The 144,179-nt window shown below is 43.6% G+C and overlaps 2 protein-coding genes across 3 annotated transcripts in view; one reads left to right on the top strand and one right to left on the bottom strand.

Annotated features, from left to right (window-relative positions):
- LOC306758051 (phospholipid phosphatase-related protein type 4-like) overlaps window positions 1-51,873 on the top strand; it is a gene marked incomplete at both ends in the record, with an annotated part of 80,763 nt that extends 28,890 nt beyond the window's left edge. The window contains 10 exon segments of the mRNA XM_079243267.1: window positions 788-917; window positions 1,311-1,506; window positions 14,394-14,451; window positions 14,551-14,724; window positions 21,823-21,958; window positions 25,437-25,665; window positions 32,089-32,704; window positions 36,090-36,245; window position 36,247; window positions 50,876-51,873. Of these exon segments, the coding sequence (XP_079099393.1) occupies window positions 788-917; window positions 1,311-1,506; window positions 14,394-14,451; window positions 14,551-14,724; window positions 21,823-21,958; window positions 25,437-25,665; window positions 32,089-32,704; window positions 36,090-36,245; window position 36,247; window positions 50,876-51,873 (2,694 nt within the window).
- Window positions 51,874-78,523: 26,650 nt separating this feature from the next.
- On the bottom strand, window positions 78,524-135,866 carry asph (aspartate beta-hydroxylase). 2 transcript variants are annotated; one of them, XM_079243941.1, is made up of 11 exons: window positions 135,744-135,866; window positions 125,173-125,334; window positions 123,483-123,551; window positions 100,993-101,076; window positions 93,459-93,539; window positions 91,906-92,018; window positions 84,583-84,666; window positions 83,559-84,381; window positions 83,421-83,465; window positions 83,303-83,347; window positions 78,524-79,289 (listed from the first exon to the last, which is right to left on the bottom strand). In XM_079243941.1, exons 1-11 carry the CDS (start codon window positions 135,784-135,786, stop codon window positions 79,282-79,284), a joined length of 1,557 nt encoding a protein of 518 aa, XP_079100067.1. In that variant the 5' UTR covers window positions 135,787-135,866; the 3' UTR covers window positions 78,524-79,281. The 2 variants fall into 2 exon arrangements, with proteins under 2 accessions (XP_079100067.1, XP_079100066.1); XM_079243940.1 differs by lacking the exon at window positions 135,744-135,866 and adding an exon at window positions 127,753-127,938.
- Between the last annotated feature and the right edge of the window lie 8,313 nt (window positions 135,867-144,179).

Below are 144,179 nucleotides of genomic sequence, written 5' to 3'. Positions count from 1 at the left end.
GAAGTCCATCTAGCGAGGTTGTCATGTAGCCGTGTAGCATTGTTTCAGGGGTTTCTACTTTCTGTGGAGGGTTTTCCACAGCTTTTCCAAGCCATTCTCTCTTATTTTGTTTTCTAATTCCTTGTAAAACTTTGCATTTCGTTCTTGTTTGCTGTGTAGGTTCTGTTTTTCTTTTTAATTATTTGTAAATGTGTCTCCATCTCCTTCTTCATCCATACAAACACCACCATCTTTACCTGAAATAAACTGGTCACATGACCAATACATCAAGTTAGGGGACAATAAAATGCGAAAGAAGTGTCTCCATTACACTTTCATTCTTCTATATAGACATGTCTGAAAACAATCCTCATGAGAGTATAAAAACATTTTTAGTGATATGTGAAAGTTTTTCTAAATGTGGATGTTTCCATTACCTTTTTTTTTTTTTTTTTTTTGTGATATTTACATTTTTCCAAGTTTAAGGAGTAGTAGAAGCGCAGCAACTGAGGGCTTTGTCTAATGTTTTGTATACACTGGACCAGGATTCAGCCAATTTGAAATCAGAAATCGGTCCATTATTACTTCATTCAGACTTTAAAGGTTAAAGCTCTTAACATGAGATCAGCCACATATTTTCTTTAGGCTGAAATCTATATTTGTGTTACATGAACCAAAGAAAAATTCTTTTCCAGACTCCAGATTCTTCTCTAAGAACCACTTTAATCCTATCATCCACAGTCTGCGACTGCTTCTCTTCCACCGCAAGCTTTTCCAGAACACTTTCTTTGTCTGTGTGTGTCTGTAGATCCTGATCGGAGAGGCCATCGTCTACTGCTATCTGTCCAGGAGATCATCGTCCACACAGACTGAGGCCAACATCAATGCTGCAGGCTGTAATTTCAACTCCTACATACGCAGAGCTGTTCGCTTCATAGGTAGGAGGACAAGTGTTTCGTACCCACAGCTGATTACTGACATCATTTTAGTGCCTGGAAAAAACACTCACATGACATAAACCAAATATAATAAGCAGATTAAAACTAATAATTTGTAAGGTTTTCAAAGAGAAAAATGTGATTACAACATTTAAAATCCAGTTTGAATGGGATTTTAAACTGGATTGTGGTGCCCTCCTCCATAGTAACGATAACGTTTCTTTCATTTTTTGTTCTTGTCAAAACTGTTGATCAAAAATAAAGTTTAAAAACTCTGATAATGTGAATAAAGATCAGACCAGTTTACACAGAAAAATGAAAAAAGTTTAATTCCAGGTGGAAGGATTGCATCGGAAAACTGTACATGAATTCCTTGTTGCATTGTTTTTCCAGGTGTCCATGTTTTTGGCCTGTGTGTGACGGCACTGATCACAGACATCCTCCAGCTGTCCACGGGTCTACATACCCCCTTCTGGCTGGACGTGTGCAAGCCCAACTTGACCCACATTAACATGTCCACCTGTGAGGAAGCTTTCATCCTGGAGGACATCTGCTCCGGACAGGACGTGGGGCTCATCAATGCTGGCAGGTGAGGCTTCGTTTCGACCTCTGGGACCAAACTCAGCATTGAAGGAGCTTTCCTTCGGCGCCATGACTTCTAACTGGAAGAGAAGCCACGGATGTGTAGGATGATTCAGGAAATGAGCGTCAGATTATTTCTTCTACTGTCAGAGAGAAAATGTATGTGTGGGTCAGAAGAGGTCAGATGTTCCTATGAAAACTGTCTCCAGTATGGTTCCTCTTCCTCTTGCTGGTCTCCAGTATGGTTCCTCTTCCTCTTGCTGGTCTCCAGTATGGTTCCTCTTCCTCTTGCTGGTCTCCAGTATGGTTCCTCTTCCTCTTGCTGGTCTCCAGTATGGTTCCTCTTCCTCGGCCGGTCTCCAGTTTGGTTCCTCTTCCTCTTGCTGGTCTCCAGTATGGTTTCTCTTCCTCTTGCTGGTCTCCAGTATGGTTTCTCTTCCTCTTGCTGGTTTCCAGTATGGTTTCTCTTCCTCTTGCTGGTCTCCAGTATGGTTCCTCTTCCTCGGCCGGTCTCCAGTATGGTTCCTCTTCCTCGGCCGGTCTCCAGTATGGTTCCTCTTCCTCTTGCTGGTCTCCAGTATGGTTTCTCTTCCTCTTGCTGGTCTCCAGTATGGTTTCTCTTCCTCATGCCGGTCTCCAGTATGGTTCCTCTTCCTCGGCCGGTCTCCAGTATGGTTCCTCTTCCTCGGCCGGTCTCCAGTATGGTTCCTCTTCCTCTTGCTGGTCTCCAGTATGGTTTCTCTTCCTCTTGCTGGTCTCCAGTATGGTTCCTCTTCCTCGGCCGGTCTCCAGTATGGTTCCTCTTCCTCTTGCTGGTCTCCAGTATGGTTTCTCTTCCTCTTGCCGGTCTCCAGTATGGTTTCTCTTCCTCATGCCGGTCTCCAGTATGGTTCCTCTTCCTCGGCCGGTCTCCAGTATGGTTCCTCTTCCTCGGCCGGTCTCCAGTATGGTTCCTCTTCCTCGGCCGGTCTCCAGTATGGTTTCTCTTCCTCATGCCGGTCTCCAGTATGGTTCCTCTTCCTCTTGCTGGTCTCCAGTATGGTTTCTCTTCCTCATGCCGGTCTCCAGTATGGTTCCTCTTCCTCTTGCTGGTCTCCAGTATGGTTCCTCTTCCTCGGCCGGTCTCCAGTATGGTTCCTCTTCCTCGGCCGGTCTCCAGTATGGTTCCTCTTCCTCGGCCGGTCTCCAGTATGGTTCCTCTTCCTCTTGCTGGTCTCCAGTATGGTTTCTCTTCCTCATGCCGGTCTCCAGTATGGTTTCTCTTCCTCGGCCGGTCTCCAGTATGGTTCCTCTTCCTCGGCCGGTCTCCAGTATGGTTCCTCTTCCTCAGCCGGTCTCCAGTATGGTTCCTCTTCCTCGGCCGGTCTCCAGTATGGTTTCTCTTCCTCGGCCGGTCTCCAGTATGGTTCCTCTTCCTCTTGCTGGTCTCCAGTATGGTTTCTCTTCCTCGGCCGGTCTCCAGTATGGTTCCTCTTCCTCTTGCTGGTCTCCAGTATGGTTTCTCTTCCTCGGCCGGTCTCCAGTATGGTTTCTCTTCCTCTTGCTGGTCTCCAGTATGGTTCCTCTTCCTCATGTCCGTCTCCAGTATGGTTCCTCTTCCTCATGTCCGTCTCCAGTATGGTTCCTCTTCCTCATGTCCGTCTCCAGTATGGTTCTTCTTCCTCATGCCGGTCTCCAGTATGGTTCTTCTTCCTCATGCCGGTCTCCAGTATGGTTCCTCTTCCTCTTGCTGGTCTCCAGTATGGTTCCTCTTCCTCTTCTGGGTTAGGACACAGCACGGCAGAGTCGCCGTCTCCTTGTATTCTGAGGCAGGAAAGAGCCACAGAGAGAGTGGATAAATCGCTGACTCTTTTAGCAAATGTCAGAGCGACTGATAGGGCTGTTTTCATTGGCGAAACTTCAGTGGGACCTGATCCAAAGGTTTATCAAGAGTCCCAGTCAGTGCTTGTAAAACCAGAGGTAAATCCCACTGAGGCGCTAAGGCCTGTGTCTATGTACACCATTCGGGAAGCGTTTGACCAGGAGATGACTGAACAGAGATCTGTCAGCAAAACCTTCATGACAAGATGAGATAGCCTCAGTGTAAGTCTTAATGATGCTGAAGGCCATGTTCCTCTCCAACAACATCTGGAGGAAAGAGAAGATGCAGGGCAGCCTGCACACTCTGGGATTTATTCCTCCTTCCAGACACCAGCACTGGAAAGCTGACCACTCAGACGAGTAGGAGGCCCTCGTTGAGGCGGCCCTCGTGTTCTGGATTTTGCACATGACTTCCTGAGAGAGATCAACCCTCTCTAACCTTTCCTGTTCAGTGGCCAGACCCAGAGGTGCTGACCTATCTCTGAGTAACTCTGGATCGCTCCCCCCGGTTTGGAGAGTGCGTCCGTGCCCCACGGAAGCTGCCACAGTTGGCCTGACAGCAGCTGCTGTAGACACAGAAATCATGGTGCGCTCCAGAGCAACGACAATCACTGCCAGCTGTTCCTCCCTGATGCGATCCAGGACAGGGGGAATGAGACAGATGGGAAGAAATGCATACAGCAACATCTGAGGCGGTGGGTGTTTGAACGCATCCACCCCTAGTGGAGGCTCATCCCAGCTGCTCAGAGAACCATAGGTCACACTGCACGTTCTCGCATGTTGCTAAGAGGTTCACACACGCTATACCGAACCTGCTCCAGATCTGTGAGACTAGATCGGGGTGAAGGCTCCAATCACTGTGTTGGGGACCTCCCCTTGACATAATGACCACTCCCCTGTTCAGGATGATGGGGATGTACACCGCTCTGAGGGAGAGAAGGTGTGTGTGAGCCAAAAGCAGCAGCCGCCTGGCCACGCTCAGCAGCTGTGCAGAGCGCACTCCTCCCTGGTGGTTGATGGGCCGCCATCACTTTTTTGCTATCCTGCAACAGTGGAGCAAAATGCTGGATGACCTTCCACACTGAAAAGTTCCATCCCGAGGTGAACCAGTCGCCTCTGAGGACACATTCCAACACCTGTTTGATCATCAGCATGTAAAAGATCTTGTGGGGATGGATTTGTTGAACAGAGACCGATTGAGGATGGGCTTGAATCCACCCAAACCAGGAAGTAGCGAGAGTAGAAACCTCAATTTTCCTCTCCCTGTGGAACTCTGAAGATATCCTTCATCAGAAGCTCCTGCAGCTCTGACTGGAGGGTGACCTGCTGTTCATGGGATGACAGCACTGTTTCCAGAACCACGTTGAGCCACTGGGAGGTGGAAGCAAATTGTAGCATGTCTGTCTATCCATCTGACCAGAGAACACAGCTGCCGCCACTCCAAGAGATGCTCTGAGGCGGGCGCGCTTTTGTTGTTTGCGCTAATGTTGCCATAGCAACAAGCCCGGACAGAGCCCCTACCGCCATCACTGAAGCCGGAGTGTCCTCCTTTTATGTACAAGCTCACATCCGAGCATTGCCGGGGAGACGTTAAGTTAAGTTAAGCTCAGCGGTGTCAGCCTGGATGTGCCGCAGTTTATGAGGCGGCAAGCTTGGCTGACGGAGCTGAACGTCTGAACTCCCATTCACGGAAAAGTGAGAGGAGACAGTGCTCACGGGCCAGATTACTGATTTTGTGTCATCTGCTGTGCTAGTGGGCCTAAAATGACCCGGACCAGCTATTGCGTGTGATGGGAACAGCGTGTGCAGCGGTGCTCGGTAACCCCACTGAATGTGGGGGATGGATAAAAAGCAGCTGTGGCAGGAACAGTTGCTCTAGCAGCAGGACGAAGATCAGGAAACAGGCTCTCATCAGGGAGGGTGTTGACTTTTTATTTCAACATTTAACACAACACCCCCCATTTCACATTCGTCCCCCCCAAGCCATCATTGCTTTTTTGGCCTCTGTGGTGCTCTTCCAGGCGGGATGGACCACAAACAAGTGAGCTGTTGGTTTTTGGGGGCCCTCTGCTGTGGGTGAGACCCGGAAGAGGTGGGCTCCTAGATAGGCTCCTGGGCTGGAAGAGGATGGGGAGCACTCGTTGCTGCAACCACCATTGAGTGCCTTTGTGCTCTGCCAGAGGTGCGGCTGGGACCATGCAGTTATGTGAGCGGAGGCTACTGTAGTGGCTGCCCACAGGTTTAGGATTGTGCTGGCAGCATTAGGCCAGCAGCGTGATGTTGTTCGTAGTGCGATGTTGTTCGCCGTGGCTGACACCTGGTAGGCACACTAGTAGAAACAGTCCAAAAAGCGGGCCATAAGTTGATCTTTGGGCGTGAAAGGGTAGGGCCACTGTCCAGCGTGCCGTGCGGCTGTCACACCAAAGACCACTGAGAAACTCAGTTCCAGGGGAGGGACCTGAGGGAACCCATGCTCTGCAAACCCCTCCACCTTGGTGATTGAGGTGTAGGTGGAAACGGTTGCGCTTAGCTTTCCAGGATCAGCGGCTTATCCGGACTGGTAGGCTGGCAAACGGGGCCAGACAGGGTCACGGCGGTCAGCCTGCTCAGAGGAAAACCTGCCTAGCATGTCATCTGGGGGAGCGGAGCCTGCGCTGGTGGGACTGTCAGATTCTTCGCAATGATGGCTGGAAGCCTGTTGGTACCTATCAGCTGTCTCCAGAGTCCCACAGGCCAAGAAGGCCCAATAGGACTCCTTCTTCAGCTTGACAGCATCCCTCACTACTGGTGTCCACCAACGAGTTCTGGGATTACTGCCACGAGAGGCACCAACGAAGCTCTGCTGAAGGTGGGAGTTGGGAACGTCTAGTAGGGTCCTCCGTCAGAGCACCCTACTAGACGTTCCCAGCAGACCCTCACAACATAATTGGGCCGGCCAGATCTGACCAGCTTCCACTAGATCAGGGGTTGGCAACCCAAAATGTTGAAAGAGCCATATTGGACCAAAAAAACAAAAACAAATGTCCGGAGCCGCAAAAAATTAAAAGCCTAATATAAGCCTTATCATGAAGGCAACACATGCTTTATGTATCTATATTAGCTATATTAGCCTACTATCAAAATGACTAAGATGGCTACAAATACATAATGAGCCTTAATGATAAAATGTTTATTTTCCCCGCAACCTGTAGAGAATGACGCACCAGGTGACTACTCTGTTGTACCATGCCGCCATGTTTAACTTCATTAATATATTAATGAGTTATGTTTCTTGCTTTGATGAAATTAAAAATGCAATATAGAAATCCGATTTTTTATGTCATTTTTATTTTGAGGATTCGAAAAAAAAAAAAAATGGAATGTGCATAACGCGCCCCTTATCTGGGCAACAAACAGAGCGCAATGAAACGCAGCCTGCATTTATAAAAAATAAACCAATAAATCAAATTAATACAGTTTAATTTCTGTGCAAATGCCAAGCAAGTCAGTGCAAGGGTAAAACGCAGCAGCATCCTCTTCTCTTTAGACACACAACCAACGCAGCTATCCTCCGACCTGAGCACCATTACCAAGTGTCATTCCAGATATATACTGACAATAATCAGAAATCATTTATAAAAACATCCACTTTGTTACTCAGTCTGTGTCTATGAAGGATGATGTTCTTACCCATTTAATGTGACTTCTGTTGTCGGACATCACTGGTCAGCTTTTCAACATGTAAGTTGTAACTTGTGCTGAATTAATGTCCTTGATTTGCTGATCGGTGATGTTGCCGCCATTTTAATGGTCCTTTCCTTCACTGTCTTAGCGGAGAGGTGCATGTCTTTGATTTTCTGTATTATCTCGGTTTTGTTTCTGAAGTCTGGAAATACGTGTCCTGATATGCTGATGACTGACTCCTTCATGTAGTCACCATCTGTGAACGGTTTTCCACGCTTTATTATCTCCCGGGTTGCAACAAAACTTGCAGCAGTAGTGGAGTTTGGAGATGCGATCCACTTAAATCTATTTTTGCGCTTCTCTAATTTCTCCAGAAGTAATGCAATCGTACTTTTTGTGTCACTCCCAACTGGGTACTGGCTGCAAATGCAGCATGCTTTCCCAGGAAATGTCTGTCCACATGACTCTTTTTGTTATTTGACAACTTCTCGCTACAGAGCAAACATTCAGGCAATCCTTCCGCATTGGCAATGAATGCAAATGATTCGGTCCAAGAAACGTTGAATCCTCTGTTCTCCTCGGTTATTTTTCTCTTTTTCCCTTTGGGATCCATGTCCCATCACAGCCCCGGTTTGTTTACAACGCCACCTGCCTGGCATCCCGCCCTGCTGATAGATAGGCTACGTGTGTTGCAGGCTATGACGCAAATCTTCCTTGACAGAAATGTTGAAATTTAATATTTATTCTACACATTTTTACAGCACTGGAAAACGTTAAGAATGTTTGTGTCATGTTTGTCCTCCTACAGAACCAGATCAAAACAAAAATATAGATATTTTTCCATTTTTTAAAAAAACATTTTGAAAAAAGCTCCAGGGAGCCACTAGGGCGGCGCTAAAGAGCCACATGCGGCTCTAGAGCCGCGGGTTGCCGACCCCTGATCTAGATGGTGATCAGTTGACAGCTCCACCCCCACTTCACCTGAGTGTCCAAGGCATGTGGCCGCAGGTCCGACGATACGACTACAAATCGATGATCGAACTGCGGCCCAGGGAATCCTGATACCAGGTGTACATATGGACACTCTTATGTTGGAACATGGTGTTCGTTATGGACAATCCACGATGAGTACAGAAGTCCAATAACGAAACACCATTTGGGTTCAGAGGGGGACCATGCCCCCCAATCACTCCCATCAAGGTCTCACTGTCATTGCCCACGTGAGCATTGAAGTCCCCCAGCAGAACAATGGAGTCCCCAGAAGGAGCACCCTCCAGCACTCCCTCCAAGGACTCCACAAAGGGTGGGTACTCTGAACTGCTGTTCGATGCATAAGCACAGACAACAGTCAGTACCCGTCCCCCCACCCGGAGGCGGAGGGAAACTACCCTTTCATCCACCAGGGTAAACCCCAACGTGCAGGCACCAAGCTGGGGACTGATGAGAATGCCCACACCTGCTCGGCCTCTCGGAACAACAGCTTTACAGGCACTGCATATTGCTTTCTTCCTTCGGGTAATTTCAACAGTAATATATTTCTACACTGCGGACATGTAAAATCTCACTAACATGAACGCTGCTCAATGCTAACCTGCTACCAGCATTGCTGCAAACTGCAGAACGGATTTCCTGAGGGAGCTGTGTCTAACTGAAACACAGACAAAGACACCTATCAGGAGTCTTTCAGGAGAGTATGGAGTCAATTGAGCAATGCTGTAGGTATAATTAATGGATCGGAAGTACCGCCAGTTTGGATTGAAAATTTCCAATCTGTGATTCCAGTTGGTATCTGAGCCCGATATAGTGGATCAGATCGGCCCCATCCCTACTCCTGGATGCTAATTTGTCCCTTCACATCACACTGTCAAATTGCCTGGCTAGAGAGCTGTCGGCCATATTGTCCTTCAAACCTCAACTGTAAACCTGTGAGACTACCTGGTATTGAAGTCTGGAGGGGGTCAGGAAATGGTCTTCTTATTGCATCAGTATCTTCGTCCTTTGGGGTTGTCATCATGCTGGATTCTGAGAACTCTGAGACAGCAGGAGAATACCACCGAGTGGTTGTTCGGAATGCACTCTTCATTATGTGAAAGCTCTCCCTCAACAAAACTATCGCCTCACAGGTTAAAAGCCTGCCCAAGCCCAGTCAGTCTGGTCTGTAAACAAACTCATCTCATCATTTTCAATAGACTCCTGAGGGATGACAGAAGGTAGGTCAGGAAGCTTTGTAAGCCTACTGTGCCAATTTTTGACCGAAGGTGGTTCCAGTACTATTTTGGAGCCAGAGCCAGACTAAGCACCAGTTCTTTGGCTCTTTTGGCCATCTAAGCACTAGCTCTCAAAACTGTTCTATTCAGGTACCAACTCTGCTGGGCCAGAGTTGAGAAGTGCTTTACGTTGCCTGCGTCAGCAGCAATGGTTTTGGTTTTGGTCAAAACCAGAACCGGAGCACTGGAGTTGAACCAGCTAAGCTCAAGCACCTGCACCAAACCAGGACTGAACCAGCACCAAACCAGCAGCCATTCTTTGGTGGAAAGAAGCTATAAGAAGGTAAATGTGTAGACACTGTGTTGCTGATGTCTCTGGTGTAGATGCAGTTGTTCATTGGTAGAAGTGTGAAATTAGATGTAGTATTCTGTATAGTTTTTCTCTGGTTTATTTACAGTGTTTCTATTATTGTGACAAAGTTCAGAAAAGTAAGTGTCCAAGATTTATGTTTGAGAGTTCATCTTTGATTTTAGAGCAGCTTTGGTGGAGTAGAAAACTGTTTTTTTTTCTCCCTTCTTTTCTTTCTTTTTCTCTCTATCATTTGTCTATTTTCCTCTATCTCTTTCCCTCATACTCTGGAGACTCTGGAGGCAGCTGATGGGTACTGACGGGCTAAGCGGCATGCGGCTTCGGCCGTTGCCGAGGCAAAAACTCGGGCATGGGAGGAGTTCGGCGAGGCCATGGAGAAAGACTTCCGGACGGCTTCGAGGAGATTCTGGTCCACCATCCGGCGGCTCAGGAGGGGGAAGCAGTGCTCCATCAATACTGTGTACAGTGGAGATGGGGAGCTGCTGACCTCAACTCGGGACGTTGTGGGTCGGTGGAGGGAATACTTCGAAGACCTCCTCAATCCTACCAACACGGCTTCCCATGAGGGAGCAGAGCTGGTGGACTCAGGGGTGGACTCTCCTATCTCTGGGGCTGAAGTCGCTGAGGTGGTCAAAAAGCTCCTTGGCGGCAAGGCCCCGGGGGTGGATGAGATCCGCCCGGAGTTCCTTAAGGCTCTGGATGCTGTGGGGCTGTCCTGGCTGACACGCCTCTGCAGCATCGCGTGGACATCGGGGACAGCACCGCTGGATTGGCAGACTGGGGTAGTGGTCCCCCTTTTTAAGAAGGGGAACCGGAGGGTGTGTTCCAATTACAGGGGAATCACACTCCTCAGCCTCCCTGGTAAGGTCTATTCAGGGGTCCTGGAGAGGAGGATCCGCCGGATAGTCGAATCCCGGATTGAGGAGGAGCAGTGTGGTTTTCGTCCTGGTCGCGGAACAGTGGACCAGCTCTATACCCTCTCTGGGGTCCTGGAGGGAGCATGGGAGTTTGCCCAACCAGTCTACATGTGCTTTGTGGACCTGGAGAAGGCATTCGACCGTGTCCCCCGGGGGCTCCTGTGGGGGGTACTCCGGGAGTATGGGGTACCGGACCCCCTTGTACGAGCTGTCCGGTCCCTGTACGACAGGTGTCAGAGCTTGGTCCGCATTGCCGGTAGTAAGTCGGATTCGTTTTTTACGGTGAGGGTTGGACTCCGCCAAGGCTGCCCTTTATCACCGATTCTGTTCATAACTTATATGGACAGAATTTCTAGGCGCAGCCGAGGGGTTGAGGGGATCCGACTTGGTGGCCTCAGGATTGGGTCCCTGCTTTTTGCAGATGACGTGGTCCTGTTGGCTTCATCTGGTCGTGATCTCCAGCTCTCGCTTGAGCGATTCGCGGCCGAGTGTGAAGCGGCTGGGATGAGAATCAGCACCTCAAAATCTGAGACCATGGTCCTCAGCCGGAATAGGGTGGATTGCCCTCTCCGGGTCGGGAGTCAGGTCCTGCCTCAAGTGGAGGAGTTTAAATATCTCGGGGTCTTGTTCACGAGTGAGGGAAGGATGGAGCGTGAGATCGACAGACGGATCGGTGCGGCGTCTGCAGTAATGCGGGCTCTGCGCCGGTCTGTCGTGGTGAAGAAGGAGCTGAGCCAGAAGGCGAAGCTCTCGATTTACCAGTCGATCTACGTTCCTACCCTCACCTATGGTCATGAGCTGTGGGTCGTGACCGAAAGAACGAGATCTCGTATACAGGCGGCTGAAATGAGTTTCCTCCGCAGGGTGGCCGGGCTCTCCCTTAGAGATAGGGTGAGGAGCTCGGTCATCCGGGAGGAGATCAGAGTAGAGCCGCTGCTCCTTCGCATCGAGAGGAACCAGTTGAGGTGGATCGGGCATCTGGTCAGGATGCCTCCTGGACGCCTCCCTGGTGAGGTGTTCCAGGCACGTCCCTCTGGGAGGAGACCCCGGGGAAGACCCAGGACACACTGGAGGGATTATATCTCTCGGCTGGCCTGGGAACGCCTCGGGATCCCCCTCGCAGAGTTGGCAAATGTGGCTGGGGAGAGGGAAGTCTGGGCTTCCCTGCTTAGGCTGCTGCCCCCGCGACCCGACCCCGGATAAGCGGCAGAAGATGGATGGATGGATGGATGGATGGATGGATCTTTCCCTCATACATTATCTCTTTTTTTCCGGTCCAGTCAAGCAGTTATAAGCTGAAATAAAAGACTTATGAAACAAATAATAAAATAAAGAATTAAGCTTGAGAACCAATGGGAGCCTTATTATCCACGGGCTCCTCTTGGAAGAGTAAATGTGTTCAGCACAACACGGCAGCCAGACCATCATTCTGCTGTCAGGATGCTGGACAGGACAGGAACTTTAAAAAAAAAAAACTGGTTCTAACACTGACGCTGTAATTTCTGTTAATGATGAACAAGTTAACTAAAAGACAACAGCTCATTTCATGACATTTCTTTAAGAATTTATTCATTCATTTTGATTTAACAGGATTTGTTTTCTTCATCTATGTGTAAATATAGAACTATGGTCCATGTTTTACCCTTTGCAGGGCAAATGATTATTTTTGATCCCTTTGACTGACCTCCTGGTGTCACTGTGGCGTTTTGCTTTGTCTTAGAATTATGTGGTTTGGTTCAGCCAAAAAGCAGGGATCCAGCTCATTGCAGGTCGCACCACCATCCCACTCGGAAGCAACACAAAGCAATAGTAGTATGTGTTTTAGGTGTTATGTGCCAATTCATTCAGCAGTGGCGCCTATCATAACAACAAAACTAATGAGACTATATAATACCTCTTCGTACCATTTCTGTACTGATTGAGGACACTCTTTATTAATATAATGTTCTTATCAAATGTGTTTTAAATGCTGTGTTCCCTTGTAAATGACCCCCCCTTCATCTCTCTGGCTAAAATGGTTTAAATATGTTCCTGTTATCAGTCATGTCGTTACTTGAAGTGTTAAAACAGACAGTTTTCTGATCCAAATAAAAAAACACTAAGTGTTTTTATAACGGTTTTCCACAAAGTAAAATCAGAATTTCTAAACCTTTGACAAATTACAATTGTGATTTGGAGGTGTTTCCATTGAATGCTGTTTGACCCATAAGCCACAGTTCTTGTTTAATCGTCTTCCACGTGATGAGATGGTACGAGAATTGCGGCTTTTGTCAGGTTGACAGGTAACGCTTTTCAGGGTTGTCCACCTGGTGTGGAGGATTCTCCGCAGTTTTTCAAAGCCTTTTTCCCCTCATTTCTCTAATTCCTTGTAAAACTCTGCATTTAGTTGTTTGCTGTCAAGGATGGAAGTTATATTTTTTTCTTTAATTGTTTGAAAAAATTTCCGTCTCCTTTCCATCCATACATGCTGTGCCATCTTTACGTGAAATGAACTGGTCAAGAGACCCCCCTTTCTCATATCCAGTGACAAGTAAATTGTGCAATTTAACCTAAATGTAATGGAAACAGCAAAGAATAAGCCGCAATCTTTAATAAATGTTGGGTGAACTTTGAGGCCTTTTTACCTTCTGGTAAGAAGGTTCTGTAACTAGTTTCTATTACACACTCACATTATTTTCATCATCAAACCAGTTGCAGGAGAGACGTAAAAAACAATTTGTTTCCAAAATGTCAGTCTTGACTGAATCGTGTGACGTAGCAGCAGAACATGCTGTTGTCATGGTGTGAAGATGTTGGACCCACATGCACGATTAAGCAATCTGGAGAATGTGAAAATGGTTTATTTGGTGAACTGAGGGGATGGTTCCGGAAAGACCCGAAGGCGGGGTTCTCTGCAAAGATAGATGTATGAGTAATGGAAATGATGGAATAATTCTCAGGGAAGTGAAGGTGTCCTACTTGTTTCGGAGTTGCCGTGAATTCAGGTGGTGTCAGGAGGTCCGAGAGGATGGATGTTGGCAGTGGGAGCCAGTGAGGGTCCTTTCGGTGGAGGGCAGATAGGCAGCGACAAGCTGATTGGATCCGGAGGATAGCCAGTGAAGAGAAAGCCAGGTTATTGGTAGGGAGTGTTTGCTGGTGATGATTGGCTGCTGGGAGGGAAATCGCAGGTAGCTCTGGAGAGTCCACAAAGGAGTGTCTCTGGAAAAAAAAACAAGAATTTGTAAAGTCTCTCAAACGTTAGAGGATACAGGAACTCGCTGGAGGGCTTAGGTTTTACCACAGAGGTTTAACGCTCAAGCGACGAAGGACTGGCAATCAGCTGCAGATATAGTGCTGGCAGAAGATCTCTAATTCTCTACAGGTGTGCAGGTCTGCACACCTGTGGTGAAAACACCCTCCAGAAAATGGTTCCTCTGGCTCCCTCTGGTGGATCCTGAAAAGAACCCACACCCCCTGACAGCTGTGTTGTCCTGAACACCAGCTTCACACTCAGCAGGCGTCCTCGAACATCCCCAGCTTCTTCTCAAGTCTTTTTCTTGTCATTTCACATAATTATTTCACCTTGTTATAAACAGAATTATGCAAATACCCCCCCCCCCCCCCCCCCCCACTGCCATTATTTGTGTTTGCAAAATTAAAAATGACAAAATGGTTTTGAATAAAAATGGACTGCAAAATCAAAATGTACCATCAGACCACCAAGTTGTTGTGTTCCCTGTTGCATTTATTAAACACCTGCTAGGACAGTGTGCCACCAATAAAGTCACTTTGAAAGTCACTATCCAGTTGCAGATGAATATTCAGCACCATCCTTGTGTGTCTGAACATCATTAGCATGAAGAACACTCCTGTTTTTCTTCTCTTTGTGTCCTTTCAGGAAGTCTTTCCCTTCCCAGCATGCCACGCTGGCGGCCTTTGCTGCAGTCTATGTCTCAGTAAGTAACTGTTTAACATTTAAATCTTAACTTCCCCACCCACATGAAACCCATGTGCTCAGATATAAAGAGAAGATTAAACATGGAACTGTGTTTCAGATGTACTTCAACGCCATGCTGACAGACTCGGCCAAGCTGCTGAAGCCTCTCCTGGTCTTTTCTTTCGTAATGCTGGCCATCCTGGCTGGATTAACCAGGATCATTCAGTTCAGAAACCATCCTGTGGACGTCTATTGTGGATGGTTACTTGGAGCCGCCATCGCTGTTTACCTGGTAATAGTCGTGGTTTTGATGTTCCTTACAGTTCTGTGTTGATTAGATGTTTAACCCTTAATACTGCAACCCAGTTTCAGAAAGTGGTTTCATCATTATTTCCAGGTGAAAACAGAAGTCTCCAAATAACATAGTTGCTATGTTGGTGTGCAACAGAAAACCAGGAGACGGAAAACGGTTATTTGTTTTGTATTTTCAACTCTTCTCTCAGGGTGTTTCTCAATTAAGGGTCTGCACACCTCCAAGTGCGCGGACTGAGTAGGCAACGAAGTGTTCTACGTCGTCTGCACACACCAAAGTGCGCTTCCTGTCAGTAAAATGAGACGGCCTATCTAGTGTACAACAATTACCCATAGTGCTCCAGTCCTCAGTTGCCTAGCAACTACATATGCCAAGTTTATCTAATTACTGATCCCATTCTTCCACAAAAAAACACAAAAATATTTTTAAAAAGACAGAAAATGGTTCCAGTAATTTAACTTTGATTTATTTTCATTTTCCTTTATGATAAAATTACAAGCATGAGGCTGAGGCGGTTTAGACGAGCTCTCCTCTGGCTGACAGCTCAACCTGTCAAGCTGATGTTATCTTCAGTGGAAAATAATGCTTGTTAGGCACATACCTTCCCATTAAAGAAGGAGAAAAACTGCTGCCTGGAAAATAAGCTGAAATTGACAAAAGTAATAATAAATGAAGTTTTATGAAAATCAAAACATTATTTTCTAATTCTGGTTCAATAGCAAGATTTTTTTTTTAAAGCAAACCAATATGATTAAAAAAAAAAAAAAAAACATATGTTACATCAGTCATAAATTAATATTTAGTTAAACAATCCTGTGATGTTGTCAGGTTTTTTCTGTTCCTCCCAGCCAGACTTCTGCACCTGTTGGCAGGTATTTTGTCCCACTGTTCATCAGAAAAATGCTCTAATTTGTCCAGGACCAATTTATTTATTTGTTTGTTTGTTTTATTTAACTCAATCAAATGACCGTGTCGTATATCACTGAATTATAATGTAGCACATGTTTAATTATTGTTCCTTATTTCAGTCTCCAGTTATCTGAGTGACTATAATAAATTTCAGCCATTTCTTTAATGAAAGGAGACGAAGACATCTGAGGACGACTGGAATGAAATTCATATGTGTTTATTAGACACAATGCCGCTGTCCTCCCAGCTTGTCTGCTGGGCCAAATATGTGTGTATATTCATAAAAATAAATAAATAAATGAGAAAATATTGTGTTGAAACAAACACACAACAGAAACTATTTACATATTTGCCCTTTTTGTTGACAGAATAAAATAGTTTTTGCTAAACTATTTTGTAGACAAGTTTATGTTTACGCATTTTGCTGCATCACAAAACCACAAACCATTAATGTTAGAAGAAAAAGAAGATTTTGCCTGTGTGAAAATCCCCAAAGTGCATCCAATTTTAAACCTGTTGGAATTGAAACAAACACACAACTATTTAATTATATATAAATTTTCTCATTTGTAGTTGTTTCTGCTACTATTTACCTGCTGTCCTCAGTAAACCACCTCCACCTCAGCTGCATTACAAATGTCTTCTTGGCTTTATTCCAGCCATAGAGGACTTTTATTTTTCTCCTTTTCTGATCACGTATTATGTTTTGGCTGCTCCTGATTGATCAATTCAAGCTCTCTCTGATTGGTGGAAAGTCTGACAGGAAGTGTCTTCATCATCATGTCCAGATGAAAATAGAGGTCTCTTAGCAACATAATAGTGACTATGATGAAGATGTGATAAACAATGGTGTCATCATGGATCATATGGATTAACCATGAAGAGTCTCTGAATAAACACTACATGTTGTGTCTGGATTGTAAACCTCCTGGACGGATAGAAATGTTCGAAAACTTCTTTAGATCACCTAAAGGGTCAGATCTCCATCACACTACTGTTTCTGATGGCAGAAGAGATAGACCTGGTCGAGATCAGATAGAGGTTCAAGTGTCAATTAGGACATTGTGGGTGGGAAAGGTTTACAGAAATATTACACATGGTTTTACTGCAAGCAATCAAATTTTCACAGTTTTCTCTTTTCAAGTCGGTCCCCTGAGACATCCTGTGTCTCTACCTGTAGCCCATCAGTCTCCTGAGACCTCCTCTGTCTCTACCTGTAGCCCATCAGTCTCCTGAGACCTCCTCGGTCTCTACCTGTAGCCCATCAGTCTCCTGAGACCTCCTCTGTCTCTACCTGTAGCCCATCAGTCTCCTGAGACCTCCTCGGTCTCTACCTGTAGCCCATCAGTCTCCTGAGACCTCCTCTGTCTCTACCTGCAGCCCATCAGTCTCCTGAGACCTCCTCGGTCTCTACCTGTAGCCCATCAGTCTCCTGAGACCTCCTCTGTCTCTACCTGTAGCCCATCAGTCTCCTGAGACCTCCTCGGTCTCTACCTGTAGCCCATCAGTCTCCTGAGACCTCCTCGGTCTCCACCTGTAGCCCATCAGTCTCCTGAGACCTCCTCTGTCTCTACCTGTAGCCCATCAGTCTCCTGAGACCTCCTCGGTCTCTACCTGTAGCCCATCAGTCTCCTGAGACCTCCTCGGTCTCCACCTGTAGCCCATCAGTCTCCTGAGACCTCCTCTGTCTCCACCTGTAGCCCATCAGTCTCCTGAGACCTCCTCTGTCTCTACCTGTAGCCCATCAGTCTCCTGAGACCTCCTCGGTCTCTACCTGTAGCCCATCAGTCTCCTGAGACCTCCTCTGTCTCTACCTGCAGCCCATCAGTCTCCTGAGACCTCCTCGGTCTCTACCTGTAGCCCATCAGTCTCCTGAGACCTCCTCTGTCTCTACCTGTAGCCCATCAGTCTCCTGAGACCTCCTCGGTCTCTACCTGTAGCCCATCAGTCTCCTGAGACCTCCTCGGTCTCTACCTGTAGCCCATCAGTCTCCTGAGACCTCCTCGGTCTCCACCTGTAGCCCATCAGTCTCCTGAGACCTCCTATCAAATCAAATCAAAGATATTTTATTCATCCACAAGGGGAAATTCAAGGTTCAAGCCACCTCGTCCAAGCTTTGACATACAGACATTTAACATTGTATTTCAGGCAAGGAAAACACTTTGCCCTTGGCATTGAGTCCATAGCAGGTCTCACGCTGGCAGCTCCAAACAGCCGAATGCGGGGGTAAATTTCCACCAATCCTAGCAGACATCCTCTCCATGTTGTTATCAATTCTGCGGACCAGCTCTGGTACCGACAAAAACTGGCATCCTGCTTGCGATTGAGTTCGGTCAGCGCAAGAGTCTGTGCACTGCTAGGTCAGCACATTCCGTTGCAGAATTCAGGCAGCCTGCCAGTTGTTGGCAGAATCTCTCTGGTCTCGAGGTAGATCAGAACCCCGCCAGCGCCAATCAGCAGAATCCCGATTACCAATACAAAGATATATATATAGGTATAGATATAGATATAGATATAGACGTCCTCAGAGGACAGAACCCCCAGATACATCGGTCTCCACCTGGCCCATGAGTCCTGAATGTATCCAGCTCAGGACATGCTGGCTCCCCTCTGCCCGATCTTCGGGATGAGAAAATTTGATTGATTGCTTTGATAGACCAGCCAATCAGATCCATGATATAAAAAATTGAGGAAAAGAGGTGTAAAAAAAGGCTTTGAGTCAGACAGGACAAAGGAGCAAGTAGAGTGTGTCTCCGCCTCTAGCCTATCTGTCTCCTGAGACCTCATCTGTCTCCACCTTTAGTCTGTCTGTCTCCTGAGACCTCCTCTGTCTCCACCTCCAGCCCGTCTGTCTCCTGAGACCTCCTCTGTCTCCACCTCTAGCCCGTCTGTCTCCTGAGACCTCCTCTGTCTCCACCTCCAGCCCGTCTGTCTCCTGAAACCTCCTCTGTCTCCACCTCTAGCCTGTCTGTCTCCTGAAACCTCCTCTGTCTCCTCCTCCAGCCTGTCTGTCTCCTGAGACCTCCTCTGTCTCCTCCTCTAGCCTGTCTGTCTCCTGAGACCTCCTCTGTCTCCACCTCTAGCCTGTCTGTCTCCTGAGACCTCCTCTGTCTCCACCTCTAGCCTGTCTGTCTCCTGAGACCTCCTCTGTCTCCTCCTCTAGCCCGTCTGTCTCCTGAGACCTCCTCTGTCTCCACCTCTAGCCTGTCTGTCTCCTGAGACCTCCTCTGTCTCCACCTCTAGCCTGTCTGTCTCCTGAGACCTCCTCTGTCTCCTCCTCTAGCCTGTCTGTCTCCTGAGACCTCCTCTGTCTCCACCTCTAGCCTGTCTGTCTCCTGAGACCTCCTCTGTCTCCTCCTCTAGCCTGTCTGTCTCCTGAAACCTCCTCTGTCTCCACCTCTAGCCTGTCTGTCTCCTGAAACCTCCTCTGTCTCCTCCTCTAGCCTGTCTGTGTCCTGCAATCAGGTTAAGGAGAAACAGAACCAGAACAAGGCTGCTTTTCTAAATGGTTTCAGCTCCAGGGTTCTGAAAACGTACTCAGTATTTTGTGGATCATGTGTTCTGCTGCACCAGTGAGAGCTTCCATAAATTTTATCCACACCTACCTGAATTTATGACTACCTAAACAACAGAATGAAAGATTGTGTATCTGTAGCACTGGAGCACCACAAGGGATTGTACTCTCACTATTTCTCTTCACACTGTACACCTCAGACTTTCAGTACGACTCTGATTCCTGTCATCTGCGACATACTCCGATTACTCTACAGCTGTGGGGAGAATAAGAGATGGACAACAAGCAGAGCACAGAGAACTTGTCAGTCCATTTGTGAGGTGCTGCAGAAACAATCAAACACATTTAAGAGATTTTTGTTGACTTCAGGACCCCTAAACCAGGGGGGTGAATTTACATCTTAGTCCAGGTTCTACATACAGACCCACCTGGTCTCCAGTGGGTCGGACCAGTAAAACAATCCCAGAACAGCCTAAACATTATGAAAACTACACATTTCTCTTTATTTTAGTACAAAGAAGTAACAGAACATTATCAAGCTGTTTAAATTCCGGAGTGGCTCAGGTGGTTGAGGTGCTTGTAACCTAATAGTCGGCGGTTCAAGTCCTGCTCCCCTACGCTGCTAAGCCCAAGCCTGGATAAATGCATGAGCGTTGCATCAGAGCGTAGAACATGTGCCAACTCACCCAAGTGATGATTCGCTGTGGCGACTCCTTCAGAGAGACAAGCCAAAAGGGAAACAATATCAAGATGTTTAATAAACCTTTTAAAAGCATTTAATCAAGCTGAAACTTATTTAGCTTCTCACATTTAAATAATTTTATTTATTTATATACTTCATTTTATTTATCATATTTTATATCTTTATTGTGAAAATCTTTACATTTTATGGAAAATATATATTAAGTGATATTTATATAATAAATTTTATTTACTTTTGATATATTAAATATATTCCATGATATACATAAATTTCTACATTATTACTTAATCAATGTAAACTTTTATATAATTTTTTTTTTTTTTTTTTTTTTGTTCTATTTGGACACAGTTTATAAATTTGACATGCTTACACGTTTATTATTCCTGCTACCAGATGAGTATGGACCTATAAAACCAGCAAACATTTCATTCCTGGGATCTTGAAGCAAAAAATCCAGTATTTCACATGATGATCACAGGACCTTGGATTTAATTGCACATATGTGTACATTTCCACATGTGTAGTTCTGAACTGAGCAGACTCACCTCATCATACAAACTGAAGTCAGAAAGAAAAGATAGAACAAGTTATCCTTCTTTACTTTCTTCGTCCCCCCTGAAGTGTCTCCACGGAGCCTCAGCAGGAAATGATTTAATGACATTTAATTATTGTTTCCCTTGTAATAGATGAAACAGGATTTAATGAACTATCTGTTTCTTAGATTCATGCAGAACAGCTGCAGGAAGCACCAACGTTCGGCTGTTAAAATCTAGGATACATCGTAATAGGATATGTGCACCCAGCATCACCCTGCAGCCCACGCTCCGTTACTCATCCAGGATCCAGCACACATGTACAGACTGCTTTTACATGCATCTTGTTCTGCTTTCTGAAAGAAGGAAATCTACCAGCAGGCTGGACCCCACATCAGTAACAGAAACTATATTTACATGAAGTTCATCTGTTATTATCTGAAGCCAGATTTAATGAGAAACGTCTTCGTTCCAGGCAGATGTTCATCCTTTATGTGTTTATTCAGTCATTACAACTATTTTCTGTGTTCTGTTCTGAAGTTGTCATTGCATCCTCCTTTTATTTGTATTTCAGGCAATATTCCAACTTTTTGTTAAATACTTGGTTTTAACTTGTGATTATCAGTTTGCTGATTGTTCTCTTACTTGAGCTTGGAAAGAAAAAAAGGTTAATAATTATTCTGGAATTATGAAAAATCATCTTGTTCAGTTGCTCTTGTTTGTAGATATTTTATCTCAAAGCAAGAAAAAAATAACAGTGAAATTATTAGCAGGAGGGTTTTTTTCTCTGACGAAAAAGGACCTGAAAAAAATAGTTTTGATATGTTATCTTACAAAAGATTCTTATTTTCCTGCGTTGACTGGTCTTTAAACTGATTGTAGTCTGAATCTTCTAAGTGTTTTTATTCATACTGAGCTCACGTCATGATGATAAAACTTCATGATGATGATCAAACTTTCCACCAATGAGAGAGCTTAAATTAAAGGCAATGTCCAATCAGGAGCAGTCAAAGATTAACAAGTGATCAGAAAAGCAGAAAATGGGTTTAGTTATTGTAGCATACCAAAGTGGAAATGAGGAAAAAGAATCATTCTCCACTTCAACCAGTTGTTAGGGGTGGGGGTGACTGACGGAACTGCACAAACACTTAATCATCCCGTTTTCTCTGTTTTTTTAATGTGAAAATTAAGGTTTTATTTAAATTTCTGCTGATTCTTGTTAGCCAGGCATTTTCTGAGAAACCTGCTGGTCAGAGTTGGCTAGCTGTGATCAAAGTATTAGCTCAGCACCATCCATCGTTAGGAAATACATGTAGAACACAGAGAAACTAAATGAGGATCATTCATAACAACCCTGCTGACAGGACAGGAACCTTCTCTGTGACGTCTTCCTGTGGTTCTGTCTGCTGTGTGTGCAGGGTGTATATGCAGTAGGAAATTTCCAGCCAAGCGAAGATCATTCCAGAAGTTCACCACCTACTCTTGCTTTGAGAGAACCGCCCCTCTCCTCCCTCCCCAACGTCAGCCAATCGGCAGTAGGCAATAGTCACCAAGGTAACGCCATGCTTATTGCACTTTGTTTATATTTTTTCCATCAGTCCTGAAAACTCCTCTGTTTCCCTGAAAGCTTCATATATTAAAGCTTTTGTCTTGAAAACATCACAAGGTTTTGGTTACATGAGGATGACTCCAGCTTCTTCCTTACACAGCCAGCTGATGGTTCAATGGTTGTTTTACTGCTTTTTGGTTATTAAGAAGTTTAACCATTAAGGACAGAGTTAGAGAGAGATTTACAGCTCCTTGTGACCAGGAACGTCTCTCTGTCTTCAGTCTCACGCTTAACAGGAACTCCTAAACACCTAGGGCACCTCTGGAGGTCTCAGAAACATCTGGATGAGTTGGAGTCATTGTCCAGCTTTTACTCTTAAGTTTAAGAGCTGGATTAAATTCCACTAAATCTCAGCAATTATGGCTACAATGGTGCTGTCAACATCCGATCTTTTACGTACGGAAATGAGGATGATGAGGTTTCAAACATCATACATCAGAGAGAGTGGTCTTAGATTTAGTAATGACTGGCGATCATACACTAGCAGAGAGTCAACATAAGGTGAAACAGTCCATAAAAACAGTGTAAAAACAGCAAAACAGCGTAACGACAGACAGCAAGCCGCACCATGGCACCATCTTGTCAGACAAAAAAAAACACATAAAGAAGAAGACGTTGTTACTTTATTGTTACTCAACAAGAGTCCCTGATACCACCAGAAAAACAGCTTGTTTATGTCCGTTTTGTCTTTAAATAAACTCACTGAAGGGTCTGAAACATCGCTAAATATAGCGCCAAGTACATCAGTGTAATCAGCATACCAGGAAACTGTGCTCATATACAGTATATATACACTACTCACAAAAAGTTAGGGATATTTGGCTTTCAGGTGAAATGTATGGAAAATGCAATATGTTCATGCTACAGTGATATAATATCATAAAAGTAAGACATTTAAGTAGAAGGATGCACTACTGATTTCCTCATCTCAAAAAATTCATTCAACACAAAAGGTAACAACAATGGTAGTTACACCACAACAAGAAATGTGAACGTCTCAATATCTGGTCATGTGCCCTTGAGCATCAATTACAGCTTGACAACGACGTCTCATGCTGTTCACAAGGCAACTTATTGCCTGCTGAGGCATGGCATCCCACTCTTCTTGAAGGGCAGCCCTCAGGTCATTGAGGTTCTGGGGTGCAGGGTCTCGAGCCTCTACACGACGGCTCAGCTGATCCCACAGGTTTTCAATGGGATTCAGGTCTGGAGAGAGTGCAGGCCGTTCCATTTGAGGTCCACCAGTCTCCAACAGCCGTTCCCTGATGATGCGGCCTCGATGAGCAGGAGCATTGTCGTCCATGAAGATGAAATTAGGCCTGTGCTGTTCATGTAGGGGCACAATCACTGGATTAATGATGTTATTCAGGTAGTATGGGCTTGTCACTGTACCATTCACAAAGTGTAGGGCAGTTCTGCACCAAGTGGACTCCCCTGCCCACACTGTAACACCGCCACCACCAAAAGCTGGCCTGGTGACAACAGTGGCTGATGCATAGCGCTCTCCCTGACGTCTCCAACATCGTTGCCGGCCATCATTTCTGCTCAGTGTGAATCGACTTTCATCAGAGAACAGCACTGAGGCCCACTGGTTCCTCGTCCAGCGTAAATGCTCCCTGGCCCATGCAAGACGATGATGCCTGTGCCTGGTGGTGTGGTCAGGTACCCGTGCAGGTCGTCTAGCACGCAGACCACGCTGATGGAAACGGTTTGGAATGGTCTGACGTGACACTTGGGTGCCTCTCACCTCTCTTAAACGTGCCTGGAGTTGAGTGGCATTCATCATCCGGTTTCTCAGGGCAGTGTTCACAATGTAGCGGTCATCAGCACGGGATGTGGCCAAAGGACGTCCACTTCTAGGCCTTTCTGTGACTCTTCCAGTCTCTCCATATCTCTGTTGCAACCTGCTGATGACACTCTGTGACACTCCAAGCTCAGTGGCCACTTCTGTCTGAGAACGTCCTGTTTGATGTTTGAAGCATCGCAATGGCAAGGGACTGTTGTTCCATTGTTAGGTGTCGTCTTGGTCTCATGATGTCAAAATGTGAACAGCATGATGAGGACAACTGTTTAAACACCAGCTCTAATTGAACCAGGACATTTATTGGTCAATTCAAGGATCACACACCTGCCGTGATTTTTGCCATTAAGCTCCTTGTTAGAGAACAGCAACTTGTGCAAAATTTATTTAAACATTTAACAGTTGGACATGTGCATTTAAAAGCTTAGAGAAGATCACATTAAGTTCACCTGTACAGGTTTGAATGCATTTTAAGCTTCTTGTGAAATTTCACCCAAAATATATATATATATATATATACATATATATATATATATATATATATATATATATATATATATATATATATATATATATATATATATATATATATATATATATGTATATATATATATATATGTATATATATATATATATACATATATATATATATATATAGAGTTATAACTGTTTAGACCTTCTGAAATCCAGTCTTTAAACCTTATGTCACGTTTATTTTGGTTGAGTTCTTGAATCCATAACCATATGTATATATATATATATATGTATATATATATATATATATATATATATATATACATATATATGTATATATACATATATATATATATATACATATATATATATATATGGGTGTATATATATATATATATATATATATATATATATATATATATATATATATATATATATATATATATATATATATATATATATATATATATATATATATATATATATATATATATATATACATACATGTGGTTATGGATTCAAGAACTCAACCAAAATAAACGTGACATAAGGTTTAAAGACTGGATTTCAGAAGGTCTAAACAGTTATAACTCAAAAACGGGTAATTTAAAAGTTTTGCAAACTGAGGATTTCTTCAGATACTTACAGGTCAGGGATAATTTTATGAGTAATTTACAACAGAATTGTAAGAATTTGGATTTGTGATAATATGTTTTTACATGTAGCTGGTTTGATCACAGATCTACAGGGCATCCTGCCAGGCAGAAAGGAGAATTCAAGCTATGGGAAGGAGGAACAGGAAGAAAGTTCGGAGAAATCTTTCACATTTTACTGGGTCTATCACAAGGACAATGCTGACAACCAATAGCACCAGAACTGGATCAACACCATTCATGAAATCTTTATTAAGGAGAGAAATTCTTTCTTCAGTTGGAGAGTTTTTATTTATAAAACAGGTACAAAACGGACAAAATATGTGAAACTGGTTAGGATTAGGTCAGATGTCACTTAAAGAATTTCCAAACTGCTCTTTGTGACCAAGTAGTTGTAATGGCAGGACTGACTGAATACATATATGAATCACATGTAAATCTTCTAAAACCCAATGTGACGGTCACACTTTGAATACTTACTGTTGTCTCCTCCAGGCCATCACAGCCTGGCTCCCAGCCAACCAGAAGCCATCATTACCAGGACCTCGTCCCATACCTTAGCCCCCGACCAAACGGGACCCATCTTAACACGAAGCTCCTCCTACCGAGAGCCCTCCCTCAGCAACCTAAAAAGAGCCAGTGCTGAGGTGGAGGTGATAGGTCCATCCAGTCCTCTGGGTAACCGTGACAACATGATGACCTTCAACAGCAGTACATTGCCGAGGTAACAGGAGTCTATATCATCCTCTGTTTTAGTTAGGGATGAAAACTAGAACTTTAACCTGTTAACATGATGCCTTCATGCAGTTTAGATCACAACAACTGCCTTTAGATCAAAAACTTTGACCTGGTCCATCAGCAGTCTCAGTTCCACCCTATATCCACTAACGCTTCTCATTTCCACCAACAGGTCCAGCTCAGTGACGGGTTGGTACGCAGCTTTTTTACATTTCCACAAGTAATAACTGGGAAGGGTTCCAGAATATCTGATTCGATCCGAGTTGTCCTACTCAGTCTTACTGATCTGGTCAAGTTGTCCTACCATCCTGATGAGGTCCCAATCTGATCTGAACCTAAAGGGCCTGATGTCATACACTGCAACCTGATGACTGGTGGAAAGGATCATCACTTCCTGTGTGATTCGATAATAATAACAAAGCAGGAACAGCTCCATGTTTAAATGTATGCTTTTTTTTCCAGGCAGGAAGAAGACAAACTGCTGGATGTCCAGCAGTTTCTGGGTTGTGTTGTTGTTCCTGTGAAATCAAGGAAGGTGTTGTCTCCTCGGCTTCTTTGGGTCTTCTGCGCTAACGCCACATTTTCTGGGCTAACTTCAGGTTTCCTGGGCTAACTTCAGGTCTCTTGGGCTAACTTCAGGTTTCCTGGGCTAACTTCAGGTCTCCTGGGCTAACTTCAGGTTTCCTGGGCTAACTTCAGGTTTCCTGGGCTAACTTCAGGTCTCCTGGGCTAACTTCAGGTTTCCTGGGCTAACTTCAGGTCTCCTGGGCTAACTTCAGGTCTCTTGGGCTAACTTCAGGTGTCCTGGGCTAACTTCAGGTCTCCTGGGCTAACTTCAGGTCTCCTGGGCTAACTTCAGGTCTCTTGGGCTAACTTCAGGTTTCCTGGGCTAACTTCAGGTCTCCTGGGCTAACTTCAGGTCTCTTGGGCTAACTTCAGGTTTCCGGGGATAACTTCAGGTCTCCTGGGCTAACTTCAGGTCTCCTGGGCTAACTTCAGGTCTCCTGGGATAACTTCAGGTTTCCTGGGCTAACTTCAGGTGTCCTGGGCTAACTTCAGCTCTCCTGGGCTAACTTTAGGTTTCCTGGGCTAACTTTAGGTTTCCTGGGCTAACTTCAGCTCTCCTGGGCTAACTTCAGGTTTCCTGGGCTAACTTCAGGTCTCCTGGGCTAACTTCAGGTTTCCTGGGCTAACTTCAGGTTTCCTGGGATAACTTCAGGTTTCCTGGGCTAACTTCAGCTCTCCTGGGCTAACTTTAGGTTTCCTGGGCTAACGTCAGGTTTCCTGGGCTAACTTCAGGTCTCCTGGGCTAACTTCAGGTTTCCTGGTCTAACTTCAGGTTTCCTGGGATAACTTTAGGTGTACTGGGCTAACTTCAGGTTTCCTGGGCTAACTTCAGGTTTCCTGGGCTAACTTCAGGTCTCCTGGGCTAACTTCAGGTGTCCTGGGCTAACTTCAGGTGTCCTGGGCTAACTTCAGCTCTCCTGGGCTAACTTTAGGTTTCCTGGGCTAACGTCAGGTTTCCTGGGCCAACTTCAGCTCTCCTGGACTAACTTCAGGTTTCCTGGTCTAACTTCAGGTTTCCTGGGCTAACTTCAGGTTTCCTGGGCTAACTTCAGGTCTCCTGGGCTAACTTCAGGTTTCCTGGGCTAACTTCAGGTTTCCTGGGATAACTTCAGGTTTCCTGGGCTAACTTCAGGTGTCCTGGGCTAACTTCAGCTCTCCTGGGCTAACTTTAGGTTTCCTGGGCTAACTTCAGGTCTCTTGGGCTAACTTCAGGTCTCCTGGGCTAACTTCAGGTTTCCTGGGCTAACTTCAAGTTTCCTGGGATAACTTCAGGTCTCCTGGGCTAACTTCAGGTTTCCTGGGATAATTTCAGGCCTCTTGGGCTAACTTCAGGTCTCCTGGGCTAACTTCAGGTTTCCTGGGCTAACTTCAGGTGTCCTGGGCTAACTTCAGGTTTCCTGGGCTAACTTCAGGTCTCTTGGGCTAACTTCAGGTTTCCTGGGCTAACTTCAGGTCTCCTGGGCTAACTTCAGGTCTCTTGGGCTAACTTCAGGTTTCCTGGGCTAACTTCAGGTCTCCTGGGCTAACTTCAGGTTTCCTGGGCTAACTTCAGGTTTCCTGGGCTAACTTGAGGTTTCCTGGGATAACTTCAGGTCTCTTGGGCTAACTTCAGATCTCCTGGGCTAACTTCAGGTTTCCTGGGCTAACTTCAGGTCTCCTGGGCTAACTTCAGGTTTCCTGGGCTAACTTCAGGTCTCTAGGGCTAACTTCAGGTCTCCTGGGCTAACTTCAGGTGTCCTGGGCTAACTTCAGGTTTCCTGGGATAACTTCAGGTCTCTTGGGCTAACTTCAGGTTTGCTGGGCTAACTTCAGGTTTCCTGGGATAACTTCAGGTCTCCTGGGCTAACTTCAGGTTTCCTGGGCTAACTTCAGGTTTCCCGGGATAACTTCAGGTTTCCTGGGCTAACTTCAGGTCTCCTGGGCTAACTTCAGGTCTCCTGGGCTAACTTCAGGTTTCCTGGGATAACTTCAGGTCTCTTGGGCTAACTTCAGGTCTCCTGGGCTAACTTAAGGTCTCCTGGGCTAACTTCAGGTTTCCTGGGCTATTTTCAGGTCTCTTGGGCTAACTTCAGGTCTCCTGGGCTAACTTCAGGTTTCCCGGGATAACTTCAGGTTTCCTGGGCTAACTTCAGGTTTCCTGGGCTAACTTTAGGTCTCCTGGGCTAACTTCCGGTGTCCTGGGCTAACTTCAGGTCTCCTGGGCTAATTTCAGGTCTCTTGGGCTAACTTCAGGTTTCCTGGGCTAACTTCAGGTCTCCTGGGCTAACTTCAGATTTCCTGGGCTAACTTCAGGTCTCCTGGGCTAACTTTAGGTTTCCTGGGCTAATTTCAGGTCTCTTGGGCTAACTTCAGGTTTCCTGGGCTAACTTCAGGTCTCCTGGGCTAATTTCAGGTCTCTTGGGCTAACTTCAGGTTTCCTGGGCTAACTTCAGGTTTCCTGGGCTAACTTCAGGTCTCTTGGGCTAACTTCAGGTTTCCTGGGCTAACTTCAGGTTTCCTGGGCTAACTTCAGGTCTCCTGGGCTAACTTCAGGTTTCCTGGGCTAACTTCAGGTTTCCTGGGCTAACTTCAGGTCTCCTGGGCTAACTTCAGGTTTCCTGGGCTAACTTCAGGTCTCCTGGGCTAATTTCAGGTCTCTTGGGCTAACTTCAGGTTTCCTGGGCTAACTTCAGGTGTCCTGGGCTAACTTCAGGTCTCCTGGGCTAACTTCAGGTTTCCTGGGCTAACTTCAGGTCTCTTGGGCTAACTTCAGGTCTCCTGGGCTAACTTCAGGTTTCCTGGGCTAACTTCAGGTGTCCTGGGCTAACTTCAGGTCTCCTGGGCTAACTTCAGGTGTCCTGGGCTAACTTCAGGTGTCCTGGGCTAACTTCAGGTCTCCTGGGCTAACTTCAGGTTTCCTGGGCTAACTTCAGGTGTCCTGGGCTAACTTCAGGTTTCCTGGGCTAACTTCAGGTCTCCTGGGCTAACTTCAGGTTTCCTGGGCTAACTTCAGGTTTCCTGGGCTAACTTCAGGTGTCCTGGGCTAACTTCAGGTCTCCTGGGCTAACTTCAGGTTTCCTGGGCTAACTTCAGGTGTCCTGGGCTAACTTCAGGTGTCCTGGGCTAACTTCAGGTTTCCTGGGCTAACTTCAGGTTTCCTGGGCTAACTTCAGGTTTCCTGGGCTAACTTCAGGTCTCCTGGGCTAACTTCAGGTGTCCTGGGCTAACTTCAGGTCTCCTGGGCTAACTTCAGGTTTCCTGGGCTAACTTCATGTGTCCTGGGCTAACTTCAGGTCTCCTGGGCTAACTTCAGGTTTCCTGGGCTAACTTCAGGTGTCCTGGGCTAACTTCAGGTGTCCTGGGCTAACTTCAGGTGTCCTGGGCTAACTTCAGGTCTCCTGGGCTAACTTCAGGTTTCCTGGGCTAACTTCAGGTCTCCTGGGCTAACTTCAGGTCTCCTGGGCTAACTTCAGGTTTCCTGGGCTAACTTCAGGTCTCCTGGGCTAACTTCAGGTCTCCTGGGCTAACTTCAGGTTTCCTGGGCTAACTTCAGGTGTCCTGGGCTAACTTCAGGTCTCCTGGGCTAACTTCAGGTTTCCTGGGCTAACTTCAGGTCTCCTGGGCTAACTTCAGGTCTCCTGGGCTAACTTCAGGTCTCCTGGGCTAACTTCAGGTGTCCTGGGCTAACTTCAGGTTTCCTGGGCTAACTTCAGGTCTCCTGGGCTAACTTCAGGTCTCCTGGGCTAACTTCAGGTTTCCTGGGCTAACTTCAGGTGTCCTGGGCTAACTTCAGGTCTCCTGGGATAACTTCAGGTTTCCTGGGCTAACTTCAGGTGTCCTGGGCTAACTTCAGGTCTCCTGGGCTAACTTCAGGTCTCCTGGGCTAACTTCAGGTGTCCTGGGCTAACTTCAGGTTTCCTGGGCTAACTTCAGGTCTCCTGGGCTAACTTCAGGTCTCCTGGGCTAACTTCAGGTTTCCTGGGCTAACTTCAGGTGTCCTGGGCTAACTTCAGGTCTCCTGGGCTAACTTCAGGTTTCCTGGGCTAACTTCAGGTGTCCTGGGCTAACTTCAGGTCTCCTGGGCTAACTTCAGGTTTCCTGGGCTAACTTCAGGTGTCCTGGGCTAACTTCAGGTGTCCTGGGCTAACTTCAGGTCTCCTGGGCTAACTTCAGGTTTCCTGGGCTAACTTCAGGTCTCCTGGGCTAACTTCAGGTTTCCTGGGCTAACTTCAGGTCTCCTGGGCTAACTTCAGGTCTCCTGGGCTAACTTCAGGTCTCCTGGGCTAACTTCAGGTTTCCTGGGCTAACTTCAGGTGTCCTGGGCTAACTTCAGGTGTCCTGGGCTAACTTCAGGTCTCCTGGGCTAACTTCAGGTTTCCTGGGCTAACTTCAGGTCTCCTGGGCTAACTTCAGGTCTCCTGGGCTAACTTCAGGTCTCCTGGGCTAACTTCAGGTTTCCTGGGCTAACTTCAGGTGTCCTGGGCTAACTTCAGGTTTCCTGGGCTAACTTCAGGTCTCCTGGGCTAACTTCAGGTCTCCTGGGCTAACTTCAGGTTTCCTGGGCTAACTTCAGGTCTCCTGGGCTAACTTCAGGTGTCCTGGGCTAACTTCAGGTTTCCTGGGCTAACTTCAGGTGTCCTGGGCTAACTTCAGGTCTCCTGGGCTAACTTCAGGTGTCCTGGGCTAACTTCAGGTTTCCTGGGCTAACTTCAGGTGTCCTGGGCTAACTTCAGGTGTCCTGGGCTAACTTCAGGTCTCCTGGGCTAACTTCAGGTCTCCTGGGCTAACTTCAGGTTTCCTGGGCTAACTTCAGGTGTCCTGGGCTAACTTCAGGTCTCCTGGGCTAACTTCAGGTTTCCTGGGCTAACTTCAGGTCTCCTGGGCTAACTTCAGGTCTCCTGGGCTAACTTCAGGTTTCCTGGGCTAACTTCAGGTGTCCTGGGCTAACTTCAGGTGTCCTGGGCTAACTTCAGGTTTCCTGGGCTAACTTCAGGTGTCCTGGGCTAACTTCAGGTGTCCTGGGCTAACTTCAGGTTTCCTGGGCTAACTTCAGGTGTCCTGGGCTAACTTCAGGTGTCCTGGGCTAACTTCAGGTCTCCTGGGCTAACTTCAGGTCTCCTGGGCCACTCTCAGGTTCCTTCTGTTTCTTACAAGAGCAATGTTGTATGGTCTTCTGAATCCTGTTTATTTACTCGATTAAATGTATTTGGTTTCTTTTAACCCACTGACAACAGCTGTTGCAGATGTTCTTCTTCCTGAGATCTGTTTAAGTACACTCATACATCAGCTCACATGTACATGTACAGATACATCTTTTTCAAACTTTGTCATATGTCACTGACTGGATACTTCTATCCATCTTTTGCATTGGTGTGGTTGTTAAGTAATATACTCACCAGGGGACAGTGCAGAGTTCACGTCTGAGTTCTGATTTAGGTTTCAGACATTCGTCAATGTGGCAAAGGTGGAGGAGTATTCTTTCTCAGAGAGACATGAGAAAAGGCAGCTCAGTAGATGAAGATGTTCTGTGCAAACAATACATACAAAGTGGCTTCCTCTTCTCATTCTTTATTCCTCTTGCTGGTCCCATACATCAGTTAGAACGCTTAACACTGCCCCTAGTGGTGTTTAGAGGTATTACTTCATTTGCAACTCAGCTACACGTCCATAAGCTCTCAGAAAACATGCTAAAATATGCATGTAAAGGATGCAGAAAACATATAACGCCACAAAAAGGCTTGTGTCTGCCTTCAGCCAGGCTGAAGTTATGTCACAAGAGGTAAAATGTCAGATTTATGAATGGCCAGCAGCTAGTCCTTATCCTTCCTTCTTGTCCCAATAGTTTCTTCGTCTCTTCCTTCAGGTCCCACGGTGGCTCTTCGCTGGAGGAGGGTCGCAATCCCCGGCGTCACGCCTCAATCCACGCCTCCATGGACTCAACACGATCAAAGCAGCTGCTCAGCCAATGGAAGAACAAAAACGACAACAGGAAGCTATCCTTGCAGGTGATGGATGGCATAAGACCGGCCTCTGCTTCGTCTCCTCAGAGGAATGTAGAGCTGCGCTGCTCCTCTGAACCATCTGCAATGGGCCTGGAGGCAGAGCTCCGCGCTGGGAACCAAATGCCTTTATCCACAGGCCAGGAAGCAGAGATGCGTGTTGGAGCGCACATCCCAGCTCAGTACATGAAGCTTGCAGCGAGCTCTGTACCTGTAGCCAATCATAACCACCTGGTGCTTAATGGAAGCACTGGAATGGTCGGCGGAGCTCGGGTTTCTGTCCAACCCCGACCTGGATCATCCCAACTAGTTCACATTCCCGAGGAGGAAAATCCAACCTGCAAGGATCTGGAGAGTGAATCAGAGGACAGCATAATGGATGGAGGTGGGTCAGTGAGGGAAAAATGGCTGAGGGTGACTGAGAAGACCACCATGCCCTGCAGACCACTTAGTGCTGGAGGGCAGCCTCGTCTCATGCAGGTTAACAATTTTATTTGCCTTTTTTAAAACGTCTTTTCTTTGCATTTCATCAATATTTCTCATTGCAATTCTTTCATTGTCCAACTTTGTGATTAGATCTCTGCATCAACTTCAACTTCTCCTGTCAGAGCGTCCAGTGTCGGTAAATGTAGCACATTGTAGCAATCATTAATGTGATAACAGCCAATAACATGATCGTTTTGTACATTTTAAATTTTATAAAGCCTATCATGTGACCTCTTAAAATAATGTCATAAAGGTAATTTTTTCAAGGTTTTCTATAAACACAAAATCTCAACCAGATATCGACAAGAAATCATTTTTTTGTGTTTTTAGAAAAACTTGAAAATCATTTTTTTAAGAGGCAGATGTAATGTCATCGAACAAACTACTGAAAAAATCTTGTATTTTAGTGAAATTTAGTCTTATGTCTGTTTTATTTAATTTTTTCCAGCTCAATAAATTATTGGTTGTTATTCTGTTATTGGTTGCTACATGTCTGGACAGACAAACGTTACTAAAACTATTTATTTGTTTTTGATCCTTTAGTCTAGGAGTTCTGAACATTTTTTTTTACCTTGGGGCCCAATTTTTCCAATGCAAGTTGCTGTCGGATCCATTTAAATATCAACAGTTGTTAAATTTATATATAACCTAAAGAAATCCACTTAAAGTTTAACACGTTTAGTACGTTCAGCAAAATGTTTGCCTTTTAGGAGATGTAAGATCACTTCTGTCTTCATTTTTTCCCTTTACATAAGTCCAGCTAGCAGCCAGTGTTCTCAGATGAGACTGATAGTATCCAGCCCAATCATAGCTTAAAACCCACCCAATCCAATAAAAAACAGCCCAAACCACGAAGTTGCCAGACACCCGTGTAAAATATTTACACAGACAATAGATAACACTCAGAAGTATCCAGAGCTTCCTATCTGCATCAAATGGCTACAGATAAATGGTTGACCAATATTTTATAGCAAATTGCAACCAACAAAGAGCACAGTAAATCAACCAAATAGGCTACAAATGTTGCAAAACACGCCATTGCTGTGATTAATATGTTGCTAGGGACGCTAAAAGCTCTTTCCACACAGTGCTCAAAACGTTAGGTTACTATGGTAACCCCGGTTCTATGAAAATTGAGGTATCTCACTATGGGAGCGCCCTCTGGTGTGACCAATCATGGAAGCTCTGTTACCAAGTCTGTCCAAGACAGACCAATCAAGTGCCTGGCACGGGTCCCCCTTTATAAGTGCCTGCAGATCCGTGCCTGACATTCTAAAGCGTATTTCTTCCACATGCCATAAGTGATCTTCACGAGAAAGAAAGCAAGAATCAGTATGTTGTGCTGTTTTCACAATACTAAAAAAAACAAAAAACAATACTAAAAGCCCGCCATATGTGGGGAAAAGCAGCTCAAATGTCATACACCTGCCCAACGCATTTCCGCCCGCCCGGTGTCACCAAAAGTAGCCCAAATGGGCGGAAAACCGCACAATCTGGCAACACTGCTAGCGGCTTGCTGAACATTTTCTTCTGCTTATTGGAGTTTGATAAAGGACTGACTGACACGTTACTGCCACCAAACAGTGGGAAGATGCATTGCAACGGATCTTCTCTCAGACAATGTCTCGTTTTTTCTTCTTTTATTCCGGCTCTCTTGGTGGCACCTGGGGCCCAAACATGGGCCACGGGCCCCGTGGTTACTTACCACCAAAATGATTAAATCAATGGGAGATGGTTCCATGTTGCAGCTTTTCTCAGTGGCTTTGGTGCTTTTCTCACAACAGAATAAACATTTGCACAACAGTACAAACTGCAGAACCTGATGGATAACCTGCAAAACATGTCACTTGCTAAAAATAGATAGATGATTCGTGAGAAGCAAGTATTTATTTCAATGAACATGCATCATCATGAAAAGTTCTTTCACCACTGAGTACTAGCACAGTGCTCCAATGGTTTAGTCATGTGACAATCTGATCTAGAAGTATTTTTTTTAACACAACCAGTCAGATCCAGCAGACACAACCTGAAAATGTCCAACACAGGACTCCATACTAATGTACAGCCATCTGAAAACTAAAGTGACTTTACACATTTCTACTTTATACGCTTTTTACCATCTTCTATTCCTTTACGTACAGCATTATGCTGCTGCGATGCTACGCTGGGCCTTACATCATACATGACAATGGCAGGCGGAAGAAGAAGTAGTTCCTGCCTATCCTAAGAGTTTAACTATATTCTGCTGTGTTCATTCCTTCATTCATTCATCATCAAACGGCTTCTGGAAGCGGGGAAGCTGGAGCCTATCCCAGCAGTCTTTGGGTGAAAGGCGGGGTACACCCTGGACAGCTCGCCAGTCCATCGCAGCGCTTCCGCTGTGTTCATGTTGATGATAATTATTAATATGAGAAGATGATTTAGTTTGAGAATCAGTTGTAGAATATAAACAGTTGATGTTAAAGAAACAATATGTCAGTATCAATCTTTACATCTCTTCTCCGATCACCTCACAGCAAGAAAGCTTTTATTTTATTCCTTATTATGTACCCAGAGGAAAAATAGTAAGGTCCAGACCTCGGTGTCTTCTGATAGCTACGGCCGCGATCCTGCAAACACACACACACACACACACACACACACACACCTGATCAGCACCTGTCTGGCCAGGTGCTGATCAGATCTCTTGCAGAGAGGAAGGCATCTCCTCCAGTGGAGAATTCATCCTCTGCTGGACATTTTAATAACTAGTTTAACTCTTTTCTATGTAATGGCTCAAACACTGAAAGGAAAGCTATCAGTTTAAGTTTACTTTGACTGATTTGAAAATGGTTTAAAAATGAAAAGAGAGATTTGTAGCAAACGCTACATGTTCTTATAGATCCATGCAATGAGAAATGCTGCTCTGATTTGCAGAAAGGAGTTTGAACTAATAATTATGAGAATGTTGATTCTGTTGTGAGAAAAGCACCAAAGCACCTCAGAAAACTGTAATCAGACACATTAACATGTTGCCATGAAATGCAGAATCAAAGACAATGCTGCGTTCAGTGTCATCACACAATCCAGCTCAGTACAGCATTATTTCCTTATATCATGGTTTTAGTTTCGATATTTTACTTTGAGATGCTGCATTTTTGGATGAGATTTGTGTCTGAGAGCTAACCAGCAACCTGTCAGTGTGTATTGTCTTTATAGTAGAACATGCTAACTCCACACAGAAAGGCCACTGTTCGAGCCCCCCCCCCCCCCCCCCCCCCTAGCCGAGGACCTATGCTACTGTGCAGCCCGTTTTCCTTCCACATTCTCACCAAAAGATTCTGGATCCTAGTAATATGTATAACAGCCTGCTTTTCATTCTGCCTTTGTGCTTTTCCAGGTGATAGCCTTATCCAAACAGCAAGGTCTGCTTCACTCTCCTCGGTCAGAGGACGGTGGAAGCACTGTTAGCTGCACCGGATCTATTCGGTACCGAGCTCTGACGGACCAAGACCCATCACCACCGGCCTCTACTACAGGAGCAGTGGGAGGAGGTCCGTATTGCCGCACTGCTTTTAGATCCCACATGCAGGAATGCTAAATGTTAGCTAACAGAGCTGAGCTTTGGGACACAAAACAATTAGTTTTTTTTAACTCAAAGATAATTTTTCTCATCTGACGACTAACTATTTTCAGTTTTTACAGTTTTTCTCTGCAGTCTGATGAATGTTTGGAGGGCAGTGTGGGGTTTTCCAGCTGCGTTAAATGGAGCAATTCCAATTCAGAATAAGAAAGTGTCATATACAGAGGCGGTCCTGGCTAGTTTTGCACCCTGGGCAAACCACCCATCAGAACCCCCACAACCAACTAACCACAACCAACCAACCCCATCCCATATTTCAGAAGTTCCCCTGAATTTACAGTTAAGATATAATATGTAAGTTAGATCACACATAACATGCATCAGTTATCCGATTAAAATAAACCTTAATAATGCACAAATTATTATAATTTGTTTTCATTCTATTAACTAAACATAACACACTTGACATTATTCAAAAAGAATCTCATTAAGCCTACAAAATGTTGTGTTAATGTATATTTGCATTGTGTAAATGTTATATTAGTTATTAAGTTCATATAGACCCACACATCGCATTAAAAGTTCCACAGTCAGGACGTTTCCCAGAGTAACATATGAACTTACACTTGTTGTGTTGCAAACACGAACTGGCCTATTGGTGAAATTAACTGCAGGACTTCATGCCTCAAACTTTAAACGTTGCTTCAGCAAAGCTAAAAACCAAACAGTTGTCTTGTGTGGCGAAGCAGCAACATTTAGACAGAGGATCATAAATAGTATTCAGGCTCCTGTTTCATTACATGTACATTTAACATCACTCATAGAGACCAGCATACCTTTATCTTTTCAGTGTTTCTCCTCTTCTTTGTTCCTTCTCTTTCTGAACTGGGCATCTGATGGTTTCTGTGGTCTTTTGTCCATAATACAGCCTTGACTTGACTTAACATCACCACCTTTCCGTCCGTCAAACACCCAGAGTTAAAATGGACGTCACGTAATGTGAACAAATTTACATTAATGCAGGCAGATTTATTGGGGTTTTTTTTCTTTCTTTTTTATTTTCACGTAACCCAACAAATTAAATAATACATATGTGTTAATTTTATGAATGAAATATAATTAATTTGGACACAGTAGTTTGTGTTCTGTGAGTGGCCTTGGATTGTAGCACCTCTTTTCCACTAGTTCCAGCATGTATCAACTTAACTCGTCTCAGCTTGGTCCTGTTTCTTTTCCATTACAGTTTAGTACCAGGTCTAAAAGGGGCGGGGTTTGTGTGAAATCACTGTGATGTCAGTGGTGTGCATGACAAGCTCTTTAACAACACAGGACCTAGAGACAATCTGCTACTTGGCCTGCGGCTCGCCAGTCGCTGATCATAAATCGTTTCCATTTGTTGGAACCACTTCCAGTCTCGTCTGTTTGATCCACTCCGACCATCGTGGTCCCTGACCTGCCGATAGTTTTTCAGCTTCTCTCTACGCTGCTGAAAACTCCTTTGTTAGCCGTAGCCAATGAGTCAGAAAGCTCTTGATAGATTTTTCCATTTCATGTCGCTCCATCTGGCTCCCTCTGTATCCTTTCCTCAGCAACCAAGAAAAGAAATGTCTCCACCTCAGTGTTGGACCACGGAAAAAGACTTGTTGCGCTGTTGCTTGTCACGTAATGTAAACAACTTGGAGTCGCTCTTCCAGTGATATCTTTCCCTGACCCTAACCATGGGTTGGCCGCATCCCTGACCAATAGTGGCACGCAGTCTGGCGACGTCACACACAACCCAACTCAGCTAGCTTAGAACCTGGGCTGAGGAGTTACAAAAAAGTACCGGTAAATGGGTACAAAAGCCGAGGGGAAATCCTACAAACTAAGCCGAAGCGAGTTAAGTTGAGACGAACTACTGGAACAGGGCCATAAGAGTTCAAGATTTGGCTGCTACCTCCACCTCTGCTGCTGCTTCCTCCACCTATGTGGCAGCTGTCTCCACCACTGCAGCTGTTGCTTCTACCTCTACCGCTGCTGATAATCCTCCTCATGAGCCCGCTGAGCTGCTCCATCTGTGTTTATCAACTGCAGAGTTTGCAGTTGACTACAGACTGGTATCGTTGACTTCTCACATAATGAAGACCTCTGAGCGTCTCCTTGTTCGTCGCATGAGAATTCAGGTTACTGAGGATCTCGACCCTCTCCAGTTTGCCGACCAGGAACACTTAGGAGTTTAGGATTCAGTTCTTTACATGCTGCACCGGGCATATGCCTACCTGGAAGTGCCTGGTTCTTATGTCAGGATCATGTTCTTCGACTTCTTCAATGCGTTTAACACCATCAGATCTCCCACACTGAAAGATAAACTTTTAGATGTGGGGGTGCCCCCTCCCTGACATCCTGGATTATGGACTATCTAACATCAAGACCACAGTATATCAGGATGGGGAGAAGTGTTTCTGGGACTGTGCAGCACTGGGGTTCCACAGGGGACTGTTTTAGCTCCCTTTCTTTTCACACTCTACACTTCAGACTTCAGATACAACTCAGAGTCCTGCCACATCAGAAGTATTCAGATGATACAGCTGTTGTAGCATGTGTGTGAGAGGTGGACAGGAAGGGGAGTACAGGGACCTGGTAGAGGCCTTCACAGACTGGACTAACAAGAAATGTCTTCTCCTGAACACTTCCAAGACCAAAGAGCTTGTGGTGGATTCCAGGAGATCTACGTCACACAGAAAGCCAGTCTGTATTGATGGAGAGGGAATAGAGAATGTGAAGACCTGCAGGTACCTGGGGGTGGTTCTGGACCAGAGGTTGGGATGGTCAGCCAATACAGCGTACAGGAAGGGACAGATTCACCTTTTCTTCCACAGGCGGCTCAGGTCCTCTGATGTCTGCAGTGACCTGCTGCAGATGTTCTATCACACCGTCATTGCTGGTGTGATGTTTTACGCTGGTGTCTGCTGGAGGAGCAGCATTACAAACAAGGACTGCAAACATCTGAACAAACTGGTCAGGAAGGCTGGTTCTGTCCTCGGCAGAAGTCTGGACCCTGTCAGAGCGGTGGTGGAGCAGAGGATGAGGGGAAAACTTCAGGGTTATTTGGATAATAAGAAATATCCCCTCCATGATACCCTGGCAGGACAGAGGAGCAGCTGCAGTGAGACTGATCTCTCTTCCATGCAGGACTGAGAGGTTCAGAAGGTCCTTCATTCCAGCCGCAATTAGACTGTTTAATATTATTCTTTCATTTAATCTATTTATCTTTTTTTAAAGGAACTGTTGGAACATCCTGGACCCCCCCCTCCCCTCCCCCCAGATGAATGAAGTATCTATCTATCTATCTATCTATCTATCTATCTATCTATCTATCTATCTGTCTATCTATCTATCTATTTATCTATCTATCTATCTATCTATCTGTCTATCTATCTGTCTATCTATCTATCTATCTATCTATCTGTCTGTCTATCTATCTATCTATCTATCTATCTATCTATCTGTCTGTCTGTCTATTTATCTATCTATCTATCTATCTATCTATCTGTCTGTCTGTCTGTCTGTCTATCTATCTATCTATCTCTCTATCTATCTATTTATCTATCTATCTATCTATCTGTCTGTCTGTCTATCTATCTATCTATCTATCTATCTGTCTGTCTGTCTGTCTATCTATCTATCTATCTATCTGTCTGTCTGTCTGTCTATCTATCTATCTCTCTATCTATCTATCTATCTATCTATTTATCTATCTGTCTGTCTGTCTATCTATCTATCTATCTATCTATCTATCTATCTATCTATCTATCTATCTATCTATTTATCTATCTGTCTATCTGTCTGTCTGTCTATCTATCTATCTATCTATCTATCTATCTATCTATCTATCTATTTATCTATCTATCTATCTCTCTATCTGTCTGTCTGTCTGTCTGTCTGTCTGTCTGTCTGTCTATCTATCTATCTATCTTTTAACTTGACATGGAAATGAGTGGTATTAGAAAACTTTTTTTTTTTTTATAGTGCTCGTGCGCCCCCAAATAGTTTGCGGCCTGGGCGGTCGCCCACCTTGCCCATAGCAAAAACCATCCCTGGTCATATAAACACCTTCAATCCACCTCAATTGAAAATATTCTTTATCCAATCAAAAGGGGTGTTTTAACCCTTAAACGTCCGTCTCTTCTACTATATAGTCTCCTCTAGGCTTAATGGTAAATCCACAATGATCCATGATAACACCATTATTTATCACATCTTCATCACCATCACCACCATGTTGCTAAGAGACCTCTATTTTCACCTGAACATGATGATGAAGACACTACCTGTCAGACTTTCCACCAATCAGAGAGCTTAAACTGACGGTAACGTCCAATCAGGAGTGATGAGAAAAGCAGGAAAATAATGATCCTCTATGGCTGGAATAAAGCCAAGAAGACGTTTGGGATGCAGCTGAGGTGGAGGTGCTGCAGTGAGGAGAGCAGGTAGATAGTAGCAGGAAGAAGTGGAAATGAGGAAAATTTGTAAAAATATTAATTCTTTCTGTTGTGTGTCAGTTTTATTGCAATAGGGCTTGGCAACGTGACGTCACCTTGTTGGCCCCGCAGTGGCTGATGGGAAAAGCTGCCATTGTTTGAGGCCATAGAGAAGGATCGCAGTAAATATGGGAAGAACTTGCTGTGTAGTCGACTGCAATGTCCGAGCACTAGATCGATCGGGAAAAAATAGATAACGGCTCGTCTTTTCACTCGTTTCCTACATGGAAGCAAAACAAGGGGAGTCTTGTACCTGATGTAACACAGGGAAGACGGATGGATATCGGCCATTAGACGCGCCGAGTTAAGTTTTACTAACATCCCAACATCTTTGAAAGTCTGCTCGCGACATTTTCATTACGGTAAGTGTGACTGTTTTGTGTAATTCGATTATTGTGTTCTTATTTTGTTCCGATTTCAATCAAATAATCCGAAGCTACTTTGGCTGGAAGAGCATCTGTTGACATAGCGCCTAGCAAGCTAGCATGCTACGTGAATGCTAACGCAAAGATCGCATAATAATCGTGATAAATGATTAGCTTTATATGGCACCTTACAAGGCATCAGAGCGCTTTACTTTTAATCCATCCCTCATTCATACTTGGTGACAGTAAGCAACATGTGTAGCAACAGCTGTCCTGCAGCACACTGACGGAAACCAAGCAGCCGAGGTCCGCTAGCGGACTCTCTGACTCTCACAGATAAGTAAAACCCAAACAACACCCAGCCGAGACCATCAGATACACTGATTAACAACCAGCTTAGACCATCAGATACACTGATTAACAACCAGCTTAGACCATCAGATACACTGGTTAACAACCAGCTTAGACCATCAGATACACTGATTAACAACCAGCTTAGACCATCAGATACACTGATTAACACCCAGCTTAGACCATCAGATACACTGATTAACAACCAGCTTAGACCATCAGATACACTGATTAACAACCAGCTTAGACCATCAGATACACTGATTAACAACCAGCCGAGACCATCAGATACACTGATTAACAACCAGCTTAGACCATCAGATACACTGGTTAACAACCAGCTTAGACCATCAGATACACTGATTAACAACCAGCTTAGACCATCAGATACACTGATTAACAACCAGCTTAGACCATCAGATACACTGATTAACAACCAGCTTAGACCATCAGATACACTGATTAACAACCAGCTTAGACCATCAGATACACTGATTAACAACCAGCTTAGACCATCAGATACACTGATTAACAACCAGCCGAGACCATCAGATACACTGATTAACAACCAGCTTAGACCATCAGATACACTGGTTAACAACCAGCTTAGACCATCAGATACACTGGTTAACAACCAGCTTAGACCATCAGATACACTGATTAACAACCAGCCGAGACCATCAGATACACTGATTAACAACCATCTTAGACCATCAGATACACTGATTAACAACCAGCTTAGACCATCAGATACACTGATTAACAACCAGCTTAGACCATCAGATACACTGATTAACAACCAGCTTAGACCATCAGATACACTGATTAACACCCAGCCGAGACCATCAGATACACTGATTAACAACAAGCCGAGACCATCAGATACACTGATTAACAACCAGCTTAGACCATCAGATACACTGATTAACAACCAGCTTAGACCATCAGATACACTGATTAACAACCAGCTTAGACCATCAGATACACTGATTAACAACCAGCCGAGACCATCAGATACACTGATTAACAACCAGCTTAGACCATCAGATACACTGATTAACAACCAGCCGAGACCATCAGATACACTGATTAACAACCAGCTTAGACCATCAGATACACTGATTAACAACCATCTTAGACCATCAGATACACTGATTAACAACCAGCTCAGACCATCAGATACACTGATTAACAACCAGCTTAGACCATCAGATACACTGATTAACAACCAGCTTAGACCATCAGATACACTGATTAACAACCAGCTTAGACCATCAGATACACTGATTAACAACCAGCTTAGACCATCAGATACACTGATTAACAACCAGCTTAGACCATCAGATACACTGATTAACAACCAGCCGAGACCATCAGATACACTGATTAACAACCAGCTTAGACCATCAGATACACTGATTAACACCCAGCCGAGACCATCAGATACACTGATTAACAACCAGCTTAGACCATCAGATACACTGATTAACAACCAGCTTAGACCATCAGATACACTGATTAACAACCAGCTTAGACCATCAGATACACTGGTTAACAACCAGCTTAGACCATCAGATACACTGATTAACAACCAGCTTAGACCATCAGATACACTGATTAACAACCAGCCGAGACCATCAGATACACTGATTAACAACAAGCTTAGACCATCAGATACACTGATTAACAACCAGCTTAGACCATCAGATACACTGATTAACAACCAGCTCAGACCATCAGATACACTGATTAACAACCAGCTCAGACCATCAGATACACTGATTAACAACCAGCTTAGACCATCAGATACACTGATTAACAACCAGCTTAGACCATCAGATACACTGATTAACAACCATCTTAGACCATCAGATACACTGATTAACAACCGGCTTAGACCATCAGATACACTGATTAACAACCAGCTTAGACCATCAGATACACTGATTAACAACCAGCTTAGACCATCAGATACACTGATTAACAACCAGGTCAGACCATCAGATACACTGATTAACAACCAGCTTAGACCATCAGATACACTGATTAACAACCAGCTTAGACCATCAGATACACTGATTAACAACCAGGTCAGACCATCAGATACACTGATTAACAACCAGCTTAGACCATCAGATACACTGATTAACAACCAGCCGAGACCATCAGATACACTGATTAACAACCAGCTTAGACCATCAGATACACTGATTAACAACCATCTTAGACCATCAGATACACTGATTAACAACCAGCCGAGACCATCAGATACACTGATTAACAACCAGCTTAGACCATCAGATACACTGATTAACAACCAGCTTAGACCATCAGATACACTGATTAACAACCAGCTTAGACCATCAGATACACTGATTAACAACCAGCTTAGACCATCAGATACACTGATTAACAACCAGCTTAGACCATCAGATACACTGATTAACAACCAGCTTAGACCATCAGATACACTGATTAACAACAAGCCGAGACCATCAGATACACTGATTAACAACCAGCTTAGACCATCAGATACACTGATTAACAACAAGCCGAGACCATCAGATACACTGATTAACAACCAGCCGAGACCATCAGATACACTGATTAACAACCAGCTTAGACCATCAGATACACTGATTAACAACCAGCTTAGACCATCAGATACACTGATTAACAACCAGCCGAGACCATCAGATACACTGATTAACAACCAGCTTAGACCATCAGATACACTGATTAACAACCAGCTTAGACCATCAGATACACTGATTAACAACCAGCTTAGACCATCAGATACACTGATTAACAACCAGCTTAGACCATCAGATACACTGATTAACAACCAGCTTAGACCATCAGATACACTGATTAACAACCAGCTTAGACCATCAGATACACTGATTAACAACCAGCCGAGACCATCAGATACACTGATTAACAACCAGCTGAGACCATCAGATACACTGATTAACAACCAGCTGAGACCATCAGATACACTGATTAACAACCAGCTTAGACCATCAGATACACTGATTAACAACCAGTTTAGACCATCAGATACACTGATTAACAACCAGCTTAGACCATCAGATACACTGATTAACAACCAGCTTAGACCATCAGATACACTGATTAACAACCAGTTTAGACCATCAGATACACTGATTAACAACCAGCTTAGACCATCAGATACACTGATTAACAACCAGCTTAGACCATCAGATACACTGATTAACAACCAGCTTAGACCATCAGATACACTGATTAACAACCAGCTTAGACCATCAGATACACTGATTAACAACCAGCTTAGACCATCAGATACACTGATTAACAACCAGCTTAGACCATCAGATACACTGATTAACAACCAGCTTAGACCATCAGATACACTGATTAACAACCAGCTTAGACCATCAGATACACTGATTAACACCCAGCCGAGACCATCAGATACACTGATTAACAACCAGCTGAGACCATCAGATACACTGATTAACAACCAGCTTAGACCATCAGATACACTGATTAACAACCAGCTTAGACCATCAGATACACTGATTAACAACCAGCTTAGACCATCAGATACACTGATTAACAAACAGCCGAGACCATCAGATACACTGATTAACAACCAGCTCAGACCATCAGATACACTGATTAACAACCAGCTTAGACCATCAGATACACTGATTAACAACCAGCTTAGACCATCAGATACACTGATTAACAACCAGCTTAGACCATCAGATACACTGATTAACAACCAGCTTAGACCATCAGATACACTGATTAACAACCAGCTTAGACCATCAGATACACTGATTAACAACCAGCTTAGACCATCAGATACACTGATTAACAACCAGCTTAGACCATCAGATACACTGATTAACAACCAGCTCAGACCATCAGATACACTGATTAACAACCAGCTTAGACCATCAGATACACTGATTAACAACCAGCTTAGACCATCAGATACACTGATTAACAACCAGCCGAGACCATCAGATACACTGATTAACAACCAGCCGAGACCATCAGATACACTGATTAACAACCAGCTTAGACCATCAGATACACTGATTAACAACAGCTTAGACCATCAGATACACTGATTAACAACCAGCTTAGACCATCAGATACACTGATTAACAACCAGCCGAGACCATCAGATACACTGATTAACAACCAGCTCAGACCATCAGATACACTGATTAACAACCAGCTTAGACCATCAGATACACTGATTAACAACCAGTTTAGACCATCAGATACACTGATTAACAACCAGCTCAGACCATCAGATACACTGATTAACAACCAGTTTAGACCATCAGATACACTGATTAACAACCAGCTTAGACCATCAGATACACTGATTAACAACCAGCTTAGACCATCAGATACACTGATTAACAACCAGCTTAGACCATCAGATACACTGATTAACAACCAGCTTAGACCATCAGATACACTGATTAACAACCAGCTTAGACCATCAGATACACTGATTAACAACCAGCTTAGACCATCAGATACACTGATTAACAACCAGCTTAGACCATCAGATACACTGATTAACAACCAGCTCAGACCATCAGATACACTGATTAACAACCAGCTTAGACCATCAGATACACGGATTAACAACCAGCTTAGACCATCAGATACACTGATTAACAACCAGTTTAGACATCAGATACACTGATTAACAACCAGCTTAGACCATCAGATACACTGATTAACAACCAGCTTAGACCATCAGATACACTGATTAACAACAGCTTAGACCATCAGATACACTGATTAACAACCAGCTTAGACCATCAGATACACTGATTAACAACCAGCTCAGACCATCAGATACACTGATTAACAACCAGCTTAGACCATCAGATACACTGATTAACAACCAGCTTAGACCATCAGATACACTGATTAACAACCAGCCGAGACCATCAGATACACTGATTAACAACCAGCTTAGACCATCAGATACACTGATTAACAACCAGCTTAGAACATCAGATACACTGATTAACAACCAGCTTAGACCATCAGATACACTGATTAACAACCAGCTCAGACCATCAGATACACTGATTAACAACCAGCTCAGACCATCAGATACACTGATTAACAACCAGCTTAGACCATCAGATACACTGATTAACAACCAGCTTAAACCATCAGATACACTGATTAACAACCAGCTTAGACCATCAGATACACTGATTAACAACCAGCTTAGACCATCAGATACACTGATTAACAACCAGCTTAGACCATCAGATACACTGATTAACAACCAGCTTAGACCATCAGATACACTGATTAACAACCAGCTTAGACCATCAGATACACTGATTAACAACCAGCTTAGACCATCAGATACACTGATTAACAACCAGCTTAGACCATCAGATACACTGGTTAACAACCAGCTTAGACCATCAGATACACTAATTAACAACCAGCTTAGACCATCAGATACACTGATTAACAACCAGCTCAGACCATCAGATACACTGATTAACAACCAGCTCAGACCATCAGATACACTGATTAACAACCAGCTCAGACCATCAGATACACTGATTAACAACCAGCTTAGACCATCAGATACACTGATTAACAACCAGCTTAAACCATCAGATACACTGGTTAACAACCAGCTTAGACCATCAGATACACTGATTAACAACCAGCTTAGACCATCAGATACACTGATTAACAACCAGCTTAGACCATCAGATACACTGATTAACAACCAGTTTAGACCATCAGATACACTGATTAACAACCAGCTTAGACCATCAGATACACTGATTAACAACCAGCTTAGACCATCAGATACACTGATTAACAACCAGCTTAGACCATCAGATACACTGATTAACAACCAGCTTAGACCATCAGATACACTGATTAACACCCAGCCGAGACCATCAGATACACTGATTAACAACCAGCCGAGACCATCAGATACACTGATTAACAACCAGCCGAGACCATCAGATACACTGATTAACAACCAGCTTAGACCATCAGATACACTGATTAACAACCATCTTAGACCATCAGATACACTGATTAACAACCAGCTTAGACCATCAGATACACTGATTAACAACCAGCTTAGACCATCAGATACACTGATTAACAACCAGCTTAGACCATCAGATACACTGGTTAACAACCAGCTTAGACCATCAGATACACTGATTAACAACCAGCTCAGACCATCAGACACACTGATTAACAACCAGCTTAGACCATCAGATACACTGATTAACAACCAGCTTAGACCATCAGATACACTGATTAACAACCAGCTTAGACCATCAGATACACTGATTAACAACCAGCTTAGACCATCAGATACACTGATTAACAACCAGCTTAGACCATCAGATACACTGATTAACAATCTGATACACTGATTAACAACCAGCCGAGTCCTTTTTCAGCTATTTGGCTCAATTTGTCAGCAAGTTAAGCCTGACAGAAATGTCTTATAATTTCCTGATATCTGCAAGGTTAAAGCTGATCGACAGAGAAACTGCCAAACAGCCCCAGGCTGCAAAGACTGTTGATCTTTTCAGAACAAGGCTCGTTATTTTCTTACATAAGTTGTGGTTGGATTTTTATGTGATTTTGTTTTTCTTTACAAACAGATGTGTGTTTTTATCGTTATGTTATATTCTTAACTGTGGAGAAACATGAATTTATAATGTGCTAAAATATGACTTTTGACATGAATCACTGTGCTACTTTTTTTTGGGGGGGGGGGGGGGGGTGTTAGTTTTTAATTTAAAATGGTTTATTAATACACTTTGATATGACTTAACCAATAAATAATTAGTGGGACCTGAAATTGAATGGTGTCTCTAGTCTGATGCATTCACAGCATTCTTTGGATGTTAATACGTCCTCATGTGAATTCTTTTGCCACCCCGAAGGTAAACCAGCATATGAGATGGAGGAGTCACATCCAGACTGGGCTCCAACATCTGGGTCACTCTGAGGTGAAAGCCACAGCCTCAGACCGCCAGACCTGCAGACGGCGCAGATGTGGAGAATCCATAGGAAGAGGCAATAATAAAGAAATGTGCATGAATGGAAATGAGAGAGGTGGAATCCAAGCAGATGCAGGAGCTGTAGGAGAGGAGCTACTTCAACATCAAGCTGATGCTAAAGATGTTAAAGATACTTGTGTTTTAGCCCACCTGAGGAGACATGTAGAAAGAGTGATAGGCAGCTTGTGCAACAAGTACACACTGTTACACAAAACACTACCAATAAGTTTGTTGCTTCCCTGTGAGGAGGAAGAATTTACTCTTCTTCATTAGATTGTTAATGTTTGTTGTATACTTGTAAACATGTGTCCAAGTGTTGTTGTAAGACCGGATGCAAGGGAGATGTGTGCATGTTGAAGAGTGTCTATAATGGTGTAAAACCACTTCTATAGATCACTTAAAACTCACAAGCGCTGATATGTCTGATTCTTCAATAAAAAATTAAACTTATTAAAACTTTCAACAGTGCAACTGAGGTTAATTTTGTAATTATTACGTAATACTGATTCAAGTAAAAAGAATGGACGTATGTGTGTGTACATATATGTACACACACACACACACACACACATATATATATATATATATATATATATATATATATATATATGTGTGTGTGTGTGTGTGTGTGTGTGTGTGTGTGTGTACTAAAACTACAACAGTCCCAGTCTGTACACTGCCTGGAAATGATAAATAAGGTACACTTAGTGACAGCAGAAGTATTTATTAATACAAAGTATAATGTACAAAATGTAATAGTTGCAAAACAAAGTTAAAAGCTTGTATTCAAGCTGACTTTACTCTCTGGGCTCCACAGCCTTAGTGTAATATTTAGCAAGTAGCTCTGGAAGCACACCCTCCTAAAGAAGACCTGTGTTTCTGTAAGATAGTTTTCCAGAACTCCCTGTCTGGGAAGACGCACCGCTACAAAGTCCTGTTCTGTCCAAACAACCAGATCAGTCATCTGACTGAGTAACAATAATCTTACATCCCACTTCTGGTTGAATCTGTGTGAAGTTGCTGCGCAAAACCCAGTATGCTGCTCACAGTCTTCGTTCCATGGATGCCGACAGTTGCCTCCAGTTTAAACAGGAGTGCAGCTACATGCATACAGGTGTCAGCTACTCCTGCCATGCAGGTGCAGCGGCCACATTCCACTTTGCCCGCACTGCTCACCATCACCCAGGGCTTGAGAGGAGGCTCGTTCAGCCGCTGAGAATGCAGGACTTGTGAGGACCGATGAACAGAGTTTATGAAAAAAAAAATTATATATAGAAACATATATATTGGCGTGCATTATTTTAGTCTGCATGCACACATAGTTCGCATAATTATAACAAGTTCATATCACTCGGTTGCGGGCGTCACCACGTTAATCGGTTGGTTCAGACCAGCTGGCTTTCCATAGGTGAATGAAAGAAACGCGCTTTAGCTTATGGTTGACAGCAGTTGTTCAACATAAAAATCACTGCTCTAATAATGATCTCAATGATCATCAGGAATGGCCTCCGAAAATGGCGCCGGTCTACTATTTACATCCCAGACAACATTACGTCCGTTGCCAAGCCCTATAGGTTTCAATTTAGATGCACTTTAAAGAGTTTCAAAGGAGTTCCACAAGGATCTGTCTTGGTCCTGCTTCTTTTCTGTCAGTATGAATGAAATCCAGAATGAACCCAGGTTTTGCATGCAGCATTAACATAAATCTCTCTGTAATCTCAAATCCCATATTTATTAAAACTGTTTGAATATTTTGCTAACAAAAACTGAAAATATGTTAACAGTTTTTGTTGTTCTGTTTGGCCTTTATGTCACTATATCTACTTAGACATTTATTTTACATTATTTTAGCCTTATAATCTGAAAACTGAGGCTGAAGACATCATGTGTGCATGCTGACTAGGATTAAAATGATTCCGATTCTGTCCACACGATGGTTAAGATTGTAAAAAAGGAGATGGATAGCAGAAAACTTGTGGAGTTTTAAGGGTTAAACCTTTTCACAATCTAATCAAAAATGAAAATACTCATAAAATAACCATGTATACCCTCAGTCAGATGGCATATGTGCTCTCTGTTCACGCTTGAACCATGTAGGGGCTGGCAAAGGCCACCCTATATTTTAAATTCACCTGATAAAATGAATGATTTTAGCATATGGATGTCAAAGAGAAGTCTTGAACCTGAGCCTTGCGGGACTTCAGATGTCATTTTGATGCACATATAATGCATTTTCACTTACACACCTTTAGGATAATTGAGCTATTTTGTTGTTTTAGGAGGACTTGAAAGAAGCGGCAGTATAGTACGTGTGGAAGCCCACCCCGAGTCCAGACAAAACAAGCCTGTGGTGAAACCCCCAAGCACCGACGGAAGTGGCTCCTGGCGATGGAAACCACCAGAACAACGAGCATCCCTCCGACAGACAAACTTCACCCTGAATGACCTGAACAGACACACAGAAAGCTGTGATTCTCTGAGAGATGGCGGCTCGGTGGATGGGAAAAGGAGTGTGATACGGACTGAATCAGATGGAGGGGGAAGCGGAGGCGTGTACATCAGCCACGCGCATGTTGTGCACCCGTTGCACCCCCTACATTCAAATAATCCCAACAATTTCCAGCATCCCAATTTTAATCCTAACAATCCCAACAATTTCCAGCATCCCAATTTTAATCCTAACAATCCCAACAATTTCCAGCATCCTAATTTTAATCCTAACAATCCCAACAATTTCCAGCATCCTAATTTTAATCCTAATAATCCCAACAATACAAATTTTAACAATGCTCACCCTGACATCCACCCCAGCTCTACCAACTCCAACATGCCGTACAACCCAACCGCCACCTTTGCGCCTCCATTCCATCCACACCCTCATGCTGTCACTACCATCAGGGTCACCCCAGTGGAGGGAACCGCCGCCAGCAGCGACGGGGGCTCAGACAGCCAGTCAGGGGCCTCATCCAGCCGAGAGTCCAGCCTCAGAAGGAAGAGCAGCATCTCCACCGTTCACGTCTCAGATAGAGGACCTACCCCCGACCTCCACAACAACCACCGCCCCTGCGACGACAGCCACTGCCTTGACAATGAGAGCAGCAACCGTTTCCACGAAAACCTTCGAAGCTTTCAAGAAAACCCCATCCAACCCAGTTTCCCCAGCAGGCAAATGCAGGGTATGTATGGGCGTCCAAGCCCAACTCCTCCACCTACCTTACCCCGACCCATCCTGACACACACTCCACCTCCTAATTTGGGATTGGCCTATAAGGAATAAGGGTTTTAAGTCCATTTACCTACACTTGGGTCATCCATCCAGTAAGAGGAGCCAAAATATCTCCTCAAATGGCTGATTAAGGCCCCATTATGATAATCATCTGTATCCCACAACTGGTTTTACATCCAGTTTAGACTTTTTTTTTTGGTGCATTAAGTCCAACAAGCAAGAGGCTCCTGTATCATTGTGGCTTATGGACCCCCACGGCCGTAACTTACCAGTGACTGAAGAGTAACCTAAAGGCTCAGTCTTTTTTAATTTGATTTTATTTAATTGCCTTTTTTATCATCGACTGCTGGACAGACTTGAGAAATTTTTGTAAATCTGCCATGAAGTCGCAAAGACAAGGGGATGAATAAAGTGCTGAGTCGAGGAAAGATGGCAGCGTTTGCTTCGGTTCGACATTTCTGTGCCAGTGAGGATGGATCATTTTCAGAGACCTTTCCATTTTACACGTTAATGTAAGTCACCTGGAGGGACATTTATTTTGTCATAACTGTGACTGTACATTTGACAGGCCAGAAGGGCTACAGGGCAGAAACAACTTGTAGTAAGTTGTGATGTGTTAAAATATAAATCATAAAACAAACCTTTTTCCTTTTTGTAATTTCAGTGGTGCATTTAAACGTGTGCTGTGTATAAAGGATCGTACTGTGACGCTCGGCATCGATCACCAATGAAAAACTTAAGATGAAAGACAAAAGTAAATTAGAGTTATGTCTGGTACACTCCCAATGCTTTTGGCAGATAAATGGGATGTTTTTAAGAAGTAAACATAAAATTGCTTAACAATGGTGTAAACTGGAAAATGTTTACTAACATTTAAGATTAAATCAAATGAAAACAGCTTGTATCAAATAAATATAATTATGTCCCCTTTATTTTAATTGGCCAGTGTCAGCAAATACATATGATAAGGGAGGGATTGTTGTTTCAAAAGAAAAAGAAAATACAATCAATTCAAATATGTAAAAATATTAACTCTATCCATTGTTTGATGATATCATTTAAAAGTAAAACTTTAATGCATGTATGCTCTAAAATACAAAGTAGCATATGATTAGTTACAGGACAACATTTGGCTAATAAAACATTGCTTGAATGAGACATTTTCAGGTAAAGTTTGTAGTCAAAGGAAAAACGCTTCAACTGTTTTACATGTTTTATTTATTTCGTATTGTCTGCAACCTACAATGTTCACTAGCTATAATATTCGTTACCCATAAAGCTAGCCATAATGCCCAAGAGCCAAAACACCCACTAGCTATGACATTTGTTAGCATAACATCTGTTAGCATGACATATGCTAGCTAAAATATGTACTAGCCAATATGTCTGCTCATCATAGCGTTGATTAGCAAGAGGCTGTAGGTACAGGGGTTTTTCAGTTCCTAACCAATTCCTAATTCTTGTACATGTACCGTTACACCACTATTAAACAGATGATTTTAGAAAAATGTTAACATGATCGAATAAGTACAAACATCTATGAAAAAATAGCAATAATATTTTATTCATAAATCAACATTCACTGGCTAGTGAAATAACTTAAACATTTTTAAATATAAAGGGATGCAATAGGTCTTCCTTCTTGCGTTAACTTAAATATGAAATGATGGGCGTTAAGGTTTAAATTTTATTATTAAAATTTATACAGAATGTCATAAATTCTGTATAAATTCTGTAAACTATCAAATGTCAAATTATTTAAGATATTCTGATTAAAGATCAAATGTTTTACACAAAAGTTAACATACTTCTGAAGTCCATACATAGTCATATTTTTACTAAAAGAACTATTAAAAATTTTAAATAATAATTTCAATTTTATTGTTTTTATTGCTGTAAAGCTGGATTTTTGCAGGCTTCGAACTTCAGTTCTGGGCATTCTTACATTTTGGTTTCTATGTGAACATGTAATCTGTTGTTTTTTTTTGTTTGTTTTTTTTATATATGTTTACGTTATTCATGCATTCGGTGCCAAAAGAGGAAGATTTGTGGCTGTAGAGGACTGACTCTTTTTTTATGGGAATCTGCCAAAAAACACTCAGTTCAGTGAGTGTGGGTTCTGAAACACAAGAAAGCACAACGTGAAATTCGTAGAATACAACTATTGCTTTGTAGATATATATATATATATACATATATATATATATATATATATATATATATATATATATATATATATATATATATATATATATATATATATATATATATATAATATCTGCACTTCTGCTCCAATGTGAGTTTGCTTATAAAATTTGTGGGCGCAGGGCTGTGAAGTAAATATTTAGCTCATAATGTTACTGGAGATGATGCTGCTAATTATCATACACTTAGGTGTGTTGATGTTTGCATTTTTTCTAAAAGATATTGTGCAAAATAATTAAATGGTGAGGTTTTTAAATTTTATTTCAACTTTTATTATAGAAATGGTTATATATGGCTGAATGTGGGGGCAGATAGTCGATGCTGACAGATTGTCCTTTCCAACTAAATATAAGCACACTTCCTAATGAGTTGTGCAAAAATGTAAATAGAAACATAATCTCATATGAGCTGATTGTGAATTTAGAAGCCATGCTGCTGCGATGGATGCAAGATGTGGTTCGGCATCGTTCTGCTGAAATCTGCAAGCCCTTCCCTGAAAGAGACGTTGTCTGGATGGAAGCAGATGTTGCTCTAAAACCTCCATGTACTTTTCAGTATTGATGGAAATTCCCAGATCTGGAAGCTGCCCATTCCATAGACACTAATGCAACCCCATAACATCAGAGATGCAGGCTTTTCAACTGTCCACTGACAGTAAGCTGGATGCTCCCTCTCCTCCTTAGTTTGAAAGATACACTGTCCAGAAAGATACACTGTCTTCCACTTTGCCTCAGTCCATTTTAAATGAGCTTTGGTCCAGAGAAGACGGCAGTGTTTCTGAATCCTGTTCAGATATGGCTTCTTCTTTACATATGAGGCTTTAACCTGCATTTGTGGATCTCAGGGTGAACAGTATTTACAGACAGTGAGTTCTGGAAGTCCACCCTGAGTCCATGCTGTAATTTCAAGTAAAGAATCATGTCTGCTTACAAAGCAGAAGATCACCAGCATCCAGTTTTGCCCTTTGTCCGCCGCACACAGAGATTCCTTCTAATTCTCTGAATATACCCAGTCAAGTTACTGACCTGTTGCCAGTTAGTTGTTAAATGATCCTCCAGTTTTTTTTCCAGCCTTTTGTGTTTTCTCCAACTTTTTACAGATAAGCTGACACCATCAGATTCACAATTAGCTTATATTTTCCATCAGTTGAATCATTTGTGTTTTTTTCTCTTCTATGAGGAATTAAATATTACCTTATGAGATTCTGTTTTTATTTGCATTTCCCACACAGGGAGACTTCTTTGGAATCGTGTTTGTACATTTAATAGAGTAAAAAAAAATCCATGATAGTTTGACGTTAAGGATTAAAGGAGGTTTTAGTGCCAATTCGTGTGGAATGTGGAATTCATTGTGTAATGTAGTGTTGCAGCACAAATCCTTTTTATTTAATTTTCTTAAGCATTGTTATACCAGCCTTGGCCATTTCTAAATCGAATTAAAATTTCAAAACATGATTTTATAAATGAGGCAGGATTAAGAATTGTTTTTATTTCCCGAGGGCAGGTTGGAAACACTGCTTTGATGAATGAAAAGAGTATTTTGATATAAAGAAGATATTTTAAGTTAAAGTTGAGATTTATATATACTATATTTGCCATTTTAATAGAGATTTTCCTAGAAACTCCGTAGCTGTACCATGAAAGAGCAGCACAATCACTCATCCAGAGAGCCGACTTGTTTGTGTTGAATGTTATTGCATGTGTTTGCTTCTTTAACATTTGGATTTTTAAATAGGAGCAGTGCTTAATTTTAGCAATGCTTGTTAGAAAATGTCTTCATTTCAGATAATTATATCAGTACCATTTTTAATTTTAATTTATTTACTGTGATGATAAATTTGTTTTGTTTGGCAGTTCTACAATTAGCATAATTTCAATCACAAATAAACAGGAAAACATTCACATTTAATAACGTCAAGCTAACAATGGTTATCTGACAGAACTCTTAGTTATAGATGTGGTTTCATGGGATCGTGAACTTTCCAGATGTTTCAGAAACCTTGTTAACAGTGAAACATTAAACTAGCAATGCTAATGCTAGCATTAGTTCAAAAAGCTAAAGTTTATAGGAAGTTTATCATTACTAAAATTATTCTCACTGTTTGTTTAGAAGTGTTTCCTGAATACAGTGTGAAATTCTGCTTTTTTTGTATGGGTTTAATTTTTATTACATATTTATACAGATACATAAAGCTAAAAGATAACACTTTTCTTGAAGTTGGTCACTTTGAATAATGCTAATCTGTCTAATTGTCTCTGAAAATCTAGTTTATTGTTTACATCACAGCAGATTTTTAAGTTTTATGAAATGTCTTTTTTTTGGCAGTTGCCTGAATATGTTTATGAATCCCTTTTTGTGTTTAAAATACTGAGTTTGTGAAGGACTGGGAATAAACGAGTCCACACGAGGGTAGGACGTTAGCTAGCTGTACTCTTTCACCCGTCTGAAACTACCTAACATCATCTATTACAACACATGGTTCAGGCTATTATTAACAGACTGAACCACATGATAAGCATTTATCCAAAAAATGTCTCATTGTGTCTGATAAAGAGAAAACTATTTTACTTGTTATCTGTTGTTTTTGTCTTTATACAATATCAGTAGATAAGATGAACTATGTACTATCTGTATTTTTTTATCAGTCTATGTGAATGATCTTTTTTTTTATATTTACTTGGTAAACATCATCCTAGATGCCATGGTAACCACTCATTTAGGTATATAATCTCTTTTCATGATGGTGTGCAATGAAATTTGTTTTGGTTGTTTTTTGAAGAATCTTCTATTTGCAGGTGTTCAGAACAGCCAGATTTGGCCAACACGTTTTCAGCTAATTGTTCTGGATTTGTTTTGCTTACATTCCTGTTTTATATGATATAAACATCATTTGGAACAACTAAACTGGTTATAACCATTCTGAGGCTGGTTATAATCACTTTTAACCAGATTATGACTGGTTATAAAGAGTTATAGCAAGTTATTATAAGTTATAAACAGTTACCACCTGTCCTGATACTATAACCAATAACAACCAGTTATAAGTAAGGATTAAACAACAAGAAGCCATGCATTAGACAGTTATAATGCACGGCTCGGAGTCCAGAACATCGTGACACAAAGTGCATTATAAATGTCTAATGCACGGTTCCGAGTTGTTTAATCCACTTATGCCATGGTCCCACACTGTAAACATTTTAAAATAAATGTTTTGGGGGTTTTTTTGTTTTTTTTTTTGTTTTTTTTTTACAAAAATGGCTAAACATTATAAGAACTATTTCATTTTTGGCGTTGATGTAGATTTTATGCTAAACAGCCGCTGTCAAGCTGCATCAGTTTCCTCTCATTTACCTGATCTGATCAGCCAGCTGATATGAACCAGCTGATTAAGGCGTTTCTATAGTGATGCCTGTAACGGAGTGATATTACAGTGATTTAACTCGCCAAACTTTGTGTGCGTATATACAAAAATAATGAATGCCAGTTGGCATTCGGATTATCACTTAACTTGGTATAACCAGTTATAACCTGTCCTTACACGTTGTTGGGGCTAGTTATAACTAGTTATGACATACCCCATCAGACTGTTAGGACGGGTTATGGTCTGACTGGAAAACTATAAATGTCCTGAATAAATAGATGGTACCTTGTTGTTTGATGTTCAGCTACCTAATTCTACTACCTTATACTCTGAAAAGTACAACAACAACAAAAAAAAAGACTACTTGCTGTTTTCAGCATTTCTTACAGTCTGACCTGGTACAAGTCCAAGATTTCCAGTTATCACAGAAATGATGCTGTACACATTTCTGAATGGGTGCTTGGCGTAGGTTTAGGTTGTTCTTTGTTTTTCTATTATATTTATAATCAACTGAAGGTACGAGCTGTTTGTATAACGAATGACTAGACTGATCTCCACTTTCTATGGCTGTAAATACACATTTGTACCTTTCTACTCATTAGTATATCCTGTAAGTAAACCCAGATGAAGGTTGCTCGCTCGGTGGAGATGCCACTTTTCAGCACAGTTAAGACATTTTCAGCCGGTTCAATGTTCCGAGGCCTGCAGTAACAAGTGAGTTGTAAATGGCCACGTAACAACTTTTAGCTCTTTTCTAAGTACTGTATGAGTATTGATTTTCATCATGGATGTTTGGGACCTAAATCTGAACCAAAGTTCTTTTTGGTTTAACAGCTGGAAACACTCATGTACAACAAAAAACATTTTTATTATTGTTCATTTTAGTTTTTATATCTTGCATTAGAACTGGTAAATGAGTTGTGTAAATCTGAAAATCACAAAAGAGTCACATGTTGTATCCAGTGAGAATTTTATTATCTCTGAACCTTTACAGCTTCTCTCAGTGGCCTTTTACATGTAAATTGATTAGTCATGGCGTTTAAATGAAACAAAATAAACTTGACTTTGTTTATATAGTCCCAGTTTATTTTACTGGTTTGTCCAGGTACTATTATTTTAAATTAGCTAGTTTACATTCAACTTGCAGGAAATGAGTCACTCCAAACAGTAAGCTAAGAAATGTCACCATGTAAATGCAGCTACTGAAATGAAGTCATCTCATCCACACTGTGGTTCCTTGATGATTGACACAAACAGTTTCTGCATGTGATGGTTTCTGGCTGAGCAGGACCGTGGAGAACAAACTGCAGACATGTTACGTTATCAGTGTGACTAAATAAATGTTTTATTCTAATTGAGCTGGAACTTGTGTGACAATGATGGTGTACCGATAGTGACAGAAATTTTAAAGTATCTTGTTATGCGATAGTGTTTCTGTAATAAAATAAAGGTTTCATATCAAAAAGCCTGTTTTCCTAAGTCTTTGCCTCATGTTCTCTGGAGTATTTTCAAAAGTACTCATGTAAAGTACTTTTTGTGTAAACAGAGTATTATGGTAACTGATACTCATTCATTTCTCCATATAAAATGTATAGTGGTGTGATTAGCATGTGGTAGCTAATGCAGAGTCATTCCTCTACAGAAAATGTGTGGTGATCTTATGCTTGTGCTCAGTAATGTTAATGCATTTCTTCAAAGGAAATCTATAGTGATTGGATTAGTTTGTGGGTGCTGGAAATGCAGAAGAGATTTAAGGGTAAACGATAACTATGGTTAGTGAAAATCTTCTGTGTTTAACTGACGTTTATTAAACATCTTTTGCTCTTTATTTTGGTTACACTGCAATACTTGGGGCCCAGTTTAACACTGGGTGATAATTTTTTATACCAGGATCCATACTGATCACCAGGAGGAAGGATAACCACAGGGATGTGTGCTAAACAACCAACAAAGCTTTCAGCAAAAAATAAAGACACATGATCCAGTTATTCCAGAAGGAGGATGTTGGAGTAACAACATCAACACTGCCTGATTATGTATTTAGAATAAAGGATGTTTCAATCTTTTTCCAATATATTTATCTCTTCTGTTTCTATTTTACTCATCCATCCTCAGTTTCACTGACTCTCCTCATTGTTGCTGCAACCCTGCAGTCTCAGCTGAGTTTCCATGGCAATAACACAAGGGAGAGCAAAAAGGTTGGGGGTGGGTTGAGATGCAGAGGAGAGACTAACATCAAATTTATTATATATTTCTGGGCAGAAACAAAATATATATGTGCTTATAATGCTTTTTTTTTCTTCATAGTATTGCTATATGTGACTGTGTATGTATTTACACACATACGCCACACTCGAGCTGCAAGCAGAGCTTTGATTGGCTGGTCAGAAATTCACCATGGCAACAATGGCAGAGAGCTCAGTGTGGGTTCAGAACACTGGATCACAACTAAAGGAAATAAAAGGGAGTGAAGTATATCATTAAGCCAGGACACGGTGGTGAGCATCCTTCATCTGAGGCCGAACCAGAGAAGAAATAACCACTTTTCTTTTTGTTTCCTTTAGAATCCATCCATCCATTTCCTTAATTGTTTAGTGCAGTAAAGAGTGGCGGGGAAGCTGGAGCCTGTCCCAGCAACCATGGGGAGAGAGGCAGGGTGCACCCTGGACAGGTCACCGTTCCATCGCAAGGCCAACAAAGAGACAAACAACCATTCATGCTCACACTCACTCCTAGATAATATGATGCACATGTTAGATTTTCACATTAGATACATGTTGGGAATTTCAGTTATAATATTTTGAGTTCATATCATGATAATCTTTTATTAATCTTACATTGATGTTCTTCATTAATCCTCATGTACAAGTTAAAAGTTTTCCTCTGTGTGCTGTTTGGATAAGCAAGACATTCCAGTGACATGCAAGGTCAGAGTGGTCTCATCAAATTTGAAAAACATTCGGTTCCTATAAGAACCGAAGAAGAGCACGCATACGCATTGTCCTATCAGGATTTGACTTTTGAACCAAGCAAACACCCACATACACACACACATTGAATTGTATCAACTTGTATGAACGTCACGTGGTATCTTTCAATAAATGGCTTGGGGTTTTTTGAAGCTCAGGCTTCTGAGATGAGCCTCCTCAAAGTTGAACAAGATCGTCTCGTCTGGCTTCCTTCTTATTTAATGATAATTATGTTAAAATGTTAAGGGTTTAAACTTAACATATCTGGTCCTTCTGAAGCCGGATTCCAGGGTCGGTGACAGCTGAGGAAGGGGGGGGGGGGGGGGGGACAAGTCATTTAGTCTGTCGACAGCTGGGGCGTTATTGCGTCCTGTAACAAAGTCCTGTGGCATGAATTCGTCACTTGGCCGGTGGTGTACCCAACTTTCCTCACTGGACATCGGTTGACGGAATTTCGAACATCTGGAGCAAGATGACACAAAGAGGTGAGATAAGGGTTTTCTTTTCTTTCTTTCTTTCTAAGGCATCTCCGCCTAGAAGGAGGCTGGTTGACTAGTTAAGCTAGTTAACAAAAGGGTTTGTTGAATAATTTATTTAGTAAGCAAGAGTTTTCCCCACCTTGAGGAGGTAAATAAGTGGTTCGTTAACTAATTAATTTAGTTAGCAAGAAGGTTTCTCCGCCTTTCTTTAAGGAGTTTAATGGCATCTCTGCCAAATAAGGAGGTTAAAAATGTGTTGGTAGCTCTGCCGGAAGTGAGCCTATAGCAAGAGTTGGGTCTTTCTTTTTTTTCCTTCTCTCCTTTTCTCACCTCACGTGTGTGTATGTGTAAGGAGAGTTTGTGACTGTGAGTGCCACTCTTGTGGAATTCAATTCAATTCAATTCAACTTTATTTATATAGCGTCAAATCACGGCAATGCCATCTCAAGACACTTTACAGACAGAGGGGAAAACATAATGAAGGCCAATTCATAACAGCCTATATAAGGAAACCAACAGATTGAGTTGAGTCCAACTCAATCTCCCATCCTGAGCAAGCACACTGGCAACAGTGGGAAGGAAAAAACTCCCTTTTAACAGGAAGGAAACCTCCGGCAGAACCCGGCTCAGGACAGGCAGCCATCTGCCTCTGCTGTGTGGGGGGAAGAGGACAGAAAGACAACAGACAACAGGAACTGCTACTCCCGGCCAGGGAGACCTGCTGAGACAGGAGACATACATGTTAATGATGCAACACTGTTATGGGGGGGGGTAAAAGAAAGAGATAAAGAGAAAAGAAAGAAGCTCAGTGTATCAGGAAATGTCCCTCAGCAGTCTAAACCTATAGCAGCATAACTAAGGGATGCTAACCATCCCTAGCTATAGGACTTATCAAAAAGATAAGTCTTCAGCCTAGTCTTAAAGGTGGGGAGGGTATCTGCTTCCCTAACACTAACTGGGAGCTTATTCCATAAGAGAGGGGCCTGATAACCAAAGGCTCTGCCTCCTGCTCGGCTCTTTGAGACTCTAGGAACCACAAGTAAGCCTGCAGTCTGCGAACGAAGTACTCTACTTGGTATATAAGGAACAATGAGGTCTTTGATATATAGTGGTGCCTGGTTGTGGAGGGCTTTATATGTAAGGAGAAGGATTTTAAATTCTATTCTAGATTCAACAGGCAGCCAATGAAGAGAGGCTAAAACTGGAGAAATATGATCTCTCATGCTGGTTCTGGTCAGGACTCTGGCTGCAGAATTCTGGATCAGCTGAAGGCTTTTCAGGGCATATTTAGGACAGCCCAGTAATAGAGAGTTACAGTAATCTAGTCTCGAAGTAACAAAAGCGTGAACCAGTTTTTCTGCATCACTCCGAGACAGAATGTCCCTAATTTTGGCTATATTACGTAAATGAAAGAAGGCTGTTTTAGTAACCTGCTTAATATGCGGGCCAAAGGACAGGTCAGGGTCAAATATTACTCCAAGGTTTCTCACTGTAGCACTGGAAGCTAAAGTAATGCCATCCAGGTTCATTACAAAACCGGAAAATTTAGCTCTGAGTTTTTCAGATCCAACGAGAATTACTTCAGTCTTATCTGAGTTTAAGAGGAGAAAATTTCTAGACATCCAAGTCTTTATGTCTATGAGACAATTTTGTAGCCTATTGGGCTGATTTGTTTCATCTGGTTTAAAGGATAAGTATAGTTGAGTATCATCTGCATAACAATGAAAGTTTATTCCACGCTGTCTAATAATTTTGCCTAAAGGGAGCATATATAGTGTGAAGAGTATTGGTCCAAGTACAGAACCTTGAGGAACTCCATGACTTACTGTAGTTTGGGAGGAGGACTTGTCATTTACATGAACAAACTGAAGTCTATCAGATAAATATGATTTAAACCAGCTTAACGCTGTACCTGTAATTCCAATCACCTGTTCTAGTCTTTGTAACAGAATGTTATGATCGACTGTATCAAATGCAGCACTAAGATCAAGCAAGATAAGTACGGACACAAGTCCTTTGTCTGAGGCCATAAGAAGGTCATTAGTAACTTTCACCAATGCTGTCTCAGTACTATGATGAGCTCTAAATCCTGACTGAAACTCCTTGCATAAATTATTTCTGCTCAGGTGGGCATGTAGCTGAGCTGAAACTATTTTCTCCAGAATTTTGGACATAAACGGGAGGTTAGATATAGGTCTATAATTTGCTATCACCTCTGGATCCAGAGATTGCTTTTTAAGTAAAGGCTTGATTACAGCAGTTTTAAATGATTGTGGTACATATCCTGTCACTAAAGACATATTGATAAGATTTAGTAGTGATGTATTAATTAAAGGGAAAATGTCCTTAAAGAGGCTCGTTGGGAGAGGGTCTAAGATACAGGTGGATGGTTTAGATGAAGCTATTATTTTAGTTAATTCAGAGGGTTGGACAGGACAGAAACTATTTAGACACAAGTCAGATCCTGGTTCTAAGGATGCTTCGGAGACCACAACAGGCTCAACATTATAGGTAGAAGGAAGAGTATTGTCAATTTGATCTCTAATAGTGTCAATTTTATTCCTGAAAAAATACATGAAATCATCACAGCTAAGTGAGAAAGGAATACATGGCTCCACAGCGCTCCGGCTCCTAGTAAGCCTAGCTACAGTGCTGAAAAGAAACCGAGGGTTGTTTTTGTTTTCCTCTATCAATGATGAATAATAAGCTGTTCTTGCCATACGTAAGGCTTTTTTGTATACGCTTAAACTTTCTTTCCAGGTTAAGTGAGACTCCTCTAGTCCTGATGAACACCATCTGTTTTCCAAACGCCTTGATGCCTGTTTTAGAGCTCGAAGCTGGGAATTAAACCAGGGAGCCTTCATAATCTTACCTAATTTCTTCTTTAGGGGAGCAACATTATCCAAGGTTGTACGCATTGAAGCTGTTATAGTATCAGCATGTTGATCAATCTGAGCAGGAGTAAGGCTTAAAGGGGGACTCTCGGTCATGCTAACACATGGTAGATGTGAAAAAATTGATTCAATTGATTGTTTAAATTTTGTAATATTATTGTCTGATAAACATCTACTATAGTAGAATTTATTTTTGGTCAGTGAGTAATCAAATAAAGTGAATTCAAAGGTTAATAAGAAGTGATCGGACAAGACAGGGTTTTGAGGAAATACTTTGAGCTTATCAGTCTCAATACCATATGTTAGAACCAGATCAAGAGTATGACCATGAGAGTGAGTGGCTCCATGGACATTTTGTGAAAACCCAATTGAGTTTAGAATAGAGCTAAAGGAAATGTTTAAACTATCATTTTCAACGTCAACATGAATATTAAAATCACCTAGTACAATGACCTTATCAGTAGTCAGCACTAACTCAGACAAGAGATCAGAGAATTCGGTCAGAAACTCGGAGTAAGGTCCAGGTGGGCGATACACTAATGCTAAAAGGAGCGGTTTCTCTGAATTCCATTTTGGATGAGATAAATTGAGATAAATTGAGATAAATCAGGAATTCAAAGGATTTATAGTTAGTTTTGTGCTTAGGATTAATTAAAAATTCTGACTTAAAAATAGCTGCAACACCTCCTCCTCTGCCTGTAGTTCTAGGAATGTGAAAGTTTAAATAGTTAGCTGGCGTAGCTTCATTAATACTAACATAATCCTCTTGCTGTAACCAGGTTTCCGTAAGACAGAATAAATCAATGTGAATCATGGGACGGTGTTAAAAACATCTGATCTTGTGAACTATACGAAAGGAGTGGATTTGATTTATGCTCTAACGGACACGTAATCTGTAAAGAGCACAAGTTGTGATAATGGGAACAAAAAACTGCCTTAGAGGGAGATGGGAAGTTCATGGAACAAAATTTCCCTGGCAGCACAAAATTTCTAAGGAAATGGAGCAAGAAGTATAAATTTGCAGGAAGATTAACGGTGGAAGAATGTGAAAAGGTTATGAAACAACTGACTTTGGAAGTAGCAGAGAGGACAGGGAAAAAGAAGCAGAAAAAAGAGTTTCAGCTCAGGATGTCAAGATTATGGTTAACTCAAGCTCGAAGACGATCAGGGAATAAACAAACAGAAATTTTTCAGGCAGTTGCTGTTGTGAAGTCAGACGAGGAGACGTTGGTCCCGTCAGATGCGGTGAGGAGAGAAAAAATTAGGCAAGATACCAGAACAGAGACCCAGAGAGAACTCAGAGTAACCAGGCAGAAGCAGGAGGCAGAAGGAGCAGAGAGAGATAACGGAGAAGTGCAGTCAGATGATCACTAGAAAAGCTAAGATAGATGGACTGACAGGGGGAAAAAAAGACCGAGTTGACAAAATAGTACAAGTAAATGCAGTAGTGACAGAACAATCAGATAAGTTGACAGGAAAATCAGAAGGTCTGTATCCATGCTTAACAGGGCAAAAGCGGGAATATGGAATAGCAGACCAAGCGACAGCACAGTCTTTTCCCCTGATAGAGGTTGCAAACCCTCATTACGGCCTCAATAATGACCGAGAACGCACGATACGTGTCTACCGACCTTGGACAGACCAGGAATGTACTGACACATGTAAAAGCCTAGGCGACCCTCAGTTCAATGTAGAGGACTTCATAAACAAGCATCACAGCCTCAGGCAGTCTCATTTTCTTGATGGACGGGAAATTGAAACAACTTTTAAAAAATGCCTGCCATATGACTGGTTGAGGGTCCAGGGACAATACACTGGCACACAGGCAAATGGAACTGTGCTAAATCACACGGAACAGGCTTTAATTAACCAACTGAGGCAGTTTATGCGAGATTGAGACAAACATTTCGACCAACGCCAGACTTTAACAAAATAGCCCAGTGTAAACAGGCTGAAAATGAGGACATCTATGCGCATAGAAATCGACTGGAGGACATTTTTCAAAAACATAGTGGAATCCCGGAACAGGCAGCGGAGGACACTCCTGATATGAGACAGCTAAAGCAAACACTGATGTCTGGGTTAAAACCATGCATAGCCGACTTTATCAGAAAACATGAAGTTAATCATGCAACAGGAACTCTGAATTGGGCGCAGCACACTCAAACTGTTATTTGAGGGAAGAAATCTAAGAAGAATCTCACAACTGGATCAAATTTTATGAGTGAGACAAACGGTGTGGAACAGCCACAAGTGTTCTATGCAGGGCCGCCAATCAGAGGTTGGATGGGAAAAGGCAGGGGGGAAAGACTAAATCAGCTTGGGAGAGACTTGGAGTGCTGGAGATGCGACCAAAAAGGTCACATGGCCAGGAACTACAGGGTCCACCCAGCTGAATTAAACAGACCACCCCCACATGACTCATCAGGACAGGATGACGTGAAAAACACAGGAAGCTCCAGAGAAGCAGCGAGGATCTGTCTGCATTGTAGACATCTCTGCAGCATGAAGAGAAAACCGATGATAACACTCAAATTAAATGGCAAGAAAATTTCCTTTTTATATGATACAGGAGCAGATAAATCAGTCTTAAATTCCAGAGTGCCAGATCTAAGTCTATCAGACTTAGATCTGGCACTGATCAGATCAGATCAAACAGTACCCTTTAAAACAAGATGCAATTGAAGAAATAAGACCAGTCATAGAGGATATGAAAAAGACAGGAATTACCGAAGAAAATGCGGACATGTGTTGCAGTTCTCCAATCTTCCCAGTCAGGAAGGCAGATGGAAGTTGGAGACCTGTACAGGATCTTAGAGCAGTAAATGAAGCCATAGAGAGTTGCACTCCAAATGTCCCTGATCCACACACGGTTCTTAACAATTTGAAACCTTCACAGAAATTTTTCACAGTGATTGATTTGAGTAAAGCATTTCTATCAATTCCTGTATCAGAGGAGTCCAGAGGTTGGTTCGGGTTTACATTTGAAGGAAAACAGTACACATTTATTAGATTACCACAAGGTTTTTGTGATTCTCCAACTATTTTTTCAGCAGCCATCCAAAACTGTTTGGCTGGATTTAAAGTCCCCGCCCATTCACAGGTAATTTCCTACATCGATGACATCGTCGTAGTGGCAAACTGCAAAGAAAACTGTAGAGAAACATCACTCAGATTCTTAGATGATACCGGAAACAAAGTCTCACTCAAAAAACTTCAGTGGGTAAAAGAGGAAGTGAAGTTCTTAGGCCATTTAATAAGTGGTGAAGGGAGAAGACTGCGTGAAGACAGAAAGGAAGCAATATTAAACGCACCACGAGCAGTGAACAAGAAACAAATGATGCAGTTTCTTGGTCTGTGTAATTTTTGTCGAGCTTGGATTCCTAACTATGCAGAAATTACTCAGCCTTTATTGGATATAACATCCGAGCAGCCAAAGTCCATGTCAGATGTGCTGACCTGGACACCAGAGTCCTTACAGGCTTTACAGGATCTGAAACAAGCCATGACAAGTTCTACAGTTCTAAGTTTGCCAGATTACTCAAAGCCATTTATTCAAACTGTGGACTGTAAAGGAAATTTCAAGACTTCAATGTTAGCTCAAGAACATGGAGGGAAACTAAAACCCATAGGGTTTTATTGTTGAGTGCGTTACCTCTGTGTGTGAGAGTTGTTTGTGCCGCAACATTGGGGGTACAAGGAACAGCTGAAATTGTCTTGTTTCATCCATTAACATTATTAGTCCCTCACGAGGTGGAAATTCTTCTCATGCAAACAAAAATGACTTTTCTGTCACCATCTAGAGATTTATCTTTAGTTGCCACATTATTGTCTCAGCCACATTTGACAATAAAACGCTGTAAATCTGAATTCAGCAACATTGATTCCTTTTGAGGAAGATGGTGAAAAACATGACTGCCAAGCTTTAACAGAGAGACTGTGCAAGCCCAGGCCTGATCTGCAAGATACACCTCTTGGTTATGGTCTGATCTTCTATGTTGATGGGTCGAGTTCTAAAGATATTCAGGGCAGACAGCGAACGGGTTTTTCTGTTGTTACACAAAAAGAAATTGTGGAAGCTGGACAATTTCATCGAGTCTGTAAGCACAAGCAGCAGAAATAATAGCTTTACAACGAGCATGTAAAACAGGCCGAAGGAAAATCAGTTACGATCTATACAGATAGCCAATTCGCGTATGCAGCCTTACACTTTTTTGCAGCTCAATGGGAGCGTAGCGGGATGGTAACATCATCTGGAAAGCCGGTTCAGCATGCATCTTTGATAACAGACTTATTAAAAGCAGTAATGTTGCCAGAGAAGATTGCTGTGTGCAAGTGCTCAGCTCATACATCACAGAAATCAGATGTAGCTTTAGGAAATGCTTTTGCAGACGAAGTTGCCAAACAGGTGGCAACCGGAGTGCACGGTCTAAAAACATTATATACAGAGAGTCAGCATGCACACATTGATGTTTCGATAATTAAAGACATGCAGCAAAACGCACCCACAACTGAGAAGCAGCTGTGGTTAACTGCAGGAGCTGAGCTGAAGAATGATGTTTATGTTATTCAAAACAAACCTGTGCTACCAAAAAGTCTTTTTAACCCCTTAACCGTCGGCGGCCGTTTTCCATTTTTCTTTTTATATCACACTTGTACAATACCTTAGACGTTTCCTATTTCAATAAAACTGCAGATGACGCACCGGTAGGCTCTGCCCTTCTGATTGACCCCATTTTTGACCAGCTGGATTGATCCATGGTCCTTCCTTAGCCAATAATTGCCAATGAGTGTCAACCCAAGTGGCCTGACCATCACAGACGTTTCTGCTTCCACCAGCTTTGATGCCAGTTCTGACCCCACTGCCATAAAGCCAATAAAATTCCTGTCACGGCGATGTGCAGCTTGTGTGTGTGGGATGTAAAATGGCTTCAGGGGGTCCGTGTGTAAACATTTGTGACAACGTGCATACTTGTATGCGTCCGTGCGTAAAAGCAGAGGAAGCCTTTTTGTCAGATTTTTCTCTGTATGAACTTTTGCAAAACAGGCAGAAATACACCCGCGAGGAGGTGGAGGAGTCATTTACACCCGCGAGGAGGTGGAGGAGTCGTTTACACCCGCAAGGAGGTGGTGGAGTCGTTTACACCCACGAGGAGGTGGTGGAGTCGTTTACACCCGCGAGGAGGTGGTGGAGTCGTTTACACCCGCGAGGAGGTGGAGGAGTCGTTTACACGCGCGAGGAGGTGGTGGAGTCGTTTACACCCGCGAGGAGGTGGAGGAGTCGTTTACACCCGCGAGGAGGTGGAGGAGTCGTTTACACCCGCGAGGAGGTGGTGGAGTCGTTTACACCCGCGAGGAGGTGGAGGAGTCATTTACACCCGCGAGGAGGTGGAGGAGTCGTTTACACCCGCGAGGAGGTGGAGGAGTCGTTTACACCCGCGAGGCGGTGGTGGAGTCGTTTACACCCGCGAGGAGGTGGAGGAGTCGTTTACACCCGCGAGGAGGTGGAGGAGTCGTTTACACCCGCGAGGAGGTGGAGGAGTCGTTTACACCCGCGAGGCGGTGGTGGAGTCATTTACACCCGCGAGGAGGTGGAGGAGTCGTTTACACCCGCAAGGAGGTGGTGGAGTCGTTTACATGGAGGAACAGTGATGTTTACAGAGGAAGACGTCTCTGACTGCAGAAGAAGATGTGGTTCCTGAAGGAGAAGAACATGAAAAGTAAGAACTTCTATCTGCAGCTACAGTGTCTTTATAAGCTGTTTAGATGAGTAACTCTGTTGTTTATGGGGGGGGGGCGGCTTGTTTACTTTGTGCGTCGGGATTGGGGGAGGAGGGGCCCGCGTTGTTTTCTTTCCGTTGTTTCTTACTGTTGCCGTATTTCCAATGGTTCTGTTGGGTCTGCTAAAGACGTGGGACCTGGTTTGTTAGAAAACTCGGGGTCTCGGCTCTAAAACGTCAGACCCCGGACCGGGGGAACCGTTCATGCGGGTCTCGTTCAGTCCGAGTGTGCGTGAAGCAAAAAGAGCAGCGATGAAAGAGACACAGCGGTTCAACACCTCTATTTCCCTCCAGTTGTAAACATTTGTTCATAAATACAAAATCATAGAAAGAACATAAGCTGCTGCTGATTTATCTGCGTGTGTGTGGACCGCTTCCATACTCTGTGTGTGCATGCGTGCAGCGATGCGTGTCTGTTAGAACATACACTTATTACAGTCGCAGGACTAATGTGGGATAAACAATTCTTGTTTGTCTTTATTAGTCTGTCATCTGATTGTGATGGAAACCCAGCAGCTCTTCAGATGAAGAAGGACCAGCTTTCAGTTTGTGCACATGGATTTTATTGAGTTGAATAGATGTCAACAATATAAGTATTGTTTAGTACTTATATGTCCCTTTTCTGAATGGGTTGAAATCATGCCAAGCAGTGGCAAAAGCAATATGTAAGATCATAATTCCACAACATGGAATTCCTGAACAACTTCTGTCGGACAACAGGTCTCATTTTACAAATAAAGTCATTTCTGAAATTGCTGTTAATTTAGGAATCACCTTAAAAAAAACCACTGTTCATATCATCCACAATCTGCAGGGTTAGTTGAACGAACAAACTTTACTATAAAGCTTAGGTTACGTAAAACAATGGAACACACAGGACGTAATTGGGTTGATTGTTTAGACTTATTTAAGACTTAGACTTAGACTTAGACTTTATTGTCCCCAAAGGGAAATTCTTTTTCACGTACACAGCACATGTTTGACAACAAAAAGGACAATGACAACAGACCACAGAAACAACATACAAATACAATGAACAGAGTACACTCAGCGCCCCCTGCTGTTTAGAAATGTTATGACTGAGGGGATCAGCCTTTTTCCCAACCGAGCCTTTTTGCACCTGAGCACCCTGTACCTCCGTCCTGAAGGAAGAGGGGTGAGTTGTTCATGAAGGGGGTGTGTGGGGTCCTGCTCCATGGAAAGTGCAAAGCGTCCAATGGCTCTGTTGTTAAGCTCTGTAAGGCTTGGTGTGGGGAGTCCTATGATTTTTGCTGCGGTGTTGGTTACCTTTATGAGTTTAGTCCGGTTCTTAACAGTCAACAAATTGAAAAAGCAAGTTGAACAGTACAGAATAACAGGCTGGATAATGGACTGATATAACCGTAGGAGTAGAGGTGGAGAAACATAGAGTCCTTTCAGTTTCCGGATTATTGATAGTCGTTGTTGGCTTCGTTTTTGAATGTCCATAATATGCTGATCAAATGTTAGTGAACTGTCTATTGTTACTCCAAGATATTTAAAACTGTCCACGATTTCAACTGTTTGATTGTCAATGGCAATGGGTTGCTGTGGTGAAGTAGAGCTGAATATGAGTTCCTTTGTTTTATTAACATTGAGGTACAGATGGTTGTCTGTGCACCATTTGGTGAAGTGTATGACAGAGTTGTTATAGTCCAAGTCCATGGTGGAGTTATTGTCCTTAAGTAATGCGAGAATGGCAGTATCATCTGAGTATTTAAAGTACTTGATGTGAGGTGAAGGACTGATGTTGTCATTTGTGTAAAGTGTGTAAAGGAAAGGACTAAGTACACACCCCTGCGGTGCTCCGGTGTTGATGGTGAGGACAGATGATGTTGTAGAACCCAACCGTACGACCTGCTGCCTGTTGCTCAGGAAGTTATGAAGGAGATGAATCATTCTGGTGGGAATATTAAGGTGGTGCAACTTCTGGATCATCAGGTGCCTCTGGATGGAGTTAAAAGCTGAGCTGAAGTCCACGAAGAGTGCATGAGCAGAGTGGCCTGGAGAGTCCAAGTGTTGAAGGAGGAGATGCAGCAGACAAGCTACAGCATCCTCTGTGCCCCTCCCCGCCTTATAGGCAAACTGTAGAGGGTCTAGCTGAGGGCCAACAGCTGGAAGGATGGTGTTCAACAGCAGCTTCTCCAGGCACTTCATGATAATGGATGTAAGAGCCACAGGTCGATAATGGTTTGGTTCAGTGGGTCTGGGCCTCTTTGGAATTGGGATTATTGTTGCCTTCTTCCAGATAGCTGGTATGACGGTAGAATAGTAGACTTCTCTGAAGAGTGAGTGGAGAACAGGTGAGAGTTCCTGGGTGCAGTTCTTAAGCACCTTTGCTGAGATGCTGTCCGGACCAGGAGCCTTACCCGGCTTGCACCTGCTGAGCTGTCGCCTCACGTCTTCCAAAGTGAAGGGAAGAGGTTCATCTGGATCCACTGGGGGGAGTGCTCCCAGCAGTTCTTCACATTCCCCTGAGAAATCCACCTCGTCAAATCGTGCATAAAATGTATTGAGCTCAGTTACAAACTGCACTGGGTCAGTTACTGTGTGAGCAACTGGCTTGGACTCACACCCTGTCAGTGTTCGTACTTTTTGAAATGCCTGTTTTGTGTTCATGATTGAGAACTCAGTTTCTAACCTATTCTTAAGTTAAACTGTATATGCATATCACGCCTACAGATGGAAATGGATTAACCCCTTTGAAATTGTGCATGGAAGAGCTTTTAAACTGCCAATGTTTGAGGATGATGAAGCTAAGGCCGACCAAGAAAATACATCAGCAGATTGGATGATACAAATGTTTAAGAATAAATCTGTTGTTAAAAGCAATGACCTGCCAGTCTGTTCTCCTTCTCTGCAGGAACCATCGGTCTTAGCCCCTGGGGATTTAGTCCTGGTACGCGTTCTCAAGCGAAAATGTTGGGCTTCTCCGAGATGGGCAGGTCCTTTCCGTGTCTTGCTCACAACCCCCACCGCTGTAAAACTTGAAGGAAAATCTTCCTGGACTCATGCATGTGAAGCGTGTGTTTCAGTTCCCAGCCCAAACAGAGGATGCTGACTGGTGTCTTACCTAACATGGCAGGAAAGACTGTGTGACACACCTGAGAAAACTCTCCTCTGTGGAGGATAGAGGACTGGAAGAGCGATCTAAATGTGTTTTACAGGGCGGTGGACTCGGGGGGACCTATCACATGGAGAAGAGCCATGAAGAACCGTATCTGGACATTTCCTCTTGGTGGTTTGGAGTTGTTGATATCGGTGGAAAAGTTGAGCTAAGGATTTTCCCTTAGTAGATCCAAATTGCAGTGCTAATGGGTTTTGGAGGTCCTGTGTTCATTTATTCATGGCCTATTCACCCCATCTAACGGATAACTTTGTGTACTGCATAGCCACATGTGTTTCTTTGCAAAACAAAAACATTTGGCCTACTACCATGTATACAAGTAATATGATGTCACTTTCGAAAATGCTTTGGCAAGTGAAAAGTAACTGATGTTGACATAACTTGTGTATTTTTCGGTCAAGAGGGGGGAATGTTGGGAATTTCAATTGTTATAATATTTTCAGTTTATATTATGATAATCTTTTATTAATCTTACATTGATGTTCTTCATTAATCCTCATGTACAAGTTAAAAGTTTTCCTCTGTGTTCTGTTTGGATAAGCAGGACATTCCAGTGATGTGCAAGGTCAGAGTGGTCTGATCAAATTTGATAAACATTCAGTTCCTATCAGAATGGTATCGGTTCCTATCAGAATGGTATCTTTAAGAAGAGCACACATACGCATTGGACTTTTGAACCAAGCAAACACCCACACACACACACATTGAATTGTATCAACTTCTATGAATGTCACGTGGTATCTTTCAATAAATGGATTGGGGTTTTTTGAAACTCAGGCTACTGAGATGAGCCTCGTTGCAAATTAAACAAGATCGTCTCGTCTGGCTTCCTTCTTATTTAATGATAATTATGTTAAGATGTTAAGGGTTTAAACTTAACAATACACATGTTGGATACACATGGTATAATGATCACCAGCCTCTAAATGTAAATACTTTGTCTATCCTACTAATGACGAGCAGTGGCACACCCAACAGAATGCATCATGTTGCGTCGCCATCTTTAGATAGTGAAGCTGAATGGGGACAAACTGTGGATCATTCAACCACTGAAAAGGACGAGCAGGGGTCAGCAAACCGAGGCTCTAGAGCCGCATGCGGCTCTTTAGCACTGCCCTGGTGGCTTCCTGGAGCTTCTTCAAAAATGTTTAAAATTTGGAAAAAGATGGGGGAGGGATATATATATATTTTTTTTTTTTAGATGGTTCTGTAGGAGGACAAACATGACACAAACATTCTTAAAGTTTTCCAATGCTGTAAAAAATGTGTAGAATAGGGAGATTTGCGTCATAGCCTGCGACACACGTCTATCAGCAAGGCCGGATGCCAGGCAGGTGTTTGTTGTAAACAAAACCGGCGGCTATGCGATGGGCCATCGATCCCAAAGGGAAAAGAGAAAAATAACCGAGGAGAACAGAGGATTCAACATTTCTCCGAATCGTTTGCATTCATTGCCAATGCGGAAGGATTGCCTGAATGTTTGCTCTGCTGCGAGAAGTTGTCAAATAACAAAAAGAGTAATGTGGAAAGACATTTCCAGGGAAAGCATGCTACATTTGCAGAAAAAGTGCGACTGCATTACTTCTGGAGAAATTAGAGAAGCGCAAAAATAGATTTAAGTGGATCGCATCTCCAGACTTCACTACCGCTGCAAGTTTTGTTGCAACCCGGGAGATAATAAAGCGTGGAAAACCGTTCACAGATGGTGACTACATGAAGGAGTCAGTCATCAGCATATCAGAACACCTATTTCGAGACTTCAAAAACAAAACTGAGATAATACAGAAAATCAAAGACATGCCCCTCTCCACTAAGACAGTGAAGGAAAGGACCATTAAAATGGCGGCAACATCACCGATCAGCAAATCAAGGACATTAATTCAGCACAAGTTACATCTTACATGTTGAAAAGCTGACCAGTGATGTCCGACAACAGAAGTCACATTAAACGGGTAAGAACATCATCCTTCATAGACGCATACTGAGTAACAAAGTGGATGTTTTTATAAACTTATTTCTGTTGTTTGTCAGTATATATCTGGAATGACACGTGGTAATGGTGCTCAGGTCGGAGGATAGCTGTGTTGGTTGCGTGTCTAAAGAGAAGAGGATGCTGCTGCGTTTTACCCTTGCACTGACTTGCTTGGCATTTGCACAGTAATCAAACTATTAATTTGATTTGATATACTTTACCTTTTTAAAAGGCTGCTGGGTTTTTTTAAAAATTTTTTTTATAAATGCAGGCTGCATTTTTATTGCGCTCTGTTTGTTGCCCAGATAAGGGGCGCGCTATGCACATTCCATTTTATTGTTGTTTTTTCGAATCCTCAAAATAAAAACAACATCAAAATTCGGATTTCTTTATTGCATTTTTTAATTTCATCAAAGCAACGAAACATAATTCATTAATATAGTAATGAAGTTAAACATGAGGCGACATCGTACAACAGAGTTGTCACATGGTGCGTCATTCTCAACAGAATACACTACAGGGAAAATAGAAATTTTATCATTAAGGCTCATTATGTATTTGTAGTCAACTTAGTCATTTTGATAGTAGGCTGATATAGCTAATATATATACATAAAGCATGTCTTGCCTTCATGATAAGGCTTATATAATGAGGCTTTTAATTTTTTGCGGCTCCAGACACATTTGTTTTTTGTTTTTTTGGTCCAATATGGCTCTTTCAACATTTTGGGTTGCCAACCCCTGATCTAGAGGGAAAAATAGCCAAGAAAAGAAAAAGAAATAATAAGCCACTTGACAGTACTGTGTAATAAGCCAGTTGACAGGTGAATGAGAGAAACTCACAGTACTTTAAGGCCAACTATTGAGACTGACATAAAATAGTTCACATACTTAAACATAGTTTGTAAAAAAAAACAAAAAACAAACTTCTGTTATGAGATGTTTTCTGTGTGGGATGCTTTGCTTCGTTCCATGAAATGCAGCTCCTCGTTTAATTCTTACATTTTAGACTGTATTTGATTGCTGCCTGTCTCATGACTTGAAGGGAAGTCATGTTATTGTAACAGTTTAACAACACTAATGAAATAATTTACTTCACAACACACAGGTGCAGAGGGGTGGAGTCGGGGCCTATGCAGCGGAATGGAGGCGGGGCCTGTGCAGCGGGGGGGACGAAGGCGGAGCCTGTGCAGAGGGGCGGAGGCTGGTACCTGTGGAGACTGCCTGAAAAGATGTTTTTACTGGCTGTTGTATTTTTCTATTTATTTTGTGGTTGTTGTTTTTTTTTTTGATTGAGTGTTGATGAGTGTGACCGACATGTGTAGCTGTTGAAAAGTTATGAAAATACAGAACAAAGTGCATCCCGTATTGGTTCAATCCAGGGCACAACGTTTGTCTGTCAATTAAAGGACGATTCCATATTTTACAGGACGGGAGGCAAACATAGACTATAAATAAAGAGAGATGGGCGGAGTTAAACATAAGGCTGTTGCTATTTGCAACTCACTCACTCAAAGTCAAATTTGCTGAAAATATTTACTGAATCTGTGACAACAATTTCAACAGATTTTTAACAACAAACTCAAAATTTAACATGTGCAATTCAGAAAGATTAAATTGTACAGTTTTCTTCTGCTCATTTTAACAGCAGAAAATGAAAAACACATTTCCCCGAAGCAGCGCTTGCAAGCTGTAAGAGACATCACAGACCTCTCTGGAGGGCTTACTGGAGGAACAGGGGCTTCCTGTTGCCTCTGACATTTATCAGGGAAAAGGTCTAAACAGGATGTGTTCGAACAGTGGTTTTTCAGTGTGCAGCTTAACTTTAATCCAGGGATCCGGCTGGAGGTTTATTGGTCTCTAACTTTAGTGCAATTGGTTGTTTGACTCTCTGTATTGTCCCTGTGATGGACAGGAGACCTGTCCAGGTGTTCCTGCGTCTCACCTGCTAACCGCTGGGAAAGACTCCAGCTTCCTGTGACCCTGGCCTGTGGAGAAACTCTGGGCTCTGCAGAAAACAATGAATGAATATGTATAACTGGGTAAAATGGGTATGTGGCGACACCTTCAGGTCATATGTGGTACCGCCGCTCCTTCACACCTGCATCTTCAAGATAAATATGATGCTGGATTTATGGGTTGTTATATATTTATATTTAAAAAAAAAAAAAACTGTATATGTGTGTGTGTGTATATATATATATATATATATATATATATATGTATATATATATATTTATACTATATACACACACAGGTTTTTATTTTTATATATATATATATATATATATATATATATATATATATATATATATGTATATGTATTACAGTTTTAAGTTTCAGATAAAACCTGCAAATGAAATGACGGATGTTTAACATCTGCAATGAAGTTATGAAACTATGAATATGAAAGAAAGTAGCAGCTTTCCTTTGTCTGACACCTTAAACTGATTTTATATACTTAAAAGTTATCAGAACCTCTCTGCCAAACCGTTTCCCAGTGTGGTTTCAGGAACCAGAACCAGGCCCCAGTCTAGCTTCAGAAACTGAACCAGTTTCCTGTCTGGTTTCAGGAACCAGAACCAGATCCGAGTCTGGCCTCAGGAACAAAGAACCAGATGTCCCATGATGCACTGGGAGACGCCCCATGTTTTCTGTTTTCTTTACTCTCCATCTGACGTTCCTCTTGTTGTGTTTCTCTTCTTTCTCAGCAGGTTGCTGGATTAGATAAATTCCTTCCTGGTTCTGGTAGAGGTAATTATCTATGAACTGGTGTGTATGGAGAGCTATAAACTGGACTGATGCGGATCAGATGGTGGTTTTGTTTAGACTGGACACCTGCCTTGAGGTGACTGTTGTGAACTGATGTTGTATAAATAAAGCTGAAGTGTCTGGACTGATGAAAAAACAGAAAGCATGTTAGTGTCCCAATCATTTTATTGCATTTCCCAGATCTTTACAGAACACGTTCCATCAACACATTGTATGTAATCATGACAGTTGCGTCCAGCATCAGGCTGCAGACTGAAGATAAAACCTGAGTTGGCCATCTTTCCCGCTGTCCTGCGTGCTTTCCGGCGCTCGGCTGTCTGTTCCTTTATTGCGCTACGTTTTGTCCTGAAGTAGTGCAGCCTCGTCTCAACCTGCCGGTCAAACAGCTTATGGCTTCTTAAAAAGCTTTTTAAAGCATTTTCTGAAAATTACTTTTTTTTTTTTCTCCAACTCCTTTTTTTGTCTTTTTAAATAAACATTTCTTTTAAAAATCTAGAAGCTCTGTCTTGGTAAAGTTTGTAATCTTTCACATTAAAAAGGTGTTTGGGTTCACGCTGATTTATGTAAAGTGTTAGGAAGTAGAAAAGTTGGAAATAGCTACTGCGAGCTACGTCCCTAACAATGAGATAGTTGTGCTACCAAAAGATGGACACAAAATGGGACTTTTACAAGAAAAACGACTCAAAATGAAGCACTGATATCATTTCCATGCATCTGGAGGATTCCAACTTCATGGGAATGTGCCCATATCTATCTGCATGTGAAAACAAGATCTAAGTTGTATTTTAACAAACTTTTATGCCTGAAGGAGCTTTGCTACGAACGTTCAGTGCCAATGTCGTCAAATAAAAAGGGGAGTTGTGAGAAAAAAAAAAAGCAGAAAAATGTCACCATGTTTCCCTTTACAAAAAGAAAAAAACTAAACAAAATAAAAAAAAAAAAAAAAAAACAACGAAAAACAAAAGAGGCAGCAAAGTTCCACATTTTAACCAGCAGCGAGTTTTGGTTGGATTTCCACAGGGATACCACATCTGATCCAGAACCTCAGGTTTCCTCCAACCACCTCGCTGCCACCATCTGCAGCCGTTTAGTAAAAAACAGAAAATAAAACCAAAACCAGAAGAGTGTCCATGGTGTCTTCATTTACATCACAGTTGAAGGTTGTAGTTTAATTTCCTGACCTCAGAATCAGAAAATACAGAAAAAAAACAGCTAGGAAAACACACCGTCGAAAAGTAGTAAGATTAAGAATTAAACACAGTCTGTAACTACGTCATGGCGTCTACGGTCACACGGAGGAATGATTACTGAAACACTCAACACACACATACAGCATATTCTCAGTTCATGTCTCATTCACACACACACAGAGTGGTAGGTTACCTGGCTGAAACACACCTCATCACAGCGTTGCATAGGATCTACAAAGTCTGATTCTTCTCAGACAACCAGGAACAAACTGTTGGTTCTTTTTTTTTTCCAGTCGTGAACTTGTACGACTGGCAGCAGAATACAGAAATACAACCACAAAACTACTAAACCTGCCTGCAAATCTGGCAACAAACAGTCTGAAGGAAAAAAACACCCTGAAAAAGAAAAAATAAACTATACTCTGGTTGGAAAAAGGAAAGAACAAAGAGGAAAGAACAGAGGAGTACCGTATTAGTAAACAGCTCATCACATTTTCACTAAGAAAAAAATAAAGGATGAAAAGAAAAGAAAAACATGTGAAGGGTTGGGGGGAGGAGGATGAGGGGTGTCATGATGACGACTCGGTTGTTTCTGTGGAGGTGGAGAGAGGCGTCGTGGTTGAGCATGACCTCGACAGGTGCTGATGCTGCAATCAGGTCTGTACTCCATCACCACAGCAACTGCCGCTGCCTCTACGTTTCTGTAGGAAACAGACAAAAAGGCCATGTTAAATCCTGCAAGCAGCACCGCTAACACGCGGCGTAACAGTGACGCTAACACGCGGCGTAACAGTGACGCTAACACGCGGCGTAACAGTGACGCTAACACGCAGCGTAAAGGTAACTAACACATGGCGTAACAGTGACGCTAACGCACGGCGTAACAGTGACGCTAACACGTAGCGTAAAGGTAACTAACACATGGCGTAACAGTGACGCTAACGCACGGCGTAACAGTGACGCTAACACGCAGCGTAAAGGTAACGATAACACATGGCGTAACAGTGACGCTAACGCACGGCGTAACGGTGACGCTAACACGCAGCGTAACGGTGACGCTAACACGCAGCATAGCAGTGACACTAACATGTAGCATAGCAGTGACACTAACATGTAGCATAGCAACATGAAAGAGAAACTCTGCTAAAAGACTCGAGAAAACATCATCAAAAGCAAACAGTTCAAAGAACATGAGAGTGTCGGTGTCTTAACTCCCTTACTCATTCCTATGAATACTAGTCATTCCTATGATTACTTTACTTATTCCTTGCATTGGTTTACTTTGCTTATTTCTATAATTATACTTCCGTCACGACCCACAGTTCATGACCATAGGTGAGAGTAGGAACGTAGATCGACTGGTAAATCGAGCGCTTCGCCTTCTGGCTCAGCTCCTTCTTCACCACAACAGACCGGCACAGAGTCCGCATTACTGCAGACGCCGCACCGATCCGTCTGTCCATCTCGCGCTCCATCCTTCCCTCACTCGTGAACAAGACCCCGAGATATTTAAACTCCTCCACTTGAGGCAGGACCTGACTCCCGACCCGGAGAGGGCAATCCACCCTATTCCGGCTGAGGACCATGGTCTCAGATTTGGAGGTGCTGATTCTCATCCCAGCCGCTTCACACTCGGCAGCGAATCGCTCAAGTGAGAGCTGGAGATCACGAGCAGATGAAGCCAACAGGACCACGTCATCTGCAAAAAGCAGGGACCCAATCCTGAGGCCACCGAGCCGTATCCCCTCAACACCTCGGCTGCGCCTAGAAATTCTGTCCATATAAGTTATGAACAGAATCGGTGATAAAGGGCAGCCTTGGCGGAGTCCAACCCTCACCGGAAACTAGAGCTGCTCAATTATGACTAAAATTATAATCACGATTATTTTGACTGAAATTGAGATCTCGATTATTTAACACAATTATCCAGTATTTTTAAACAACGCTGTGCATTGTGGTGTTCTAGACGCGGATTATAACCGTCTAATGCACGGTTCCGACTTGTTCCCTAACCTTTTTTTTTTTGCCAAACAAGGCTGTCAGGCTGCAGCGCGTTTCTCTCATTCACCTGTTAAAAGACGACTGATCTGAACCAGCTGGTTAACGCGTTGCTATGGTAACGCCCCGTAACGGAGGGATATTACAGTGTTTAACTGGCCGAACTATGTATAGGAAAATAATGCAGCCAGTTGTCACTGACAATGGTATAAACTATGTTTAGGTGAACTTCCACAACCTACTGCAGTTATTCTACATGGACCTGCAGCCGGAGCCGACTGAGACTGGCCGCCTGGGAGTGCTTTAGGACGGGAGAGGCTCCCGCTGCTCTTTCCTTACAGTAACTGCAGAACAATATGTGCCTTCAAGTCAGTCGCCAAAACACCAGAAAAGTCTCTAATAACTCCAGTAAAAGCTGCTAGATTTGTCGCTTTTAACAAAAAAAAGTCTCCAGATTTAGCGAGAAAGTCTCCAAGTTGGCAACAGTGTCTGAATGAAAGCAAAGCGGCTGTGGGAGGAGTTTACAGCACAGCGCTGCAACGCCAGAGACGCCCGATTAGCAGCTGAAGACAGCAGGAGAGGAAACTGCAGAGAGAAAAATAATCACACCCTTTTATCTTTATCATCGTTAAAAACCCAGATCGTACTGAGATTAAAACCCGATTAATCGCCCAGACCTACTGGAAACAAATTAGACTTTCTACCGACAACGCAGACGAAGCTCTGACACCTGTCGTACAGGGACCGGACAGCTCATACAGGGGGGTCCGGTACCCCATACTCTGAGTACCTCCCAAAGAAGCCCCCGGGGGACACGGTCGAACGCCTTCTCCAGGTCCACAAAGCACATGTAGACTGGTTGGGCAAATTCCCATGCCCCCTCCAGGACCCCAAAGAGGGTATAGAGCTGGTCCACTGTTCCACGACCATGACAAAGACCACACTACTAGCCTCCCAATCACTCCCCTCCAGGTCTCACTGTCATTGCCACGTGAGCATTGAAGTCCCCCAGCAGAACAATGGAGTCCCCAGAAGGAGCACCCTCCAGCACTCCCTCCAAGGACTCCAGAAAGGGTGGGTACTCTGAACTGCTGTTCGGTGCATAAGCACAGACAACAGTCAGGACCCGTCCCCCCACCCGGAGGCGGAGGGAAACTACCCTTTCATCCACTGGGGTAAAACCCAACGTGCAGGCACCAAGCCGGGGGCTGATGAGAATGTCCACACCTGCTCGGCGCCTCTCACCATGAGCAACTCCAGAGTGGAAGAAAGTCCAGCCCCTTTCGAGGGTTCTGGTTCCAGAGCCCAAGCCATGCGTCGAGGTGAGTCCAACTATATCTAGCTGGAACCGCTCAACCTCGCGCCTCATCTCAGGCTCCTTCCCCACCAGAGAGGTGACGTTCCACGTCCCTAGAGCCAGCTTCTGCAGCCGGGGATCGGACCGCCAGGGTCCCCGCCCCTTGCTGCCGCCCAGCTCACACTGCACCCGACCCCTACGGCTCCTCCCGCAGATGGTGAGCCCATGGGAGGTAGGGCCTATGTAACCCTTTCGGGCTGAGCCCGACCGGGCCCCATGGGCGAAGGCCCGGCCACCAGACGCTCGCTCTCGTACCCCACCTCCAGGCCTGGCTCCAGAGGGGGGTCCCGGTAACCCGAGTCCGGGCAAGGGAACATTCATGCCCATGTTGGTCGTCATCGTAGAGGTCTATGAGCCGTGCTTGGTCTGGTCCCTCCCCTAGACACCTGTTTGCCATGGGTGACCCTACCAGGGGCATAAAGCCCCCGAGAACATAGCTGCTAGGATCTTCAGGACACACAAACCCCTCCACCACGATAAGGTGACGGCTCACTCATTCCTGAGACTACTTTACGCATTCCTTTGACTCCTTAACTCACTCCTATGATTGCTTCACTCGTTCCTAGCATTGCTTTATTCATTCCTGTGAATTCCTAACTCATTCCTATGATTATTTTACTCATTCCTAGCATTTCTTTATTCACTCATATGACTACTTTACCTATTCCTAAATACTTTACTAATTCCTATGGTTACTTTTTTCATTTCCATGACTACTTTACTCATTCCTAGCATTGCTTTACTCCTTAGTAGGAATACTTTATTTGTTCCTCGATGAATGGAGCTCCTATCTTCTGGTTTCTCATGAAAGTAATTTGGCGTCATCATTTAAGAGGAGAAACAGTTACATATTCTGTTTTCCAAATTAATTTTCTCTGACAAACATGTAAATTCTGACATGATGGTCATTGCAAATGTTAGCTTTCTGTAGAGACCAGCATTCGTCATACAGGCTTATATTTGTGGAGATAGATTTGTTTTTCTTTCAGGACATCATTACAGACAGGAGGTAGAAAAAAATCTGAAGAGCCAGCATCTTTCTTCTCTGATGAAACCAAACAAATGTAAACTAGGACAGAAGTCATTAGCTGCCAGTTCAGTATTGGTTTTCAGGTCAGGTTTGGTAGTGTGGGTGTCCACCAGCAGCTCACATGACTCCATGCACTACTAATAACTTACACTGGAACATTTACATTGCAAAATAAAACGGAGACATAAACTGATCCCATCAGATTTTCTCCTACTGATGCTGAGAAACTAGTCATTATGACTGGACTTCAGCTATGATAAAATCCAGTTTGAGCTGAGGATAGGTCCCATTCAACTGATGCTTTCATTGGTCTGAGGTTCTTTGTTTACCTGTTGGTTCATCTTGAATCGGTTCCTCTGTCTCCACAAACTCAGCTGCAAACAAACATGAAGAAATGAGATCAAAGTTTAAACAAAACCATCAGAGATGTTTTATAAGTTCACCAACCTTCCTCTGCTGCCTCCATCTCTTCTCCGACCTCCTCTTCTGTTTCTGGGACAAAAAAACAGAAAAACCAACATAGTCAAACATTTCAAGGCAGCACCAGCTGCTGGGTTCTGATCCAGTAGTCTGGCTTCTTCTCACCTGTTGCTGTTTGCTGCTCTGAGTCTTCTTGTTGAACTTCCTCCTCTTCTGTCAGAACTTCCTCCTCTTCATCAGCAGGTTCTTCTGAGGGCAATTCCTCCTCAGCAGCCTCCTCCTCTGCTGCCTCACCAGTTTCTTCAGTACCTGCCTCCTCTTCAGTAAGCTCCTCCACAGGAGCTTCTTCCTCCTGCACAGCTTCTTCAGCTGCCTCCTCTGCAGGAGCTCCTTCTGCAGGAGCAGCCTCCTCCTCTTCAGCAGCTTCTTCTGCAGGAGCAGCCTCCTCCTCCTCTGCAGCTTCTTCTGCAGGAGCAGACTCCTCCTCCTCTTCAGCAGCTTCTTCTGCAGGAGCAGACTCCTCCTCCTCTTCAGCAGCTTCTTCTGCAGGAGCAGCCTCCTCCTCCTCTGCAGCTTCTTCTGCAGGAGCAGCCTCTTCCTCCTCTTCAGCAGCTTCTTCTGCAGGAGCAGCCTCCTCCTCTGCAGCTTCTTCTGCAGGAGCAGACTCCTCCTCCTCTTCAGCAGCTTCTTCTGCAGGAGCAGCCTCCTCCTCTGCAGCTTCTTCTGCAGGAGCAGCCTCCTCCTCCTCTGCAGCTTCTTCTGCAGGAGCAGCCTCTTCCTCCTCTTCAGCAGCTTCTTCTGCAGGAGCAGCCTCCTCTTCAGCAGCTTCTTCTGCAGGAGCAGCCTCCTCCTCTTCAGCAGCTTCTTCTGCAGGAGCAGCCTCCTCCTCTGCAGCCTCAACTCCCTCCTCAGACTCTTCTACAACTTCATAGACAGCCTCTACCTCCATTGGCTCCTCGGCCACCAGCTCCTCCTCTGGAGGAGCAACCTGTGAGTTTTAGAAAAAAAAACATGAATTATTTATTTTTCAGGTTTTATCGTGTTATTTCTAATTATTGTTCCAAAAAAGTTTCCATCTGATCTAAAAACCTGTAGCGAGGCCTCCGATGGGAATAATCCGCACAGATCAGAGAGAGGGTCTCACATCCATCCTAACATTTCTTCTTCTAATGGCAGAAAAAGCACAAACCTCCTCCACGGCCTCCTGGACAGGAGCTGCCTCCTCTGCAGCAGGAAGCTCCTCCTCCAGCACCTCGGGATCCTCCTCGATCACCTACAAGGACAAACGACAGACAAATGTCATCGCTTTACAGTAGCTGCAGTCAATCATTTAAATATGACGCCAGGTAGACGACCTCCAAACACAGCCGAACCCTTTTGTTCCTGAGGCTGACCGCTTTCACATGAACCTGCTGGTTGATGGTGTTGGAGAAATTGTTATGAGTTTGGTTTGTATTAAGTATTAGACATATATGCATTGATTTGCTATGATCCTGCTGTGTTTTGTGTCAATGCACAAAGCTTTCTTTAAGTCATATGATCCTTGTCTGGAATGTGCAGACAAAGTCTGAGACAGGAAGAGTTTCCTGCAGGGCATCTGTTTTTGTCAGCTGCTTGGTTGACCAGTTGTCTAAAGGTTAAAGGTAATAAAGTAATATAGTGAGTGATTGATGCTTAGTGAGCTCAGTTTAGCTTCGGAGGAGAGAATGATTGTTTTCTGTGGTCTGCCCAGCAACTAGGAGGAGTTAAGCATGGTTTATAATCGGGTGTTACTTCAGCATCTGCAGAGAGAGTTCTCTCTCCAAGCTCCAGCGTGTGCTTGTATTAGTTTATAATAAAATGTTCATTGTAAGAGGACAGTTGACTCTTAGATGTATTACAACTTCTCAAGACCAGAGTATTTTCCACCACAGTTTTTGGGGGCTCGTCCGGGATCCTGCGTCAGTCCGCCCAGGTTGGGGATAGACGGGTTGGCCACCTGAATCCACAGATTCATCCTAAGAACCTCAATTAGAGAATTTCAGAGGACAGGACGTCTTTCTCCCACCCGTGGTCGACTACGCCAGGACTCCTTCTGAACCAGTGTGAAAGGGCAATGGTGAGAAGTGTTATTCTAAATTTACATTAATTTTCAGACTCAAACTGGAGTCAAACATTACTAGAAATTTATCACAAATTAAGAATCAATATCTTAATTAATAATCACAATATTTTTCTGTTTTGTGGTCAATTGTCTTCATTATTCTCATTGTGACAGGGATTCTCCTCCTCACCTCCTCATCGAAAGAATAACTCAAGGGATAAGAGAATAACTTAAGACAAGATCAGGTTGACGTCATAAATAAAATCCTGTGAGTTTAAGTTAAGTTTAGGTTAAAGTTTAAGTTAAAAATCGTGAGTAACAAGACCAAGTCGTAAGTGCTGTGAGCTAGACGTAGCAAGACCAGACCAGTAAATCTTGTGAGTTACAAGACCGAGACCAGTAAATTAGTCAGTAAGTCCTGTGAGCTCGAGAAGCAAGACCAGGCCAACCTTGAGTTAGAAGACGGAGAGGATAGCCATCTTGAGTGAGGAGGAACAGAGAAGAAACTGTGTGGGCTGGTTTCTGGAGACATTGAGAATTTTGCCTGATAATTTTACAAAGGTGTGGGATTGACCCTCTGTGTACATCCGCTGCAAACAGAACTAGTTCCTTTGCAGTAGGAGGTTGATGTACAGCACCATTAAGAAGTTGAAATCTCTGTCTTCATGTGAGGGGAAACTGGGGTGGTTGTGTAAAATTTCCTGTGTTAAACTTGATTGGATTGATTGTGTGGAGAATTAAAACCACGTCTTGTGAAGCCACACCGGACTCTCGCAGGAGAGCCTAGAAGCTTGTGTGGGGGTAGACAAACGTGGGGGCACGACCCATTCACATGCATTCATCCAACTGTTGGAGTGAATTGTTTGTGTAAAATCTAATTTACTGCAGTAAGAAAAAAAAACCCCAAAAAATGTATGAGAGAGGGAAGTGAGGAAAAGAGTGTGTTCATTAAAGGCCTTCTGCTCACTGAAGGAGATGATGTCATAGCATGTTAGGCAGAAACAAACATATAAATCCTGTGTAAAATAGCTGCTTGTGCTTTTCTTCCTAAAGCTTTTATAAGAGCATAAAAGCCACTCCCTGTATGAATGTGGAACCCTTTTCCTAAGGAAAAGCAATGCTTTATTATCACCTGAGAACATTTTAAAGAGCAACAACATATTAAGAATGAAAAATCTGAAATGTGAGAGATGTGATTTATAGTATTAGGGACTTATTCTGTTAAATTACTGTACATTGTGTAGGCAATAAACTTAGGTTTCTGTCTGTTCCCTTTCAGACATTCATAAGGTGATTTTTATTCCTTTACTACTGCTATTATTAATTTACACCTAGCATGTCTAAATAAATCTAGATAAACTGGAAATAAATAATGCAGCTGGAGGATGCTGAAACTAAGCATAATGTTAGGAAAAAAAGAAAATTCTTGACCTTAAAATAGGAATGGTGAACCAACGTGCTAGAGTAAATTTCTCTTGCAATAAATTCACTTTAGCTAAATGTGAGCTAACGGCGAGAAGAGAAGTTCTCAGAACAAGTGTATCTTCTTAGCAAGATCATGTTCAGCTTTCCCAGGAGAGAACTGAGTTATGAATCCACTGATAATATAGTCTCTCACACACACAATTACAATGTAATATTCAAGTTACATGATGTTCACAGCACAGAACATGGTTCACATAATATGTTTGCCACAGGATTCAGAAGAAAACTATTATAATTATGAGGCTATGATCTTTATTTTCCCCTTACTGGAGAAGAAAATACACCACATGACCAAATGGTTCAGTCTCAAAAGCTCGTCTGCTGTATGGTGTTGGACGCATTGCAGCGTTCCCTTCTAAACCCTTGTCAGCATGCAGCTTGGTCCACAGGGTCCTAAAATTGTCTATCCTGCCTGAGGGGATTCAGAGGAGGGGCTGGGGGAGAGTGAGTTCTTGATCCGGGTCACTGCAGAGTTCTGGGTGTCACGCGTGGTCAGTCAGGAGACTGGAGCAGAAACGGTCCCTACAACCTAAAGCATCATTCCACCTCCCTTCTGTGACCGATCTAAGTCCTGGAGCAGAACCTGATATGCAGATGTGGCTGCATGGACCCGGCCGCTGCTGATGGGGCCTGGGGATCCCAGAACCAGAGGGTCTGGCAGAGCCCTGTTGGTTGTGACTGTGAACAGTGTGGATATGGCTCCTATGGTGGACATGTGAGCTGGATTTTCACCTTTGACCTCTGGAGGTGATGGATCCTCCTTGTCCTCAGACTGTGTTTCAGTTGTGGGATTTTCTGGAACTAACCGACAGGCAGCAAGATCCCACCCCGACTACAGAATCAGATGATGTTTTCTGGAATAAGCTGCACCCTGATTCTGTCAGAAAGACTGTTGGGTTCACTCAGTTCTCTGTGGAAAACCTGGATCTGCTTCCTGGAACTTTTGCCCACTCTCTGATCCTTTACATGTTACTCTTAATTAATTACACATATGAATCTGATTTATCTACCAGGAAGCTTTGATGAACATGTGTCGGGCACTTCCTGGCATGAATTTCTGATTGTATGCTGATTGGAGGAGAGCATGGTGGCTGTGGCGCGTCTGACTCCTGAGCAGATCGAGTGATACGAGCTGAATGATTATCCACAAGACCAGGCCAAGGAATGAGGCCCTACAACCAAACATTTACTCACTGTTTCTGCTTAGCTTTATACCACATTTATGAGCATGCATAAAATTTTGCACTCCTGCAGACTTCTGCAACTGAACAATGACACAGACATCTCTGCTCTGCTGCAGGGAAACTGAACAGTTTATACAGACAAGTCAACTTCTGGCACGCTATGCTTTATAGGAAAATAAATAGATTTAAAAAAAAAAAAAAAAGGTGATGAATACTAAGTTTTTAATGTTTGAGACAGAATAGATGTCAAGAGAAAACAAAAACGAGAAAAAAAATAAGCCGCTATATGACATTAAATAAGAAGGTAGCTTTGTAATTTCCCGACTTCAGTGAATGCAACACAAGTACAACAATCTCCGTGTTTTATTTGCTGACAGCTGGTGTTTTATCCCTAATCTGAACTCATTATTTTGAATTAAAGCAGACATGCTCAGTGGTTAAAATACACATCAGATGACTTTTGTTTAAAGAGTAGAACCAACTCTTGCGATGGCTGCCAGTAAACAGACCAGTCTCTTAGTTAACACGCTTAATAAGTAAACAAACAAGTCATTTAAGCCCTGTATGTCCTCAAAATAACATGAATATGAGGCAGATTATTATAACAGTATTGATACTTCCAAAGTTAAACTAACTATGCTAAACCGTTAGTCTTGGCCTTTTCTGTTACACACGTTTGCATTAAAATCATTAAGGAAGAAGTGCTGCTGTGAGTGTGTGCACGTACATGTGTGCGTCGTGTTGTTGTAGATGAAAACAGTTTTGCCATCAGTATTAGAAGTTTGTTTCTAAATGCTGCTTTAGTTCAAATGTAGATAGAAAACAAACAGCTTTATTATGACCTGAAGGTCTCTGGCTGTTCAGTACCTGAAGTCCAGCTGTTAAAGATGGTTTTACATCTTGTTGCTTTATGCTTATGCTTATGTTTACAATATATTTGGAATAGAAAGCCAGTCTTATCATGATCTCATTTTCGTGTGTGTTGCTCCTGAATGGGTCTGTTGGAGTCTGGGAGAGACAAATCAGAGTAAACCATGAGATTATCTAGACTACATTACTGATTAAATCAACAGTTCTGAATGAGCTTTATTTAATATATGCAGAGATTCTTCAGTTTGGTTCTGCTTCTGTCATTTAGCAGACATGACATAAACACCACGAGCAGTAAATCAGAAAGGAAATTCCAGCATGGATAAGTGTTGGTCAGACTGCTGGGAGTCCAGTTTGACACATGTCCTGCTATGCAGTACTAGAGGATTTTTTCTGGTTGTTGGTTAAGATGAGACTATCTGATAGGAACTTTGCAATAAGTAATTAAATGAATTTGGTTACTTTGAATGCTTACATACCAGATAACTGAGTGGCCCTAACTGTTGCTTTGTATTGTTCATGATTTACTCTTTGACTGTTTAGCTGAACCTGACTATCTTCTGCACCCCCCAGGCCTGGCCTGCCTGACCGACCTCTAGTTGACCCTGACTTGATTTTCCTTTTGATGCTGTTTGCTCTGACTGTGACACGGTGGAGGCTGCAGCTCTCCCGTCTCAGTTCTCGTTACTTGAGCTTACTCTTTAGCTGAAAACGAGTCCATGTTTTGGCGCTCTCTTATGAATGACTTTCTGGATGCCATTTTCCTGAATGTTTTCCTCCCACAGGTTGCAGACGGGGAAATTTCCTTCTGGCTCTCTTTTCAGGTCTTCCTTGGACCAAAAGTACTTTTTCTGGTTCTGATGTACATGCGCATGCGTAACATGGAAACATGGGCCTTTTTGTGATTCTTTTTGCAGGACCCTCACCCAAGTGGGCATGGTTCCTTCCAAGACTGCCTGTTCAGACACAGCTCTGTGTGAAAGTAATGTTTTAACATACTGTCCTAACCTCATAAGAACCCTTTTCAGGCATTTGCACACAGGTGAAAGCTGCCCTTCATGAATCAGCATCTACGCAGCTCTATTCACTTCAGCCGGGAGATTTTGTCCTGATAAGAAGCTTTAAACATCAGCGCTGGAACCAACATCGATGGTTTAGGCCATTTCAGGTTTTCCTGACGACCCAGACAGCGGTAAAGGTCGCAGAGTGAGCTGCTTGGCACTACAGATTGCTTGAACCTCCTGAAGCTCTTCAGTCTGAAATTACAGAAGAATAACGCACCACCCAACAAAGGGCAGAATAATCCCTGTGGTTGCGTGGGTAAGTGAGATAGTCTACTCTCACACCTGAAGACCAGCCTTCGCTCTCAAGCAAGATCAGTGAGAGGTGAAAGAAGCGCTCCACTGCCACTGTGACATGCCAAGTCCCACCAGAACGCCGACAGTGTCTTCACTACACCTCTGTCACCCCCTAAGAGGAATGATTTGTTTCCACTTTTCTTACATTTATTGTTAGACTCAGATTTTGAAGCTGAAGTAAATGGCTCCTCACTATTGTAATTTCTGAAAGATTCTTTTAAAACCTGATAGGCATGAGGCTCCTGATGTTTTGAGAATGTTGTCTTCTGTCTGTATTTTTGCGTTCTGATAACAATTTCTCTTCTTATTGTTGGTCCTGTAGGACCAAGAGGAGGGAGAGTGTTGGACAAATTGTTATGAGTTTGGTTTGTATTAAGTATTAGACATATATGCATTGATTTGCTGTGATCCTGCTGTGTTTTGTGTCAATGCACAAAGCTTTCTTTAAGTCATATGATCCTTGTCTGGAATGTGCAGACAAAGTCTGAGACAGGAAGAGTTTCCTGCAGGGCATCTGTTTTTGTCAGCTGCTTGGTTGACCAGTTGTCTAAAGGTTAAAGGTAATAAAGTAATATAGTGAGTGATTGATGCTTAGTGAGCTCAGTTTAGCTTCGGAGGAGAGAATGATTGTTTTCTGTAGTCTGCCCAGCAACTAGGAGGAGTTAAGCATGGTTTATAATCGGGTGTTACTTCAGCATCTGCAGAGAGAGTTCTCTCTCCAAGCTCCAGCGTGTGCTTGTATTAGTTTATAATAAAATGTTCATTGTAAGAGGACAGTTGACTCTTAGATGTATTACAACTTCTCAAGACCAGAGTATTTTCCACCACAATGGTCATCAGGTCAAAATAATGTCACAGACATTACTTCTCCTATTTACTAACTTACTGCATCCATGTGGGAGAAAGTAAAGGAATCATCAGCAAACCGCTGTTTTCTCCGAGTTTTCAATCATTTCCCAGGAAAATTTAAACTAGTTGTGTGTGGATTAGCAGAAAGGTGGACATATATGGTCTCGCTGGTCAGATTCCAGCTGATGTTTACATGGAACATAGATCAGCATCCAGCGTGTTTACATAACAAAAAGGTTTAATGTCCTCCTGACACTCCAGACGTGCACAAGGAGGACTTGACTTGACTGATATGACAACATTACAAAAAGGTTTTGAACAAATTTTGTTAAATATCTGCATGATCTGGTTCTTGTTTTGAGACTTTCCACCATCAAGATAATCAAGAATCCCAAACTTTTCCAAAGTTTGCAACAGAAGCGTATCCTCTGCAGTTCTGCCTGAAGTTAATCACATCCCCGAACCCCATGTGGCTCCAGAAGAAGCATCCAGCACAGAAACCATCAGAATGCGTGCCGACATGATTATTCTGTTCCTGTTGATTAGATGAAGAGTTTTCTCCCCATTTGTATCAGACAGGAAATCCATCTGATCCAATCAGCCGCCGCGTTGTTATTCCGACTCAATCCAATCAAAAGTTCTCCATGATGCAGGATTTTATCATGGATAACTGTGGGACTAACCTCAGGACTCTCCACTGGTTCTGGTTCTGGTTCTGGCTCTGGCTCTGGTTCTGGTTCTGGTTCTGGCTCCGATGCCAACACCTCAGCTTCAGCAGCTGCTTCAGGTTCAGACTCTGGAAACAAGAAGCTGAGAGCTTTACAAGTTTTCCTTTACACACAGGAGCTCCTTGGTTTAGCTGGTGAATAAGATCTGCTCCAACACCACCTTGTTCAGCATCTGCATGTGGATTTCCCAAGCCGCCATGTTGGGCTTCTGTTGTTCAACAACTACATGCCAAGCTCCCACAAGGCTCCATGTTGGGCCCCTTACGGGTCAGCATACACAGGCCCTCACCAGCTCAGATCATGGACACAAACTAAATTTCTGATCAGAATTATGCTGATGACACTCAGCTTCACATCGAGTCTCATCAGGATATTCTTAGTTGTTGGTGACATTTTGGACTTCCGACTGTTATTTTTAAAGTAGGAACCAGATCTGCCTTTCGCCACCCGAGTATCTAGAATAAGGAAGGTTAACAAATCCGCATGAATGTAAATTTGTCTCTATAGAATTAGAATTCTACAAGCCTGAATTTCACACAGCAAATTTGTGTGCAGTCAAATAACTGTTTTCACAGCATTTTCAGTTTCTGAATCCAACTCTTCAAATTATTTTCACTTTTAGTTTGTTAGAGTTCAACATTTCAAATGTTCAAAACTAGTTAAAAATGTCAAAATGAAAAAAGGATTAAAATTGCTTAAATTTGACAGAACATATTCAGTGTTTGAAATTTGTGAATTTTAAAAACACTGAATTTCTGACTGCCAAATTTAAATGCAGTTTGATGAATTTTAGCAATTCAAATTTTAATTAATTGAGAATTTTAAACGGAAGTTTTGGACACTTGAGATTGTAATAGAAAGAATAGCAAAAAAATTTGAATGATTAAAATTTGAAGTCGAACCTAAACGCAATATGTCATAAGATAAAAATGCTGCTGTTTGAAAATGAAAGGATTGAAAATATAAAAATCTGGTGAAACAGATTAACTTCTATGATTCAGCATGAAAAACCTCAGCTGTTCAATAGTCTGGACTGCTGTAAACCTGAAACTAATCCTGATGCTGTTTCTTGTGTCCTCACAAAGACCAGGTTAAAGGAGCACATCGCTCTGATTCCACATGTCTACACTGGTTCTGGTCAAGAACATAGATCAGATCTGCTCATGCCATATGAGCCACTGAAACTTCCAAGATCATCTCAGTCCACATGCTTTCAGTCCCGAGTTCAAACTAACATTTAGTTTATCTGCTCCTGAAATCTAGAAGAAACTACCAGAAAACCTGGAGTCTGATCCAAACCTGAGTTCTGTGGAACTGAATCTGAAATTTGCCACCACATTTAATGAAGATAAAGAGTTTTGGATGCTGGTGTGTTCTGTCTAAATGTTTCCTCTGGTCGTGGGCAGGACACTCGATGCTGTGATAAACTGTAATTATTATTTAGGAGGAATAAGACAGAAAAATGTGACATGATGAAAGTGATGGAGGGATTTCCACCACAGACCCACCAGGCAGAGGTGCAGCAGCTTCCTGCGCCACAGCAGCTTGCACCACCTCCTCCAAAGGGACGGGGTCGGGCTCCACCAGAGCTGAGGACGAAAACACCATGACAACAACAAGTCAGTCTGAAAATATATGTTAAATCACATTGTTCCTGAGTAAATTTATTCTTTATTTTAAACATAAAGAAATGTTTCTTTTGTTTTTAACCAGAATGGAATTAAAGAAAAGAGTTTCTCCAGAAGTTTGACACACACGGCTGCAGTGTACTTCTCTGCATGTTTTCATTCACCTCTTTACAGTCGGCCACGCTCAGTACAAACAATATCAAATAATTTTCTACTTCAAATACTACCTTGTTTTTCTAGCATTGAAGTACTCCGCAGTGCAATTTTAGTCAAGGTAACGACAGATTGATGTCCACTCCTGGAGATCCTGCAGGTTTTAGATGCATCCCTTCTCCAACACACCTGAGTCTAACGGCTGCATGCCATTCAGCTCTGCAGAGGCTTCCTCAGAAAATTTTCCCACCCTTCACGGATAGAGAGGAGAGGGATGCATCCAAACCATGTCCAGGACTGGACTTGTGCACCCCTGATCAAACACCACATCCAACCCAGGAACACATGACATCCATAAGGCCTTAAACTACTGGATCTCAGTGCTGCATTCAACACGGTCCACCAGGACAGCTTACTAGACTGGCAGGAAAACTGAACTGGTTTATGTCTTAGTTAAGAAACCAGACTTTGTGTCTGTTGGCAACGATCTAAGTTAACAAAAGTAACCTGTGGAGTTCCCCAGGCTCCATCCCGGTGCTCCTGCTGTGGACCTCCAGTCCATTTTTATTGTGTCTTATGCAAGTATACTGCAGAAATACTCTGCAACAATGGACGCAGTATGAACACCAGACGAGGCAGAGGACCCTTAACGCCATCCCTATGGATTTACCCACAATGCAATGCTACGCCACATGCAGGAAGGGACTCTCTTTGTAGTCCGCTTCCTGTATTTGGTCTGCTTGAAACAGACAGAGACCTGCGTTTGTAAGCAGACCGAGTCTTCTTCTTTGGACTGAATCATAATTAGTTTGATTTGTTCACATTTCCCCAAACGAAGCGACTTTCCCAGCAAACGGACTCGGATCAGAAAGGCTGATGTGGGCGTGTCCTAAGACCAGGAACCTGGATCATAGAGGTCCAGTCGTCACTAAGACCAGGAACCTGGATCATAGAGGTCCAGTCGTCACTAAGACCAGGAACCTGGATCATAGAGGTCCAGTCGTCACTAAGACCAGGAACATGGATCGTGAAATTATAAGCGCCGGATCTTTCTTCCCGCCTGCACTGAATGATTTAGGACCAATATCCGTTTAGCATGTCCTGGTTCATTATGAACCAGTTTCCTGAGACCAGGTCTACTTCACGGTGCCTCGGGTTATTCAGGTTTGGCCTACTTCCTGGTCCTCGATCCAGAACTGAACCTGTTGGCAGGGTTCAGCTTCTGGACCAAACTCCCAGAAACCTGCAGGTTCTACTGAAACCTTGCTGTTTTAAATCGGGGTAAAAACATGTTTGCTGATCACGCTGGAATGTTCAAGTTCCACTTTTTAATTGAACTTTTTTCAGTTTGTATGTAACATCATGTTTGAAGCTCCGCCCACCCCTGCTGTCATGTGTTCAGGCTTTATAGTGTGAACCCTAACCCTTTATTTAGTGTTAAACCAAGGTTTTTTCCGGGTCACATGATCAACATGGCAGCTTAGCCAAGACTCTCCAAGACTGTGCATCTTTTTCTCTAACAAAACCCTTACAAAGCGGTCAACATTTTCTAAAAGCTATGAGCTGAGGCTATGTCCAAATCTAAAATTGTAAAACAGTGTGACATTTTCACCCGTGCACGCGGCAAGATGACCAAAACATCTCTGCAAAGCCCTTTGGACGCGAGTGCTAGCGTGACAAATGCTAAGATGGCTAGCATCGAAGAAGTTGTGTGAACTCAAGTCACTGCGATCAGATTTTGGGACAAGGCTGGAGAGCATTGACCAAAAGCTCACGTGTATGACTGACACTCTTACAATGTTACAGGGTGAAGTCACTGAGATGAAACAAGAAGTTGTGCATAATGTGGGCTGCACTGAACAGGCTGAGGCCCGTATTGAGCAAACCGAAGTCGGCATTGATGAGATGGAAACTGTGCAAGAGGAAAACGTGACTGCTCTGAAATCTGCTCTGAAGCGAATTGCTTCTCCGGAGATCAAAACAGATGATCTGGAGAATCGAGGAAGGAGAAAAAAACGTAATATTAGGCATACGTGAAAGAGCAGAAGGAACGCGACCACTTAGCTTTTCCTGTATGAAATCGATATCAACATGACGAACTACAACCTGAACGAAAATTTACACTGGAGCGAGTTCACCACACGCTGGCCCCCGGGGAAGTCAAACCAACACAGAGCTGTTTTGGTACGGTTTTTGAAATTTCAAGAAAAAGAGCTTGTCTACAGAGACAAGGAAGTAGGAAATCAAACATGATGGGCTGAGCATCATGTTTGCACAAGACCTTTCAGCAGAAACTTTACGTGTCCACAAAGGGTTCCAACCGGTGAGCCAACGATTTGTTGACATCAATGCCTTCCGTGGATTTCAGTACGATCCATGCAGATTGAGGATACTCTATGGTAGCAAGATTCATGTGTTTGCAACAATGTGTTTGCAACATTGCAGCAAGCTGAAGATTTCTACAAAGAAATTCCACGAGAGCTGCAGGGCGTTACAAGGGAATGAACGGTGCTGTAAGGTGTATATTTATAGACATTAAAGAGGTTAGGCTATACCTGTTGATAAGAGATATTTTAGAGTTTATAATGGACAGCCATTAATTTTAGTTTCATTTTTATGCAATATACTATTTCTGTTTGTTTTTTGAAAAGTTGTAATTGGAAGGGAAAAAAGAAAGAAAAATTAAAAGAAAGGGGGAAGAAGAGAAGGGGAAGAAAAAAAAAAGTTGATAAGTTGACAGCTAAGTTTTTTTTTTGACAATATATTCTTTATTGATAAGGGTTAATAGAATTATTTTTCAATAACAAGGTCACGGGATACTATTTTTGTTGGTTCGTCATGTTGACCAGTTCCTCCTTATTTTTGTGGATCAACATCCTGGTAACCCATTGTACATTAAGGGAAGGGGGGTGTGCTTCACTGGATGAAGTACAATAGTTCGGGGAAATGTTCAGATTAGGTTTTACGTTGAATTAATGTGTATACGAGTGTTTTCTAGCATACACCGTTGTTATTGTACCTTGCTTTTTGTTAAGGTTTTAAATGATTGAGATTTCTGGAAATGACAAAAGAAGAAAGGCCTTCTGAAGTGATAATTACTAGTTGGAATGTCAGGGGAATGAGAAAACTTACTAAATTAAAACAGGTACTAAACAGGGTAAAATACTTAAAATCCAAAATAATTTTTATACAGGAGTCGCATTTACCTACAACAGATTAAACTGTTGACTGAAAGATGGCCAGGCCAGGTTTTCCACACTCCATTTACGAGTTATGCAAGAGGGGTTATTATCTTAATACATAAATCAATACCATTTCAAAAATCAAAGCTTATAGTATATACATGTGGGAGATACGTTATGGTACAAGGAAATGTCCTGTCGCAGAAAATTAACTTCATTATTGTTTATGGTCGCAATGAAGACTCACCATCTTTTTTTGAATAATTATTCTTAGATATTTCCAATTTAGAGGGACAATATGTTATAGGTGGAGACTTCAACTGTACTTTGGATCCAACATTAGATAGGTTTTCTCAAAAAGATAAACACATGTCAAAACCAGAAAACTACTTAATAACTATATTCGGGATCTTAAGATTAATAGAGATTTTGAGGGTTTTTGATCCAAACAGGGAGTATTCATGTTTCTCAAGCATCTCGAAAACACAGTCTCGTATTGATTACTTTTTAATATCAATCGAATTGCAGTCTCATGTGGAAAAATGTTGGTATAACAGCATTGTCTTATGTGATCATGCACCGGTCTCTATGAAAATACAATTGGGTAAGGGAGATGGATATTCAAAAAGATGGAAATTGCAAACCTTTATGTTAAAAGACAAGACTTTCGTTAACTTTGTTGAAAAATGTATTGATGATTATTTTGAGTTTAATAAGGGGGAAACATCGACCTGTATCAGATGGGAGGCTTTCAAAGCATGTATTAGAGGAGAGAATATTAGTTACACCAGTACCCAAAATAAAAAACATAATCAAGAAATTATCCAATTAGATAGTAAAATTAAATTGCTAGAAAATTAACTTTCTGAATGCAGTGATCCTGAAAAATCCAAACAATTACTGGTTATGAGAACAAAATATAATAAAGTAACAACTGACAAAATAGCTAAAAGTCTAATGTGGACAAAACAAACGTTTTATGACCAGGGAGAAAAAGCAGGCAAACTATTGGCTTGGATCATTAAAAAACAACAGGCTGAAAGAGCAATATTTAGTATAAAGTCAACTGGAGATAAAATTACTAATGACCCAAAAGAGATCAATGAAAGCTTTCGAGAGTTTTATAAATTATTATACCAATCAGAATGCAGTCCAAATGAGGATGTCCAGAATTTATTAAATAAGTTATCATTTCGGACACTTTCAGAGGACGAAAAGGTACTTCTTGACAGTCCTCTTACAACCGAAGAATAAATAGAAGCTGTAGGAGAAATGAATCGTGGTAAAGCTCCTGGACCAGATGGACTGCCGGCCAAATTTTATAAATTGTTTAAAAATAAAATAGCACAACCACCCCTTAATATGTTTAGAGAATCCTTTGATATGGGTATACTCCCGGACTCATTAAGACTAGCCACTATAACGTTCATTTTAAAACCAAACAAACCATCTACAGAATATTCATCATACAGGGGGATCAGTTTAATAGGATGTGATATGAAAATTTTATGTAAAATACTTTCAAAAAGATTAGAAAAATACATGTCAAAGTTGATAATTGATGATCAACAAGGCTTTATCAAAATGAGACAAGGCTACCATAATATCAGACGTGTTCTAAATATCTCATATGAAAAACATGAATCCAGAGACACTGCAATACTGGCAGTAGATGCCTGTCAAGCTTTTGACAGAATAGAGTGGGACTATCTGTTTAAATTGCTTCCAAGGTACAGTTAGGAGAGACATTTATTAGCGGATTAGGCTGCTCTACACAAATCCTACTGCACAAATATTAACTAATAATAATAATTCAGAACCCATCAGGCTGCAACGTTCAACTACACAAGGATGTCCTTTATCCCTGTTACTTTTCACTTTAGCTTTGGAATCATTGGCCATTGGCCAGTGAGAACTCACAGAGGGATATCAGGCATCAAGATTGGAGATCTGAGTCATCTTATCTCTTTGTTTGCTGACAAAATATTTTTGTTTTTGACAGATTTAAAGAACACTATTCCCAATTTGGTGAGTGTAATTGAAGAATTTGGAAAGTTTTCAGGCTATAAAATTAACAATACAAAATCAGTACTCATGTTTTTGAATGAGGAAGAAAGGAGGAACCCCCTGTACACACTGAATTTACAATAGCTATAAATGGTTTTAAATATTTAGGCATTGAAATTACGTCAGATTTAAATACAATTATTTCTCCAAATTATAACCCCTTAGTAAACGTGGTTACAGAAATGTTGAACAGGTGGTCAAATCTACCCATATCAATGATAGGACGGATACATGTGATAAAAATGTATCAATGTACCAATATATAGCTACCTTTACTCTGCAGACTTGAAAACATTTAAAAAACAAACCAAAAGGCCTTTATTGAGGAATACTATTGTTATCTGGCACACAGCTCACAAACATGTAGAAGAATCTACAACTCTCTCCCAGTTTTCCCCTTTGTGGAGTAACTATCAGTTTACACCTGGTAAAAAATGATGGTGGATTTAAAATATGGAAAATGAAAGGCATTCATAGTATTAAAGATTTGTATGTTAATGGAATGTTGCTTACATTTCAAGATCTGTGTGACATATCAAATTCCTTCAAAACACTTCTTTAAATATTTACAATTAAAAAGTATCATGTCATGTAGATCTTCTGATATGTATATTCCTAAATTTTCTTTGAGGAATTAATTAGAATAAACAAAGAAAAAGGACTATTGTCTAAATATAATCTAATCGTGTCACATTCTAAAGAGTCTACAACAGACACATTAAACACATGGAGAACTGATATACCAGAAGATATTGATGAATTAGAATGGAATGAGGCATGTTTTAAGGCTCAAAAACAAACTATAAATACACAACTAAAACTCCTACAATATAAAGGGTTAACAAGGGTCTATGTAACTCCTGAAAACCTTCACTGTATGTCAAGCAATATCTCTGACACATGTACCAAATGTTGGAATGATAAAGGAACGCTCATCCATTGTCTATGGGAATGCCCAGACATACAACGGTTTTGGGAAAGCATTCCAAAGTGTTTGTCTGAAATATTTGGAATCAAAATGCCACTATGTGCCAGACTTGGTATCCAGAAAATGTTCCACAGACTAAAAAAACTAATTCAACTGCTGGTTTTGGATTGTTGCATGCCAGGAGGGCCATTGCTTTAAATTGGAGGACTATGGTGCCATCTTCAATTACACAATGGAAAAGTGAACTTTCAGAAAATATTGGACTGGAGAGACTGACTTATATTTCCAAAGGTAAACTAGAAAAATTTGTGCAATTATAGGAACCATATATGACCATATTAACATCAGGAAGATAGGTAAAATGGATGTAAATTGTTAAAACATTTATTTTTATTAATTTGACCTTGAGAATGTTTTTTGGCTGCTGGGTGTGATGTCATAGGTAAAAGCTTAACTTTTTTATATTTTTATTTTTCCTTGGTGAATTTAAATAATTGAGGTATATATTTTACATGAAGACACTTGAACTTTATTGAACCTGTAGGTAGAGATATGATGCCATCACTCTGCAACCTAATATTGTCTGCATAAAAGGTGCATGCTATGGGTATGTGTGTGTGTGTATGAATGTGAGGAGTGTTGTTGTAGTTGTTGTTTTCTTTGTATGTATATAAAACTTGAGAATCAATAAAAATATTTGGGAAAAAAAAAAAGTGTAAAACCGAACTGCTTCCTGTTTGTCTCAGCATCTCATTCAGTCCAACCTGTGTGATTTCTCACCTTTACAACTCATTAAGTCGTTTACTGTCAATAAGATCAAAAGCTTTTTATGTAAATCAGCATTTGCGATTTACACAGTTAATTCTTACTCTGGCAGGATGCCGAGACGTTTCTGCTCGTTGGTGAACTCGTCTGTTTGAAAAGAGTTTTCCAGAATTTGAGGCGACCTGCATTTTGTAGTTAATGAAACTAACGGCCCCCGTTCATTACAACATCATCTTCATTCATCTACTGAATGAGGGTAAATCTCTGGATCTGCTGCACTACATCAGCTAAAGTGTGTGTGCATGGACGTGTGTGTTACCTTGAGGTTCTGGTTCTTCAGCCTCCGCGGGCTCAGCAGCCTCCTGGCTGTGGGAAGCGACCGCCACAGGCCTCTCTTTCAGCCCTATATTGAACGACGTACATGTTGTTGGCAGGATTTACACACATGAAGAAAAACAACATCCAACACAAGTGTTTATTTCAGGGACTGAAGGTAAACCGGCTTTTATGGACAGGTTTGTAAACAGCTCTGTGGAACTAATCCAGCTTGTTCAGGAACAAGATCTGGATCTGGCTTCAGTTTTACGGCTTTGCATTTCTTCTGCTTATTCGGTTTTTTCCTCATTTCAGGGACAAAATATTGACATAAATCTGGTCTAAACTAAACAAGCAGAACATGATAACGGCTCTTCTGTGGCCCACAGTCCACGTTACCACCCTCCAGTTGAACTTTGGTCAGTTTTCTGGCTAAATTACTTTGTTAAGTTCAGTTTTTATTCTAACACCAACTTATAAATACACAGAAAAAAAACACCAGTATGGATCAGAAACTTTATTGACAAGAGAAAATAGATTGTCATAAAAGCACTTTCTGGCAAACCTTCATAGAGAAGAAAAACCACCAAACTTCACATCATTTCTGCAATGTTTACAGAGCACAGCTACCGACACGATATAAAATCCAGATGATGTGACTTTTCAAAACGCTGAATGTGAAGCGACCTTTCTCATAACCACATATCCAGTCAGAGTATTTACACTTCACATCTGCATTCTGAGGGCCAGAAATCCCGCTTCACCATTCATGACTCAGAAACAACAAAATGTGGATAATTAGAAAGATCGTTTTACATGTCCCAGAAAAAATACAAAGAAATAATTATTTATTTCCAGGACAAGCAGGAAATGGAGATTAATGCCGCCATCCTTTTAGATCGCCATGGTTACAGAAAGCTAAATACCGGCAGATGTATATACATGGCCGCTTATTGAGCTGCAACCTTCCGTTCAGCCAAATAAATCTCGATAAGAGTCAGTAATCTTACGACATTTTAATGAACTTCTGATTTCTGGTGAATATCTTCTGCAAGATGTTTAAATGTTTTGCTGGGATAGGCTCCAGCTTCCCCGTGACCCTTCATCGGACTAAGCAGTTTGGATAATGAATAAATGATATTTGTGGAATATTCTGTACAAAAAATGTTTTCAAACAAGAAAAACAGATCTCAAAAATCCATAACTGGTAATTTTAGTGTCATTATGAATGAAATTCAATGCAATGATTCCAAGGAAAAAACCTGCATCAAAACGGTTTGGTTCTTTCGCATTTCCAGGTCCATCAGTTGCAGACCGCTTTTTATGTCATGCTAAGTGTTAGCATGAAAAAAACACAGAAAATATAACAAGTGCAGCTGATGATGTAATATTACCACAGCAGACAGAATTTCTGACAAACACGAGTTTTTTTAGCAGGTTTTGTGTTGCTAGCACATTACAGGGAGTTCTTACGTTACTGGTTTTATTACGGAAAACAAAACAAGCTGGTTTCTACTAGATGTTTCTGCAGGTTGACACGCTCAGCCGTTCGGTGACAAAGAAGGTTTTAATTTTTCATTTATAAGGTGTTGCCATGACGACGCAGACGTCACAACGGCAGAAAAACGGCAGCCGTCTGGGATCACTTCCTCCACTACAGTTACGTCCTCACATCGATTTCTGTCCACACAAACGCAGTACGTGGCCCTTTGTGGGCGTTGCAGAGCCGATGCAACCTGCTGGTTTGGAGCATTAGAACTGGACTAAAGAGAATTCACTCCTCCTGGATCACTCCGAAGTCCTGTTTCTGGAAAGCTGATTTTTTTAACAACCAATAAAAATAAAGCTGAATTGAATAGAAAAACCCAGACAGGTGACTATTTCATGTAAACATAACGGCTAAATTAAAATTACTGAAAAATGAAAACTGTTAATCTAGTATTTATTCTTTTTTTATACATCTCATCCCATATTTATTTGTATCTAAATATTTTTATTTGTTTCAAATTAAACAATCCCTCCTGGCCTTTTACCTGCCTTTATTCTTTTAAATTTATTTTTATGTTATGCATGCATGAAGTTTTACCTGATTCATTTATTGTTATTTATTCAATAACGTTTATAATTATTTAGATTAATTGAATGTGTTATTGTATTTTTTCTTTTACAGATTTTAGTTATTTTTTAACTGTCTTTAAAGTAAACGTTCAGGCGTGAATCTGCTGCTTTTGGTCTGGTTGTGTCTTGTGTTGTATTTCCGTGTGGAAACGAAGATCAATGCTGGATTTTCCTGAAAGTTTCCATGAAGCTGGTTTTTGCTCCAGACTGGTCCAGATCTGATTAACTGGGACCTAATAGTCGTCGTCCTGCTGGACGACCTGCACTGGAAATGTTTCATCTACACACTCCTTGCCAACTCACACCTGAATGTTTAACATGAAGTCATCTGTTCTTCCAATCAGGGATTTTATTGATCCAATCAGTAAATTGATAAGCATTCCCCTCCAGAGAGCCGAAACACTCATCTGTCTGCTTAAAAGCAGCTCTGCCTTCACTTCTTTCCTCCTCTATCAGCTTTACTTTTCTTTTTTTCTTTCCCCCGTTCCTCATTCTGTGCTTCTTTTTCCCTCTCCTCCTTCTTCCCTCCTTTCTTTGACTTCTTCTCTCCTTTCTCCTCCTCTCTCTCTTCTTCATGGCCTTGTTTAGCCTTTTCTTTCTGCAGTTTCTCCAGTGCCTTCTCCATCTCCACCTTCTCCATCTTCTCCTCCTCCTCCTTCAACCTCACGGCCACTCTCTCCTTCACTCGGGCTGATATCTCCTTCCGCCCCAGCTCCAGCTCCTTCTCCTCCTCCTCCCTCACCAGCAGCTCCCTGACCTCGGCCAGGGCCAGCTTGGCCAGCTTCTTGGCCTCCACGCGCTCGTGGATGATGGCCAGCTGCTGCTTCAGGGCTTCCCGGAGCTTCATGCCCACGTCCTTAGCTGAGGGGGTTTCTGGGAGGAAGGACACGAGGATTCATATTGGACATCACGCAGCAGGTGGGCGGAGGAGTCAGCACATGCAGGTCCTCATCTTCAAGCTCAAACCATCACGGGTCAAGACTCACACCCCAATTTAACCAGCATGCACAGGTACAACGCTAGAGAGGCGCTGCATCTTATAACTCCCACCTCCACATGTGTCAGTGCAGCAGATACACCTTTCCTAGACTCATGTGTTTCCCCAGACCTGCAGTCTCTAGACTCCCATTTCACCCCAGACCTGCAGTCTCTAGACTCCAGTTTCACCCCAGACCTGCAGTCTCTAGACTCCCGTTTCACCCCAGACCTGCAGTCTCTAGACTCCCGTTTCACCCCAGACCTGCAGTCTCTAGACTCCCGTTTCACCCCAGACCTGCAGTCTCTAGACTCCAGTTTCACCCCAGACCTGCAGTCTCTAGACTCCAGTTTCACCCCAGACCTGCAGTCTCTAGACTCCCGTTTCACCCCAGACCTGCAGTCTCTAGACTCCAGTTTCACCCCAGACCTGCAGTCTCTAGACTCCAGTTTCACCCCAAACCTGCAGTCTCTAGACTCCCGTTTCACCCCAGACCTGCAGTCTCTAGACTCCCGTTTCACCCCAGACCTGCAGTCTCTAGACTCCAGTTTCACCCCAGACCTGCAGTCTCTAGACTCCAGTTTCACCCCAGACCTGCAGTCTCTAGACTCCCGTTTCACCCCAAACCTGCAGTCTCTAGACTCCAGTTTCACCCCAGACCTGCAGTCTCTAGACTCCAGTTTCACCCCAGACCTGCAGTCTCTAGACTCCCGTTTCACCCCAGACCTGCAGTCTCTAGACTCCAGTTTCACCCCAAACCTGCAGTCTCTAGACTCCAGTTTCACCCCAGACCTGCAGTCTCTAGACTCCCGTTTCACCCCAGACCTGCAGTCTCTAGACTCCAGTTTCACCCCAGACCTGCAGTCTCTAGACTCCAGTTTCACCCCAGACCTGCAGTCTCTAGACTCCAGTTTCACCCCAAACCTGCAGTCTCTAGACTCCAGTTTCACCCCAGACCTGCAGTCTCTAGACTCGTTTCACCCCAGACCTGCAGTCTCTAGACTCCCGTTTCACCCCAGACCTGCAGTCTCTAGACTCCAGTTTCACCCCAGACCTGCAGTCTCTAGACTCCCGTTTCACCCCAGACCTGCAGTCTCTAGACTCCCGTTTCACCCCAGACCTGCAGTCTCTAGACTCCAGTTTCACCCCAGACCTGCAGTCTCTAGACTCGTTTCACCCCAGACCTGCAGTCTCTAGACTCCCGTTTCACCCCAGACCTGCAGTCTCTAGACTCCCGTTTCACCCCAGACCTGCAGTCTCTAGACTCCAGTTTCACCCCAGACCTGCAGTCTCTAGACTCCCGTTTCACCTCAGACTGGCCGTCTCTAGACTCCCGTTTCACCCCAGACTGCAGTCTCTAGACTCCCGTTTCACCCCAGACTGGACGTCTCTAGACTCCCGTTTCACCCCAGACCTGCAGTCTCTAGACTCCCGTTTCACCTCAGACTGGACGTCTCTAGACTCCAGTTTCACCCCAGACCTGCAGTCTCTAGACTCCCGTTTCACCTCAGACTGGCCGTCTCTAGACTCCCGTGTCACCTCAGACTGGCCGTCTCTAGACTCCCGTGTCACCTCAGACTGGACGTCTCTAGACTCCCGTGTCACCTCAGACTGGACGTCTCTAGACTCCCGTTTCACCTCAGACTGGACGTCTCTAGACTCCCGTTTCACCTCAGACTGGACGTCTCTAGACTCCCGTTTCACCTCAGACTGGACGTCTCTAGACTCCCGTTTCACCCCAGACCTGCAGTCTCTAGACTCCCGTTTCACCGCAGACTGGACGTCTCTAGACTCCCGTTTCACCCCAGACTGGCCGTCTCTAGACTCCCGTTTCACCCCAGACTGGACGTCTCTAGACTCCCGTTTCACCTCAGACTGGACGTCTCTAGACTCCAGTTTCACCCCAGACTGGACGTCTCTAGACTCCCGTTTCACCTCAGACTGGCCGTCTCTAGACTCCCGTTTCACCTCAGACTGGACGTTTCTAGATTCCCGTTTCACCTCAGACTGGCCGTCTCTAGACTCCCGTTTCACCCCAGACTGGCCGTCTCTAGACTCCCGTTTCACCTCAGACTGGCCGTCTCTAGACTCCCGTTTCACCTCAGACTGGCCGTCTCTAGACTCCCGTTTCACCCCAGACTGGACGTCTCTAGACTCCCGTTTCACCCCAGACTGGCCGTCTCTAGACTCCCGTTTCACCCCAGACTGGCCGTCTCTAGACTCCCGTTTCACCTCAGACTGGCCGTCTCTAGACTCCCGTTTCACCCCAGACTGGACGTCTCTAGACTCCCGTTTCACCCCAGACTGCAGTCTCTAGACTCCCGTTTCACCCCAGACTGGACGTCTCTAGACTCCCGTTTCACCTCAGACTGGACGTCTCTAGACTCCCGTTTCACCTCAGACTGGACGTCTCTAGACTCCCGTTTCACCCCAGACTGGCCGTCTCTAGACTCCCGTTTCACCTCAGACTGGACGTCTCTAGACTCCCGTTTCACCTCAGACTGGACGTCTCTAGACTCCCGTTTCACCCCAGACTGGACGTCTCTAGACTCCCGTTTCACCCCAGACCTGCAGTCTCTAGACTCCCGTTTCACCCCAGACCTGCAGTCTCTAGACTCCCGTTTCACCTCAGACTGGACGTCTCTAGACTCCAGTTTCACCCCAGACCTGCAGTCTCTAGACTCCCGTTTCACCTCAGACTGGACGTCTCTAGACTCCCGTTTCACCTCAGACTGGACGTCTCGAGATTCCCGTTTCACCTCAGACTGGACGTCTCTAGACTCCCGTTTCACCTCAGACTGGACGTCTCTAGATTCCCGTTTCACCTCAGACTGGCCGTCTCTAGACTCCCGTTTCACCCCAGACTGCAGTCTCTAGACTCCCGTTTCACCCCAGACTGGACGTCTCTAGACTCCCGTTTCACCTCAGACTGGCCGTCTCTAGACTCCCGTTTCACCCCAGACTGCAGTCTCTAGACTCCCGTTTCACCTCAGACTGGCCGTCTCTAGACTCCCGTTTCACCCCAGACTGCAGTCTCTAGACTCCTGTTTCACCCCAGACTGGACGTCTCTAGACTCCCGTTTCACCTCAGACTGGACGTCTCTAGACTCCCGTTTCACCTCAGAATGGACGTCTCTAGACTCCCGTTTCACCCCAGACTGGACGTCTCTAGACTCCCATTTCACCCCAGACTGGACGTCTCTAGACTCCCGTTTCACCTCAGACTGGACGTCTCTAGACTCCCGTTTCATCCCAGACTGGACGTCTCTAGACTCCCGTTTCACCTCAGACTGGACGTCTCTAGACTCCCGTTTCACCTCAGAATGGCCGTCTCTAGACTCCCGTTTCACCTCAGACTGGCCGTCTCTAGACTCCCGTTTCACCTCAGACTGGACGTCTCTAGACTCCCGTTTCACCTCAGACTGGACGTCTCTAGACTCCCGTTTCACCCCAGACCTGGACGTCTCTAGACTCCCGTTTCACCTCAGAATGGCCGTCTCTAGACTCCCGTTTCACCTCAGAATGGCCGTCTCTAGACTCCCGTTTCACCTCAGACTGGCCGTCTCTAGACTCCCGTTTCACCTGAGAATGGCCGTCTCTAGACTCCCGTTTCACCTCAGACTGGCCGTCTCTAGACTCCCGTTTCACCTCAGACTGGCCGTCTCTAGACTCCCGTTTCACCTCAGACTGGCCGTCTCTAGACTCCCGTTTCACCCCAGACTGGCCGTCTCTAGACTCCCGTTTCACCCCAGACTGGCCGTCTCTAGACTCCCGTTTCACCCCAGACTGGCCGTCTCTAGACTCCCGTTTCACCTCAGACTGGCAGTCTCTAGACTCCCGTTTCACCTCAGACTGGCCGTCTCTAGACTCCCGTTTCACCCCAGACTGGCCGTCTCTAGACTCCCGTTTCACCTCAGAATGGACGTCTCTAGACTCCCGTTTCACCCCAGACCTGCAGTCTCTAGACTCCAGTTTCACCCCAGACCTGCAGTCTCTAGACTCCCGTTTCACCTCAGACCTGCAGTCTCTAGACTCCCGTTTCACCTCAGACCGGCCGTCTCTAGACTCCCGTTTCACCTCAGACTGGCCGTCTCTAGACTCCCGTTTCACCTCAGACTGGCCGTCTCTAGACTCCCGTTTCACCTCAGACTGGACGTCTCTAGACTCCCGTTTCACCTCAGACTGGCCGTCTCTAGACTCCCGTTTCACCTCAGACTGGCCGTCTCTAGACTCCCGTTTCACCCCAGACCTGCAGTCTCTAGACTCCCGTTTCACCCCAGACCTGCAGTCTCTAGACTCCCGTTTCACCTCAGACTGGCCGTCTCTAGACTCCCGTTTCACCTCAGACTGGCCGTCTCTAGACTCCCGTTTCACCTCAGACTGGACGTCTCTAGACTCCCGTTTCACCCCAGACCTGCAGTCTCTAGACTCCCGTTTCACCCCAGACCTGCAGTCTCTAGACTCCCGTTTCACCCCAGACTGGACGTCTCTAGACTCCCGTTTCACCTCAGACTGGACGTCTCTAGACTCCCGTTTCACCTCAGACTGGCCGTCTCTAGACTCCCGTTTCACCTCAGACTGGCCGTCTCTAGACTCCCGTTTCACCCCAGACTGCAGTCTCTAGACTCCCGTTTCACCCCAGACTGGACGTCTCTAGACTCCCGTTTCACCCCAGACCTGCAGTCTCTAGACTCCCGTTTCACCCCAGACCTGCAGTCTCTAGACTCCCGTTTCACCCCAGACCTGCAGTCTCTAGACTCCCGTTTCACCTCAGACTGGACGTCTCTAGACTCCAGTTTCACCCCAGACCTGCAGTCTCTAGACTCCCGTTTCACCTCAGACTGGACGTCTCTAGACTCCCGTTTCACCTCAGACTGGACGTCTCTAGATTCCCGTTTCACCTCAGACTGGCCGTCTCTAGACTCCCGTTTCACCTCAGACTGGCCGTCTCTAGACTCCCGTTTCACCCCAGACTGGCCGTCTCTAGACTCCCGTTTCACCTCAGACTGGACGTCTCTAGACTCCCGTTTCACCCCAGACTGCAGTCTCTAGACTCCCGTTTCACCCCAGACTGGACGTCTCTAGACTCCCGTTTCACCCCAGACCTGCAGTCTCTAGACTCCCGTTTCACCCCAGACCTGCAGTCTCTAGACTCCCGTTTCACCTCAGACTGGACGTCTCTAGACTCCCGTTTCACCTCAGACTGGACGTCTCTAGACTCCCGTTTCACCCCAGACTGGACGTCTCTAGACTCCCGTTTCACCTCAGACTGGCCGTCTCTAGATTCCCGTTTCACCTCAGACTGGCCGTCTCTAGATTCCCGTTTCACCTCAGACTGGCCGTCTCTAGACTCCCGTTTCACCCCAGACTGGCCGTCTCTAGACTCCCGTTTCACCTCAGACTGGACGTCTCTAGACTCCCGTTTCACCTCAGACTGGCCGTCTCTAGACTCCCGTTTCACCCCAGACTGCAGTCTCTAGACTCCCGTTTCACCTCAGACTGGCCGTCTCTAGACTCCCGTTTCACCCCAGACTGCAGTCTCTAGACTCCCGTTTCACCCCAGACTGGCCGTCTCTAGACTCCCGTTTCACCCCAGACCTGGACGTCTCTAGACTCCCGTTTCACCTCAGACTGGACGTCTCTAGACTCCCGTTTCACCTCAGACTGGACGTCTCTAGACTCCCGTTTCACCTCAGACTGGACGTCTCTAGACTCCCGTTTCACCTCAGACTGGCAGTCTCTAGACTCCCGTTTCACCCCAGACCTGCAGTCTCTAGACTCCCGTTTCACCTCAGAATGGACGTCTCTAGACTCCCGTTTCACCCCAGACTGGACGTCTCTAGACTCCCATTTCACCCCAGACTGGACGTCTCTAGACTCCGGTTTCACCTCAGACTGGCCGTCTCTAGACTCCCGTTTCACCTCAGACTGGCCGTCTCTAGACTCCCGTTTCACCTCAGACTGGCCGTCTCTAGACTCCCGTTTCACCCCAGACTGGCCGTCTCTAGACTCCCGTTTCACCTCAGAATGGACGTCTCTAGACTCCCGTTTCACCCCAGACCTGCAGTCTCTAGACTCCCGTTTCACCCCAGACCTGCAGTCTCTAGACTCCCGTTTCACCTCAGACTGGACGTCTCTAGACTCCAGTTTCACCCCAGACCTGCAGTCTCTAGACTCCCGTTTCACCTCAGACTGGCCGTCTCTAGACTCCCGTTTCACCTCAGACTGGCCGTCTCTAGACTCCCGTTTCACCTCAGACTGGACGTCTCTAGACTCCCGTTTCACCTCAGACTGGACGTCTCTAGACTCCCGTTTCACCTCAGAATGGCCGTCTCTAGACTCCCGTTTCACCCCAGACTGGACGTCTCTAGACTCCCGTTTCACCCCAGACCTGCAGTCTCTAGACTCCCGTTTCACCTCAGACCTGCAGTCTCTAGACTCCTGTTTCACCTCAGACTGGACGTCTCTAGACTCCAGTTTCACCCCAGACCTGCAGTCTCTAGACTCCCGTTTCACCTCAGACTGGACGTCTCTAGACTCCCGTTTCACCTCAGACTGGACGTCTCTAGACTCCCGTTTCACCCCAGACTGGACGTCTCTAGACTCCCGTTTCACCCCAGACTGGACGTCTCTACACTCCCGTTTCACCTCAGACTGGCCGTCTCTAGACTCCCGTTTCACCCCAGACTGGACGTCTCTAGACTCCCGTTTCACCCCAGACCTGCAGTCTCTAGACTCCCGTTTCACCCCAGACCTGCAGTCTCTAGACTCCCGTTTCACCCCAGACCTGCAGTCTCTAGACTCCTGTTTCACCTCAGACTGGACGTCTCTAGACTCCAGTTTCACCCCAGACCTGCAGTCTCTAGACTCCTGTTTCACACCAGACTGGACGTCTCTAGACTCCCGTTTCACCTCAGACTGGACGTCTCTAGACTCCCGTTTCACCCCAGACTGGACGTCTCTAGACTCCCGTTTCACCCCAGACTGGACGTCTCTACACTCCCGTTTCACCTCAGACTGGCCGTCTCTAGACTCCTGTTTCACCTCAGACTGGACGTCTCTAGACTCCCGTTTCACCCCAGACCTGCAGTCTCTAGACTCCCATTTCACCTCAGACTGGACGTCTCTAGACTCCCGTTTCACCCCAGACTGGCCGTCTCTAGACTCCCGTTTCACCCCAGACTGGCCGTCTCTAGACTCCCGTTTCACCCCAGACTGGCCGTCTCTAGACTCCCATTTCACCTCAGACTTGCAGGTTCGATACTTGCGTTCCCCCCAGACTTGCATTTTTATAACTTGTAGAACTAATCTATGAAGATAGGATTTGTACCTGTACTTGTTAAAGTTATAAATATGGAAACACCAGTTAGAAACTCATGTCAGTCTCCCAGCTCCGTACTGAAGCAGGCTTTATGGAAAAACAGGAACAGTTAAGCCCGTTACACTGGGTTATTTTAGTTAAACACACCAGGTTTTAAGGCAAGACTGCCACACCTTGTGAGTGGGTCAAACTTTGTCCATTAGTCCGGTCCAAACCATATGAGAGCTTCAAGCATCAAGACTGTACCTTTCTTTGCTCCTCTCTTGGCTCCATCTCCAGGTTTTTCATCTGATGTTACATAAAGAGATGAGTTAACGCTCAGCTCTTCTGCTTTATGCTCAGAAACATTACCATCTAGTCCACTGGAAAGTCTTCATCTCAGACTACCACTGACTCAAATGTTTCTAAACATCAGCAAGCGAGATTATATTTTACATTAACTGTCCAAGACAGACATCAAGGTGGTTCCAGTGGCGGTCCAGGGTCAAAACCGATTTCTTTCCTGGACCGAGCACTGGAAACACAGAACTACGGGATGTTATGAAATGAACCACTTATAAGCTCAACAACTGGGTCTTGTGTAGTTATAAATGTTCCCCTGCTTTGTGATGTCTGGTTCAGGACACCAAACTGGTTCTCATCTGGTTCTTTATTGGACCAACTTGGAACTGGTGGCAGCACCGGTCCTGAACCAGACCTGGAACTACTTTACTTTAAGGTGGAGAGTCATCTGACACCTACAGGACAGTGACCGTGGAGGACCCGGTTAAGAAATCACCAGAGTTTGGATGATACTCTTCTCACTTTCTCCCCTGTTTGGCTCATGTTTGAATGAAGAGAAGAAAAATCCACAAAGGGAACAATGAAAACACACATGCAGCGGTAAACTCATTTGTGCCTCAGGTAGAGACAGTTAAAGACATCATTATGCATGTTTTGCATGCACTAACTTATGCCATTATCTGTGTAAAGGGTGTGTTGGTAAAGGGATGCAGCATGCATCAGCCTAGCAAACATCAAGATTATTGAGGATCATCTGTTTGCAACAGCACAATAAACAAGATGTAATACAAGTCAGACACATTTCTCTTTTATCAGTAGTAATGTCTGAAGATGATATCTGCAGCTACAAGGCGAAGCTTCAGCTAAATCAAAGCTGCAGTAAAGTTTAGTCTGGTCTGAATTGTTTATTCTGAGACTCTATATGATAAATCCATGATAATACCATTATCTACCACATCTTCATCTTCATCACTACCATGTTGCTAAGAGACCTCTATTTTCACCTGAACATGATGATGAAGACACTTCCTGTCAGACTTTCCACCAATCAGAGAGCTTAAACTGACGGTAACGTCCAATCAGGAGCAGCCAAAGATCAACAAGTGATGAGAAAAGCAGGAAAATAATGATCCTCTATGGCTGGAATAATTCTTTTATGTGCTTGTTGTGTGTTTGTTTCAGACTTGACAGAACGATGTGCAGATGAAAAAACACTTTATCACTGTGTGTTATTTCTACAAAGTTTTGTTAGTAATAAATTCCATTTTCTTCTGGTTGGCTTTGTTGCATTTTTTATTTATAAATTAATTTTACGTCATTTTAGCCTCAATCTCACAGCTGAGGCTGAAATTGATGTCTCCATAACATCATGCCTGCATGAAGACTGGGAATAACACTTTCAGATTTTATAGGCACTTGGTCTGGTCCCTCCCCTAGACACCTGTTTGCCATGGGTGACCCTACCAGGGGCATAAAGCCCCCGACAACTTAGCTGCTAAGATCTTCAGGACACACAAACCCTTTCACCACTACAAGGTGGATTAGCAGACTGGGGTGGTGGTCCTCGTTTTTAAGAAAGGAGGACCGAAGGTTGTGCTCCAACTACAGGAGAATCACACTCCTCAGCCTCCCTGGTAAGGTCTATTCAGGGGTCCTGGACAGGAGGGTCCATCAGATAGTCAAATCTCAGATTGAGGAGGAGCAGTGTGGTTTTCGTCCTGGTCGTGGAACAGTGGACCAGCTCTATACCCTCTTTGGGGTCCTGGAGGGGGCATGGGAGTTTGCCCAACCAGTCTACATGTGCTTTTTGGACCTGGAGAAGGCGTTCGACCGTGTCCCCCGGGGGCTCCTGTGGGGGGTACTCCGGGAGTATGGGGTACCGGACACCCTTGTGCGAGCTGTCCGGTCCCTGTACGACAGGTGTCAGAGCTTGGTCCGCATTGCCGGTAGTAAGTCGGATTCGTTTCCGGTGAGGGTTGGACTCCGCCAAGGCTGCCCTTTACCACCGATTCTGTTCATAACTTATATGGACAGAATTTCTAGGCGCAGCCGAGGTGTTGAGGGGATCCGGCTTGGTGGCCTCAGGATTGGGTCCCTGCTTTTTGCAGATGACGTGGTCCTGTTGGCTTCATCTGGTCGTGATCTCCAGCTCTCACTTGAGCAATTCGCGGCCGAGATGAGAATCAGCACCTCCAAATCTGAGACCATGGTCCTCAGCCGGAATAGGGTGGATTGTCCTCAGAGGTCGGGAGTCAGGTCCTGCCTCAAGTGGAGGAGTTTAAATATCTCGGGGTCTTGTTCACGAGTGAGGGAAGGATTGAGTGCGAGATCAACAGTCCTCCTGGACCTCCCTGGTGAGGTGTTCTGGGCACATGCCTCTGGGAGGAGACCCCACCGGGAGACCCAGGACACGCTGAAGGGATTACATCTCTCGGCTGGCCTGGGAACGCCTCGGGATCCCCCCCGCAGAGTTGGCAAATGTTGCTGGGGAGAGGGAAGTCTGCAGAAATAGATAAGCACACCCTGATATTCACAAGACAAATCCGCAGTCAGTTGCAGCTGTCTGAGCGTGCTCAGTCCGACGCAGATTCAAGCATCAAGTGCCTGATGGTGCTCAGCAGGGAGCCCAGTCATCAGGTTAAACCAGCTGGAAGTGACACACTATCATTATCATCAGTTAATTCACCTCCCTGGGGGGAATTTAGAGATCCTAAATATGTGTAAATGTTTTCCAGGTGGCAGGTATGTGGCTGGACGACAGCCGCATCCTCCCACCTCTAACCTCCAAAACAACTACTATTTTTTAATTCTGACAGCACATGGACACTAATCTATCAATGAACTTCTGAATTTGTCATGGGTGACAGGATCAGGGTTGGTAAAAACATGCTGCAGTGGTCCAAGGAGAACACCAGCAAGACAGACTGGTGAAATGTTACAGAGTAGGCGATTCCAACCAAAACAACGGTGAAGATTGGATTTATTCAGATTATACAAGAACGGATGGGAACCACCGTCCTGGTTAAGTTAAGCCACGATAGCACAGAGGTCAAGTTAAAAAGTCTGGTAAATTAATTTAAGGGATCTGGAATATCACAGCACCAAGTTTCTCATGTTTGCTTTCAAAGCATGAAGTTCTTTCAGGACTATAAAAAAGTGAAGCAGAAATTTAATGGAAAGACAAAGAGAAAAGTGTCTGGAGCCAAGTCAGATCATGTCAGAGAGAAGTAAGGAGCATCGGTTATTTAAACCTTATTAAATTAATTCTGGCTTCCCTTGAGGCTTGATTGTATGTCCAGTACTTTTTAATCTCGACGTTCCCCTGACAAGATGTCATTGGGGATAGTGCCTAGTTTTCCAGCTATGCTGATGACACTCTGCTTTACGTGGCTGGATCTCAAAATGACACCTTTCAGATTTTATACGTGACATTAAGACATGGAACTTTTTACAGCTAAACCAGAAAAATAAAATGAGGTTTTATTCATTCATTCATTATCCTAACCGCTTAATCCAATGAAGGGTCGCGGGGAAGCTGGAGCCTATGCCAGCAGTCTTTGGGCGAAAGGCAGAGTACACCCTGGACACCTCGCCAGTCCATCGCAGGAGGTTTTATTTATTGGTTATGAATTCCTGAACCAGTCTGAGGTGTCATTACTGACACAGATCTTTTCATCCATGTTAGAAATGTAACTAGGCCTAGTTTTTATCATCTTAAACTTCGCCGGTATACAACATTTTCTGTCTGAAGTCGAAGCGGAGTCACTTTTACAGCTTTTTATTATTTCCACAATCAATGCACTACTTTCTGGTCTCCTTGACAGCACTGGTTTGGACACAAACCAAAAACAGAGCACATAGAACACCAGTTTTAAAGTCTTTGCATCAGTTTCATCAGTTCCAGAAGAGATTCTGAAATGATTCATCATCTCAAAGAGGATTAAAGATTCTTGCTGGTTTTTAAGGCTCTTAATGTTTTAATCTGAACCACTTTTCCATGACGGCCTGTTAGAACCATCAGAAGTGGAAAATTCTCTTTGTATGACCCATGTTTATGGAAAGATCTTCCTGAAGACCCAAGTATGATGGGAAAACGTAGTTTTTACATCTTTCATTTTACTGACCTTATTTTTCATTTATGTATTTTTTATTCTATTTAGTCTGATGTAGGCGTTTATATTAAAAAGGTATATTTTGTTTTTATCCAATTTATTTATTATTATTTATTACCTTCGCCAAGGAGGTTATGTTTTCGACAAAGTTTGTTTGTCTGTTAGCAACATTACTCAAAGTTATGGATGGATTTTGATTAAATCTTCGGAATATGTTGGGGGTGTCATGAGGAACAAATGATGAAATCTTGGTGGATATCTGAAAGAGATCCTGGATTCTGGTTTTTAAATAAAAAGTACAAAGTAGATGCAGCGCCACTGACTACCACGTAATTGTATGCAGTAGGCGTGTGTGTAATGCGCGTAACTTTGGCTTTGATTGGCCGATCGGTATGACGGACCCCTCTTTATAATTGTGCGATACGGTAGAATCACACTGATGTCATCATGTTTACATAAACAATCAGCACCGACAAGGCAGGAAATGTTTGTGACGCTGAATGACTGACACCTGTTGTCGTCCAATCAAACTGATGTTACTGGGCAGAAAACGGTGATTTTGTCCGCTTAACTACTCCCAAAGCACTGTAGAAAACGTAGTCACTTGACTGAATGCAGTTTTATGTCGGTGGATTAAAGTTTTGGAGGCAAAACACCAAAGGTAAGACAGAATATATAATGTTTTTCAAACGTGAAGCCTTCTTTTGACTGGTTGAGTGAATCTTGGTCATAGCGACATTAAACTGGTATGTTTGGAATCTACCTTTCAGTAGAGATGCTGTTTGTTTGTTTACTATTATATTCATATTTCATTTATTTATTGTTATCAATTTATCCATTATTTAATTGCATTTTATTTATTAATTTTATTTTATCTGTGATGGACTTTGCAAGATGTCCAGGGTGTACCCTGCCATTTGCCCAAAGACGGCTGGGATAGGCTCCAGCTTCCCCGTGACCAGTCATCGGATTAAGCGGTTAAGATAATGAATGAATGAATGAATGAATTTTATTCCATTTAAATGTATCCATTAGGGGGTTAATCTATTTATTTCATTTGCCTCATTTATAGTTCATCCTCACTGATGTGAGAGTGTGTGAGAGACACTGACTTTTTTCTTTATCTTGTCATTTGTGTAAAGCACCTTGAGTTACAAACTATGTGAAAAGAGGTGTATAAATAAAGTTTTCAGTGACTGGTTAAAGGCTTGTAACTGACTTCAGTTGGTCTGTTAACTGACCAGCTGTTGGGGACAAATTCTTCATCTACCAGGATGTTCTAGCGATCTTTCCGATCAAGACAATCGGATGGATTTCTACAAAGAATCTAGACCATGATGGTGTCAAACAGATGGTCCTGGCTTGTGTCTACCAAACATGCACAGCAACAACAATGCTACAAAACATCAAAAGTGGTTCTTCAAGCAGCAGAAATGATGCAGGAATTATCATGAAGGGTCTGAATCCCACCTGCTTTCACCATCCGTTTCCAAGATTTTCCATTTTTTTATCTGCTTAGACATGTAGAAGCTGTTCTGGTTCCAGATATCAGGAACTGGTCCAGGCATTAAATCTGTCCTAGAGACCGTAGAAGGATCTACGATGTCACACAGCTAAACTTTTTAAACATACTGAACGTGTCACATCATTCGTCCTATCGGTTTACTCAACCACTTCATTAGTCATGCTCACATGTGAATGAGAGCCTTCATTTGCACCTTCATTAACCCTTTTTCCTTTCAAATCAAGACTGCACAGCTTTACTGAGTAGAAAAAGTGAGCAACATAAATCTAAAAAGGGTTAAAAGGAAAAAAAAATTTTTTTTAAAAATGCACAAGTTTGTGCTTATCGTCCAAAGACCAGCATGGGTTCCCATGTCCTGCAACAAGAGGAAGGACGAGGACAGCAGGACAGCTATCCAAGTATAAATAATCTTTAAACTCCTGCTTGTTTACAGTGTTGCTGCAGAAGATAAAACAGACAACTTCTAAAAATATTCCTGAGTATGGTATGCATGTCCAGGCAGAGGATCCGACATGAGAAACCCGAGTTTTACTCTCTGACACAAAAGTCACAAGATGTTTTTGTTTGGAGAATCAGAGAAAGACTAGAAGGAAAAAAAACTGTAAAGTAGGAAAAGTTTTTCCAGCTCTGTCTGCTGTATGTGGACCTCCTTCAGCTGGGAACGAGCTCCAGGTGGAGCCGGCTGGCCACACGTTATTGGTTATGGAGGCCGACAATGACAATCTTTTGTCCCTGACTTCCGTCATCTTTGTCTTCTCTTGGTCTGATCTTGTCCTCATCTTCTTCTTCATCCTCCTCTTCATACGCTTTTGTGACGCCTCTCGAAGCGCCACGCTCGTCCCCATCCTCCAGCGGGTTTATCAGATCATACAGGAAGGTGAAGAAACTATTTAACCAATCAGAGCCAGCTTCCTCCAACTCTTCTAACCAATCCAGAATCTCGGCTTGACCCTGACCATCGCCTTCACTGGCCAGGCCTACGCAAACAAGAGGAAAGGGAGGATGGAGGATGATGGGGTAAGTGGAGGGGTGATGGATGAAGGGGTAAATGGAGGGGCAGTTCAGGAGTCAAACATGTGGAAGTGAAGGACAGAATGGAAAAAAGCATAAAAAGGGTAGAAACAGATGAAGAAAAACAAAGATGTACTGAAGAAAGTTGATAGAAAGGAGGAAAGAGAAGGAGGGAAAGAAGAGGAGAAGGTAAGAGAAGTTTAAAGTGTAGCGGGGTAACTAATGATCCGTCACATCCACGGAGTCGGACCGACTCCACAGATGGTTCCAGATTCAGCCATCGTTCATCATGATGACAAGTTTAGAAATAAACTAACTAATTCACTAGAAATAAACTAATCAGAATGCATCACGTCAGATTTCTAACAGGATAAGATATGAAAACAAGAGAGAACTTGATCTGGATTTACAATCACCCTAATACCTGGACATATTCATGTTAAGAACTTACTTTACTGAAAACCAATAAAATTATACTTTAAGATATAACTTAAACAAACCGAGCCGTTGTCTTTGCAAAGAACGGTCTGTTGTTCGGTATGTCTCCACTAGGGGGCGATATGTCGGCTATACTCCATGTATAGTAAGTTCTTCCATGTGCAATATATGAATGAAACATTACTAATATGAATGTTTGAAGTGCGATATTTTCTTCAGTTTAACTTCTCTAAAAGCAGCAAACTCCCCCCATCCAGAAAACTGGGATGGGAATGGCAGGGGGTTACGTTGGGGGTTACGTTGGCCGCCTTAATGTATCCACCATGTTCATTGTCCTGTCTCTGGTCCACTGGAACCCAACCAGGAGGACCCCGGCTTTTAATCTGATCCAAGCTCACGTCTCTCATCTGAACCAGGAGTCTTCTGGTTTATAATCGGACAGCAGTTTGCTTTTTTGATCTGAACAGGAGACCCGTGTTTTTCAACTGGACCACAGTTCACCTCTGTGGTCCAAACCAGATTAAGAATTGTTTATGTTGCTCCAAATGTAAACGATCCAAATTTTAAAACAGAGAGCTAAATGTGACAGAGATCAAACGTAATGTGATATCAGGTTCAGACCACATCCCCCAGTGGTCTTCGGTGAGATCCAGCAACCAATTGGATATGATGCATGAAGGTTATGTTGACTCTACAGGTCTTCATGCACATTAGAACTTGTTTAAACCTTCATGAGACTCCGGTGTGTCTGGTCTACAACGCTGACGAAGACAACAGTGTTTACGTATCGCGCCTTGTCCATCTCACTCACATCGTCAGATGAAATACGGTTCAGATGGAGGTGGTGGAGTTCTACCAGTTCTTCCAGTTCTACATTAAATAGCACTCAGGTTTTAGTTTAGTGCTGTTTAGTGATTATAAATGCTTTTTATGTTCCTTTAGTATTTAAATCTTTAAAAAAAAACTTTAAAAAATCTTCATGAAACAAGTTTTAATGTTGTAGTTTGTCTCGTTTTTCTCAGCTCATGTTGTTTCCTGGTATCTGAACATCAACTGTACCTCAACTCTGATGTGAAGTTTATCACTGTAAACACAAACTCATTGCAGTCAATTTTTGTTTGTTTCTAAGAAAAAACAGATTAAAACCAAAGTCTGTAAAGCCAGTTTAGTTTTCTTTTGCTACATCAATTCAGTACGACTAAAATAAAACAATTCATGATTAAAATCTACCTCAATGTGTCCGAATAATTCACTTAAAACACATGAAATAATCACATATGGTTAAAAAATGGCAGCTACTGTCGGATCTACAGATTGGGTGAACTGGTCTGGTTCCTCGTCTGGACCAGTCAGACCAAATCTAGAGTGATTTTAATCATTTATTTCCACAGCAAAGAGCAAATCAACGATCTTTAAGACCAAAGAAATGACCGTTTGACGTCACATCACGCCTCATGAAAAGAGATCATCCCAGTTCCGGACGGATTATTACTGAGGAAGAGGAAATTCAGCTCTCCGTTTTTCTGGTGGTATTCCAACCTGGAGATCCTAACTGGATACCATCACCACGGCAACAACAGGCTTTTGATTTCAGAAATAAACCATTGAAAAAGTCAAAAACAACCAAAGCACATAAAAAATGTGCAAGCTGTAACAATACTTTGTTGTAACTAGGTGATGAAATGTTTTCAAACAGCTGATGTCAAAATTAAACTAACCCACATTGTTTTACTCCAAATAAAAAGGAAAAACCTAATTTCTTCTACAACAAGCCTCCATGGGATAAGATTTTATATTTAGGACGTTTCTGTGAGAAAACCTTGATATTTTATGTTTATTGATGAGAATTTATGAGAGGTTTTCTATTTGATATAAAATCACGAAGCATTAAAAGATATTTGATATTTAAAAATATATCGTTCCTACCATCACCATCTTGGCAGGGGCATGCGTGTCGTCTCACCCGGAAAATACAAATATGGGCAAAGACGTGGATCTGAGAGGGGGGCTGAGAGCGTCATGGTGGATGATTGACATCGAGCGAACTCCGAGCTTTTTGTAGCTAAGAGCTAACCGAGCTAACCTGGAGATAACAGGAGCTAACCAGCTAATGCTAAGTCACGTTGTTAACCGGCTAAAAACCGCGGTTGTTCTACGTTCTTCTGACTTGAAAAGCGGGAGATCGGGTACCTGTCAATCAAAAGGTCACACCCCTAAATATGCCGAACTTTGAGATTAAATTACTTTTAAACAGGCGAGTTAGAAAAAAAATCACTCCCCCCACAGTTGTCATGAAGGTAAACCTGACCTATTAAACCTAAAATGGATTTTTGAACCAGGCTGTAAACATGTTTATTTCTGCTGTAAACATGTTTATTCCTGCTGTAAACGTGTTTATTCCTGCTGTAAACGTGTTTATTCCTGCTGTAAACGTGTTTATTTCTGCTGTAAACGTGTTTATTCCTGCTGTAAACGTGTTTATTCCTGCTGTAAACGTGTTTATTCCTGCTGTAAACGTGTTTATTTCTGCTGTAAACGTGTTTATTTCTGCTGTAAACGTGTTTATTTCTGCTGTAAACGTGTTTATTCCTGCTGTAAACGTGTTTATTCCTGCTGTAAACGTGTTTATTTCTGCTGTAAACGTGTTTATTTCTGCTGTAAACGTGTTTATTCCTGCTGTAAACGTGTTTATTTCTGCTGTAAACGTGTTTATTCCTGCTGTAAACGTGTTTATTTCTGCTGTAAACGTGTTTATTTCTGCTGTAAACGTGTTTATTTCTGCTGTAAACGTGTTTATTTCTGCTGTAAACGTGTTTATTTCTGCTGTAAACGTGTTTATTCCTGCTGTAAACGTGTTTATTTCTGCTGTAAACGTGTTTATTTCTGCTGTAAACGTGTTTATTCCTGCTGTAAACGTGTTTATTCCTGCTGTAAACATGTTTATTCCTGCTGTAAACGTGTTTATTTCTGCTGTAAACGTGTTTATTTCTGCTGTAAACGTGTTTATTTCTGCTGTAAACATGTTTATTCCTGCTGTAAACGTGTTTATTTCTGCTGTAAACGTGTTTATTTCTGCTGTAAACGTGTTTATTTCTGCTGTAAACGTGTTTATTTCTGCTGTAAACATGTTTATTTCTGCTGTAAACGTGTTTATTTCTGCTGTAAACGTGTTTATTTCTGCTGTAAACGTGTTTATTTCTGCTGTAAACATGTTTATTTCTGCTGTAAACGTGTTTATTTCTGCTGTAAACGTGTTTATTCCTGCTGTAAACGTGTTTATTCCTGCTGTAAACGTGTTTATTCCTGCTGTAAACGTGTTTATTTCTGCTGTAAACGTGTTTATTTCTGCTGTAAACGTGTTTATTTCTGCTGTAAACATGTTTATTTCTGCTGTAAACATGTTTATTTCTGCTGTGAAGTTGGTCTTTTTAACATGGGAGTCTATGGGGATTTTGGAACTGGTTTTATGCACTTCCGCATAGGACTCACATTTAACAGCCGGAGGTTGCCGTTTGATTAAAAAGCATAAATTAATACCAGAGTTGTGCCTTTCTAACCCAGTGAGGGTAAGAACGATACTGGTATGATGTAACCTACAGATAATGTGAATTGTTACGGTAACAATCATCAAGCTAAAGAATAGTTGAGCACCAGTGGTCCTGTGGTGGTCGGGGGTCCCCCACATCATATTTTGCCCATAAAGTCTGGAGCCGACCCTGGTCTACAACTCTGGTCCTCGAGGGTGGGTGTCCTATGGGTTTTAGATGTTACCCTGCAGAAACACCTCATTCCAATGAATGGATCGTCAACAGACTTGTGCAGAACTTAAGCCTGCGAGACTCACTTTATATGAATCAGGTAATGCTGCAGGTAAATATCCAAAACCTGCAGGATACCGGCCCTGGTCTACAGTCGACAACTCCGGCCCCATAACACCGCTCCTGCTAATCCTCCATCTACACTAAACAAGTAACACATCAGCGTGTCCAGAAGTTTCCAATATTACCAGAAAAAGTTTATTTGTTGCTCTTTTCTTAAAACAATAATCCCCAGAAAGGTCTGTATACCTGAAGTCCTGCGTGTGGTAACTGTGGTAAAAGCTGCATTATAACTAAACACAATTCTCACACACACACACACACACACACACACACACACACACACACACACACACACACACACACACACACACACACACACACACACACACACACACACACACACACACACACAGTTTTCTTCGCAGCGTTGGATGCGTCATGTCTCTCTGAGGTGCAGGAGTTCAGTTTTTCTGAGGATTTGCTGCTGTTGCTTGTTTTCTACTTTTTATTTTGATCTGTTTTGTTTTTCTATTCTTTTTTCTATTGTTTTGGTCTTTCCCTCGGCTGTCTCTCTCCCTCCAGTCTGGTCCAGCAGTTATAAGCAGAAATGGCAAAAACATATTTTGGATATAAATAACCATAAAAAGAATAAGATTTAATAATCAATGGGAGCTCCATATCTACAAGCCGCTTCTTGGCAGACCGCCCCCTCTGCTGTCATGATGCTGGACAGGACAGGTTCATTAAAAAAAGAAAAAAAGTGTTTGTGGGCGGGGCTTATTTACAGACGTCATTAGTGCAGCAGCAGTTAGCAGCAAACCCATTTTATTCACGAAATCATGCAGATTTTTAAATGTGACGTTAGTGATGAATCAGAAAAATGCACTTGCCTAGCAGAACTTTAGCATCCTCCACATCGAAGTCGCCGTCCCCGTCTGTGTCGTAGGCCACCAGTTTCCCTAGAGCAGGGACAGAAGCGCTCAGTTCTTCCCGCTTACAGCCAGAATAACTAATCATTAGCTGGAAATCTACAAAGAACTGATGAATTCACGTTCCAGACCAGAAAGAAACACGTCAACTGAGAGAGTTGGTCATTTAACACCAGCAGGAAGCCCTGAAAGGTCAAACGTGCCATGCAAACAGATCTGGATCTAAAGACGGGAAAATCCCTTTAGTGGTTTGTTTCCAACTTCCTGACAAGCTCTGATGATACGAGAGGAAACCTGAACCCAACCCAGTTCATCAGCTAACAAATAACTGGTTTATTATGGTTTTCCTTCCTGGTTCTGGTCCCGATGGAGGTTCTCCTTCCCGGTTCTGGTCCCGATGGAGGTTCTCCTTCCCGGTTCTGGTCCCGATGGAGGTTCTCCTTCCCGGTTCTGGTCCCGATGGAGGTTCTCCTTCCCGGTTCTGGTCCCGATGGAGGTTCTCCTTCCCGGTTCTGGTCCCGATGGAGGTTTTCCTTCCCGGTTCTGGTCCCGATGGAGGTTTTCCTTCCCGGTTCTGGTCCCGATGGAGGTTTTCCTTCCCGGTTCTGGTCTCGATGGAGGTTCTCCTTCCCGGTTCTGGTCCCGATGGAGGTTCTCCTTCCCGGTTCTGGTCCCGATGGAGGTTTTCCTTCCCGGTTCTGGTTCAGATGGAGGTTTTCCTTCCTGGTTCTGGTCCCGCTGGAGGTTTTCCTTCCTGGTTCTGGTTCAGATGGAGGTTTTCCTTATCTAGGTAATTTTTTATAAACTGATCCACATCAGTCCAGTTATAACAAACTGGACTGATGTGGATCAGATGGTGGATCGGGTTTAACCCTTTATGTATAAAGATCATGTCGAGGAAGGGTTTGTGAAAAGCTTGTAAAGAAGTTGGTTCTATATGTGTGTGTGTGCGTGTGTGTGCGTGTGTGTGTGTGCGTGTGTGTGTGTGTGTGTGTGTGTGTGCGTGTGTGTGTGTGTGTGTGTGTGTGTGTTAGAAGGGTCTACCAGAACATGTATGATGAATCAGGGAGACAGAAATAGAGCTTTACCTTGCAACGTCTCAGACAGATTAATTTGTAAGCCTTTAGCCTTGTCTGCATGCAAAACACAGAACATACATGTTGGCAGGTAAAACAGATTCAGCAGCTGATTCATACAATACACACAGTTACGCAGCGGTTATTATTATTACAGCGCAAATAAGTGAAAAATACGAATAAAGGAGTCAAAGTCAACATAGCATAAACAGCTGCAGGAATTTCACAATGCATGCAACACATGACAGTCTGCAGCTTCAGTTCCACAAAATAAAGAAATGAATCAAAATAAATATAAAAAGTAGAGAATTAAACAGATAAAACAAAAGAATTAAATTAAAATAAAAAATAAGCTAAATAGAGACATAAAAGCTGTATCTCAGCAGAGCAGATTCGTGTCACATCAGTTGACACGTTTTCTGTTCATCACTTGGAGAAATCAAAACCAGCTCTGCAGACACATGAAGGTAAAAGCCAAGCGGCCACACCTTCAGCAAGGCAAACCAGGTGGAATGATCACATCCAGGTGCTCCTGATGCATGCATGTGCACGTGTGTGTTACAACATGAACCCACCAAGAACTCCTTGATAATCCACCAAGTCAAAGTAGACCACGGCTACGGATGTCCACACGCCCAGCAGGGCCAGCACAATGAACCAGGTGAAGAAACTGGTTCCACTGGACCCGGAGTCGGCCTTCTTCCCATTCTTACTGGCTGACTGGGTTTTGCTGCCATCTGAAACAACAACAAACTTTGTTTACTGATGGCATACAGAACGTTTAAAGCAAAAACTAAGAAAAACAAGAATAAACCAGCAGGGCGGTGGAGAACTAAATCCACAGGCTCTTAAACGAGTCAACAGCGGTGCATTCAGGGCAAAAGGGAAAAAGGACTAGTTATGTGAAAACCTGTCTGGTTAACAATATAACTCATTCCAATATGACCTTAACAGTTATCTCAATCAACCAACAAAACATCTTTATTATTACTATTATTATCTATAAAATTCTTATCTTGCTTTTTCTTCTCAGTGCAAACAAAGGGTTAGGTTATAAAAAAAAATCTTCAGAGGATTAAAATCAAGAATTAAATAATTATTAGTGCAATTGTTAAATATTAGCAAGGAATCAATTTAAGTACGTTCAACAATAAAGTGATTCACAAAGAAGAAAAATAAACATTGGGTAGCTAAAAAACACTCAATAAAATGAGATCATCTTAAAAAACAAACAGTTAAGTGAAAATTAAATTTTAAAATTAGGTAATTTGTCAAAAAGTAAATAAATATAAAAATGCGGTGGGTGAAATTAATTGGAAAATAACCTAAAATGAAATAAAAAAATAAATAAAAAGTTTAAAAAAACAAAAAAAAAGTCAAATTCTTTTTAGTTTTGTAAAAAATACAGTAAATTAAAATTACCTCAAATATTTAAAAGTGTAATTAAAATACAGTAAAATAATTGGTCAAAAAGTAAAAACATTTAGAAATTTGATGGATAAAGTAATACACCTCAAAAGATATATATATATATATATATATATATATATAAAAAAACACACATATTGACACATACACAGTATGAGTCAAAAGTTTGGACACACCTCATAAGTGATTTTTTCTTATTTTTCCCCATTACTTTTTTTCTTGTAAATACATCCACACTACGAAGGAACACGTGTAAACAAGAAAGTGGTAAATAAACCAAACTATGTTTTATATTTTAGATTCTTTAAAGACCTTTTGCTTTGGGGACAGCTTTGCAACCTCCTGTCATTCTCTAAATCAGCTTCATGAGGCAGTCACCTGAAATGTTCTTTACCCGTTTGTGATATTATTATTAATGTAATTAATAACAAGCTTAAGGAAAAAGGCAGACCTAGAAACTGTGGAACCATCTGTAGCAAGAACCCTCTCAGTAAAAGCTAGCGCGTGGAGGTACTTCGGCCTTGATGGTCGTTTCATTTGAACCGAAAGTTACGGTTAGTTTCGGGAGGTGTGAAGGATATACTTGCCGTTAGCAACGCATCATGGCTGCGACATGTTATTCATTCAGGCGCTCACGTTGACCCGGGCGAACATGTCCATGCGCGAGTTGCAAAACTGACAAAACTGACCGCTAGATGCAGTTGTGTAAACGAGAGCATGAACACAAGATCAGAGGCAACACTGAGACGCCTCTCAGACTTCATTAGCATCTTTTTTGCCTGTTGCACAGTGACAAACACTCCTGCCTTAACAGTTAGCAAAAGACTGGGAAACTGTTTACAAAACGCCCTGGAAATGTGGCGTTAAATGCATTTTCTCCATTTCTGGGTCCTTGTTTACTGCCCCCTAGCTGTGAGCGGCAGTAAGTTTTGGCTGCACCTTGCCTCCATTGTTTGCTGAAATATACAGAAGTACTCACTCTGACAATGTCCTGCATTAGGAAACCATGTCAAACACTCCTGGTTGGACAGTAGTTATAGTTACACGGAGAAAAGAGAAGCATCAATAATAATAATAATCACTTCGACTCAAAGACTCCCAGCCATACTGCAGGTCATTTCTCCTCCCCCAAACAAAACCTGCTGCAGAATCAGTCCAGCGTAACGAGGACCAACTAGAACATTTAGATGCTTTTGTTCCAAATAAAACCAGAACAAATCCACTGGGAATCAAGGCATCAGGTAAACCTGAACTAATCCATCAGACCTTGTTCTGGAAACTGGAACGAGCGGGCAGATGAGAGATAAAATGCACCACAACCATTAAGCTATTCTGGGAGTGCCGAAGATATCCTACAATGCATGATGGGAGAACCAGTGACAGAGAATGAACAGGTGTTAAAGCGGCTACATGGTGTTGGGTCAGATTTCAGACACCTCTATGTCGCCTGAACTCTGAACACGGTTCCAGGCTAAAAACCCGTCCAATGCTGGGAACGACCAGAAAGATTCACGCTTTCAGAGGAATCTTCAGCTCACCTTCATTCCTGACGGTAAACCTCGCCATGTGACCTGCTCAGTCTCACTAAGCACAAGGAGCGTTTCTGACCAGTAAGTCATAGAGAGACATATCACACGTATCCTGGAAAAAGTGGAGCTAACACACCCTCCGTCCTCCTTACGATAACCTCCAAGCAGCTCCATCCTTCCACAGTACCCGATGCTTACCTGGCATTTCCCCCACAATCGCCGCAGGGATCGCCGTGACAACAGGGGAAGCGATGGACTCTACCAGGGTTGCCGGATCACCCATCCTTGCTTTATGATGACTGGCTAGCTGGCCAAAGTGCAGCCTCAGAGTGTCCCTCTCTCTCCTCCTCTGGGGCTATATCTGGGCCGAGCCTCTAATCACTGGCCTTGTATCGGTTCATCTGTCAGTCCTTCTGGGTTGTTGTCCCCCCTCTGTTCGGCATGGCGTTGGAGGTCATTGACAACTATTTATAGCGCTGTGAAACCAGCTGGCCCTGACATACAGAAAGAACACAAAGGAACAAACTAATGATCTGATCTTTCTGTCTTCACTTAATGCTGAATGTGATCCATTAAATTAACCCTTAAGAGTCCGGCTATCCTTCAGAGTCTTTTCAGATCCATGATAACACCATTAATTATGACTTTTTCATCCCCATCACCACTGTGTTGCTAAGACACCTCTATTTTCACCTGGACATGATGATGAAGACACTTTGTGTCAAACTTTCCACCAAATCAGAGCTAAAATTGACAGAAATATCCAATCAGGAGCTGCCAAAGATCAACTAACAAGCAGAAAAGAATAATAGTCCTCTATGGCGTCAATAAGTTTAATGTTCAATAATAAAGTATTTTCTTCTTCCCAGTATCTAAGTCAGGCTTTTGGAATCTGTTACTGGGGGGCGTTTAGCTGCCTAAGCAGGAAGACCAGGCGTCCTCCGCCACATCTTCCAGCTCAGCTGGGGAAGGATCCCAGGCGTCCCACAGCTAAGTATGTTCTTTGTCTTCCCAGGAAAATCTCACCATAGAGGCACCCAGACCAAATGTTCTGTCTCCTCTGGATGTGGAGGAGCAGCGGCTGTTCTCTGATCTCCTGGATAACTGAGCTTCTACCCAGAGTTCTGGTCCTGACTAAGGAACTAACTGTCTATTTGCTGTATTTGCAACCCATTTCTTTTGGTCACTACCGACAGCTGGTGACTTTAGGTGAGGGTAGAAACGTAGACTTACCGGTTAAATGGTGAGTTTCGCTGACTGGTTTAGCTCCTTCTTCACCACAACAAACTAATTTAGATTCTGCTTCACTTGCAAACAAGACCCTGAGATACTTGAACCCCTCCACTTGGGGAAGCACCTCATTCCCGACCCAGAGATGACACTCTCCCATGATCCCATCCCAGCTGTGAATCACTCCGGCAAGAGCTGGAGATCATGACGCAATCATCTGGAAAAAGATCACCAAAGCAGATCCCCTCAACACCTCAGCTGCACTGTCCCTAACCGGTCGGCCAGGCCTGACAAACACCTTCCCACCCCATCGGAGCCATCTCACCACCAGGCCATGATCAGTTAATAACTCCACTCTTCTCTTCACCGGAGGGTCCAACACACCGCCATCGAGTCCTGGTGGGGAGCGCACCGGTGGACACCTTATGCCTAAACATGGTGATCATTAGGGACCAAAAAGAACTCCAAAAAGTTGATTTCAGCATTTTGCTTTAAGAAAAGTTGTGTTATTTGACCGTTTTACAGAATTAGACCACATCCACCTGGTTTCCTGTTGTAGGCAGAAATCCTCATATTTTATGTTGGGACAACCAGGGGGCGATAAAATGAATTTATGTGTGAAATAATTTGATTATTGAAAAGTTTATTGAGAATTTATATCACACGAACAATAAAAAATAAAAAAAAAAAAGAGAAAAAACTTGGGACTCTGGTTGCCCCGTAACAAGACATAAAAACAGCAGAATTTCTGGTACTTTGAGTTTTTGTTGAAAATATTTTCATAATAAAATATCAGGTATTGATTTTAAAAAGGGAAAGGAGCCACGTACCGTTTTAGTATATATGGTTATTCAATAGATATTATAAAATATAAACCACTCAGTTTTCGTCACCAATCACGTGACTTCCACCTCAATGACATTCATGGAGGCGAAAAGAAAACGCAGACGTACTGCTAGCGGCTCCAGCTAGCTTCTCCTGTGTCTCTGGATGTCCCAGTCGGCGGCTCCAGCTAGCTCCTCCTGTGTCTCTGGATGTCCCAGTCGGCGGCTCCAGCTAGCTCCTCCTGTGTCTCTGGATGTCCCAGTCGGCGGCTCCAGCTAGCTCCTCCTGTGTCTCTGGATGTCCCAGTCGGCGGCTCCAGCTAGCTCCTCCTGTGTCTCTGGATGTCCCAGTCGATGGCTCCAGCTAGCTCCTCCTGTGTCTCTGGATGTCCCAGTCGGCGGCTCCAGCTAGCTCCTCCTGTGTCTCTGGATGTCCCAGTCGATGGCTCCAGGTAGCTTTTCCGGTGTCTCTGGATGTCCCAGTCGGCGGCTCCAGCTAGCTTCTCCTGTGTCTCTGGATGTCCCAGTCGATGGCTCCAGCTAGCTTCTCCTGTGTCTCTGGACGTCCCAGTCGGCGGCTCCAGGTAGCTTCTCCTGTGTCTCTGGACGTCGCAGTCGGCGGCTCCAGGTAGCTTCTCCTGTGTCTCTGGACGTCCCAGTCGGCGGCTCCAGGTAGCTCCTCCTGTGTCTCTGGACGTCGCAGTCGGCGGCTCCAGCTAGCTCCTCCTGTGTCTCTGGATGTCCCAGTCGGCGGCTCCAGCTAGCTCCTCCTGTATCTCTGGATGTCCCAGTCGGCGGCTCCAGCTAGCTCCTCCTGTGTCTCTGGACGTCCCAGTCGGCGGTTCCAGCTAGCTCCTCCTGTGTCTCTGGACGTCCCAGTCGGCGGCTCCAGCTAGCTTCTCCTGTGTCTCTGGACGTCGCAGTCGGCGGCTCCAGCTAGCTTCTCCTGTGTCTCTGGACGTCCCAGTCGGCGGCTCCAGCTAGCTTCTCCTGTGTCTCTGGATGTCCCAGTCGGCGGCTCCAGCTAGCTCCTCCTGTGTCTCTGGATGTCCCAGTCGGCGGCTCCAGCTAGCTTCTCCTGTGTCTCTGGATGTCCCAGTCGGCGGCTCCAGCTAGCTTCTCCTGTGTCTCTGGATGTCCCAGTCGGCGGCTCCAGCTAGCTCCTCCTGTGTCTCTGGATGTCCCAGTCGGCGGCTCCAGCTAGCTCCTCCTGTGTCTCTGGATGTCCCAGTCGGCGGCTCCAGCTAGCTTCTCCTGTGTCTCTGGATGTCCCAGTCGGCGGCTCCAGCTAGCTCCTCCTGTGTCTCTGGATGTCCCAGTCGGCGGCTCCAGCTAGCTCCTCCTGTGTCTCTGGATGTCCCAGTCGGCGGCTCCAGCTAGCTCCTCCTGTGTCTCTGGACGTCCCAGTCGGCGGCTCCAGCTAGCTTCTCCTGTGTCTCTGGATGTCCCAGTCGGCGGCTCCAGCTAGCTCCTCCTGTGTCTCTGGATGTCCCAGTCGGCGGCTCCAGCCAGCTTCTCCTGTGTCTCTGGACGTCCCAGTCGGCGGCTCCAGCTAGCTTTTCCGGTGTCTCTGGATGTCCCAGTCGGCGGCTCCAGCTAGCTTCTCCTGTGTCTCTGGACGTCGCAGTCGGCGGCTCCAGCTAGCTTCTCCTGTGTCTCTGGATGTCCCAGTCGGCGGCTCCAGCTAGCTTCTCCTGTGTCTCTGGACGTCCCAGTCGGCGGCTCCAGCTAGCTTCTCCTGTGTCTCTGGATGTCCCAGTCGGCGGCTCCAGCTAGCTTCTCCTGTGTCTCTGGATGTCCCAGTCGGCGGCTCCAGCTAGCTTCTCCTGTGTCTCTGGATGTCCCAGTCGGCGGCTCCAGCTAGCTTCTCCTGTGTCTCTGGATGTCCCAGTCGGCTTCCCAGTGACGGATTTCCTTTTCCAGACCGCCTGCCGATCCTGAACGGCGGCATCAACGTGTTGCTGCATCAAACCAGAACCTGGAAGCCTCTCAGCTGCGTTAGCGTCACGTTGTTGCTGTTCAGCAGCAAAAGAAGTTTCTCTTGGTGTAAATGCAACTGTCATGAAGACGGCTGGATATCGGACCAGTTCAACCTTCAGCGGGTTGTTAATGCCAGATGTGGAGACGAGACTTTAAGCCTTAAAGGAAATTTAGAGTTTTTTCTCCTTCATGGTGTCAATAAACGGTCAAATATCAACGTTTTCTCACGGTAACGTCTGAGACGTTCCACGGAGACGTCCCTCATTCTACACCACGCTAACGTTATCTGTGTCTGCTGGGTTTTACTTCAGTATGGAGAGGAAACACTCCCCACAGCGGGAGGTTTGATTCCCATCCGGCCAGCAGACATGAAGAAACCTCTGGCGACGTGTAGCTTCTGGTTCCTGTGAAACTGAGCGTCTCGTTGTAAACGTGCTGGAAGCTGGATCTGCTAGCTGAAGCTACGTCAGCTGGAGGTTTGGAAAGCAGGATTCTGGATCATCATGCAGGTGTTGAGCACCAACAAGCTCATTACTGTAGACATGTCTGACCTGGACACACAGGAGCTGAACTTGAGCTGAACTGGTTTGGAAAGTGGGACGTTAGCTGGCATCATGCTTGTTGAGAAACAAGACACAGTCATACAAACGGGCAGCTAGCTGTTAGCCATGAAGTGGCACCACTGAGAACGGTCTACATGAAAGCAGAAATTACTTTATTAACCAGCAACACTGCATTCAACATGAAGTAGACATCAGGATCATTTACGGATCCCCGTCTCATTAAACGTCTGGTGAAAACAAGTTTTTGTTAATGACGGCTTGATATTTCAACAGGACTGAAAATCCAGATTTACAGTCACGTTACTGAAAACTGCAGTCAAGCCTGGACAAAGCAGACCTCCAGTTCAAGGCGAGGAAGAGCGCGGAAAGTCTGTTTTTCAACCATTCCTGCACAGCTGGAAACAGCCAGCTACAACTAGAGACAGCAACTTCACGTGCATCTGGGCACACACACACACACACACACACACACACACACACACACACACACACACACACACACACACACACACACACACACACACACACACACACACACACACACACCATGCGGCAGCATACCCCCTTGTTCTTCTGGTACCTCCATGCTCAGGACCACAGCGGTTAATTCACGCCCAAGTCTTCTCTAAACAAATGTGTTCTTCCTTCTCCGTCCACACCGTTCAAGTCTGCAGCTCGTCTCCAGTCTTATGTAAGGACTGCTGGTGCTGCCTCCAACCCTCAGCCTTCTCCCCGTGGGCCTTAAGCAGGCGTATATGTACATGACTGTTACACACACACACACACACACACACACACACACACACACACACACACACACACACACACACACACACACACACACACACACACACACACAGGTTCATACAGTTCTGAGGACATTCCAGCTCTCCGTGTTCTGTAACCTTTGACCCTCCTGGCAAAATAATGTCTCTGCTCCAAACAAATGAAACACTGGCTCAGCTCTGAGAAACCGACACCTAAAACCATGAGCAGCCGTACTGGAGCAGAATGTGTCCACATGAAGCCATCTGCACCACCCCAACCCGGTTTGCCTCCGCTCCACTGGAACCTGGTCGGTCTGGTTCTACGGGACACGGCGGTCGGGACATTCCAGCGTGAGAAGCTCCACAGTAAAGGCAGGAAACGACCTCCATTCCTGGCTTTGTTGTCAGAAATCCCAGTATCGCCAGAACAATATGTCTGTTAAACCAGCATCACACCAGTTACATAAACACCCAACCTGCCAGGAAGGCAGCACACGACCGAACATCCCACACTCAGTCATGTATCATTATATTTTATACACACACACACACACACACACACACACACACACACACACACACACACACAGACAGACAGACAGACAGACAGACAGACAGACAGACAGATATATATATATATATATATATATATATATATATATATATATATGAGACTAAAATAATTTTTTTTTAATAATATAAATAAAAAGATGTTTGATAGCCAACATGTCTGGACTGAAAAGAATAAAAACTTTAACAATAATAATTTATACTGTTTTACATATTTTAATCTGTTCAACATTATTTAGTGATTGGATCTAATCTTTATTTTATTGTATTTATTAATCATAAAGATTTGATGGATTTCTGAGCAGCTGCTTTGACTAATGTCTTTTTTAAAATATTCAGAAGTTATTAAATGAAGAAGAGATGAAGGTGGACGTGTAAATGATGAGAATTTTCTACACGTTTCTGATCAGAAATCCTGAATTAAACTACTTAACATGCTACCATGCAGGACACACGCTTAGTTCAGACACAGCACACCGCATCGCAGAGACAGAGCCGTTACCCCAGCAACCGCTTGCCTCCGGGCAGGACTCTGGACAGGACCGGGGGGGGCGAAGGACGGTCCTGAGGAAAGGTTTTACAGGAAAATAAAACACAGCAACCACCAGAAGCAGATCAGTTTCCACCACAGGGAATAAAAACAGTCAAACAGCTGATCAGTCTGACAACTAAACGGTTGCTTAGCAACCACAGCAGCACTTACCACAGCATTTCACCGTAAACAGCATCAAAACAATATCATCATCTTTCATTAAAGATCATATGGGAAACATGTCGAGCAGCCCGACGCCAGAACAGAATAAAAACATTCGATTTATTCCAGATCTGCTTGTTTATTATTTATGTATCAAATAGCAGCTGGACGTCAAAGCCAGCCTTTTCTGGGTTAGGATGTGGATTAACTCCTTTTCTGCACAGCAGATTTAAATGGAATTTACTTTTACTTTGATAATTCATTGTTTTGGCATGAAAAGGAAAGGAATGAAACTTAAAGACTGAGAACAAGGCGTGTGCAACCTGCGGCTCCAGAGCCACAGTGGCTCGATAACAACAATACAGAAAAAAACAACAAATGTTTTTTAATCGAGAGGATGATAATAAGCACAGTTTCTCAGCATTTTCAGGGGTTTTTCTGTTTTGCTTTTTGTTGTTGGTATTTCATGGAATAAGCGCATTTAATTTCCACACCATAAAGGAGTTCTTCTTGTGTCGGCTGAATGCAATGGAATGTTTTTCAGCTTGTTGCCCCCCCTCTGCGTGGTTCATCTGATATTTTATGTAAAATAAAAGCTGGAAGCTGCGCAACGTGTCTGTTTGCGGATTTTAGCCCTTTTATCCGCAGAACTCGTCACAAATCTCCGTAAAGCTGCAGAAATAGCGCGCGTCCTTCAGCTGTGCGCGTGCATGTGTGATGCATCGGGGAGGGAGGGGGGCAGGATGTGCGTGAAGGGGGTCCTGGTAGCGTGCACGAGCCTTCGCGTTGAACCCGCAGCCACGTGTCGCTGCTTGCTGAACCAAACTACAAATATGGCGGTTTAAAGGTCCCGTCACGCGCACACAGGGCACGTGCCAAACAATTAAGGGCCAGAACGCGCAGTACCTGATGGAAGCTGCGCGCGCCGCAGCTGACGTATTAAACGAGGAGATGAAAACAGTGAAGCAGAAAGTGCTGCGTGGGGGGGTCTGACCCCACGCGCCACGTCCTCATCGTCCCCCCCCGGAGTACTGACACGTGAGCATTCAGAGGGGTTGTGGTGGGTGTGCACGTTTCTCTCCGATTTTCCCACTCCGCGTGCGTGAAGCAAAACACGCAGACAGGTATGCAGCTGCGCGAGCCTCAGGAGAGGAGGAAGCTCGCGCGACCTCTCGCGTGGGTTTGTGATGCTAGTAATCCCGGGCTTCGTCAACAAGCCCGAAAAACCGTCCAGGAAGACGTTTTGGGACGTTTCCTCACGTTTAAAGGATAAATTACAGTTTCCGGAGGCGCGAGCCGCGTTTCTGCGTCACGTCACGCTGGAAAGGCGGCTGGTTGCGTGGACTTGTTCCTTCCACGCAGCTGCGTGGACGTGTCGGACAGTGCGCTGTTTACATGCGCCATGAATCCGGTTTCAGGTGGGAACGGCTCACCTGGCGAGCCGCAGGTGGACGTGCGCGCGCAGGGCCTGAGTGAAGCACCAGATTAACTGTGAAAGGCCTGGCCGTGAAACCTGGGGGATCCACGCAGCTGCAGACATCGTGGGAAGCAGCAAACTCACCTTTAGACTTCGCGTGCACCTTCGCGTTCTTCTTTGGAGCCATGCTATGTCCGTGGCAGCCGGGAAACCACGCAGAAACGGGACTGAAGCGACGTCAAGCTGAAATCTCGCAGGGAAAAGAAATCAAAAACTGTCCTCCAGCCTCATAACACTCCGAACCGTCCACCGACAGACCGACAGCCCTCTTACCCAATGACAAGCGCGCACTGTGGAAGAGGGCGGGGATTGAGGGGCTTTCCGTCCAATCAGATTGTAGATGCGCTGGGCTTATTCAACCGTGTGGCTCGCGCTGCGTAAGTCCCGCCCACCTCTTTCCTCTGGAACGTGGCAAGATGGAGCTGCTGTGGCATCGCGGTGTTTCCCTCCTCACCATTTTAACATTTATATCTCTGGAGCTCATCTCCTGTCCGCCACCAACACGCCCCTTCTACCCAGGACCTTTCATCTTATTGTCGAAATAAACAAACAGACGAATAAAAACATTTTAAATAAATAATAAATTATCACGTTAATGTAGAATTAATGCATTACTGAACGGAATTAATGCTGGAGGGACAGATCTGCCATGATGCACTACATAAATACAGCATTAATAAATTTATTAAGTAAATTTATCAGTAACTACTTAGTCAACAATCATAAAGGAAATATATACATGTACTGAGAATCAAATATAATACTAATTACATGGATATATTAAAGTAATTCGCAAATAATCATTCAATTATGTTTCCTGAGATGCTGCACATGATAAATTACTTCTGATGTCTAAGTTTATAAACATTTATACAGATTTTAAAGTTTATAAAGATTTATATAAATCCATTCTAAATTAAGTGGTAATCTTCATCTTATGTTTGTTAGCTGAGGAAAGAAACTGCCGTTACGGCCCTCACCCTGTTTGATTGGGAAAATGATCATGAAGTCACCAGATGATGAAAATAAACATTAGAATGTAAATTAAATTATATTCTGACATGGATTCTTTTACACACGGAGCATCTGCAGAGAATTCTGCACGCCTGTTGGTGGAAGTGTTGGTTATCCTGGCTCAACTTATCCGAGATCCAGTTGCACGTTACCATGGAGATTTATCCTGTGGATCAGACCAGGACCAGTTCTGGGGTTAAGTCTCAGTCACCTTACTGCAGTCATCCACAAACCCAAACTAACATCCGTTCTCCTGCCTGGACACAGGATCGCATCAAACTAGACCTGCTGTCGCTTTACAGCATTTGTGTGGCGAAAGGACTGAATCCAAAAAATGGAGAGAGAAAAAATCCAGGTCCAGGCACTCAAAGCGGATCGAATAAAAAAACCTTTATTAAAAATTGGCAAGAATAATAAAAATACACCAACGCGTATCGGCTTATATATATAGTGAAACAAACGGAGCAGTTATAGTTATGTGCACATATAGCAATATACTCTTAGCCTCTAGGGGCATCAGACTATAAATACAATAAACACACAAGCAACAATTCCCTGGCCTCTAGAAGCACATGGATAATCAGAGTAAATACAGAGAAGCTGTCTTACTCTCTGTGACCACCCAGCCATAAATGTTATCTGCAGGCAAAACATGCAAATAAATGAGGAAATTTTAAGGAGTAATGTGAGAGGATAAGAACTACAAGAATGATGTTAAATCTAAGTCCACATTTAGACCTGGATATCTGGTGCCATTAAGGCTATAGATCCGGTATGCCTCTCTTTGTTTAAGACTTTGTCTCCACCCCTGGCATCAGAGCTGATGGCCTCAATGGACTCTCAAAGATTTATCGCTAGCATGTTGGGCTTCCATATCGCGTTTAGCCATAGGATCATTCAAATTCTTAGATCGGATTGCATATCTATGTTCAGCCACTCTATCCCGTAGTCTACTTTTGGTCAGGCCCACATAGAAGTCCTATCTAAACACTACAAGAAAGTGTGCTGCATGGAAGCCACAAGCACGTTTCAACACGGAAGCAGCAGTCCGGTCATTTGTCGTGAACAGCGCTGGCCGTTATCAGGTAGATGTATATCTACCAGGTCAGGACAAAGGGTTCGGGTTAGTGATCTAATCACCAGTGGAATGTCGTTTGCATGATGTTGGCAGAATGAAAAGCGGCTCTGAACATGAAACTACTTTATTTCTGTATTAAAGACTGGAGCTGTTCTCTTACATCTGGAATAAAGATGTAAACCTGCGAACAAACAGGTGGGGAGACGTGGACCAAATCAGTCCTTTAGTTTTAACTCAGATTAAACTGGGTTATTATAATAACACTAATAATCCCAGACATAAACTGATTCCAGAACGTCTCAGAAGGAATAAAAGTTTTGCAGTGGTGTTTCAGAAACCCTCTCATGTTGCACAACTTCTTACAAACAACACTGCAAACAGAAAAAGGTAAAAATGCATTTTTCTGTTTTATTTCAGGGTTTTTCTGTAACATTTTTAAACCAAACAGGAAAATATCCATGAGATTAAAAATGCATGTACAGGTGCAGATTTACATATAAATTAAAACGATAAACACTTGACTGTAAAACATACTCTGCTCCCAAAAATAAAGAGAACACGAAAGTAACACGTTGTTGCAGATATGAATGAATGAAATATTTTTATTAAATACTTTCTTCTTTCCACAGTTGAATGTGCTGACAACAAAATCACACAAAAATTATCAATGAAAATCAAATGTATCAACTGGATTTGGAGGTTGGAACCCAGGACCAACCGCACCAGCATATGGTCCCACAAGGGGTCTGAGGATCTCATCTCGGTACCTAATGGCAGTCAGGCTACCTCTGGCGAGCACATGGAGGGCTGTGCGGCCCTCCAAAGAAATGCCCCCCCACACCATTACTGACCCACTGCCAAACCGGTCCTGCTGGAGGATGTTGCAGGCAGCAGAACGTTCTCCACGGCGTCTCCAGACTCTGTCACATGTGCTCAGTGTGAACCTGCTTCCATCTGTGAAGAGCTCAGGGCGCCAGTGGAGAATTTACCAATCTTGGTGTTCTCTGGCAAACGCCAAACGTCCTGCACGGTGTTGGGCTGGAAGCACAACCCCCACCTGTGGACGTCGGGCCCTCATACCACCCTCATGGAGTCTGTTTCTGACTGTTGGAGCAGACACATGCACATTTGTGTCCTGCTGGAGCTCATTCTGCAGGGCTCTGGCAGTGCTCCTCCTGTTCCTCCTTGCACAAAGAAGGAGGTAGCGGTCCTGCTGCTGGGTTGTTGCCCTCCCACGGCCTCCTCCACGTCTCCTGATGTACTGGCCTGTCTCCTGGTAGCGCCTCCATGCTCTGGACACTACGCTGACAGACACAGCAAACCTTCTTGCCACAGCTGGCATTGATGTGCCATCCTGGATGAGCTGCACTACCTGAGCCACTTGTGTGGGTTGTAGACTCCGTCTCATGCTACCACTAGAGTGAAAGCCCCGCCAGCATTCAGACCAAAACATCAGCCAGAAAGCATCGGAACTGAGAAGTGGTCTGTGGTCTCCACCTGCAGAACCACTCCTTTATTGGGTGTGTCTTGCCAATTGCCTATAATTTCCACCTGTTGTCTGTTCCATTTGCACAACAGCAGGTGGAACTGATTGTCAATCAGTGTTGCTTCCTAAGTGGACAGTTCCATTTCACAGAAGTCTGGTTGACTTGGAGTTACATCATGTTGTTTCGGTGTTCCCTTTATTGATTTTTTTGAGCAGTGTAATTATTTCCAGTTTTTTATTTAAGGAAAAATACGTGAGTTTCACAGGAAATAGAAAGTTGTAACTGCTTTTCTAATCAAGCACAATTTAACTGAAATGTCATTTAAAACAGTTTAATAGCTGAAGTTTAACACTGTCACGTTGTTTTTTTTTTTACTCTTAATTTACTGTCATCTATTTAATTAGATTTTTATGGATTCAGAAAATAGTTCAATCATTTAAATGGTTGTAATTGTCCAGATGTCATCATGAAATGTGGAAGTAGTTTTAGGACAGTCACATTGAAAGTGGGAAGATGAGGGAACTGTAGGCGGGATGGGTGAGGACATGAGGACGTGAGTATATGAGGACATGAGGACGTGAGTATATGAGGACGTGAGGACATGAGGACGTGAGTATATGAGGACGAGAGGACATGAGGATGTGAGGACGTAAGTATATGAGGACATGAGGACGTGAGGATGTGAGTATATGAGGACGTGAGTGTATGAGGACGTGAGGACGTGAGTATATGAGGACGTGAGGATGTGAGGACGTGAGGATGTGAGTATATGAGGACGTGAGTATATGAGGACGTGAGGACATGAGGACGTGAGTATATGAGGACGTGAGTATATGAGGACGTGAGTATATGAGGACGTGAGGACATGAGGACGTGAGTATGTGAGGACGTGAGGATGTCTAGTTATATTTGTGATACTGGTAATACTAAATTATTTATTATATTCATTATTGCTAATATTATGATCAAAAGCACTAGTAGTAGTTTTATTGGTAGTAGTGGTAGCAATAAGTACTCATAATCTTTCTTTATAAAGTGCTTTTCCAACAAATGTTACATGGTTGTTGATATTCTTATATTTGCTTGTTCTGGATTAAATCCCACGATCAGAGTTCTGGACTGTCTGACATCAGTCCGGGGATTTTCTAAAGATTGTTAGAATCCAGCTGAGAGGAAATAAAATCATGTAAAATCTGCTCAGTGTCTTCAGAAGCTTAAACTGATTAAACTTTTGAAATATTACCAAAATAAAAAAAAAAGTGTTTGTTCGAAATTAAGCTTGTTGAACAATCTGCTGGGGTTCTGATCAGACCATGGGTTTATGTTATTCACTAAATGCCCAGCAGATGGCGCAATTTATGTTTCCATCTGATTTAAACCCTGTGTAGAAGTCAGAAAAGTGTTTCTACAACCAGAGATTGGATGTACATCTGCGTGTCGTCAAAATAAAAAGGAAACATAAAAGGAAACATTTCAATAATATACATAAAATATACATAAAATTCAAAGAAAGAATTATATATATATATATATATATATATATATATATATATATATATATATATATATATATGTGTGTGAAAAACTCATGTTCATATATATAATTCCTCTCTCACCTCTTCTGGACGGAGATGTCTGATGTTTCACCAGGTATCTGTTGGAACCACTTCTCCAGTGTGGGGGACACGGCCCCCAGTGCTCCCATCACTGTTGCTTTCACCCTCCAGGCCTTCTCCAGTTCTTCCTTGGTACTTCTCCAGTTTCTCATGCTCCTTTTTCTTGATATTTCCATCATTGGGGATGGATACATCGATCACTACAACTTTCCTCTGCCGCTTATCCATGATCACTATGTCCGCTTGGTTGGCCACCACCATTTTATCTGTCTGGATCTGGAAGTCCCAGAGGATCTTAGCCCTCTCCTTCTCCACCACCTTGGGGGGAGTTTCCCACTGGGACTTGGGGGTCTCCAGTCCATTTTCCGCACAGATGTTCCTGTACACTATGCCAGCTACTTGGTTATGGCGCTCCATGTATTCTTTGCCTGCCAGTATCTTGCACCCTGCTGTGAGGTGCGGGATTGTTTCAGGGGCTCCTTTGCATAGTCTGCACCTGGGATCCTGCCTGGTATGGTAGATCTGGGCCTCAATTGCTCTGGTGCTCAGGACATGCTCCTGTGCTGCCATGATTAGTGCTTCTGTGCTGTCCTTCAGTCCAGCCCTCTCCAGCCATTGATAGGACTTGTTTATATACATATAATATATATCATATTATATATATATATATATATATATATCACTTCAGTGATCTGCCAGTGGTACAGCCCATGCAGGGGCTTTTCCTCCCATGATGGTTCTTCCATCTCGTGTTCCTCCAGACTCCATTGTTGGAGACATTCACTAATGGGTTCATCCCTCGGTGCCCTCTTCCTGATGTATTTGTGGAGCTTGGATGTTTCATCTTGGATAGTGGCCTTGATGCTTACTAGTCTCTGGCCCCCTTCTTTGTGCTTAGTGTATAGTCGCTGGACACTGGACTTGGGGGGGAACCCTCCATGCATGGTGAGCAGCTTCCATGTTTTGACATCCGTGGCCTGAGCTTCCTCCTTTGGCCAGCTTATTATCCCAGGAGGGTATCGGATCACTGGCAGGGTGGAGCTGTTAATTGCCCGGATCTTGTTCTTGCCATTGAGCTGACTTCTCAGTACTTGCCTCACTCGTTGCAGGTATGTAGCTGTGGGAGCTTTCCTTGTGGCTTCTTCATGGTTGCCATTCTCCTGTGGTATGCCCAGGTACTTGTAGCTTTCCTCCACATCTGTTATCCTTCCCTCTGGGTGTGCAATGCCCTCCGTATGTATTATTTTCCCTGTCATTGTTATCATCCGCCCACATTTCTCCAGTCCGAATGACATTCCGATGTCCCTGCTGTAGATCCTGGTGGTGTGGATAGGTGAGTCGATATCCCGCTCACTCTTAGCGTACAGCTTGATGTCATCCATGTACAGGAGGTGGCTGATGGTGGCCCCATTCCTGAGTTGGTATCCATAGTCAGTCTTGTGGATTAGTTGGCTGAGGGGGTTCAAGCCTATTCAGAACAGCAGCAGGTACAAGGCATCTCCTTGATATATGCCACATTTGATGGAGACTTGTGCAATGTGGCTTGAGGTTGCCCTCCAGGGTGGTCTGCCACAGCCTCATTGAGTTTGCAATGAAGGTCCTTATGCTGTTGTTGATCTTGTACAGCTTCAGACATTCCAGGATCCATGTATGTGGCATTGAGTCGTAGGCTTTCCGGTAGTCAATCCAGGCGGTGCACAGGTTTGTCTGTCTGGTTTTGCAGTCTCGTTCTGTCAACCAGCAGATGGTGTTTGGCTCCTCTGGTTCCTTTGCCATTGCCTTTCTGTGTCTCTGCCATGTATTGATCCATGTGCCCACTTACCTTAGCCGCTATGATGCCGGGCAGGATCTTCCATGTCGTGGAGGTCTTTCAGTATCAGGACTGTTAATCCCTTGGTCAGCCATTCAGGGTGAGTCGCATCTCTCGTTAGTTGGTTCATTTGTGCTACCAGGCGTTATCCAGAAGGCATGGATTATATCAGTGTCAGGCGCTGACCAGTTCTTCATACTTGAGTATATGCTAGATATCTGCCACCATGATGGAAACTGGATCTTGTTCAGAAAGGGAGCTGTGTGTCACTGAGACAGTGGGGATGTGGACCCAAATGCAGGAGTCGGAAGCCAAGATGCAGGAATCATATGAGATTTCAATTCCAGTAACAGAAGCCATGGCAAACTAACAAAATGAACCAGCAACTCAAGACAAAAACTGAGGGGTATAAATACCCAGAACATGAGACACAGTTGAAACTAATCAGAAAATCGAACCAGGTGAAACTAATGGACAGGAACCTAGACACCAGAGAACTAAACAAGGAAAACTACAAACCAAAACAGGAAACCAGAACTAAGGAAAAACACAAAACACCACATCATGACAGTACGGAGGAAGGACCAGGGCGAAACGACGGCCAGGAACCCAAGGCGGCATAGTCCAGGAGGACGGCCGGGAGGCCAGGACGACGTGGGCAGGCCTGGCTCTGAAGGGCGGCCGGGAGGCCGGGACAGACCTTGCTCAGGAGGACAGCCGGGAGGGTGACATGACGGTGACAATGGCTCAGGATCTTCCTCGTCGGGCACTGGGGACGGTGGAGAAGGAGCGACCACCTTGGACACAGGAGCTAGCACTGGGGGCAGTGGAGGAGGAGCGACCCCCTTGTCGGGCACTGGGGATGGAAGAGAAGGAGCGACCTCCTCGGACACAGGAGCTGGCACTGGAGACGGTGGAGGAGGAGCGTCCTGACCTGGGACCTCCTCGGGAACATGGGTCGGAGGAGGAGTGTCCATATCTTGGACCTCTTCGGAAACACCGGACAAAGAAGAACGGGATCGGGGCACTGGCTTGGGAGCCTGCTGCGCCGGACGTGATTGGGGCGCTGGGGTGGGAGTCTGCTGCACCGGATGGGATTGGGGCGCTGGCCGTGGAGCTGGCGGCGACACCCATGACGTGGACCGCGGAGCTGACAAGGACGCCCATGATGTGGACTGTGCAGCTGGTGGCTTGATAGCCAGTCTGGTTCCCCAGAAAGGCGACTAGACCTCCACATCCAATGGCTCCAGTTCCTTGTCCAGCCCCAGCAGCATTCCCCCCAGTTCACCACATGTCATGCTTACTGGGGGTTTATGCTTACGGTGCCTGGACTGTCTTTTCTTGCTCTCCTGTTTGGTCCTGGGTGGCTGGTTCATTATGTCACGGAGGCGGTGGGGATATGGAACCAAATGCAGGAGTCGGAAGCCAAGATGCAGGAATCATATGAGATTTTAATTCGAGTAACAGAAGCCAGGGCAAACTAACAAAATGAACCAGCAACTCAAGACAAAAACT

The sequence above is a fragment of the Telmatherina bonti genome (assembly GCF_933228915.1).
Source record: "Telmatherina bonti genome assembly, chromosome: 7".
NCBI classification, from domain to species: domain Eukaryota; kingdom Metazoa; phylum Chordata; class Actinopteri; order Atheriniformes; family Telmatherinidae; genus Telmatherina; species Telmatherina bonti.
Note: the sequence above shows the minus strand (reverse complement) of the source record. Positions and strands in the feature narration are given on the sequence as shown.

Bases quoted from the DNA above. Each gene is read 5' to 3' on its own strand.
- asph (XM_079243940.1), bottom strand. From the start codon at position 127,837: ATGGGTGATCCGGCAACCCTGGTAGAGTCCATCGCTTCCCCTGTTGTC. The intron at 84,667-91,905 runs GTTAGTCCCACA...TTGTCCTTGTAG, and splicing joins AACCAGTGGAGAGTCCTGAG to GTGATCGAGGAGGATCCCGA. The intron at 83,348-83,420 runs GTTGGTGAACTT...GTTTGTTTGCAG, and splicing joins GATGGAGGCAGCAGAGGAAG to CTGAGTTTGTGGAGACAGAG.